Source organism: Girardinichthys multiradiatus, chromosome 22 (assembly GCF_021462225.1).
Source record: "Girardinichthys multiradiatus isolate DD_20200921_A chromosome 22, DD_fGirMul_XY1, whole genome shotgun sequence".
NCBI lineage: Eukaryota > Metazoa > Chordata > Actinopteri > Cyprinodontiformes > Goodeidae > Girardinichthys > Girardinichthys multiradiatus.
The window spans coordinates 31,749,221-31,893,399 of NC_061814.1; the positions used below are offsets into that span (position 1 = coordinate 31,749,221).

The following is a 144,179-nucleotide window of genomic DNA, read 5'->3' on the forward strand; positions in this document are numbered from 1 at the left end:
CATGCTGAAGGATGTTGCAGGCAGCAGATCGCTCTCCACGGTGTCTCCAGACTCTGTCACATCTGTCACATGTGCTCAGTGTGAACCTGCTTTCATCTGTGAAGAGCACAGGGCACCAGTGGCAAATTTGCCAACCCTGGTGTTCTCTGGCAAATGCCAAGCGTCCTGCATGGTGTTGGGCTGTGAGCACAAACCCCATTTGTGGACGTCGGGCCCTCATTCCATCCTCATGGAGTCGGTTTCTAACCGTTTGTGCAGACACATGCACATTTGTGGCCTGCTGGAGGTCATTTTGCAGGGCTCTGCCAGTGCTCCTCCTGTTCCTCCTTGCACAAAGGCAGAGGTAGTGGTCCTGCTGCTGGGTTGTTGTCCTCCTACGGCCTCCTTCACGTCTCCTGGTGTACTGGCCTGTCTCCTGGTAGCCTCTCCAGGCTCTGGACACTACGCTGACAGACACAGCAAACCTTCTTACCACAGCTCACATTGATGTGCCATCCTGGATGAGCTGCACTACCTGAGCCACTTGTGTGGGTTGTAGAGTCCGTCTCATGGTACCATGAGTGTTTAAGCACCACCAACATTCAAAAGTGACCAAAACATCAGCCAGAAAGCATAGGTACTGAGAAGTGGTCTGTGGTCCCCACCTGCAGAACCACTCCTTTATTGAGTGTGTCTTGCTAATCGCCAAAGATTTCCCCCTGTTGTCTATTTGCACAACAGAATATGAAATTGATTGTCAATCAGTGTTGCTTCCTAAGTGGACGGTTTGATGTCACAGACGTTTGATTTACTTGGAGATATATTGTGTTGTTTAAGTGTTCCCTTTATTTTTTTGAGCAGTGTATTTTTATTTGGCAAATTATTAAATTATTGGATTGCAGCACGTTTTGGGACACAAAATCCTGTAGGGCTAAATAAAACAATTCTAATAATTAGTTCTGCATACTGTAAACCAGGGCTGTCGAACTCTAGTCCAGAGAAGTAACTGTCCTGTAACTTTTAGATGCATTCTGCATCAAATGTTCTGAATTACCACCTCAGCCTATCATCATTTCTGCAGAGGCCTGCTAATGAGGCAGTCATTTCATTCAGTTGTGTTGGAACACGGTTGTATCCAAAAGTTGCACTACAGTAGTTCTTGAGCACCAGAGATGGAGAAAGTTATACAGACAACTGAAACATAAGTAATCTAACCTGCTATAAGGGCTTGAGAGATCCTCATGGGAAAATAGCCACTGATCCCAAACATGCTGGCACAGAAGATGTTGGAGGCTCCGCTGACGATGGCAACACAGGCAAGTGTGCCGGAGAAGAACTCCATCCTGTATTCTGAGACGTCGACCTTCACCAGCACCGTGGTTACCACGAACACCAACAGCATCACAAAAAGAGATGAAACGATTCGAACATCTGGAGACAACCTGTGAACAATCCCACAAAGGAAAGTTGCTACTGGGATGAAACAACACGGGTATACTTGTTCTATTAGAATCTTAGAGGCCTCAAAGCTGTATCAAAATTCAACAGTGCCTAGAAGAGCATTCAGTTCAGTTTATTTAAACAGGTCATAATGTATTCTATTGGGATTTTACGTGACAGAATTGAGCATAATTGTGAAGTTGATGAAAATCTGATCCATGGTTTTGAACATTTTTAACAAATAAAAATTGGTGGCCCGTGCTTTTGTATTCAGTTGTAACTCTATTGGTTTATATCTGTACTAGCTTTAAACATCTAGAGACTGCATCTCTGAATCATGCTGTGATTGGCTGGCCTGTCTGTTTAGGTGGACGGCCATGACTTGGTAGGTTCGCAGGTGGTGCTTCTCTTTCTGTTTGGAGATAATGGGTTGAACAGTGCTCTGTGAGATGTTAGTGTTTGTTAACCTAACCCAATTTATTAAATTACAGACAGGTGGCCTCTATTTACTAATTGGCTCTACGACTTCTGGAGGCAAAAAGCTGCACTGGATTTGTTTAGGCCGTACTGGAGTAGGATAGCCTTAATACAAATGTACGCCATGGTTTGCAATGCACCGTGACCTGTGTGCTCTAGTGTGTTCATGTATGTGTGGATGTAGTTTTACTAACCTGTTAATTAGAAAATAGTTAAGCACCAGGCACAGCACAGAGGGAACTGCTGAGGCAATAGACAGGTAACTTTCAAAGTAGTCCTGTGTAAAGAAAAAGCCAAAAATTAGGGACTGAGCTCAACAAAAAAACATGCAATTATGTTCTCAAAGTATGAGGAAGGGAAAGGGAGAGAAGAACAGTAAGCCAATAATTAATTTATTACAGTTTTTAGGTCAATTCATCTGTACTTCAAGTTAGAGAAACAAAACATCAATTATAAACATTTCCTTTCACATCTAAAAGGAGATTTCTATGGAATGTGAAAGGGCACATTGTCCTATCATCTGTCACATTAGATTAAATTAGATTCAACTTTATTGCCATTGCACATGTCGCAAGTATAAGGCAACGAAATATAGATTGCTTCCAACCAGAAGCGCTTAAGCAGTGATACAAAATACAGATATTTGCTAATATGTTAATAGAATTACTATTACTCTAGATATGTATGAATAACAGTTTTGAGTAATTATTGTATATACATAGTAGTGCAAAATGGTGATTACAGAAATGAATATATAAAGTACAATAAAATATGCAACATGAATATAAATGTACAGTAGTGTAACCATATATACAGTTGCGGGAGGTGCAATATATGCATAGCTATGTCTGTGTGTTTTTGTTTTTCTGAAATTATACTACATAGTGAGGACCCACTGCTTCTTCGGGGGACCAAAGCCTGGTCTCCATGGGGGAAAATGCTGTTGTTGGGCTAGGGGTTAGGTTTAGGACTAAGTTGTGAATTATGTTTAGGTTAGGTTTAGGGTTAGGCATGAACTAGTAATGGTTAGATTTAGGGTGAGGGTCAGGGTAAGGCCATATAACTGATTGAAGAATGAATAGAAGTCAATGCAAAGTCCATGTAAGGATAGAAATACCCAAGCTGTATGTGTGCGTATATGTGTGTTTGTCAGAGGGCACATGATCTTCATACTGCCATGTCAGAAGCATGGAGATCTTTAGACATACAGAACTTCCAGACACAGGCAATGCTAATACATTTAGCTGTACTTCATCACCCTGCTACTCACACTGAGACTGGACCGTCCGCTGTGGTCAGTACTGTTGCTAAGCTTGTAGAGCCAGTAGAACTTCGCTGTTATGAAGAAGTTCCAAGGCAGCAGGGACCCGATACCCATAAGAAAAAAGATGATATACACCAGACCGTACGCGTCCTCTGGACTGTAGCGCACAGCCAGAGCTGCGGAGGAAACTTGAGGAAGAAGGGTTGCAGCGGGACTACAGTCTTCACCCTCCTCATCCTCAGTTGTGCTTTGTTCGTCGTACAAAGGTGGACGATAGGACGAGTTGACGCTGGGCAGCACAGGCTCTGTCCGGTCCATTTTCACAGGCAGGATCCAGGATACTCAGAGGGTGAAGATATGGGAGGAAAGGGCAGGCTGAGGCAGAAAAGAAGAAAGGAGTAGAAAGATTTTCTCAAGTCATTCTGAAGATAAAGTCACTGCAGCAAAAATTAGATTTCAACATGAGATGCAGACTTCAAAACCCACCAAAAATCTCATTCAATTATTTTCTCACATCGTAGTTTTATAGTACCTTACAAAAGTATTCACACCCCTTGAACATCTATACATTTTGTCATATTACGTCCACAAACTTCGATGTATGTTGCTGATTTTATGATAGACCAACACAAAGTAACACACAAACATCATAATTGTGAAGTGGAAGTACAATGACAGACTTTCGAAACTTTTCATACAGATAAAAATCCAAAAAGTGTGGCATCCATTTATATTTAGCCCCATTTAATCTCATACCTCTAAATTAAATCCAATGCAACTATTTCCATTCACATTGGTTAACAGAGCCCAACTGTGTGTAATTTAATCTCAGTCCTCAGCGGTTTGTTGGGGAACTAAAAACAAATGGCATCATGAAGACCAAGGAACAAGGCAGACAGGTCAGGGATCAAGTCGTGGAGATGTTTAAAGCATAGTTAGGTTATAGAACAATATGACAAACGTTCACCATATCACAGAGAAATGTTCAAGCAATCGTCCAAGAATGGAGAACGTATGACACAAGTATAAACCAAACATGACTGACTGGCCTGACAAGGAGAGCATTAATCAGAGAAGCACAACTACTCAAAGATCTGATGTTTATAGAAGAGCGGCAAGGAGAAAGGCATAAGATGTTCTGTATGCAGTTTGCTGGAACAAAACAAACTTGTTGGAAGACTTTCTGGCTGGATGAGACTTTTTGGCCTAGATTCAAAATGCAGTTTGTGGAAAGCTACCACTGCATATTGTCTTGAACACATCATTTTCAAAGTAATACATGGTGGTTGCAGAATCATGCTTTGGGACATTTTTTTCTTCAGCAGGAACAGGGAAGGTTCAAAATAGGGACCAATGGAACTTAATACATGGCAATCCTGGGACAAAACCTGTTAGAGGCTGCAAAAGACTTGAGGCTGGGGCGAGGATCACCTTCCCACAGGACAACAACTCTAAACATACATTGAGAGCCATAGAATGGGTTAGATCAAAGCAAATATGTGTGCTAGAATGGCTAAGGCTACCTCCAGATCTGAATGCAGGTGAGAAACTGTGGCAAAACCTAAAAACTGATGTTTCTAGATGCTCTCGATCCAGTTTGAAGGAGCCTGAGAGATCATAGAGAGTTACCTAAAAAATGCTTGCAACTATAATTGCAGCACTGTAGGCATATTTAGAGGGGCTAAATGAATCTTTTTTATTTCACTTCACAATTTTGCACCGAACAAACTAGACAAAATGTAGAAAGGTTCAAGGAGCATAAAGTCATTTCAATTCAACTCTGTTTATTTGTATAGTGCCAATTCACAACAAATGTCACCCCACAAGACTATTAAATCTGATATTTTTGAATGCTTTTGCTTCTGGTCCTGCATGTCTCTCTAACTCGAATCATGACCTGTCAATTCAATCGGAGCCAAATCCATCGGAAAAACGTTTCACACATCCCGTGTTGTTAAGACATGTGATTGTTGGATTCTTTACTCCGACTTCAAACAGAAGTCCTAATTTCATCACATCTCTGAGTGCTTCAGCAAAATACCGATGCGTGTTTAATGATGCTGATGCTGCTGTGGGTTCTAAATGCTGCAGATATGTGTCAGAAAAAGAAAATTAAACAGGTTTTCACTGAAGTGGGGTGGAGGAAGGTCATCACTTTGACTATTTTTAGGCAAAACTAAAAGCTGAGTTTGCAACTTATGAGTTTGCCTGAAGAGGAACTAATATTCACATGATGCTAAAGCCATGAAACATATTAACATAGTCAAAGAGGATACTGCACCACGATGTCTCTTAAAATAAAATATAATATAGTAGTACCGGCTGCTCTTGCTATTATACAATATTGTTTTTATCTGTTGGACTTCATAGCTTTAATTTGTTTGGTCTGACCCCCCCCCCCAAAAAAAAGGTAAACAGTAAAAAGCTACAAATCAAGCTAGCTAACTCGACTCTTGCTAAACGTTGTTCTCGGTAAATAAAATGCATCTCAAAACGTACCTCATCCCTGAAAACTCCGAAACTTTCGGTTTTCTGTTTCCCTGAACGTTTACCCAACAACCAAAACTTCAATTGACAGCAATTCAGTCAGTCTTTGTCAGCTGACTTCTTCTCTTCTCGACTATCGAGCTGGGATTTTCAGCAGCTGCAACAACAACTCCACTTCCGGTTTTAAAAGTTAGAAAAAAACCCAAACAAACCAAAGAAGTCCTAAAATGACTGCATATATTTATTAATAGATAATACGGAAACGTCATATAAAATATTTAAACAAGGAAAAAACGGGTTAACTATTGCTTTGATCACAGTACAGGAAGTTAATCGTTACAGCTTTCCACAATAAAAGCACGAATTTAGAACTTATTCTGCAGGTGCACCCCATTTCATTAGGATGTATTTGAAAAGTTTATTTATTTCAGTAATTCAATTCAAAGAGTGAAACTCATTTAATATAGATTCATAACACACAGAGTGATGTATTCCAAACATTTTGATGATTATAGCTTTACAGCTAATAAAACCTCAGCTTCTCACAAATTAAAGTGTTGCCGCCCTTCCACAGGGGAAACAAAGCGGAATTGTGAACAAGTGACAAGGTGGGTTGCCTACTGCTGCTGGTGTCAGTACTTCAGGAACCAGAACCATGTTAACCCATTCCTGAAGCAGAGACATCAGAAGCATCTTCCCTGAGCTAAGGAGAAAAAACATTGAACAGCTGACCAGTTGGCCAAATTTTAAGCATTTATTTCTGTTAACTTTTGTTATAGGGCATATAGCTAGTGGAAACGTAAAGGTATTTCATAAGAGCAACAAAAAGGCGCCTTTTAATATGGAAATGTGGTCGTGCAGCAGGACATAGTGCTTCAGGAGCCACCACACTTTGACAAATCCAGAACATTGGCCACAACTGTCATATTCCTTTTGTTAAATAACATCCGAATCAGAGACAATGTCAGATATGTGTCTTTCCTGGAAAAAGGAGACAATGGACTTCATTGTTGCTAAGTGGTCCAAAGTTATCTTTTCCGATGAAAGTAAATTTATCCCAGAGTCTGGAAAAGAAGTGTAGAGCCACAGAGACCAAGTTGCTTGAGGTCCAGTGTGAGGTTTGCACAGTCATTGATGATTTGGGTATTTACTCGATGTCATCTGCTGATCTTAGTCTGCTGTATTTTATCTAGTCCAAAGTCAGTACAGTGGTGTAGCAAGAAATTTTAGAGCACTTCCTGTCCTCTTCTGCTGACAAACTTTATGCTGATTTAATTTTCCAAAAAGACCACCGGCACACACTGCCAAATGTACCAACCTCTGTTTAATGACCATGGTATCACTGTGCTTGATTGGCCAGCAAACAAGCCTGCTCCAACCACAAAGAGAACCTATGTAATATTGACAAGAGAAGGATGAAAGACACCAGAGAAAACAATGCAGATCACCTGAAGGTCGCTATTAAAACCACCTGGGCTTCCATTACACCTTAACAGTGCCACGGGCTCCTCCATGCAACGCTGCACTGATGCAGTAATTCATGCAAACGGATATACTTTTCAGCAGGCTGTATTAGACAAATCCTTCTAAGTTGTTTTATTGTTGGTCTGAGGTAATATTGAAATATTCTGAGAAACAGATTTTTTGTTTTAATTATCTTTAAGCTACACTCATACAATTTAGTATAAGAAACACTTGAAATATCTCACTTTATGTATAATAAATCTATATAATATATACATTTCACTTTTTCATAGTTACTGAAATAAACCAACTTTTCAATGATATTATTATTAATGATATAATTTCAATGATAACTTATTAAGAAGAAAATAAAACACAGCTACGACGGTGGTTCTCTAACTTTTTATGGTGAGTACCTCCTCAGTTAATAACATGTTTACCAGTAACACTGTTCTGATACACTTTTAAATTAGTATCACAACAGGAATTGAACTTTTTCAGTTCGATCATGATATGAGCAAATTTATCAACATAAAAACTGAATGTAAAGCTGATCCTATTAAAGTGTCAAAGATTTCAAATGTTTTTGGTAGTTTTTGAAAAACCAGTTTTAATGAAAGTCTAATTCTGTTTGTTAGGTGTATAAAAAAACATATAATTCCACTAGGCCACATGGACCAGGAGATGGCGCTGCAGGAGATTTTATCCTGCCATCCTTCTCCTAGCTCCTGTTTGAAGAAACAGGGCTGGATGTTCTTTTCTCAGACACATGTGAGAAGAGATGGTTCTTAGCTATGAGTTTAGCTATTGCTGTTGAACAGAAACTGTTTTTGAATCTGCTTGTCCTTGTTTTAATTGATCTGTAGCGTCTGCCTGACAGTAACAGATCAGATAGAGCGTGACTCGGGTGAGAAGTGTCCTTTCTGATGTTATGGGCTTTTTGGAGACAGCAGGAACTGTGAAGTTCTTCAAGTTTGGCAAGAGGACAGCCATCGATCTTTTGGGCCGTGTTAATGACCCTCTGGAGCGCTTACCTCACAATCCCTCAACACCTGTCCAGGGAGATTGCCAGGCCCAGCATCCTTCCTCAGATAGACAGCGCGCAGTGTGCGCTTCTCCTCATGCTGCTCCACAGTGAGGGTGAAGCTGCTGTGGGCTGCAGAGTGTAGTGCAGCAGCCTGTGGTGGAACCAACTCAAATCGGTCAAAGATGATGTTCAGCTCCTCAGCCAGCCAGGCGTCACCCTCAGCAACACTGAGGTCTTGTAGTTGGTGAGATGCTGGATCTCTTGTAACACTTGCCTGCTGTTGTTGGTATCCAGTTGGTCCTCAATCCCCCTCCTATAATCTGACTTGTCTTTTCTGATGCCTCTCATTTGCTCGGTCTGAAGGCGTTTCTCTCCTTCAGTAGCTGCTGGATCTCCGTGGTCATCCAACAGTTTCTTGTTGGGGTAGACCCAGGTGTGTTTCTCCACAGTAACAGTGTCTATGCAGGTCTGGATGTAACACAGAACACTGTCTGTGAACATATCCAAGTCTGGGTCTTCAGCAATCTCCCAGCTGGTCCTGTCAAAGCAGTCTTGCAGCTTTTGGGAGGCACCATCGAGCCAAGTTTAAACAGTTTTAGTGATGGTAACAGCAGTCTTCCTGAGGGGGCCATAAGTATGAATTAAAAAGAGGGACAAGTGGTTAGACTGACCAAGTGTGGTAGTGACCTAGCCCTATAAACCCAGCTTGATGTTGCTGCAGACCTTTTCCAGTGTGTTAGCGGATGACAATTTGAGCCTCAACACTAAACATTGACTTATATAAAAGTTAGTATCCAAAGGAGGGAGCATGGGTCAGTGGCTGGTCTGTTAAGCATTCCTGAACAGATGGCCTGACTAACTAATCAGCTTGATAGACTCCCAGTGTTACTCTATAAAGAGCAGAAAGGAAAAAAGGTTTGATATTCTTTGCAAAAAGCACATTTACTCAAAAACAACCACTAAATTTATCAGCTGTTTATTCTATTTTGCCTAAGTCTTCAGTATGTTTAGTATTAGTACTCCTCAGTTCAGTCATTCATTGTTCAGGATTTTCCTGTTTGCTCGCCTTGTTTTTGGACGTCTGTTCCTTGTTGTTTTTCCCTTTTGTAGGTTTTCTTCTTGTCTATTAGTGAAACATTCCCCTCCAGCAATATATTGCCTGTCTATATTGTTGTCTTTTGTCTGTGTTTTGGTCCCTACAATCTCCATAACATGACAGACAGATCATGTAACACATTTATACTTAAATTCTGGTGTAATTATGATGACGTAAAACCATTGTATATCTACTCAGGATTATCACACTGTAAATGTCTCACACTGGACCATGCCTGTATATATGATGATGTAATGCAGCACGTAATGATGTAATAGGCAACAGATCATGCCATGATTCAACAACAAGAAAGAGACTTAACAAACAGCATCCAACAGAAAGCCTTTTGGGAACTTCTATGGACTGATGAGATTAAAGAGGGACGTTTTGTAAGGTTGTTTGTCCCGCTATATTTGGCATAAAGAAAAAGAACATCATACTGACAGGCAAACAGGGATTTGGTAATGTGATGGTGTGGAGCTGCCTTATTGCTTCGGGACCTGAAAGAATTGCCGTAAATATTGAAACCTTTCATTTCAGTCTCACAGAAGATCCAGATGTCCGGCCATCAGTTTGTGACTTTAAACTCAGGCACACTTGGGTTATGCAACATAACAATAATCCAGAGCTCAACCGCAAATTAACCTCTGAATGTCTAGAAAACAAAATTATGCATCTGCAGTGGTCTAAGCCTGTACAAAACTCTCATTGAGATGCAGTGGCATAACCTTAAATAGGCAGTTCATCCTTGAAAACCCACTAATGTGGCTGCATTACAACTATTCTGGAAAGAGGAAAGAGCCGCAATTCCTCCACATCCGGTAAAAATCTCATTGCCAGTTATCACAATAAGATTGTTTTCACGCTTGATGGTAACAACTGCCATCAAGCGTGGCAACAATCTTATTAGGGTTAGGCTGCAATTACTTTTTCACAAAGAGCCAGGTTGGTTTGACTATCTTTTTTCCCCTTTAATAAATTAAATCACCCTTTGAAAACAGATTTATTGTTATTGTTGTCTAATATTAAAATTTGTTTGATGATCTGAAACATTAAAGTGTGACAAAAATGCAAAAACTGAAAATAAACTGTAAGGGCCCGAATACGTTTTCACAGCACTGTACATGCAGCAGGTTTGTAATTCCATATACTCAGTTTACATGAATGGGTTGTTGTGTAAAGAATGACAGCAGCATCTTAGACATTATTAAAACTCTGCTTCACCCGTGCAACGGATGTCAAGTCTGTTCTCAATTAGCGGTGCATTATTACAACACATGCTTTGCAGCCATGCTGAGGTGCAAAATCAGTAAAGATGACTCACTGGGATATTTATTTCTGACAAAACAGCTTAATCCGACAATTCTCCACACAGGCGCCAGTCATAAAAGGACTGAGGTTAGAACCCTTTGTGTAAATGCCCAAGTCAGTCCTTGAAGGGCACTATTAGTGTCTCCAAGACCTGTTAATGTGAGGGCCTGACGGCCTGCCTGATAAAAGCCTTCAAAGCTAAATGGACCTAAAGGGAATTTCTCAGTGAAGTGTGAAGCAAAGTGGTGCAGGTTGAGCTGCTTCGCATTTTCGGTTAAGATGGGGCGTAATTGACGCAGATGCCATTTAGGAGTAATTTTGTTCAACAGAACCACTGAAAAGCATTCAAACTGATTTTTCCAATGCATTATTTGACTTTACAATACTGACCTTTAATGGAATTAAAAAAAGAACAAAACACATATTCATGTTAAACTAAGAAATATAATTTATTGCATAAAAATTATATTTAGTTACAAGTAAGAAGGCTAAACAGGTATTTACAATTGGTACTTCACAGAGACAAAATAATGTCACTGAACCCATTTAGAGTTTCTGTAAAAATGTCTGAATATTTGAACCAAGGCAGAGTTTATCTCCTTTAAGTGAGCCAACCAATCAGGTTCAGCTTCAAAGTAACCACCGATAATGGCCGACCATCCAGTAGACACTGAGAAATTTGCAGACAAAAACACTGTATAGTCCTCAGCAAGGAATTTTTGCAACAAGAATGATAAAAAGAAACATCCTGCAGTGCTCACTGAACTGGTTGCAGTCTGCTGTTTCTTCATGTCAAAGACCTGCAGGGCATGGCCTACCCATGTAAGCCACGGCTTGTCCTGAGCCCGTTGCACCACTCTGTTTTTTATTTTTCATCATTTATGACATCCTTGGTGAGGTGAGTGATCCAACTTTTCCAGGCCAGATGGAGAATTCTTGCGCAAGATTTGCATTTTCCAAAAAAAGAAACTAAACCACTGTTGGACCACTTTTGGATACAAAAATCAGAAACCCTGTGAATGTGCTCATCTGTAAAAATAGAAATACTCTTGGAGGAAACAAAAGAAGTTGGAAATGCTTCACTTTTCTTTTGTACTTGCATAGCACTTACAGAGAAATGACAGCTCCACAAAATGTACACATTTCTTTTCGTATGTGAACACCAATCTGCCCCCCAAACCCATTTACTCACGCACACTTACTTCATTCACACAACACAGTTGCATGACTCACGGCTGAAGAGGAGGGACACTGGCGCTGTTTTGGTTTCTGTCGTTTTAAAACTATAAACACTTGCATTACCTTTCTTGGAAACACAAAACAAATAGGAAAAACTAAATCTGTGGAGGATAAAATTTAATTTTCTCATCTAATAATAACTGATAGATCAATAATGATAAAATAAATAGCTTGAGGAGCCTAACCACAGAGCAGGCAGCTCAGGAAAAAGATCGTCAATAAGCCATCAATGTGAGATAAAGGAGGATAGAATGACTTACAAGACATAATTAAGCTTGTGTTGCGGTAAATTAACATATATGGTCCCTTGGTGCCAAATTGATTTCAGGTAAGGCTAATTTATTCTATAATAGTCTCTTTTCAGACACAGCAGAGCACTGGGACCTTCATATTATGTCTTGCAAAAGTATTCATCCACCTTCAACTTTCCCAATTGTTGTCGTTTACGAACCACAAACCTCAATGTATTTTATATGGAATTTTGTCTGATAGATATTACTGTGAAGTAGAACAAAAGTGATGCATGGTTTTCAAAGGTTTTTACAAAAGAAAAATCTGAAAAGTGTGGCAGGTCTACAGCTCTGAGGGTATGTCTCGACCAGTTTTGCACGTCTAGAGGCTGGAATATTTGTCCGTTCTTTTTTGCAAGACAGCTAAAGCCCAGTCAGATTAAATAAAGAGTATTTGTGAACATCTCTTTTCAAATCTTCGGATTTGAGTCTGGACTTTGACTGGGCCATTCTAACACATAAATAAGTTTTGACTTAAGTCATTCCATTGTAGCTCCGGGGTTATGTTTAGGGTTGTCCAGAGGACCTTCTTTTACATGTTTGCTGAGTGCTGTAAATGACTTGTGGCACACCTTAAATGCGATTTCTCAAGGGTTTCTTTCAAAAATGCCTCTCCCATGAAGACCAGATTTCTAGAGTGAGCAGTGGATCTGTGCACCTCCTCCAGAGTTACCATGGGCATGTTGGCTGCCTCTCCTAATAATGCTCTCCTTGCCCGGTCTACCAGCTTAGTAAGCCAGCCATATTTTGGCAGGTTAGCAGGTGTGCCATACTGTGACCATTTTTAAAAGGGTGGTTTGAACATTGAGGGCAGATTGCAGATTGAGGGCAATCAGAGTAAAGATGGTAGAGCTCATATGCACAGCACACTTTTTACAGATTTGTATTTGTGGAAAATAATGTATTAATTTCCTATCGCTTCACAAATATAAACTACATTTTGTTCAAGCGGTGTGAATACCTTTGCAAGGCAATGGAAATTGTACATTTTGAATAGATGCACAAAATTAAAAATACGACAATTTTTCTCTTAACAACAGCCATAATCTGTGCACTTTCCTTTAGGATGAAAGCAAAATAATAATCAAAAGCAGCTCAGTGACCAAAAGAAGCACAAATGGTAAAATAGGTCCTATATGATGACTCTGTCAATAACAATGAAAAAACTATGTAATCCACAAATATGGATAATAAATTAAAGAGCGTTCCCCAAAGGAAACTTTTAAGGGATGATGCAGTTTTTTCTCAGCAGATAGGGAGCGCAGCAGAGCAACTGAAGAACACCAGGAGGCATGAAAGAGAAACACCCCTGTGAGTCGGAGCGATATGCCAAGAGTTTGAGGCATTTGTTGGTATACTAAAAAGAGTCAGTGTAGTTATCTGCTAATCCTGAAACAAATTTAGCAAATTTATCTCCCACCTTTAAGAAGAGGCAGACATTTTTTTTCCCCTTTTCAGCCAGAAGCGATATGACTGAAACCTTCAGGATCTGATCCTTATACGTCCCTAAGATGAGCATTTCTTGCCTGCATGTTTCCGATCCGATTGGCAACCACTTTGTCCATGTGTGTATTTTGGAGTGTGTGTCTGTGTGTTGGCCTGTACGGCTGCAGGCAGGTTGGTGCAGCCTGTCATTCACGGCCCACTCTGAATGAAAATGAAGAAAACAAAAGCCTGTGCCATGAGATGTGATGATGTTAAATCATTAAATCAGACTTCTGTGCTGCCAGTGAAATAACTCCAGGTTCTCCATTATGTGTGTGTTGACTAAGTTGATTTTTGTTTAATAAATATGTTAGAATAATGTAATTTCCAGCACTTAATAACATTGCAACATTTTTCCAACCAGAATGGTTTTCCATCTTGCAGATCCAATATTGCTTTGGAGGACTGAAGCTGAATCAGGTTGGCAGTTTGACGGCATACATGGGAACAGGTTATGGTTGATATGTAGCTACAATGGCTTGTCAGGAGTCAGCAAAAGAGTGGGTAGTACAACCAAAACGCTCTGCTGATGAAAGATCTATCAGCGTGTGCATATTCATAGGCAAAAATTCTCGTTTTCATCACTGCGGTAGAAAAAAATACCCCAAAACAAAAGTCCTAAAATGTCTTGCTTGGTCGTCTGTTTCTTGGTAAGTCAACAATCCCCATCTGTTGTCATGACAACCAGCACTTCACTTTTACCCATCTCCTCCAGAGCTGTCGCCAGAGACACCAGGTCTGCGTCACCTTGGTGACACGCTTCCCATAAGTCCAGCAGAACACCTGTAGGGCTGGGCTTTGTGGCGAAGTAGTTCAAATACCTGAGTGAGACAGAGGAGAGGACATGTTGTGAGAAGACATGTGAACTTTGTTTTTGATTGTGACAAAAACAATCACCTAAATAAAAATTGGAATTCCTAAGTGTTTTCCTTTTAAAAATTCAAGAAATGTCTTCTTTATTTTTTCTTACTTGTTTAGAAATCTAAGTACAGCTATATATTTATATATTTTAGATAATTAGGAAATCCAAAGGTTACAGGTGCATCTTTAAGATTATGGGTTGCAGCAAATGAAAACCTAAAATTCTGTTTCTCGGAAACGTTGAATGTTACATAAGAACAATAAAAAGGATTTTTAACACAGAAATGTTATATTATGGTCTACACAATTATAGGGAAGACATTTGCCCAGCTTAGAGTCACTGACAAACTCCATAAGGAGGGTACATCACTAAAAGGTCATCGCTAAACACACTGGCTGTTGAGTGTTGTTTCCCAGCATCAAAAAGTTGAGTGGAAGGAAAAAAAGTAGTTCTCTTTAGAGTACCCTTTAGGCTATTTTTTCAAAACTTGGTAGGACTGCGTTATCTTATTTCATTAAATAATCTTTATAGTACGTTGAAGCAGAATGACTTTAAAGACTCATGTAATGCAACAGCTCATTGGCTATTCCCAAACAGGACTTTGTGCGTTTAATTGAACTATCTTGACTGTGGCTTGTTCTTTTTAATGTATTTTGATGGTATTATGAAAATCTTAGCTTGTACATCTAATCTGTAATTATGTGCCTTTAAGGCCAAATCTTCCTCATAAAAAAGACAATAATCTCAAGACCTCCTGGTTAAATGAAGTCTGATAGTAAAAGGTGCACAAGCAACACGGATAAAACAGAAATGTTTCCAAATTCCATACTTTTCTATTTTCTTCCTTTCAAACTGCTGGTAAAACGTAATCTTGGCAGACAGTCTCCATCACACTCAAACCACGTTACCCATACACCAACATGTGAGATGGATCTGACCTGTCAAAGCCCAGACTGTGAGCCAGAAGTCTCCAGTCACACCCTCGAGCACTGGGAGCATCCAAGCTGGCACAGATCTTCTGGCGGATGGAGTTGGGCAGGCGAAAGGCATACGGTCCCACCTGAGAGGAAGGCAGACAGGTGCTTCCCGATGGGAGAGGCGAGTGAGGTGGGAGAGTCTAGTTTGACAGAGAGGTTTAGAGGCAGCGAGTTTAACCAGGAATTGAAGACGCCAGTGTCAGTGCAGCTGAGAAATTCTGTAATAAATGTTACCTCCTGGATGTCCGTGCGCAGCTGGAATATCTGTCCCTCCCCTTCCACCTGCCGGACACAGATCTTACAGGCGAGCTGCGACACAGCGAGGCTGGCTCGCTCCAGGCTGAAGGCGCAGTGTAAAGGTCTCTGGCTGCCACTCCAGATGTGGTAGAAAGGAATCTCCTGTCACACAAAGACACGTGTTTAAAACCTTTTCTCTGCAGCACTGAATCATCTACAGGAACATCTGGTTTCCATTCAAAGAGTTTTTGTTTCCTAGAACTGTCCACTTGCGATTTATTTAAAGACCACTATCAGGTTTCCTGTTTGTTTATTCTGAACAGGTTCCGACTGTAATCTTATTTCTGCAGCTAAAAGTATTCAATGGAGAGGTACAATGTTTACAGCAGCAGTGAACAAAGCTCCACAGAATAAACTTTCTGATTACAAAAACACTTTTTGTTCACAAAATTTCCAATCTGTGTATTTTGCTTATGTGGTGTTTATGATTATTAACATTTTTAACAATTTTTATAGCTTTTACTCATCTTTTTATCTCAAAGAACTAATTTCTTCTGCACAGGAAGAATCAGCTTGGACTTACTCTCACAGATTCGTTGCGAAATCAAACAAAAAACTTAATTGATCTCATGAAGAAATGATCCAAAATAAATGCAGAATGTTGTAATGAAGCACCTGGTACTTGGCCAGAAGTTTGCTCCTCCAGTGATTGTGAGGAATGTCGTGGATGGACAGGCGAAGGTTGTGGTAGCTGTCTTTGAAAAGCAGCAACTTGGGATCTTCTAGTAAAACTCCACCCAGACTCCTCTCCAGATCCAGCACCTCCTGCACACAGACAGGAAGGAGACATGCTCAGGAAAAAGCTGGCTTTATCACTTCAATGCCTCAGACTTTGAAGCTTCCGCTAAATGCGTAGCACAGTTTGTAGAGTGTAGGAACAAATAGTGTAAAAGCTGAGTGAACTTTAATCACAGTCATGTGGCCTGTGAGCATTTAATACAAAACTGACTATATTTAAATATTTACCTGCTCAGAGTTCAGTTTGTTGTTCTCTTTACTGTTAGTATGAGGATGGTATTATTGTTCTACTCTACTGCTCTGTTGTTTCTTGAGGGATTTGTGGGTTTAATATTAATGTGCTGAAATTAAATTTGGAAACATAGCTGGGGAAAGACTGACAGAGACCGTCTGCTACAATCGCCACGAGCCACTATGGAAATAAGGTATATTAGCTTTTATTATTATTCAGAGGCATGCCTCAATATTTCACCCCTTCATGACATTTATCTGATTGCTTGAGATTTTTAAAGGTAATTGTATGTAACATATTTTACATGTGTCTACCCTTAATGATCAGAAGGAGCTTCTCTCCCAATTATTATTGTAGGTAATTTTGTGTCCTCACTTAGTTTTCTTTCTTTTCATTGAAAGTATACTGGCTTCAGTGATTCTATGTTTAGCTGTCTCTTTCCTGCATGGATCCATCGACAGAGCAAATGATTCTATGAAAGTTCTGCACGGTTTTTGCTTTTCTTTCCCATAAAACAAACGCTGGCAACTCCAGTGCTCCAGGAACTGTGTCGTGCATGTTTTAGATGCTCTCAGCTTGAACACACCTTAGATGACTGCATCGTTGGCAGGCTCATGCAGAATTTGGCGAATTTGGCAACAAAAGAATCTGTTGGGGGAGGTGAACACTTTTTTTGTAGGAATATACTGGTGGAAGGTAATGTGAACAGAAAATGAAAATGTTGGAGAGGAGACGAGCAGCACCTTGAGCGCGTGTGGGGTGTCGTGGATGCTGTAAATGCGGAGGCTGTAGTCCAGAGACAGGCAGGGCGCTCGGGGTGCGAACAGAGCCAGCTGCAGGCGCTTACAGGCAGGCCGTGGAGGGCAGGACTGGCCCACGAGGCCGTACGTTCCCAGCTGCTCCATGAGGACATGACAGCATTCCTCCTCCAGCTGCAGGTAGCAAGGAGACGACAAAGTCTCCTCCCCTACTGTCAGCACCTCCTAGAAACAATGAGGAAAATTTAGTTTAATTATAAATTAAAAGAGATCCTTTAATTATCTAAAAACAGTATAAGGATTTCTAACCTCCCATGCACCCTGGTGCGTTTGCGTTTTGAGTGTGAGCGTCCAGTCGGGCGTAGGCGTGTCCAGCTGAGCGCAGTGGGGAAGCGTCAGGACCACAGGTCGGTTCAGCAGCATACCTGATGGACCACAGCTCACGACAGGGCTTAGTACAGTCTGACTCCCCTCAGAGGGTAACCTGCAAACACCCAACACATACATGTTTGCAACAAACTTCCACATTTATTAAGAGCTAATTGCCTCAACAGCTTGGAATTTTCTCAAATTTCTGACTTCAGGATAAGAAACTCCAAAAAGACTTTTGTCACAGCAGCAGGCCTTGTATCTGAGAAGTTACCGATTGAGGTGAGAAAAAGGTCTTTTCTCTCCCGCAGCTGCAAAGGGAGTGTGGGGAGAAAGGGAATGGAGATGAAGGACACTCACGTTGTTTTGTCCCACTTGTTAATAATGAGGTACATCTCATAGAACTTCCCCTGAGGGATTGTGCCAGGCGGGACCAGCAGGCTCACACCTAGGGGAGAAGACGTGCTGACTTGTTTAATCTGTAATCAACATAGCCTGACATTGGCTGTGGCTGTAGACCGATTCAGCTTTCTTATAAGGTGTTTTACCTGTGTTGGAGATAGTAAGCCGTCCGCCCAGATGTCCCAGCGTGGCGCTGGTGCTCAGCCCTGGCTCTCTGGACAGAGTGTGGCTGTGAAACTCTCGCTCTCTGCCCATGGTGCCCACCGATTTCAGGCTGAGGATCTCTCCATCGCCCAAACCCATGTCAGCTGGGAGCTCCAGGGAGGACAGAGTCGAGGAGTTGTACACCTTGATTTTGAGACTGGGGAGCGCATCTAGCAAGGGGGAGGTGGTCATTGGGATTTTGTGCGGGTTGTCGTTGATGCCCTGCGGCAGGGAGAAGAGCGGGCTACGGAAGGCTCCTGCTGTGGCAGTGAGGTCTGGAGGTGCTGAGGGATGCAGAGGGTTATCTGAAAACAGAGGGGTGAAAATGGGCTCTTAGGAATGGAAATGACACAGGCGGGGCTGAGAGAGCTCAAAGAGGTATGAATAAAATGGATTAATGTTGCTAATTAATATTTGATAGCCAGAGCAAGAGAAAAGACACCCTGATAAATGCTTAAACTGTGGAAAATGTAATGCATTAAGTAAGGAATCAAGATTTGACTGAGAGGAAGTAATGGTACATGGGAATTAATTCATGGTGGGATTATATTTAGTAATGTGATAGTGAAAGATAAGAAGTGCCTCTTTGAGCAAGAAAAATAAAGAATGTAACATCCATAATGTTCAAAATCCAAAAGTTTAATAAGTGCCTTTCAAAAGTATTCATACTCCTTAATAGTTTGTCCCATTACAACAACAAACTTCAATGTATTTTAATGGGATTTTATTTAATTTACCATTACAGGATAGTGCAAGTTCAAGGAACTGAATATAAAAATGCAACACCAGGTCTCGTTTGATATTTCTGTTAAAGTCTCAAATCTAGCTTGACTACGGTGTTTGTCAGGATTTAATGTTTTTTTTTTTGATGTTGCAAAGATATTTTAATCAAGTTATTAGTGTTTGAATTAGTTCCACACTGCATGGTTTTCAAAAATATATTACTGAAAAAAATCTGTTGCCTGGCAGCTTGAAGGTCCTGGCTTTGATTCCTGTCCTGGGGACTTTCTACACGGAGTTTGCATGTTCTCCTTGGGCACACATGGGTTCTCTCCGGGTGCTCATGCTTCCTCCCACAGTCCAAAAGACATTACTGTTAGGTTAACTGCTCTCTCTAAAGTGCCCTCAGGTGTGAACGTGTGTGGGTGTGTGTGTGCATGGTTGTTTGTCCTGTTTTTCTCTACGTTGCCCTGTGATGGACTGATGACCTGTCCATACTAAGCAATTGTGTACTACTTTGTGTTGACCTATAAACAATAAAACACATTGAAAATATGGTTCTATGTGACAAAAAAAGTTTGAATGAAGAGATTTTCATGCCTCTGCATGTATGTATTGGTTGTGAACTCACCCTGTCTGGGAGGCTTGTAGTTGCCGGGGTGGAACGCTGCAGTAAGAGCGGATGAAGAATCGGCAATGTCTCCGTGGAGATGGCGGCATCGGCGGCGATACGCCAGCACACCCACGCCCAGAGCCATGACCACAGTCAGCAGCAAGGCCACCACCAAGCCAGTGTACACCGCTACACCCATACCAGGAGACAACGCTGCAGGGAAAAGGCAGGCAGTAAAAGGTGAGACATCAACAACCGAGATATCATCTTGTTGGTACAAAAAACTGGTTACTCAAGTTACTGCTGAAACTACAGATTAATTCTAAAGAAATTGTTAGCCAAGCTAAACTAAACTAAACTAAACTAAACTAAACTAAACTAAACTAAACTAAACTAAACTAAACTAAACTAAACTAAACTAAACTAAACTAAACTAAACTGTTTTCTTTAAAGACTACCACTGTATGTAGCAGATTTTTTATTTGTACAATAAGTTTGTTTGACTTTAAGTGTACAGCATCTTAATGAGAGAAATCTCTGCAATTTAGTTTTAGAAATCTATAAAATTGTTAAAAATAATCATCATTTACATGTAAATGATAATTATTTTAAAAGGCTTTGTTTGGCCTCTGTTTCAGTTTACACTCTCTCTCTTCTGCAGAGATTTCATTATTTTTCCTCTGAATTAACATGCATAAATAAAATATTGGATTTATCTGTAAGCGTTTTACATGTCTTTACGAGGGGAGCCATTCAGTGTGGAGGGCACTGTAACAGTTGCTGAATTGCTCCCTTTTGTCACTAGCAGACAGCAAAGATCTCTACTCATCGCTATCACAATCTGCCTCCAAACATTTTACAATACAACAGATTGCAGATGATATCAACACTCGTCAGTGCAAGCCGGTGGCAGAATCGTTAGAGTGAAACCCACATGAGCTGAAATGCTCTCCGCACCAGAATCCTTGATTTGACTTCAGCCGACCAAACTGTTACTTTGCGTCATTCAAAACCTCCCTCTGTCCACATTTCCTGTCTGTCTTTGCCTCTTGATGTGCAATTTGGTAAAAATGCCCCAAAGAGATTTTTAAAATATCCTCTATGGATCAAAATTGCAGTTCCACAGTCCATTTTAAAATGTTTTATATTTTTTTGTTGTTACCTTTGTGACATCCATGCAGACAATCTCTAGCAAACAAAAAGTTTTCAGGCCTTAGAAAATACTGAATAATTGATCCAGATCTTTTTTAACAAACGTAATAGTACGTTATTAAGCTCTATTGTGACAGAGCAGCACAAAGCTGAGCTTAATTGTAAACTGCAAGAAAAAGGATACATAGTTTTAAGCAAATTAAAATCCGATAGGTTTGTTGTGGATTTGTATTCATGGACCAGTCTACCAACTTTAACCAATTGCGTTCAGATGTCACCCGATTGGATTCCTGTTGTGTGTAATTTAATCTTAGTACAAATCCAGCTCATCTGTAAAAGCCTCACAGGTCTGTTAGAGAGCATTTCAGAACAAGGAACACAGCAGGTAGGTCAGAAATAAAGTTGTGGAGACATTTAAAGCAGAGTTATAAAACAAAATAATCCCAGGCTTTAAACATCTCAGGGACCACTGTTCAATTCACCATCTGACAATGCATGGTGCAACTGCAAACCTACAAAGACATGGACATCCAATTAAAAAGATAGACCATCCGAGTTGATGGAAAGATGAAACTCAATACATGGTAACATTGGTAGAAAATCTGTTAGAAGCTCCAAAAGACCCAAGACTTGGTTTGAAGATCACCTTCTAGCATGACAAGAGCCCTAAACATGCAGCCAGAGCTACAATAGAGTGGATTAGATCAAAGCATTCATGTGTAAAAACTGGCAGTCAAAGTCCAGGCCTAGCTCCAATTGAGAATCTGTAGCAAGACCTGAAAGTTGATGATCACAGAGACTCTCTATCCAATCTGACTGAGCTTGAGCTGTTTTAGATTGAAAAATGGGTAAAACGTTTAGTATCTACATGTACAAAGCTGATATATCCCAAAAGCCTAGCAGCTATAATCGAAGTGATAGATGGTTCTGCAGGGGGACTGAATATAAATGCATGCCACAGTTTTCAGATTTCAAGTTGTATAAGAAATTAATAAAAAAAACATGTATCGTTGTCTTTACTTCACAGTTTTGTGTCACTTTTTGTTGGTTTATAAGATAAAATCTGAATAAAATATGTAGAAGTTTGTGGTTGTAAATTAACAAGAAATATGAACACTTTTGCAAAGAACCATGGACACAGGCTACAAATTCTGATGCATTTCTTCACAGCAGGCTATCAGAATGCTCAACGTTGAATTTAAAGCAAAGGGTTAATAGAGATCATCTAGTTTATTAACAGCTCCTTCTACCAAGCAGAGACATATCTCATCCCAAAAATAATCACAAATAGCAGTTGGCTGCGGGGTTATTTGGCCCGAATTTCACCTGCACCCTGTTGAGCTTCCTCAGTCTCCCCTGCTGGGTGATTGGTTTTGACTGGTCAGCGGGCTGTACACCGCATGCTTAGCCCAGACTCCCCAACGTTGGCAGAACCAGACGCACGTAAGTTAGTCATACCACAGCAGAGAGGAGTCAAGAAGACAAGGAGCAAAGTTGGCGGGAGAAAAAAAAACAAAAAAACACAAAGGAGTAGACAGGCTGGATGAGAAGCAATTTGGCAAAAAGGACAGGAAGGAGGAAGATAAGGTTGTGATTTGTTGAGAGGGATTGTAAGTGTGTTGAATAGGGGAGAAGAGATAAGCATAGCCAAAGACTCTTCAGCGGGAGGAGAAGGAAGCCGGAGGCAAGCGAGCTGGCAGAAGGGAGCCCCTGTGCTCACGTGGCACGACTCAACTGAATCCGACAGCCGTCCGCCCTTATTACAAGAAATGGAACTATAGCGAATTAGGTGCATTACTGCAGCTACTCTCCCCTTAGTCCACATCACATTAAGCCAGAGGAATTACCATCAGTTCAAATGGAAACCAAATGGAAACCAAGTCAAGATGAACAAAGAAATCTAATATTTTTGTTGCCAGAAAATGCTGTGATTCAGAACTTAGTGTTTGGGTAAAGGTGCAATGGCCCACCTTTTAACAGAGTTCTGTCATGCTTTACTTCAACATCTTTACTTACTTAAACCCCTAGAGTTATTAAGTTATTTTTCAGTAATTAAAAAATATATATAAATACAAGGGTACATGAATGCATGGATGGACAGATGGATGGAGGGATGGATGGATAGATCGGTTGGCGGATGGAAATGGATGGATTTTTGGGTAAAAACAGCTGGATGGACGAATGGATGGACAAACCTTTTTTCATACTGTATTTCCCTTTCCCATACCCATCCACATCTGGAAAATGCTTATATAAAACCTGTCTAAACGCTTTCAGACATAATGAAGAATAAAGAACTCTACTGTTGGACAAGAAGATGACACTCGTCTTCACTGAACACCATCTGGGCTGACACAAAACGCAGAAGACACTGAAGGTCACGTGCTGACATAGATTTTAAGATGTCCAACTTTTATGAACACTCAGATAATCACACAAACAAGACGAAGACAAACAGGGCGGAAAGCAAAGTCATGGGAAGGTGAACTTACGATGGCTCGCATGTTCTACTGAGACCTTTCTATCTGTTTGAACAAGAGAAAAAAAAAGAGCAGAACATAAGGAAAAGGAAACCAAGACATAAAAAATTGATGGAATAGTTATGCAAATGAAAGATAAAATATTTCAATGATAAATCCTTAACAATACAAAACTAGAAATGAAGAAAATGTACTTTATGAGCAACAAATCAATAATCAATGATGATTTAAAAATGAACAAGGACACTTGTGCTACAAATAAAAGACAGTATAGATCTAAGCAAACCACTGTCTACCACCTGCAGGGTATATTATAACCTTCATCCCACAAAAAAAAACATAATACCTAACCCAATGGGAGCAGTTACTTCCAACGTGAATCATAACTGAGCAGTTGGAAGAATATCAAACCCATCTTTCAGGATCGTGCCACATAGCAGATCTCAAATCAAATAACTTTTTCTCCGTAGCATCATCAAAGCACCAAATGGTTTCCAGGAGTTCGTCTTTTGTCCAATAGCAATTAGAACCTAGCAGGAATGTAATGAACACGATGGGTGAAGATGTCTCAGAGTATTGTACATTTATGACGAGAGGGAGCTGTGGAACTGAGCTCCAGTGATTTGATCGTGTGAATTTCATCACTAGAAGCTTGTGACCGCAGAATGATAATTTAAACATGCAGGGGAAATAAAGATGTCACCTGCAGTCTGCCATGATACCCGTTTACAGACCTGGAGAACAGTGGTTTCTGTGTTCCCTTTAAGTAAAAAACACTATACAGACCTTCTTCCTGATGTCCTCCTGAGAATGTGGACAAACCAATGTGTTTATCAAATCTGTAAGCCGTGAAGAGGTCTCTTTATGTCAGATCTTGCATGCTTGTCTGACAGATTTGAAGCACAGAGCTTCTCTTAGTGTGCATATGATCTCACAAAATGAATAATGCTCACAATTTTAGGAAGTTTCCCTATTGGTTTGGATTTATTGTTTTGGCACTTGCAAACATTTTTTTATAAGTTTGTCAGTGAATTGAATGCATCTCTCTGTCTTTTAGGTTGTACAAATGTGAGATTTGAATGTCCTGTCAGTTGGATTCTTCCCAACTCATCACGGGCAGCACACTGGGTGTCAAAGTGAGTCTGACTCACTCTCATATGCTCTCCTCCGCGCTAATTTTCTGCCTTGGCCGTGTCATGCTCACTTCCCACTCGATCCGCTCTCTTAGCCCTCACTTGCACCGGCTTTCCTTTTCTATCCCCCCTTTTATGAGCTTTTTAGATCTGGAGCGGTTGCCTTCTCTCTTTGCAAAGCTAAAATTTTACTCATGAATCATCTGTCTGTCTTGATTTCATCTCTCGACACATTCGCGCTTTAGTGGCCTAACACCCCTGGAATACTGCTTTTTACAAAAAGAAAGCTTTGAAATGCACTGAGCCTTACAAAACGCGGAACTAAGAGCAAAGAAATTACTGCAGGCAAGATTTTTATAGTTATCATATGAACGGAAATGGACACCTATGGCTTTGACTAAAATAGTTCTTCAAGTACAGCAGATAAAAAAGGTACTGAAAACACCACACATTTTATAGGTATAATTATATATTTCTAAAGGTGCAAATGACATTCTGACCAGATGTCAGTAACAACCCATACAGTCCACACAAGCAAAGAAATCATATATGTCCATTAAACTACGTAATGCCTAATAAAAATCGAATGACACAAGGAAAAAGCACTGAATTCATGAGGAAAGGGAGGTGTATAAAAGCATGGAAGGTCATGACACCAACGGAAATCTGTCAGGAATTATCCTGCCACTTATTGCAATTTAATATCAGCTGTTATAGTCCTAACTCATGGCCTATGAAAAGGTTTCTCATTACCAAGGTTTTACACAAGGAACATCTTATTATGGGAAAAAAACTACGAGTTCCCTCAATACATTCACAACCTTATTGTTGCACAACATACTGATGGCACTGGTGACAGAGGAAGTTCGAAAGTACTGAAGGTTCCAGTGAGAAATGTGGGGGGTTATAATCTGTAAGTGGAAAGACCATCATTACACCATAAACCAGCTATAACTATGTGCTCCCTGCTAGATTTCAGACAGAGGAGTAAAAAGACTGTAGTGCTTCAGAAATACCTGAAATTAGCAGGTGCAATTGTTTCAAAGAAAACAATGAGTTATGCACTAAACCACCATGGCCTGCTAACAACGCAAGGCTTCACTGCTGAAAAAAAAAGGCATGATGGAGCTTGCTTGACAGCATTTAGACAAGGCTGTGATATACTGGGAGAAGACAGTCTGGTCAGATGAGGCCAAAATATCCGAATACGATAATAAACACAATTTTTGGATGTCAAAAGGCACCTCCAATCACCACACCAACAGTGAAATGTGGAGGTGAGAACTTCAGCCTATGGCACTGGCAGACTTCACATACTGTAACTGTAAGAAGGATGAATAGACAAATGTTCTGAGACATTCTTGATATACAATGTCATCTACCAGTATTATAAAGATGAAACCAAGAATGGACGTTTCACCAAAACATCGATCCGTAACACAAACCAAGGAAACGCTCAGGTGGTTTCAAAAAAATAAAATAAAGCTGATAAAATGGCCCAGCCAATCACTTGACCCGAATCCTGGAGAGGTTTATGGAATGTGTTAAAGCTCAGACTTCATAGAAGGGGCCCAGGGAACCTTCAGGATTTGAAGACGGTTTTTGTGGAAGAATGAGCCAAGATCACACCTGAGGAATGAAGGCAACTAGTTCCGCTAAACAGGAGGTGACATGAAGCTGTCATCAACAACAAAGGCTTCTGTACAATATTAATTAAGTATTAAATACATTTTAGTAAGCATGTTCCATGCTTTTACAATGTGTCCTTCTGTTTTGTTTCCCATAACTTCATTTTTGAGCATCTATGGTTTGCTTTCTTTACACGTGTGGACTAGATGGGTTGTTACTGAGATATAACTGGGTATAATTTTATGTCAATTGCACCTTCAGAAATATACAATGTGAGCAGACATGGCTGCTCACATTGTGCCAGGTTCTGCTGGAGGGTTCTTCCTGTTAAAAGGAAGTTTTCCTTTCCTTTTGCCACATACACGCACAATATGAGGGAATGCTGCCATGAGGCAGTCAATTGTCCACTGCTGGCATGTGCTTGTTCAGGAGATGGAGGGATTGCTGCAAAGTCAGCAACTGGATGTAATTGGCTGTGTTTCCTCATATAGAAAACATTTTATAAATTTGAATGATAAACGTATTCAGTCAAGATCAGTTCATCAATAGGATTATATTGGAATATACAGGTCCTTCTCAAAATATTAGCATATTGTGATAAAGTTCATTATTTTCTATAATGTAATGATGAAAATTCAACATTCATATATTTTAGATTCATTGCACACTAACTGAAATATTTCATGTCTTTTATTGTCTTAATACGGATGATTGTGGCATACAGCTCATGAAAACCCAAAATTCCTATCTCACAAAATTAGCATATTTCATCCGACCAATAAAATAAAAGTGTTTTTAATACAAAAAACGTCAACCTTCAAATAATCATGTACAGTTATGCACTCAATACTTGGTCGGGAATCCTTTTGCAGAAATGACTGCTTCAATGCGGCGTGGCATGGAGGCAATCAGCCTGTGGCACTGCTGAGGTCTTATGGAGGCCCAGGATGCTTCGATAGCGGCCTTTAGCTCATCCAGAGTGTTGGGTCTTGAGTCTCTCAACGTTCTCTTCACAATATCCCACAGATTCTCTATGTGGTTCAGGTCAGGAGAGTTGGCAGGCCAATTGAGCACAGTGATACCATGGTCAGTAAACCATTTACCAGTGGTTTTGGCACTAGGAGCAGGTGCCAGATCGTGCTGAAAATGAAATCTTCATCTCCATAAAGCTTTTCAGCAGATGGAAGCATGAAGTGCTCCAAAATCTCCTGATAGCTAGCTGCATTGACCCTGCCCTTGATAAAACACAGTGGACCAACACCAGCAGCTGACACGGCACCCCAGACCATCACTGACTGTGGGTACTTGACACTGGACTTCTGGCATTTTGGCATTTCCTTCTCCCCAGTCTTCCTCCAGACTCTGGCACCTTGATTTCCGAATGACATGCAGAATTTGCTTTCATCTGAAAAAAGTACTTTGGACCACTGAGCAACAGTCCAGTGCTGCTTCTCTGTAGCCCAGGTCTGGGGAATGCGGCACCTGTAGCCCATTTCCTGCACACGCCTGTGCACGGTGGCTCTGGATGTTTCTACTCCAGACTCAGTCCACTGCTTCCGCAGGTCCCCCAAGGTCTGGAATCGGCCCTTCTCCACAATCTTCCTCAGGGTCCGGTCACCTCTTCTCGTTGTGCAGCGTTTTCTGCCACACTTTTTCCTTCCCACAGACTTCCCACTGAGGTGCCTTGAGACAGCACTCTGGGAACAGCCTATTCATTCAGAAATTTCTTTCTGTGTCTTACCCTCTTGCTTGAGGGTGTCAATAGTGGCCTTCTGGACAGCAGTCAGGTCGGCAGTCTTACACATGATTGGGGTTTTGAGTGATGAACCAGGCTGGGAGTTTTAAAGGCCTCAGGAATCTTTTGCAGGTGTTTAGAGTTAACTCGTTGATTCAGATGATTAGGTTCATAGCTCGTTTAGAGACCCTTTTAATGATATGCTAATTTTGTGAGATAGGAATTTTGGGTTTTCATGAGCTGTATGCCAAAATCATCCGTATTAAGACAATAAAAGACCTGAAATATTTCAGTTAGTGTGCAATGAATCTAAAATATATGAATGTTACATTTTCATCATGACATTATGGAAAATAATGAACTTTATCACAATATGCTAATATTTTGAGAAGGACCTGTATGTAATTGACCTGTCTGTACGACTGGACTGAATTGAGTATATGTTTCTATATATTAACTTGATCTGTTTGTCTTGTAAAGTGCCTTGAGATGACATTTATTGTGAATCGGCTCTATATTAATAAACTGAATTGAACTGAATAGGAAATTACTGATGTGTTCAATATTTATTTAAGACAATGTATTCTGTATAATTATCTCAAGATAAGGTGAACTTGAGCTCTTTGTGTCGCAGCTTCAGTTTCTCATTATCTCGAGATAATGATATCAAGCTTTTTTTGACAGAATAACAGCATTGTTACAAGAACCTATTCTCTTAATCTTAGAAAAACAGTATCTCAAGCTTGTTTTGCTGTGATAACTATTGTCTGATTATTTTATATGGCAAACTTTGAATGCATGAAATAATGGGACCCAGAATAGTTAAAAGGAAGCTATATTTTTTTATTTCGGCTGTGAGAGAGAGACTTTAAGTAGATAACAGGAAGGTAAAACAGAATTTAGAAAAGTTACTGTTTTGTCTTTTTGAGCTTTCAAGCTAATAGAGCATGCTGGATTTTTTATGGTTTGAAAAATCCCGGCCATGCAAACCAAACCAAACGATAAGGTAAGAATCTAAAGAATAGTTTAAAATGTGAACTTCTGTCTTTATCTTAGCATATTAGTGGAACCCCATTTCACAGTGACTGCTCTCTCAGACAACAATTTAATGACGCTTGTGCTTCTGAGGCAGGACGGATAAAAACAATATGTGCCGTACTGTTCATATATCCCCTTGTTTTATAGTTCTAGATAAATCAGAGTTACCTAAAATCAGCTCTTGGTCTATCAAAGGTGTCAATAAACTTAGACCGAAAAATGGACAAAACATTCTAATCAATACCACAAACTTTCTGCTTTGATTTATGTTAATGCAAAAACCAAGAAACCTTGAAAAGAGAAATAATAATTTACTTCTTGCACAAAGCCCCTCAGTGCAGTTTTTGCTCTCCATCATGCTTCCGCTACAGTGCTTCCCTCCATTTATGGGCGGTGGGGCTTGGCACTCGCGACTGCGCCAGTGGGTGCACTCTGTCCCACAGGCGGACCACTTTGCCCACTCCGTCCAGCCTCCATCCACTGGAAGGAAAACAGAGATGTGAGTCATCTTACAGCCCAATATTTCCATTAGTCCAGGTAGAGGCGGATTGGACTTGATGTACTCCTGGCGTCTGATGTAATGGAAGGAAGTGTCTTTTTTATTTACAGTTTGGTGATTTCGAGTCTAAAAGTCTTTTTAGACTCCACATTTTTATTCACAAATTCTACTTTTCCTAACGTAATATTTTTTAATCCCTTTTTAGGTTTTCAGACTATTTTACACATGTACGTACAAACCCTTCATGTGATTTGGTTTCACTTCTTTAATGACGTTTGGGGATTAGTATTGTATTCTAAGCATAAAAAGCTCTAAAACTTTGCACAAAAATACTCAAAATCTTATGAATGTGCAAGTGTCAGCAGATTTTCAGAAGGCAACCTTAACCCAAAATGCAATACAAAATATCTATTGTATTTATTTATCTTTATAGAATTATTTTCCTCCTTGAACTGCCACCTTAACGTGGTGGAGGGGTTTGAGTGCTCGAATAATCCTAGAGGCTATGTTGTCTGGGGCTTAAATGCCCCTGGTAGGGTCTCCCATGGCAAACAGGCTCTAGGTGATGGGTCAGACAAAGAGCGGTTCGAGAATCCCTCATGACGACTACAGAATCGAGGCACGTGACGTTGCCCGGTACGGCGGAGCCGGGGTCCCACCCTGGAGCCAGGCCTGGGGTCGGGACTCGTCGGAGAGCGCCTGGTGGCCGGGTTGCTCGGCCAGGCCAAGCCCGAACGAGAGACGCGAGACCATCCCCCAGTGGGCCCACCACCTGCAGGGGGAACCGTGAGGGACCGGTGCAAAGAGGATTGGGCGGCAGACGAAGGTGGAGACCTCGACGGCCCGATCCCCGAATGCTTAGGCTGGCTCTAGGGATGTGGAATGTCACCTCGCTGGGGGGGAAGGAGCCTGAGCTTGTGCGAGAGGTTGAGAGATATCGACTAGAAATAGTCGGGCTCGCCTCCACGCATTGCGTGGGCTCTGGAACCCATCTCCTTGAGAGGGGTTGGACTCTCTTCTACTCCGGAGTGGCCCACGGGGAGAGGCTGCGGGCTGGTGTGGGTTTGCTTGTTGCCCCCCAGCTCAGGCGTCTCGTGTTGGGGTTTACCCCAGTGGATGAGAGGGTCGCATCCCTGCGCCTTCGGGTTGGGGAGAGGTCTCTGACTGTCATTTCGGCCTATGGGCCGAGTGGTAGTGCGGAGTACCCGGCCTTCTTGGCGTCCCTGTAGGGGGTGCTGGATAGTGCCCCTCCTGGGGACTCCATTATTCTGCTGGGGGACTTCAACGCCCACGTGGGAAACGACAGTGACACCTGGAGTGGCGTGATTGGGAGGAATGGCCTCCTGATCTGAATCCGAGTGGTGTTTTGTTATTGGACTTCTGTGCTAGTCACGGATTGTCCATAATGAACACCATGTTCAAACATAAGGGTGTCCATCAGTGCACTTGGCACCAGGTTACCCTAGGTAGGAGGTCAATGATCGACTTTGTTGTCGTATCATCAGACCTTCGGCCGCATGTTTTGGACACTCGGGTGAAGAGAGGGGCTGAGCTGTCCACTGATCCCCACTTGGTGGTGAGTTGGATCCGCTGGAGGAGGAGAAAGCCGGACAGACTTGGCAGGCCCAAGCGCATAGTGAGGGTCTGCTGGGAGCGTCTGACGGACCCCTTGGCCAGGGATGTATTCAACTCTCACCTCCGGGAGAGCTTTGACCAGATTCCGAGGGATGTTGGAGACATAGAGTCCGAATGGACCATGTTCTCCGCATCTATTGTCGATGCTGCTGCCTGTAGCTGCGGCCGGAAGGTCTGCGGTGCCTGTCGCGGCGGCAATCCCCGAACCCGGTGGTGGACACCGGCAGTAAGGGACGCTGTCAAGCTGAAGAAGGAGTCCTATCGGCTGTGGTTGGCTTGTGGGACTCCTGAGGTGGCTGACGGGTACCGTGAGGCCAAGCGTGCTGCAGCCCGGGCTGTGGCAGAGGCAAAAACTCAGACCTGGGAGGAGTTTGGTGAGGCCATGGAGAAGGACTACCGGTTGGCCCCGAAGCGATTCTGGCAAACCGTCCGGCGCCTCAGGAGGGGGAAGCAGTGCTTCGCCAACACTGTTTACAGTGTGGGTGGGGAGCTGCTGACCTCGACTGGGGACATTATCGGCCGGTGGAAGGAGTACTTTGAGGATCTCCTCAATCCTGCTATCACGCATTCCCTGGTGGAAACAGAGGCTGGGGACTCGGGGTTGGACTCTTTCATCACCCAAGCTGAAGTCACCGAGGTGGTTAAAAAGCTCTGTGGTGGCAAGGCTTCGGGGTTGGATGAGATCCACCCTGAGTACCTCAAGTCTTTGGATGTTGTGGGGCTGTCATGGTTGACACGCCTCTTCAACATTGCATGGCGGTCGGGGACAGTGGATTGGCAGACTGGGGTGGTGGTCCCCCTACATAAGAAGGGTGACCGCAGGCTGTGTTCCAACTACAGGGGGATCACACTCCTCAGCCTCCCTGGTAAGGCCTACGCCAGGGTATTGGAGAGGAGAGTCCGGCCGATAGTCGAACCCCGTCTTCAGGAGGAGCAGTGTGGTTTTCCTCCCGGCCGTGGGACACTGGACCAGCTCTATACCCTCTACAGGGTACTCGAGGGTTCATGGGAGTTTGCCCAAGCGGTCCACATGTGTTTTGTGGACCTGGAAAAAGCATTCAACTGTGTCCCTCGTGATGCCTTGTGGGGGGTGCTCCAGGAGTATGGAATTGGTGGCTCTTTACTAGGGGCCATCCGGTCTCTGTACAAGCGGGGCAGGAGTTTGGTTCGCATTGCCGGCACTAAGTCGGACCTGCTCCCGGTGCATGTTGGACTCCGGCAGGGCTGCCCTTTGTCACCGGTCCTGTTCATAACTTTTATGGACAGGATTCCTAGGCGCACCCAAGGGCCGGAGGGGGTCTGGTTTGGGGACCAGAGGATTTCGTCTCTTCTTTTTGCAGATGACGTGGTCCTGCTGGCCCCCTCTAGCCAAGACCTACAGCATGCACTGGGGTGGTTCGCAGCTGAGTGTGAAGCGGCTGGGATGAAGATCAGCTCCTCCAAGTCCGAGGCCATGGTTCTCGACTGGAAAAGGGTGGCTTGTCCTCTTCAGGTTGGAGGGGAGTTCCGGCCTCAAGTGGAGGAGTTTAAGTATCTCGGGGTCTTGTTCACGAGTGAGGGAAGAATGGAGCGGGAGATTGACAGATGGATCGGTGCGGCTGCCACAGTAATGGGGGCGCTGTGCCGGTCCTTTGTGGTGAAGAGAGAGCTGAGCCGAAAAGCGAAGCTCTCAATTTACCGGTCGGTCTACGTTCCTTCCTACCCTCACCTATGGCCATGAACTTTGGGTCATGGCCGAAAGAACGAGATCCCGGATACAAGCGGCTGAAATGAGCTTCCTCCGTAGGGTGGCCGGGCACTCCCTTAGAGATAGGGTGAGGAGCTCGGCCATCCGGGAGGAGCTCGGAGTAGAGCCACTGCTCCTCCACATCGAGAGGAGCCAGTTGAGGTGGCTCGGGCATCTATTCCGGATGCCTCCTGGACGCCTTCCTCGGGAGGTGTTCCAGGCACGTCCCACTGGGAGGAGGCCCAGGGTACGGCCCAGGTCACGCTGGAGGGACTATGTCTCTCGGCTGGCCTGGGAACGCCTTGGGCTCCCCCCGGAGGAGCTGTAGAAGGTGTTTGGGGAGAGGGACGTCTGGGCGTCTCTGCTGAGTCTGCTGCCACCGCGACCCGGTCCCGGATAAACGGAAGACGACGAGTACGAGAATTTTTTACCCTAATATCTTGATATAACAAAAACTTGTTTTGTGGTGATAAGTTTCATTATCTACTACAAGAAGACATCAAGATCTTGACCTCGTTTTGACATGTCAGCAAGTTCATTATCCAGTTTTATCGTGAAAACAATTTTCTTGTGTCATTATCTTAAACATATCAAGATCATCAGTATGTTTTTGTCATGGTGACAATTTTATTACATTATACAAACATGAGGCAATGAGATCTCAAGATAATTTTTTTTTCTGGTTAACAGTCTCATTGTATCAGTTATCCCATTAGGTTAATAACAACATTTTTACTCATTTTGTCACAATACATTTCATTATCTCATTATGTAGAGAAGCCCAATAACTTGTTTTCTCATTTTAACAGTTTTCTTATATTATCTCAAGACAATGTGAACTTAAGATTTTTAGTTACAGTCTCATTGTCTCATTATCATGACATAAGATCCTACACTCATTTAGTGATACCAGTTTTAGTATGTTATCATCTCAAGATTTCAATTCAATTTCAATTTTCAGCTTTATTTTGAACATGAAACTGTTGCTTAAATATTAAGATGTAGCACCTGAGTTGCAAAAACATTGATTAAATCTCAAACATCTTCCTCTTCTCTGTATTTGGTGAAGGCTATAAGTTAATACTGTAACTCTTTTTGAGCGGTTTCACATGTGAACATTTCTTCAGCTCCTCACAAACAAATCTGCAGTTTAACTCCACGCACAGCAGCACAAAAACCTTTTGTAATGGGGCACGCATGAACTTTACAGAAAACAGGTTTTGAATATTTTCAGGTAACTGGATTATCTTTTGCTTCCAACAAAATTTGAGCTGTTTGGAATTTCACTGAATCAGCAAATTTCCATATTTCAACCTGCAAAAATAGTGGATTAGTATGGCAACTATAATGCACATTTTAAATAATTTAACTTTTTTAAGAACAGAAAGTGAGCTTAAAATTGAATACAGAAAAGGATAACCTAACCTGTACCATATAGTGGCTCAGTCGCAGTTTTATCCATTTCTGGAAAAATCTAAATGCTGATTCCATGCTTTTAAAGAGTCTGCAGGAACCATGGCACTTTAAAGTTTTAATGGTGTCTTCTTTACCTGGGCAGAGTGTGGTGCAAGTTACTCTCTGCACCGGCGGACCCTCACAGAAGATTCCTCCGTTCAGAGGAGCCGGATTAGTGCAGCTGCGTGTTCGACGTTGCCAGCCACGGCCACACCGAGCGTTACACTCTGACCATTCAGTCCAAGAAGACCAGCCTCCGCTGACTGACACAAAGACACAGAAACAGAAAAACCTTTCAGTTTTCCTGCCTATTCCCCTCAGCGAGGCAGAAGCTATTACTCCAAAAGCAACATAAAAAGCCAGATTACAGTTAGCACATGCACTCACAAATACATTGATCTTTGGAGACATGTCTTGGGGTCTCATGATAAAATTGACTGTTACATTTGGGAGGAAAGGGGGAAGCTTGCAAGCTTAAGAACACCATCCCAACTGTAAAGTATGGAGGTGGAAGCATCATGTTTTGTGTGCGTTTTGCTGCAGGAGGAACTGGTGACCTTCACTAAGTAGAGAGCATCATGAGGAGAGAACATTACAAAAAAAACATTGAAGCAACATCTAAAGAAAAGCAAGGAAGTTAGAGCTTGTGCACAAATGGGTCTTCAGAATGGACAATGGCACTAGTTGTACCACAATTAGTTACAAAGTTGCTTAAGGACAAAAAAGTGAGGGTTTTGTGGTCGGAGATGAAACAACCCTGAATCATTGACAGCAGTTCTGTCACACAGTTTAAATGTGATTCTGCCAAATATTAAGCAACTGCATACAACATTTTAAATATGAAGTAAAAAAAATCTTATTCTCTGTTATTATTCTTTTTATGCAATGTATGTAAAAATCTGATTTTAACCCCAAATCCTCTTTGGTTCCACGTTTTACAGTTTTGGATAAATGATCAACCATGAGTGGGATGAGGCATGAGAAATGAATAAAACGAACACATTGTGTAGTATAAGTTACCGTAAACTATGAGAGTGGCTGTGCTGCTCCGCCGTCTGGCCACCACGTTTCTCGCCACACACGTGTAGTTTGCCGTGTCTGAGAGCCTGGCCTGTTTGATGATCAGGTCGTGATCGATGGTGATCAGGAAATTGGAATCCTGTGATGGATCAATGACATCCTCGTTCTTCAGCCAGTCCACCTTTAAAGAATGTATGAGAAGAAAATCACATATTGTTGAAATGAGGAGCAGCAAGAAAGGAATCGGGCAAAAGATAATTTATTGATAGCTAATAACACAGACAGATAATAAGGCCAAAAACCTAAAAGAATTTTTTTTCCTTTTATACTTCTAGCATAAAGTCCTGAGAATAAATTGTACAAATCAGCAGGTGTTTATGCAGGAACATGACTCAGCACGGCATGCACAGAGCCGCTCAGTAAACATGATAAACCTACAGGGTATTAAGGCTTCACACACGGCGATGATCAAACACTTCTGAAACTTTTATCATCCTGTCTGAGCGAAGAAAACCTGTTGGTTTATGTTGATTCTCAAATTCCAGCTTTAAGCCTCTCTGTAATCAAATAACTGTTTCCATATACAGGTGCATCTCGGTAAATTAGAATATTATTGAAATGCATTTTATTTCACTAATTCAATTCAAAAAGTGAAACTTAAATGTTTAACTGTGTAAATATTCACTAGATACGGGTATATTTAAATTTCCTGCTTACAGCTTACAGCCAAAAGTCAAATTCAGTTACTTAGAGAATTAGAATATTACACAAGACCAACAAAAAGTATTTTTAATGAAAAAATGTCAGCCTATTGAAAGATATGTCCGTTTACTGTATAGGAGATGCACTCTGCTATAGCAATATTTGGTTGGGGCTCCTTTTGCATGAATAGCTGCATCACTGCAGCATGGAATGGAGGTGATCAGCCTATCGCACTGTTTAAGTGTTGAGGAAGATTTTTTAGACTCCAGAAAACAGAGACGGACCAATACCAACAGATAACATGAAACCCCAAATCATCACTGATTGTGAAAACATCAGACTGGACTTCAAGCAACATGGATTCTGGGACCTTGATTTCCAAATACGATACAAACTTTACTTTCATCAGTCCAGTCCATTTTCTTCTTTGTCCAAGAAAAGCAAATGTGATGTAGCCAGTGTCCTGGATTTGTCCAAGTGTGGTGCCCCCTAAAGCACCGAGTCCTTTAGCAGGACCACATATCTGTAGTAAAAATCCCCTGTTTTGTTGCTCTTATGTAATATTCAAATTTTCTAAGAAATGTTTTTTGCGTTTCCATAATCGGTATGACACAACCGTATGAAAAAGCGTGAAATATAACATTCTGGGTGTGATAAAACTCTATAGTATATAGAATTTTGCTTTTTCAATTAACATACTGAAAAAAGTCATTTTTTGATAGAGGTGGGACCAAGTCATTGACCAAGTCACAAGTCTTTCCACCCAAGTTTCCAGTCAAGTCCCAAGGTGAGTACAAAATCAAGGCAAGCAAGTCTCCAGTTAAGTAAAAATCATAAACATTTAATTTCCAGTCTTAAACAAGTCATTGGAACAAATGTTTTTTGATCAAAGTAATGATAATTTTGAGATTTATGACTGATTTTAAAATGTGTCGTTTGTTTACCAGAACAACCAACAAAGGAAGTGAAATTCAAAAGTGTCTGAAAATCAGTGCTGATTTTTACTTTTTACAGGAAATATCAAGCAAAATAAAAAAAATATAAAATAAGTTTTGAAAATAATGAGAAAACTGATCCATAAAAAAACAGATTTCTATACAAAATAAAAATTATTTTCATGTTAGGTATTATTTCCAACTCCAGTGGAAACCTGTTTTTACAATATTATGTATATCGGTAACATGACATTATCAAAAAAACAAGTCAAATTATTTATACAGCTGTATAAAAATGAACTTTGTGGTGAAGTAGATTTTATAAGACATGATTATGGTCCTGCTGACTTTGTTTGTGGTTCAGACTCAAAACACAGAAACTTGCTGACTACACACAATAGTAAGAGGAAATCATTCAATCTGAGTAAGGGAATTACATCATACCATTCCCAGGATTTCTATTGCAACCATCTGAATTAAAAGTCTATAAAAAAAAGTTAGCCGCCTGCACTGCTAACCACTTGATTTAAAAGCCAATCAGTATTCCTTTACTGGTTTACCTTGGAGTTAGAACCTGTGACTTTCCATGATCCGTGATTAAATCAGCAAGCACAAAAACATAGTTGTTAAGCTGACATTAAGCATAAATTAGTTCCTTAATTAGCTTCAATTCTTCATTTTTTGTGTGAGTTTTTGTCAGAAGAACGTTTTATGTTTTTGCCTTTCTACTTTAGGTTTTAGCCCACGTTTCCTAATTTAATTTCCATTTTTTTCACCTTGTAGTCTGTGCAAGCAAATTATATTACAATTCTTCTCTTAAGTCGAAGTGAAGTCACAAGTTATTGGTGTAAAAGTCCGAGTCAAAAGTTTGAAGTATTTTATGATTTTATCAAGTCAAGACTAAAGCTGTTAAATCACATGATTCAGGTCCACATCTCTGTTTTGATGATTGAATTTATTGAGATGAAGATGCATTCTTTCACTCTCCAGGTGTTTTATATCACATACAAACTGCACTACATTTATTATATTGTTTTAGTCCAAGAAAACAAAAATAGTGTGGATTTTACTGAAGGAACAGCATGTACTTCCCAATGTCCCTGTGTGTAAAATATTCTTTTATTAAATGTGTTAAACTTTACTTTTTGGTATTTCTTGCTACGTCAAATGGCAGCATAAACAACTGTAAATGATTTGCTGATCAGCAGTATTTACAGCACAGTCGCAGAAGAGATGAACAGAGTAACTTAAGGGTGATGAGAAACATCTACCTCCGCAGCGGGCATGCCGTCTGGGGGCCGACATTGCAGCAGCACCTCCTGCTCGAGCCGCGCTTCCCTCCCAAGGGGCTCCTGCTCGAAGTTCTTCCTCAGGTCTACAGGGGGTGACACGTATTGTGAGTGACACGTTGCCTGTCTTGGTGGTGCTGTACTCACATGCAGTTCAAAGTTTCTGTCAATGCATCGCATCCGTCCACTCCGTAGCCTGATAAACATGCAACGTGTCAATCACACCACAGCTCACATTTCCACGGGGGACCACGATGGTGTGCTACAGCCAATGTATTTGCATATGTGCTTAAGCTGACATACAGCAAGCAGAAAGTCAGGAATGTCTCCTTTCTCTCAGTATATTTAACACAAACACTCATAGCTTTGATACTGACATGCAATGCGAACATAGGCCCGGTTGCTCTTGGTGGTGCCGGCCGAGCTCCAGGCCACACACTGGCACCAGTAGTCCTCGAGGCCGAACAGCTCCTCCACCTGCGTCCTGGACACAGAGATGTCCACTTCCCTCACTACCAGACCTGCACAGAGAGGGCGGGGCGGAGGTGGAGGGATGAAAATCACTGAAGCAAATATTTCACAGTGTATGTAAATTATGCACTGGCTGAATGCCAGAAGCAGTTAACGTGCACATTAAATCCTAAAGGACCTAATGGATTATATAGCTGAAAATGATGTTGGTAATTAAGTATGATGTTTATCTCTGTATAATACAAGGTGACATTACTGTGTGTGTAGTTGTGTTTACAGTTCTCCTCTGTGTGTATACCTGTGACCTGGTCCAGGCTCTCTCTGGTGACGTGATCGTTCTGATTGACCCACTCCCCGTTACATTTGAAGTAGATTTGGGTGGCCGGCGACGCCCGGCAGCGAAGCTGGACCGGCCGATTCTTCACAATGAAGGCGTCTTCTGGTTCCAGCAGGAACTCCGGGAGGGGCTCCGCTGGAGCCGATGGGAAGGAGTCGGGGAGAACCTCAGATTCGCTGTAGTCGCTGCTCTCTAGATAAACACACAATGCGGTTGTGATAAGGATAACTGTCCTTCAGTGTTAACATCCTGCCCCTGGACTATAAGAAATAGGGGAAATGAAAAAAACCCAGTAAATCCAGAGGCAGTACATGTGCAGTAGCTTATCTTGTGCATCTCAATCCAACTTCAGGGTGTTGGGTGTATTTTGTGAAGCCATTTAAGGTGTTGACAGTGTGCACCATAAGTGGTGACATTTTTGCTTCCACATATCGACACTAATCTGTTCAAGGGAGGCCTCCTGCTTTGGTCTCCCTGGAAGAGTCTGCACTTCTCGCCTGAAGAGCAGAGCCGCTGACCTTTCACATATAGGTCCTGTTGATCGCACATTATCCCCTGACATTTCTGAGGTGACACATTTCTCCAGGAAGTGCTGCCAAGACTCTTCTGGCGGCAAGGACCGGGATTTCTGACCTCTTCAGCCAGACTTTTTTCCCCCCCTAATAAAATAGGAAGATCCCATGTATTGATGGCTGCTAGGGTTCATCATAGTAGTGAATAATGTACATTTCTGGTCAGAGGTTTACATCCACCCATCCCTGGCAGATGAGTTTCTAAGGGACACTGAAACAAATATTAGCAGGGTTGTTTGTGTGGATTAGTGAATATCCACACTTCAAACTTGTCCACCCAAGGCTTATTAAAAATTGTTCCACCCTAAAAAACAAACTGCAGTTTAAAAACAAAAGAACAACATCAATATGACATTCAAGCTCATGATGGGTGTATGTAAACGTCTGACCTGATCTGCAAAGTACTGTCATTTTTATGGGTGTTTAAAAAGTTCAGTTTATTTGGATTCAAGTGGCCTTTTGTTTTACCTTTTATTCAATTGTTTTGTGTTCTCTTTCTTTAAAATGTTATCATCAATTTCACTTCCAGCAGAAAACTTGCTTCTGCTCATGAAAATGATCCAAATTCAATAAGCATTAAGTGGAAGGCTGGATCAGAAAGCAGCAGAATGACAGCATCAGCTCCAGACAGGAGGTTTCCAAAAACCTACGGGCATATTCAATCCACTCAGCCCATTTTCCCCCTCTAATGTAAACACACACACACACACACACACACACACACACACACACACACACGCAGACAGAGATGAACACAAATAAAAGCTGCGCCTCTCTTACACAGTAGTCTCACAGTTCCTAAATCTCATTTGCTACACCCAGTGGATAAAGAGGTGTGTGAGCAAACACAGCCGATTGACAACCAAGCAAATTTGCAGAGCTCAGTTTTCTGAATGCATCAAGCCCAACCTGGTCACTTATTTTAATTACAGAGAACAAGAGAAACTACCCAGAAAGTAGGATGTCATCTTCAGCTAGTGTGAGCATGTTACCATTTCTGTGCCACTATTCCCATGAAAACATTCTGTTTGGCTGGGCTCTGAATGGCTGAAGAAGAAGCTCCACAAAGCTCGGGGCTCCACTGAGTGGTGGCTGCAGGATGCATGGAAGGTCAAGGGCTTCTCCAGGCTTAAACCAGGATAAACCTATCATCCTGTTTCCATCTCTGTCTTTGTAAATTCCGGCTCACATGTTATTCTTCCTTAACCAATTTCTGAACTCACTGTTCACAACACACCAGTGAAAAGCACATATTTCATCTACTGACAGTTTTCAGTCACTATCTGTCAGAAAGTACAAGGGTCGTAGGGGAACAGCGGGACAAATTATCTCCATCTAAAAACACAAAAACATTCACGTTTTCTATCAGTTCAAGTAAGTTTTTACTAGAGATGCACTGAGAAATGGACTGGCTGATTTTGTGCTTGAACTGCCAATTAGATTTTACAATCAGTGAATAGATCATATTTAACAGGGTGTGCTGACAGAAAAATGCTCTTCAGTGTGGAAGTTGTTACTGCAGGAAGGGGATTCAGAGTTAGCTATTTTCAGCATCCTAAAGCAGACTAAGTTCTGTCCCCTTCCTACTTTAGGAAACACAATAATTACTCAAAAGGACCTTGGAATCATATGAGTAATCTGTTGTTATGGTCTACACTGACAGAAAGGCACGAATGAAAAAATAACTGTGTCAGAGTGAGTCAGAGCACTCAGCTGTTTTCGTTTTGGATTCTCTGAAAGGAATTGAAAGCTTGAGACCTGAAAAGTGAATGATTTTTGCTCGAAGAGACTATCCAGGCAATTACATCTAAAATAATTTAGATTATTTCAGGACAGGCTGTACAAATAACATCTCCTTCCCATCATTCTTAATTGATTTGTTTACAGTTCCTCAACATATGATAGGAGAATAAAAACCCTGTTCATCCTTTTCTCAGAGGGTTGTGCAATGCAGGGCATCCATCTTCATTTTCATAACTGTGGGAGAAGGTGGGAGTACCCAGAGAGAACACATACATGCATGGGGAGAACATGTAAACTGTTTCTATAGAGTTTGAATGTTGGCGAAATTTTACCTTTATGCAGGTAAAATGTTGCAAATTTCAGCAATTTGCGAAAGTATTAATACCTCTCTACCACCTTTGTACATCTATAGAGTGAAAGGTTTTGTCTAATCCTCTTGGCAGAATATCAAAGATATATCAAAGTTTGGATGTTGACGATCAGTGAACAGGAACTAAGTTTTGTCACAAACGTTTTTGAAGTTAGGTCTGGACTTCGACTGGGCCATTTTAACACATGGATCTGCTTTGTTCTAAAGCAGGGGTATCAAACTCCAGTCTCCAAGGGCTACTGTCCTGCAGCTGTCAAATGTCTTGGTTTCAACACACTATAACAAAATAATTCAGCTAACTTGAATAAATGGTGTGTTTAGGGTGTTAGTTTTCTACCACGAGGTGTTTTGATATTAGTCTTCTCCCATGTTTACTTTGTATCCCTACATGGCTTGAGGCAAACTGCAGCTTCTCCAGACCTACAGCTGGCCCCTTGGCTACTCCTCTGTTCTCTGTTATGGATTGAACAGAGGTCTGTGCAATGTCCAAAGCTTGCGATATTGTTTTATAACCTCACCCTTATTTAAACCTCTTCACCACCTTCTTCCTGAACTGCCCACTGCACTCCTTGGTCTTCAAAATGCTGTTTGTTCACAAATGTTCTCTAAGAAACCTCTGACGCTTTCACAAACTGTTGGATATTTACTGAAATTAAATTTAATAAAATAGGTGGAGTCTATTTACTAATCAGGTGACCTCTAAAGGCAATTGGTTGAACTTAATTTTTCAGATTTTTATTTGTAAAACAATGTATCATGGGCTGCAGCTGGTAGCACTGTTGCCTTGCAGCAATAAGGTCCTGGGTTAGACCCCCGGCCGGGGTTTCTTTCTGCATGACGTTTGCATGTTCTCCCCGCGCATGCGTGGGTTCTCTCCGGGTACTCTGGCTTCCTCCCACAGTCCAAAAACATGCCTATTAGGTTAACTGGTTTCTCTAAAGTGCTCTAAGGCGTGAATGAGTGTGTGCATAGTTGTTTGACCCTGTGTTTGTCTGTTTTACCCTGCGATGGACTAGCGACCTGTCCAGGGTGTACCCCGCCTGCCCCCCATAGACTGCTGGAGATAGGCACTGGCTTCCTGGAACCCACTATGAAAATGACTGACTGACAATGTATCCTTTTCCTTCCACTTCACAACTATGCACAACTTTGGGTTGGACTATCTCATAACATGAGAATAAAATTCACTGTCATTTATGCTGTAATGTGACAAACTGTGAAAAAGAGGTGTGAATACTTATGCAAGCACTGTAAATCCTGACCTCACAACAGCCAGTTGGGTTTCTGTTCCTATTCTAGCCAGAGCCCACCCAGCTGAATTAAGCATGATCAAACCTGCAAATATGTGCAGATGCAAGTGAGCACAAACAAACATAACTTGGATAGTTAACACATCTCAGGCCATTGCTTAAAATGCACACGAACTGCAATTACCGTGTCTCTCACAATCTTTCCCTCCCCTCTCCCTTCACTAAGCTGTCGCCTCCACTCTTTCAGACTCTGAAATCTTTGTCAATAACCAATTGTGTTGCCCCCCTCCTCGCCCCTCACCCTCGCTCCTTTTCTCTTTGTCCAGCATTGATCGGTCCGTGTTCAAACATCGGCTGAAAACACAGCCTGTCAGTCTTCAGGCATGACGGGCGGATACGCGGGGAGAGGAAGAGACAGTGTGGCTCAGGCAGAGACTAGATGAGATGAGAGGCCTGTGTGTTCGAACTCTGTGCAGTGTGTGTGTGTATCTGAGCCCTGCGGGGTTGCACAGTTTAATTAAAATAAGAACACTTTTGGATAACAGAAGTACGAGACATAAACAGAAAAACAAGTTCTGTCTCTCCCACCCCAACCTGTCTTACTATAACATAAAGGAGCCAGGAGTTTAAAGCAGAACCTGTGTTTTTGGGCCATCATACAAACATCCATCAGAGCTCAGCAGCTGGCAATTTGTGCAAAACAGAGGAGCCTTAAAGAAGTGAACACTCCTTGCTGTGCAGCACAGCAAGTCTTTTATTACTCTAATGACAGACAGCTAAACACCAAACACAGGGTTCTCACAATTCTTCCTCTCAGAGAACAATCATGTGAACACGCACACACACAGCCACACTGGAGATGACAATCTATGCTTATGTGGTGCATTCTCACCAACTCCTTATTATGCAAGCTAAACTCGACTGCAGGTGAAGTTGTCCCTTCCATTGTGCAGCCCGGTCCAGCTGGAAGACGGACAGCCAGAACGGTTGGGAACATTAGAGAGGCGTGAGATTGAGATGGGAGGAAATGTGGGCAAAGGTGACAGGCTAGAAAGAGACAAGGGGCCAGCCAGAGACAGGTCAAGAGATGCTCAAAGAGGAGAGACGTACATCAGCGGATTGCTGCAGTATCTGGCAGGGGTAATGAATCATGTCTGTCCACGTCTCTTGTCTGACTGAAACCCTCTCTGTTGTTCTCTCTTCTTCTTTCTCTGCGTCTCATTCTCACACATATACACACACATGGATGACTGTAATTGTCTTACCCCTGGCGCCTCTAGCCAGAGTGGAGGCTAAAGCATCTGTACTTTGTCATTACCTTTACAGAGTTAGTCATTACTGTCCCATCCAGTGCCCTCGCTATCCCAACACTACACTCTGAAGAGGAGGAGGTAGGGGGGTGCATGCAGGAGAAAATAAAGCAGGAAGAGGAATACTTTGAAGCAGCCAAACAACTGAGACGCACCATAAAAGACACAAGGTCAAGCTGTATTTGGCAGGATCAGAAGTTTTCCCTTTTTTTTTCTCTTTCTTTAAGTATCCTTTGAGGTCAAAAAGGAACAAACAAAAACCCCCTACTCCCCCGACTCTGGATTACTTTTCTTCTTGCCCTCCCCTGACCCCAGTCCTCCTTTCCTCCAGCCTGCTGGATTCAAAGCTTTTGGTGAAGCTCTAGTTGAATTAAAATGGCATTCTATGGTCTTAAATGACAACACGTGCAGACATATACAGCGCCTCGCAAAAGTATTCACACCTTGACGTTTTTCACAACCACAAACCTCCATTGGGTTACATGCACCAGTGCTATATGTATAGCAGTTTCAGAACAATGGATCCAAACCATTTAATTGTAGCTCTGGAAGTGTGTTTAGGGTCGTTTTTGTGCTGAAACTGAAGTATTTTGTAGCCCTTAAGAGGTTTTCTTCCAGGACTTTCCTGATTTTAGCTCCTGACGCCACCTTCATGGCCCTATGCCAGCGGTGTTCAGCAACAGTCCTTAAGAGCTGCTGTCTTGCATGACTGAGATGTGTTCAAAAAAACTGAACTCCTCAGTATGTCAGTAAGTTCTGTAGAGGCCTGGCATGAACCTTTCATTTGATTCAGATGTATTGAACCAGGGAAACATCTAAAACATGAGGAATACTAGCTCTTAAGGACTGAAGATGGACCCCTTCCCATTGTTCTTAGTTCCTACCACTCAGCCCTTTTCCAGCTCATAGATTCAATGCCTAAATCTAACTTTGATCCCTTCCTAAATCCCAACCCTAAGCACAAACTATGGTTTCAGATTTTTGAATATTAATACATATTAGACACATTTTGCTGAAGGGCACTAAGAAGATAAAACTATCCAAGGCGGGAGTCCCTTATCAGAAGCATTAATGCTCCAAAAAAAAAACAGGTTAGAAAAGGATGTTAGTTGGAGCGTCACCTGCCAACCAGATGCACTCGGTGTGGGTTGTTTGACAGAAAATTATAGGACAATATTTTCTGAAGCCGCTGATCTGCATTGCCATTTATAGTGGAGTCTGCAGCTATATAATTTTGATAAATTCTTACTGGCTTCCCAGAGCCGAAGAAAACCAACCCCCCAGCATTAAGCTACTTCAGCCATGTTTCACCATGGCGACGGTGTTCTCAGGGTGCAATGCATGTTAGTTTACAGACACATCCTGTTTAGCACATAGGCTGAAAAGTTACATTTAATCTCATCTGACCAGAGCACCATCTTCCACAAGCTAACTGTGTCTCCTACATGGCATCTTACATCTCTTCCATAAGGGCTGTAACTGTGGAGTGCACGACCTGTCAACAGATTATCCCAACTGAGCAATGGATCCCTGCAGGTCCTCCAGAGTTACCATGGGTGGACTCTATTTACCAATTCCATGTATTCTGAAGGCAGCTGATTGCACATATTTAGGGGTTTCAGAGTCAACTGGGCAGAAAACCAATGTGTAAAACATACAGAAAAGCATTTATCCTTTACTTCCACATCACAATCAACCCATATATGTATAATTGTACTAATGTGTTAGTCTACCACCTAAAATCCTGCAAAATACTTGAAGCAAGTGGCTCTAGCATGACAAAATGCTTTGGCAGGGCACTATTAAGTGGAAGTGTAGCCCACAGGTACTGCATGAAGCACAAATGCCTGGATGAGACCAATAGGTGCAAACAGATTTTAAGGGCAGGCAGTCATATTATAAAAACGCTTCCGGTGACAGACGCCAATTTATACAGTGATCAGCAGCCATCATGTAACATAGATTGACTGAGCTTATACATCATCCTCATCCAATCTACCTCATTACCGTCTCTCTTGCAAAGGCGCCCCGGGGTGCGAGTTTCACACACCGAGTCTGGTCGAAAGAGACAGAGATGGATGAAGGGAGGCAGTCTCTCCTTGCCTGCCTTAAAGGACAATTACGCTGAGTGATTGATATTCACACTGACCTCATCTTCATCAGCCTGAAAGAAACTCTGGGCTGCAGGAGAGAGAAGAAACCAGCAGGGGAAAAGATGAAGTGAAGAACACGTGAGGGACAAGCGTTTCAAATAAGTTTAGATTGAAAATAACTATTTTTCAGGGGGTGGACAGCCTTGGAGTGCGTATGCATGTTGGCATCGGGTGGCAGAAATGAGGGTTGATTCGACAACATCACTTCACACCTCAACAAACACAGAAGCATCATGAGGAGTCATGCAGTTCATCCATCTTTGCAAACTTAAACCAACACTCACCGTTTTAAGCAGCACATTTCAGGCTCAGACAGGGGGCAGAATTGGTAATCTTTTAATGGGAAAAGTCATTAATTCACCAGTGAGTGCCATTATGTTTATTCCACCATGAGGCTACATGAGGCAGGAAGCAGAGGCTGACTTCCTGCTATGAGGCACACAAATTGAACCTCTTCACATTTGCTCAGGGAGGCTTCCACATGTTGGCCCTGAGAGCTCTGCTTCTGCAGCAAGACACTCACTAGAGGCGGCTTCACATGGCTCTGCAGACTGCTCCTTTGTACTCACCATGAACACTCTCTAACAAAGAGCTTTCTCACACCAACATGCACATATCTTGCTTTTCTCTTCCTCAAGGATTGATACTTCTGCCGTTATTATTTCAAAGAAGCTATAATGTGCATTTCTTCAGGTAAAAAACAATTATTTAAATAAGGGGAAATATGTGCCTACATTTTTAATATTTCACCTTAATGGCAGAAACTAACTAGTCTGTCTCGGCACACTCCATGTGGTCAGCCCATTATAAACACCCCAGACAGATGTACGAAAGTGAACACTCCTTATTGATAAAAAGCAGGCCTTTCCCTGTCACTTTGAAACATAGCTATCTAAAATTAAAGAAGAAGGATCCTTCAACTAACAAGCTTATACTAAATTGTGTGTCTACACTCGGTTCTGCATGCACATGCAGGAAGACTGCTCCAGCAACAGCATCCTTTTAGATCTCAGCTTGCAAAGCAAGAGGAGGAGAATGTAAGAGAAAAAGCAGCTAAATCAAAGCAAATATTCTACTGTCGTTTATTTATGTAAGCTGAGGTTACATAAATTAAAACCAGCTTTATAGTACACTAGAAATAACCTTGTCAGTGATCTGAAAGTGACTGTAGTTTTATTGGGAAGTGTTTATTTTAATTGTTGACAACAGAAACAAGAAAAAGATGCAAATCTGAGCATCTTTATTGGTAATGTAGCCATAATAATATAAAGCAAGGGTTTCCAAATCTTTTGTCATATTGACCAAAATCATCTAGTTGAAAGTTGTTTATCAGCGACAATTGATTCTTTGATTTATTACAAATGTAAAAACTATTTTATTTTTAAGTTTTACATTTTTATCTGCTCAAAAATAAACCAAAGACACAAAGTAGTCTCATCTTTTTAGAAAAGGAATCTGTAAATCAATATAGATCACAAAGATAAAAAGGGTTTCACATGTTTGCTCCAATATAAAAGCCACTTTTTGGATTGTTTATTTTCAATTTTCTAGATCTAGATCAATGGGATATGGGTCACTATATTTGAAAATGCTTGCTTTATTCAGCCAAGTATAAAAAAGACGGTTCCCAAGTCTGCTTATTAAGAAATTGCTGTGTGTTAGTGGATTGCCAAAAACCTGGTTAATAAAATACAAAATTCAATTTTAAGACGACCTTTTGCATTTTTAGACTATTTTGATTCGTACACACATGTTTTGAAAGGCATCATTTAAAATTTAATCATGAATGTTTTTTTAAGTGCCTGTCTGTATCAACTTCCTACGCTACCAGGACCAGCGGTCACGAACCGCTCAAGATCATTCCAAGGGACCAAAAATTACCCCCAGCTGGATTTTGGACAGCTCTGAATTAAAGTATATATGGGAAAAACAACAGGAGTCAGTGAGACAAATGTAAAGGACCTGACAGAGAGCAGATTGAAAACAGAAGGTAATGATTAAACTAATTAAATTCCATATGCCATCACATTTTACCATTAAACAACAAGTATATATTTGCAACAAAGTCTGCTGCTTTATAAAAACCTAAAGTTGAAAGGAAGACAAAGAACTGACATTCAGGATTTTCTTACTTACTTATTATGAAAGCTTATTTACCGTATTTTCCGTACTATAAGGCGCAGCGGATTATAAGGCTCACCTTCAATGAATGGCCTATTTTAGAACTTTTTTCATATATAGGGCACACCGGATTATAGACAAGCTATGGACGACCAAAATTGAATAAGTTAAAAAATTATCTAAAAGGAGAAAATCTCATAAAAATAAACACAACTCAGACCGAAAAGAAAAATAAAACAATTAAATATGGCTTACTGCACATAAGATCTCTCTCTTCAAAGACATTGCTAGTTAGTGACCTGATTTGTGACAATCAGACTGATTTATTTTTCCTCACAGAAACCTGGCTGCAGCAAGAGGATTATGTTACTATAAATGAGTCAACTCCTACTAATTATTAAAATTTTCACATTCCTCGAAATACTAGGCGAGGAGGAGTAGCAACCATCTTTCAGTCCGATTTATTGATTAGTCCCAGACCAATCAATAGCTACAACTCTTTTGAATATTTAATCCTTAGTTTTCCTCATCCAAATTGCAAAGCACTAAAACCACTTCTGTATGTTGTTTTGTACCGTCCACCAGGCCCTTACTCTCAATTTTTAGATCAGTTTTCAGACCTTTTATCTGATTTAGTGTTAAATACCGATAAAGTTATTATAGTGGGGGATTTTAACATTCATGTTGACGCTGAAAGTGATAGCCTAAAAATAGCGTTTAATGCTATCTTAGACTCAATTGGCTTTGCTCAAAACTCTAACAAACCTACCCACCTTTGTCTTCATTCTCTGGACCTTGTGCTGACATATGGCATTGAGTGTAAAGACATAATAATATTCTCTCATAACCCTGTCCTGTCTGACCATTTCTTAATAACCTTTGAGTTTAATTTAACCGAGTACTCCACACCTGAAAGAAAATTTTATTATAGTAGATCATTATCAGGCGATGCTGTAACAACCTTTAAAGAATCTGTTCCACTTTTAATTTCCTCATTATCACTGAAAAGCACAATGGAGGGCAATAATTCTGTTTCTGCCCCTTCACAAATTGATTCTTTTGTTCATAGTGTTTCTTCATCATTGCGTGATGCATTAGACAATGCAGCCCCCTTGAAAAAGAAGGTACCGTATTTTCCGCACTATAAGGCGCACCGGATTATAAGGCACACCTTCAATGAATGGCCTATTTTAGAACTTTTTTCATATATAGGGCGCACCAGATTATAAGGCGCATAGAATAGAAGCTACTGCAGTCAAACGTTTGACTGGGGTTGCGTTATGCATCCACTAGATGGAGCTGTGCTAAAGAGAATGTCAACAAAACAGTCAGATAAGTCAGTCAGTCAAACTTTATTAATACACTACAAACCAGCGTTCTGATAACTCTATTCACTCTCATGGTAAGGTCTCCTCTACATAGAATTCTATTGAATAGAGCCAACCGCACGTTAGGAATGCATTGGAGTTAATGAAGTTGAAGTTGAAATCAAACGTTAGTTAAAACGTGAAAGGGAACTTTTCCCTGATTCAGTAAACACGTAAAAGAAACAGTTTGATACACTAAATCAAACGTTAGTACATTCACAATATAGTAGCGTTAACTGTTGAATTTTCTCGCTGCTGCTCTATTCCCATGTTCGACTGCGTAGCTGACAGCCTTGAGTTTGAAAGGTGCAATTTTGGGGTCGTTATACACACACAAGTGGTGTTGGACTAGGAGTAAGCACAGTACAGGTGTTTACCGCTATTACTTCGGCGACACCCCTGACTACGGTAGCCGTAATGCTGCAAGCGGTGCGGTTTTGTAGTTTACCAGTCGTACTGAAACATTTTGACAGAGCGCCGTGTACAACCAGTATGGATCAACCAATTAACCAATTGATCCATATATAAGGCACTCCGGATTACAAGGCACACTGTCATTTTTTGAGAAAATTAATGGTTTTTAAGTGCGCCATATAGTGCGGAAAATACGGTACATTAGCATGAAACACATTTTCAAAACTACTGTCAGGTGACTTGTCTGCCACATCTTAAACAAAGATGGTCCATCTGTACCTGTATCGGCACCAAGGTTTTAAACAGTTACCGTTTCAAAACTGATACAATTTTCTATCGTAACGTTCCTGTGCTTTTCTCCTTTTAGTGAGATGCCAGAGAAAGTGTTGGATTGAGCAATTGCTCCCCCTCCCACCCCTGCTGCTGCACAGTGATGATAAGCTGGCCAAAAGAAGGCCGCTATAGTTTTCCATCCATTACAAGAAAGGCCACTCAAAATAACAACAAATACATGGCACCTATAATATCATAACTGTAATATTGAATGTTGTGTAAGTTTTGCAACAGTAGGAGTAAATGTTGCTACTGTAAGCAATACAATCATGTTTAACATTTAAATACAATCTAACTGTGGCACGGGTCCATGTCTAGATGCACTCCTCAAAGGAGGCTAAGTCTATCAAAAGAAGAGCTAAAATATGAAATACAAGCTAAAATAGGGCCAAGAGGCAGATTGTGACAGAAAAAAACAAAACAGAAAGTTTACAATTCCTAAAAAAGAAACATTTACTCACAAGTGACTCATTGTACCTTAAATCATTTAAAATCTTGCTGTAACATTAAAGTCACAATCTGTTCCACTAATCTCTCCCACATCCTTTGCTTAATTAAACAATTTGCTAGCAACTACACCAGGTACTGCTGTTCAATTAAAAACTACAATGTAACTTTTTTTTTCGTGCATCCCTACAAATAACATCGAAACTAAACATTTTCAGAAGTCACAGTCATTGCCAGTAACCTGCATCGATTATGCTCAGACAGAAAGAGGTAGGCAACAGAGGAACGGAAAGCAGATTGGCAGAGTGGAGAAGGCCAAGCAGGTGACGGAGATGAGCACTGACAGGAATACTTCGCTTGTCCATCCAACATGTCTGGGTGGCATGAGGAAAGAGCCTGGGGACGGGTTAACACACACACACACACACACACACACACATACACGTGTTTTACTATCTTTATGATGACTTTTTGGTTACTTCCATTGACTTCCATTCATTTTCCTTGATTTTTAGTGCTTAACCCTAACCCTAACCAGTTAATAACTCACCCTAACCCTAACAATAACTCAATTCATACCCTAGTCCTAAACCTAACCCCTGTCCCAAGAACGGAATTTGAAAAAGTGAGGACCAGAAAAATGTCCTCACTTTGTCAAAATGTCCTCACCTTGCGATAAAAATACGAAAAATGGTTCTCACTCAGCAACAAGTACAAGAACACACACACACACACACACACACACAACAAATGCAAAAGCTTGCAAGACCTCATTTACAGATCTGCTTGTAAATAGAGTATAATCCCATGCTCTTAGTTGCAAGGTGTGTTGCTCCAGAACTCTCTAATTGCACATGAAGCATGACCTGCCCATTTTCAAAAAGGACTCTTCTTCTTTGTTTTCTTTCCCACAGTGAAACACTAACGCTTAATCAGCCACGTTGGAGGGGGCACCATGTGGGATCCCATCCACAGACACGTGTAAACATGCCATCCAACCTCACGGTTACAGAGGACAAATAACAGACAATTAAAGACAGGAAGTAAGTGGTTTTTTCTCAAATAACTGGGTAAATGCTGCAGCATTTTGTGTTTATTTCACATTTTATACAGTGCAATGAAAAGTAATTTGCCCTCTTTTAGATTACTTCTTCAGATCACTTCACAGTTCATCAAACAATTAGGCAATGATTACATGATTATTGACAAAAAAGCAGTTTTCAAATGATCATTTTATTTGTCAAATAGGCAAAAACTATCCAAACGAACCTGTCCCTGTGTAAAAACAGGCCACATCCAGGTCTGTTAACTTCTAGAATCAAGAAATCATGTATGTAGAACCTGTCTGGCATCATGAAGAAGGAATTAAGGTCTCAAAAAGCAACAAATCATGCCCCGATCCACAAATGGAGAAAACAGTGCCTGCACTAATTTCCCCAAAAGAGAAAGAGCCTCAATGACCCCTCAAGAGGCTACAAAACAAGCTAGAGTTGCATTCAAAGCAAAGTCTGGGCAAAGATTGAGCAAATAAGGCAGAGTTTAAGATCAAAAACTACTACTGACCTGAAAAAACGTAAAAAAAAAACATCTTGATGATCTCCAGATGTTTTGGGAAAATATTCTATGGTCTGACAAAAGTGCAACTTTTCTGAAGGTGTGAGTCCCATTATCTCTGGAATAAAGCTAACATCATACCAAAAGTAAAACATTGTGGTGCTAGAAGTGTGACGGTCTAGGGTTGCTTTCCCACTTCAGGAGACGGACAATTTGCCGGAATTGATGGAACCATGAATCATGCTCTCCACCAGAAAGTCTTATGCCTCCAAAGCTCAGAAAAAACAAAATGAAGGTTCTGTAGTGGCCTAGTCAAAGTCTGCATTGAAATCTGAAGATGCTGTGTGATTAAATTAAACATGCAGATCATGTTGAAAAGAAAAACCCTCCAATGTGGATGAACTACAATGATTCTGCATATACAAGAGGGCCAACATTCATCCACAGCTGTGTGAAAGACTGCCACTTATCAAAAAAGCTTGATGGCAGTTCTTAATACCAAGTGTGGCACAACTAATTATTAGATTTAGGGGGCAATTATTTTTCAAACATGATCAAGTTGGTTTGGATAGCTTTCTTCCATAATAAATGAAATAATAATTTGAAAACTGGATTTTGTATTTATTCAGGTTGTCTGATAATAATTTAAGTGTTCCACAAAAAAGCAAAAATGGAAATCTGCTAGGGGGCACATGCTTTTTTTTTTTTTCTCTGTGGAGGTGCGTGTGAGTCTGTGAGACACCAAGGATTATATTGACTCAGTAGATTCAGCAGACAGCCTCCTCCAAGTAAGATTCTGTTTTTAAGCGTGTGGGTGAGTGTGACTGTGGGTGCTCTAAGACGATTTAAGCTTTTTTGGTAGCAGCAACTCCACTGCTGAATTTGAAGAGAGAGAGAGAGTGGGAGAGAGAGGCTTAAAGCATGTGGTGTCACAGCTAGGGGGCGCCACCCCCTACAGAGCTCATTAATCATTGCCCATCAAAAAGTGGCCCTGTGCTGTTTGTCTGCGCCCTGATGACCACCTATGGCATGGGAACACTGGCGTGCAGAAGAAGCACTATCAATCACTATCAGAAGTGGAGACTGGGTGAGCAAGAAATGGAAGGGTGAGGGTGAAGAGGAGGATGAAGAGCCACAAGAGTGGGTGAGACAATGATGTTTTGCTATTATCCTCTCTGAATTACAGACATGTCACAGCTATTAAACCGGAAGGTCAAACCCAATTTTGCACAATGTGACTGTTTCCCTTCTAGGGTGAGCGTTTGTGTTGAGACACCGTAGCTCCACCACTGCGCCGCTCAAGAATAATTGTGCAAATCTACCCATAGTGGCCAGTTGCCATGACGGGAATTCACAGGGCGACGGCTTCTCAAGAGACCTGCAGACTATACAACAGTTAAGTGTGTTGTAAACACTGCAGTAGAACACAAACAAGCATTGTCTGCAGTCCATTTTGTTTAAAATCTGTCCTTCCCTGTCGGTGACTGTCTGAATGCACTTATAGCGAAAAGGTGAGCAATGCAGTGGGATGAGTGTTTGGGAGCCGGGGTTGTTTAAATGACCGTAATTACATGAGAAGATGAGCTGCATTCCTTCCTGAGGGCAGGCTGATTACAGGCCTCTCCTCTTAGGGCCCCTGTAATTACACACCCTATCCTGCCTACCCTCCCCAACTCAGTGCCTCACCCTCCACCTTGTATTTGCATGGGTGAGGCTACAGCCCCCACCCTCACAGCCTTGTGTCGTCTGTTCCACCTTTCTGTTAACCTCTGCAACAATCTGCCTCCACCTCTCTTTACTAGGTCACTATTATGTTCTCTCTTATGCAGACCGCTTTCATTTTTTTTCTAAAAAAGATCTTTGTAAGTTTTGTTATAAGATATTATAAAATCCGAATATTAACATTGCAACACAATGTACACAGTACAGACCAAAAGTTTGGACACACCTTCTCATTCAAAGAGTTTTCTTTATTTTCATGACTATGAATATTGTAGCTTCACACTGAAGGAATCAAAACTATGAATTAACACATGTGGAATTATATACTGAACAAAAAAGTGTGAAACAACTGAAAATATGTCTTATATTCTAGGTTATTCAAAGTAGCCACCTTTTGCTTTGATTACTGCTCCGCACACTCTTGGCATTCTGTTGATGAGCTTCAAGAGGTAGTCACCTGAAATGATTTCCAACAGTCTTGAAGGAGTTCCCAGAGATGTTTAGCACTTGTTGGCCATTTTGCCTTCACTCTGCGGTCCAGCTCACCCTAAACTATCTCGATTGGGTTCAGGTCCGGTGACTGTGGAGGCCAGGTCATCTGGCGCACCACCCCATCATTCTCCTTCTTGGTCAAATAGCCCTTACACAGCCTGGAGGTGTGTTTGGGGTCATTGTCCAGTTGAAGAATAAATGATGGTCCAACTAAATGCAAACCGGATGGAATAGCTTGCCGCTGCAAGATGCTGTGGTAGCCATGCTGGTTCAGTATGCCTTCAATTTTGAATAAATCTCCAACAGTGTCATCAGCAAAGCACCCCCACACCATCACACCTCCTCCTCCATGCGTCACGGTGGGAACCAGGCATTTAGAGTCCATCCGTTCACCTCTTCTGCGGTGGTTGGAACCAAAGATCTCAAACTTGGACTCATCAGACCAAAGCACAGATTTCCACTGGTCTAATGTCCATTCCTTGTGTTCTTTAGGCCAAACAAGTCTCTTCTGCTTGTTGCCTGTCCTCAGCAGTGGTTTCCTAGCAGCTATTTTACCATGAAGGCCTGATTCACAGTCTCTTCTTAACAGTTGTTCTAGAGATGTGTCTGCTGCTAGAACTCTGTGTGGCATTGACCTGTTCTCTAATCTGAGCTGCTGTTAACCTGCGATTTCTGAGGCTGGTGACTCTGATGAACTTATCGTCCGCAGCAGAGGTGACTCTTGGTGTTCCTTTCCTGGGGCGGTCATCATGTGAGCCAGTTTTTTTGTATCGTTTGATGGTTTTTGCGACTGCACTTGGGGACACTTTCAAAGTTTTCCCAATTGTTCGGACTGACTGACCTTCACTTCTTAAAGTAATGATGGCCACTTGTTTTTCTTTACTTAGCTGCTTTTTTCTTGCCATAATACAAATTCTAACAGTCTATTCAGTAGGACTATCAGTTGTGTACTGTATCCACCTCCTGCACAACACAACTGATGGTCCCAACCCCATTTATAAGGCTTGAAATCCCACTTATTAAACCTGACAGGGCACACCTGTGAAGTGAAAACCATTTCAGGTGACTACCTCTTGAAGCTCATCAACAGAATGCCAAGAGTTTGCAGAGCAGTAATTAAAGCAAAAGGTGGCTTCTTTGTAGAACCTAGAATATAAGACATATTTTCAGTTGTTTCACACTTTTTTGTTTAGTATATAATTCCACATGTGTTAATTCATAGTTTTGATGCCTTCAGTGTGAAGCTACAATATTCATAGTCATGAAAATAAAGACAACTCTCTGAATGACAGGTGTGTCCAAACGTTTGGTCTGTACTGTATCTCTAGATATATCTCTGTTGGTCTAAGGTGGAGGCTATTGTTAAATGCCAATCAAGGCTAATGGCAGTCTCCTAAGAGGAGACAGCTCCTGCCCTAAAGCTAAAGCCCTGCTTCTTCTCACAAAATTTTTGTATTGTATACACTCAAAGTACAGGTGGGGGTCTTTGGATGACACCTTCAATAGAGCACGTCCATGAACGCTGTTAACTTTTATGGTGAACTACATTTTTTAACATTCTTTTAAGAAATGGATGAATGAACAGGGACTAGTTCATGCTGTCAGGGTGAATTTAGTTCAGAATGTTGAAGTAGTGAACCATGAACATGAATTAATTCATTTGTTGTATAAACTTAGAGGTAGTTTCCAATAAGGTTGACCTTGCACAACACAAACCTCAAGAAAACCAGCAAGTTCACACCAGTCAGTGAGTTGGAGACACAGATAGATCCATCCTGAAGTAATCTCTATAATCAGCACAAAGGAAGTTTGTCCATTTAAAAATAAAAACAGAATTCATGTTTGAGATACCGTCTTTAGGCAGCTTAGTGTCCTACTGTGTTCAGTCAGTAGGCATGATCTACGATTGTGAGAGGAAAGCCTAATCCATCATAACATATGTGTTTATATTATACGACATGATAACCCAGCTTCCCCAGGAGTCCGGGTAACATGGCTGGATCAAACTTCTTGTACAAATCCCATCAGACACCCGAGCAGGTGATAATGAAGGCGGACGAGAGAGTTAGAGGGGGCTTATAGAGCTGCAGAGTTGGAGAGAGATAACTAAAACATCACGGGGAGAAGACGGATGGATTAAATATGAAAAGTCTTGATCTCTTCGAGCATTATGGAGACAGAGAGCAGAAGGGAGGGAGACAGAAATAGAGCCAGTCGGGGAGTGACGTTTAGGGAAAAAAGAAGAACACGGAAATGGGCGAGATGGTGCATGTATCCCTGCTAAAGTTAGAGAATGATGGAGGGGAGGAGGATTAACAGTGAAGATGTAAGTGTACAGCCATGCAGAAGGAAAGCAGGCAGTTAGAAAGAATGAAGGGAAGGGGGTGTAGGGTAAGAGGATGGTAGGAGGAAATGTAGAAACACTCCCTAGGTGCAGATTGAGTGAAACTCTTGAATGGTGTATGTAAGTACGCGAGCTTTGGGCACTTGCCATGCTTAGCGACGCCTGCTGCCGTAATGTGTTGTGACAGGAGCTGATTCTTGTGACTAACTGCTTTGGCAGCAGAGCTCCTCTGTCATGCTAATGAACAGATGAGGAGATGAGCCGGATTGACAGCAGATTGACGGGCCACTCTGGTGACCTGTTACAAACACACACACACACACACACACACACACACACACACACACACACACACACACACACACAAACACTGACAAACAGAGGGTAAGACGGTCTGCACAAACCCACGAGCAGACCTCACTGTCATAAATGTGCACTGCACACTAAACAGAATGACATCTTTATTCCTGCTAGTTCCCGAGTCAGTGTGACAGAGGTGACAGCCCATGGACAAACGGAGAAAAAAACAAAGCATCATCAAAGACCACACAAACACAACTTGGTTGGCGTCACTCTGTTGCTTCATTGCGTCCCCTTGCATCAGAGAGCTCCCCAGATATGCAGCAGACAACAACCAGGAGGCTGCAGAATGGCCTCTCTGTTTGTGAGCGTGTGAAAAATTGGCAATAAAACTGGGAAATGCTTCATACTCGTAACATTATGAAAGAACATTACTATTCTGCAAGCAACAACAATAAAGAGGGTTACAAAATGTGCTTCAGACGGAAACAAAATTACAGTGAAAAATAAGAGAAATTGTCGAATGACTGCATTGTTGATTTTCAGCTTGACACAAAAATCCACTGTATGTCAGATCAGTGAATTCACCGTAACTAAGCTATCTGGTTGCGCTAATCTCAACACTCTTCGGGGTGGAAGTTGTTACAGCGGGAAGAAGACTTGTTTCAGCCAGCTAACCATTGGGTGGGGGAGGGGCAGTTCTGCCTTGTCTATGCTCCATACAGTTGGAGAAAACATCTATTAGTCTGACTGTTTCTTTACATTTCATTAAAAAGGACTTTAACTGTAGAGACATTTAGTAGTTTTAATACTGCAACATTGTAAAAATGTGCTAAACCTCAATTGTAGGATCAGGGAAGGCACCGTAACTAAGGTACTATGTTGATCTCAACAATCTCATTGTGGACATGAGGGACGAAGATGCAATGTTAGATACCTTCAGTATTAGCGAGAGCATTCTTTTAGATGAAGCACAATCTCACTTTGTGAAAGCGGGGAGCATAAGAGGGGGGAGGGAGGGCCATCTTGTTTCATGATCCACTAAAGTGCAAATATGTGCTCTTGGGAAAACTTTACTGTTATGAATATCTGGTTGTCCAAGTAAAGGGCCCAGTTCGAGTCATGTTTATGAACATTTACAGGCCTCCTAAACCCAATGCTAACATTTCAATGATTTCAATTACCTTCTATCTGTGACATGTGTTGATTACTATTGCTTAATAAAAGTGGGAGACTTTAACATAAATGTTGACAACCCCAAAGACATTGGGGCAAAAGAATTATGTAATCCACTTAAAAAGTTCGATTTGATTCCACATGTTAAACAGCCAACATTCAAATGGGGACATATGTTTGACTTGATCATAGACTTTAAAATACTTCTGTTAGTTCATAAATCACTGACTGGCAAAATACATTTGAGATTTGTTGTCGTATCAACCTCCTAGACCACTCCTGTCTACTGGTTCAACTCTATTCTGCATACCCAAAATCAGAACCAGACGTGGAGAAGCAGCATTCAGTTCTTATGCTCCACTAACCTAGAGCAAGCTTCCACAAAATTGCAAAAATGCTGAAATGGTTAAATCAAGGTTAAAAACTCATTTGTTGCTTTTGACTGTTCTATTTGAAATATTGGCTGAAACATCATTAAACTCAGTCTGTAGTCCAACTTTTCTTTACTTTCCTTTTTGCCACTGTAATGTACTTTTTTCTATGTATTTTCTTTCCTTATGTTTTCATCATGTAAAGGGATTTTCATTGCCTTGTTGCTGAAATGTGCTATACAAATAAAACAGCCTATTTTCCCCAAAGACATGTTGACTATTCATTCTGGCAGGTGCTGGGCTGTCAAGCATTTATATTCACCAGGAAATACACACAAAGACTGCTGTTTAAATAAATGTGAACTCCAAATATCTGTAAAACTTTTTTTTCCTGGGAAAAAATGATTTTGGTGTTATTCTCATATTTTCTTATGCTTTAAAAAATGAATCGGCAGGCGCGATGCTGGTGTTGTAGTGGTTAAGTGTGCGACCATGTGCAGAGGCTGTCGAAAAATGAAAAATAAAGGCCTCTAGTGCCGCAAAAAAAACAACAACAAAAGAATCGGTTAAAACTGGCAGGTCAGCACTTTGCAAAAACATAATTACATTTTAAAAATGACCATAACATTTTATCAGTGCATTGCAAGTTTTGAAACAGTGCTGCCTTTGTAAGAATGAAAGGTCAGTGAACGCACCATAACAAATAGCTTCCAGGTCCCACAGAAAACAACACTCTTCAGTCTGGAAGTGGTTACTAAGGTAAGCAGACCCAATTTTTGTTATTTTTCATATGAGTAGGAGATTTTTATTTACAAAACACATCAGAGAAATCCCAAAGCCTGCAAAATGGTTCTAAAAGTGGAATTTCCAGATGCAAAAACGATGTTTTTGCCATAGGGCGTCAATTCCTGCGTGCCTTAGGAATGTTTTGCTAAATTGGTAAAGGGATATCAGAAAGGCTGAACTAGGCCTGTCGCAATAAGCAATAAATCAATTAATCTCATGGATTAAATTAATCGCAAGATAAATTAAAATGAGATGGATAATTTCCGTTTGCATGCTTGTTTGGTTTCCTTGTGTCTCCCTCTTTCTTCTAAAGAAACTGAGTGACCCCTCCCAATCTCGTTTACTTAAAACAGGGAGAAGTGAACTCTTGCAGCAGGTACTTGCCAGACGCATGGTCTCGTTACGCACCTCATAGTGTAGCACGAGAGCCCTGTTAGAAGTAGCAAGCCAGAGAAACACTAGTTGAGATTTGGTAGAATTGGTTTCATAGCTGAAAGCGACAGCTGCATTGTGGGAGCATTTTGGATTTAAACTGAACGATCGCAGTGAACCATTTTGCTTGTGCAAGCCGTATATCGCAATTGTTGTAAAACAGCAGCAACTAAACGTGGGAATACAGCAAATGTACATCTGTACCTATAAAATAATCCTCCATTGCAGTTTTCCTAGCTGGAAAAAAAAACTACAACCGGGCTGTCTTCATCTTGCCAACTGTCCACAATCACTGAAGTGTTTAATCGTTTAATCTAACAGACTAAAGTAGCTACAGATTCACATTTGGCCTGTTGAGGCATCTGCTCTTATTCGTATGGGGTGCTTCTGTTGTTAGTTTGCACTTTTTGTTTATAATACTGGCAGTTTTTCCCGTTTTTTCTGTTTGAGCCTAATGATTAATATTTTTTGAAGGGCAGTTTTGTTCACAGAGACTTCATAATCCATTTTATTCATTGTTTTTGGTTGTTCATTTATTTAGGATTTTTAAGATGTCTTCCAGTTTCAGTGTTAAATATTCTTTAGAAATTGAAGTTAATTGATTTTTGAGAGGGTGTAGCTACTTGCATTATAGCGTTTACATTATATTACCGTATTTTCCGCACTATAAAGCGCACTTAAAAACCTTTAATTTTCTCAAAAAATGACAGTGCGCCTTGTAATCTGGAGCGCCTTATATATGGATCAATTGGTTAATTGGTTGATCCATACTGGTTGTACACGGCACTCTGTCAAAATGTTTCAGTACGACTGGTAAACTACAAAGCCGCACCACTTGCAGCATTACGGCTACCGTAGTCAGGGGCGTCGCCGAAGTAATAGCGGTAAACACCTGTACTGTGCTTACTCCTAGTCCAACACCACTTGTGTGTGTATAACGACCCCAAAATGGCACCTTTCAAGAGACACGCTTACGATGCTGAGTTCAAACTCAAGGCTGTCAGCTACGCAGTCGAACATGGGAATACAGCAGCAGCCAGAGAATTCAACATTAATGAATCAATGGTACGGAAGTGGAGGAAGCAAGAAGATGACCTGTGCCAAGTAAAGAAGACTAGAAAGAGTTTCTGAGGGAATAAAGCGAGATGGCCACAGTTAGAGGAAAAACTCGAACAGTGGGTTGTTGAACAGAGAGCAGCAAGTAGAAGCGTCTCTACAGTCACTATTCGTATGAAGGCAACCGCGCTAGCACAGGACATGAACATCAATGAATTTCAAGGCGGTCCTTCTTGGTGTTTTCGTTTTATGAAAAGACGTAATCTCTCCATCCGCACACGAACTACCGTCTCGCAGCAACTGCCAAAAGATTACCAAGAAAAGCTGGCCACGTTCCGCGCATACTGCAAAAACAAGATCACTGAAAAGAAGATCCGGCCAGAGCACATCACCAACATAGACGAGGTTTCACTCACCTTTGATATTCCCGTGAACCGCACTGTGGAGAAAACGGGGACCAGTACGGTGTCAAACGTTTGACTGCAGTAGCTTCTATTCTATGCGCCTTATAATCCGGTGCGCCCTATATATGAAAAAAGTTCTAAAATAGGCCATTCATTGAAGGTGCGCCTTATAATCCGGTGCGCCTTATAGTGCGGAAAATACGGTATTTGAAAATGGTCTAATTTCTGGGACAAGTTATCGTCCAGCAAAATTTGTTATCGTGACAGGCCTCGGCTGAACATTTAACGCCAAAGTTCTGTGTTCCAGCTATAGAGTTCTTTGTCTGACATGGAGCATGCTGAATTTGGAAATACTGACAGCGTTTAGGAAATCTCAGAGGACCTACATTTTTTATGCCATTAGTTCTGCATAAACTAACTAAATAACTGCACTAATCCTGCTAATGTCAGATGCTAAAGACAGTTTAATCATTCTGTTTTAAAACACTGTGATAATTTCTTCTTATATAAATGATAAATAACCGCTCACCGAAGAGAGGCCAGAAAAAAACAAAAACAAATTTTGAACACTGTGAATTACAGTTCTTGACAAGAAATCAGAATTGGCTGAGATCAGTGTTTGTTCAGAGCTGAAGATCAAAGAAATCAGCCACAAATCTCTGATGAAGATCTCTAAGGTAAAGTCATACAATTGCAGTTTACATCAATAATAAAAAGCTTTGAAGTATATTTAGGAAAAGTCTACTTTCAAAGAGATTAAAATAAAATGAAATGACTTAGACAGAAATAGATGAAGAATGAGAGCAGAGAGACAGGCAGACAAGGATGAGTAAAGATTAGGGCACTAATAGCTCGAAAATCCACGTTGGAGGAGATAGATGACGAGATGTGATGTGGCGATGGCACAGGAGGACAAATGGGGAGGCAGCAGTTAGAGGTGAGATTCAATCTCCCTACTCTGCAGAACAACAGGGTTCTGCAGGGAAAATAAGTCCTGTGCTGAGGCTAATGCCTGTTTTATCCTTCTGATCTTCTTTCATTCCCCTTGTTCCTCTTTATCATTAGTTCAAAATAATATTTCCTCCCAGTGCTTACCTCCCAGCTTCACAGTTAATTTAATATATATATATATATATATATATATATATATATATATATACACACACACACACACACACACACTTTCTCACTTAATGGGTCTCTCTCTCTGTATATATACATGTACATACATACTTCACTTTCATGTTAATCAAACCAATCTTTCACCAGTCTTCCTGTGTGTATTGGTGCATTGTCATCCTGATACACGGCACCGCCTTCAAGATACAATGTTTGAACCATTGGATGCACATGGTCCTCAAGAATGGTTCGGTAGTCCTTGGCAGTGACGTGCCCATCTAGCACACGTATTGGTGCCAAGGGAATGCCCTGATATGGCAGCCCAAACCATCACTGACCCACCCCCATGCTTCACTCTGGGCATGCAACAGTCTGGGTGGTACGCTTCTTTGGGGCTTCTCCACACCGTAACTCTCCGGATGTGGGGAAAACAGTAAAGGTGACTCATCAGAGAACAATACATGTTTCACATTGTCCACAGCCCAAGATTTGCGCTCCTTGCACCATTGAAACCGATGTTTGGCATTGGCATGAGTGACCAAAGGTTTGGCCGTATATATTGACCCTGTGGAGCTCCTGACGGACAGTTCTGGTGGAAACAGGAGAGTTGAGGTGCACATTTAATTCTGCCGTGATTTGGGCAGCCGTGGTTTTATGTTTTTTTGAAAACAATCCGGGTTAGCACCCAAACATCCCTTTCAGACAGCTTCCTCTTGCATCCACAGTTAATCCTGTTGGATGTGGTTCGTCCTTCTTGGTGGTATGCTGACATTACCCTGGATACCGTGGCTCTTGATACATCACAAAGACTTGCTGTCTTGGTCACAGATGCGCCAGCAAGACGTGCACCAACAGTTTGTCCTCTTTTGAACTCTGGTATGTCATCCAGAGTTCAAAAGCCAGTCAATGAAGTCAATGAAGACTGGCTACCAGGCTGGTCCAATTTAGCCATGAAACCTTCCACACTAAAATGACAGGTGTTTCAGTTTCATATATATATATATATATATATGTATGTGTATATATATATATATATGTATGTGTGTGTGTATATATATATATATATATATATATATATATATACACACATACATATATACTTACATATACATATATATATATATATATATATATATATACACACACACATACATATATATATATATATACACATACATATATATATATATATATATATATATATATATATACATACAAACAAACATATATATATATATATATATATATATATATATATGTATGTGTATATATATATATATGTATGTGTGTGTGTATATATATATATATATATATATATATATATATATATATATATATATATACACACATACATATATACTTACATATACATATATATATATATATATATATATATATATATATACACACACACATACATATATATATATATACACATACATATATATATATATATATATATATATATATATATATATATACATACAAACAAACATATATATATATATATATATAGAGAGAGAGAGAGAGGGATTTTTTTTAACTGGGGGGAGAGACAAAGATTTTAAACCAAACCTTCATCTTCAAGGAATAAAATGCAGTCCTTCTGAGTTGTCCCATTTTCATTTGGATCTAAGCAGGGGATCCTATTAAGATTCTCACAGTATCATAACCTTGAGTTAAACTATCACAGTTGCAAGGTATTTGCACCAAAATATATAAATATATTGGGTGCAATACTGTATATATAAGTAGATAATGCATAACAAGGTCTAGTAGCCTTTCCTTAAAACAGAAAAGCTACAAAATCAAAATATTGGTTATCACAGTTATAAAATTGTTTACAATATTACCTTTTTATGAAAAGGTGTGTGTTTACAGCTCTTTTTTATTTCCTCTAAAGTTTATATATTATACTTAATGTCGGTACACTGTGAGTCAAAGTCAAATTTATTGTTTGTGCACACAATCTTGGCCAATAAACACTTGGACTATGACATGTTCGTAGTAGCTGGTTAATTAGTCGAGCTATCTGCATTTGACTGGCTGCTTTACAACTGCAGTTTGAAAACAGCTTTGCCTTAATAAGAGTGACATTTTATCCTCTACATCATGAATGTCCCTGATTTTTTGCAACCAGAAATAAACCCTTTCATAACGGAGGGAAAACTATTGTAGCCTTCCTAAAGCCAGCTAACCCAGTAGAACCCAGCGTTGCATTCTGCACCCCACTGAGAGAAATGAAACAGAAGTGTGGGTTTTTAAGATCCTCTTAAGGTATATTGAAATAGACCATATTACCCAGCCCTAATTTGATGGATGGACCTTCTTTATCCTTCACACCTTGTAAGTAAGGTCAAAGGTACAATACAGTACTATTTCAACCAGCTAACCAGCAGTGCACAGCATCATGTGAGGGAGGGGTAGTGTTCCACTACTTTATGCCCCATAGAGCAGGTTGTTTCTCTAGCATCCAATTAAAAAGCTTTTAAAATGTTTAAATCTGTAAATTTTCAAATCCTGGTACAACTTGATATTGGAAACCTGCCAATGCCCAACTGTCATCATCATTTTCAAAATCCACCTGAATTTTCTAAGATGTTGAGGTATTAAAAACAACAACAAAAAAAACAACATCTCAACTGAGACAAAGTCAAACTTAATAAGAAAATGTGTAGCTCAGCGGAAAGAAGAAAAAACAACAGCTAACCATTTTACTACAGGTTAATGTTAGTGCAGAGCTGCAACAAAAGCCCAAGCGATCATTACAAAGTATCACTTTTGGTCAGACGAACTTCTCCTCGTCCTGCAATCTTCCTAACAGAGTGTGAAACTGAGAACTCTGCCGCAAAAGATGAACATCTCTTCAACCTGTGTGCATCTCTGCTCCTCACAACAAATCTAAATCTTGTTATGTTTCAGGTCAAAATATTGCTTCTTTTCCCCAGTGTGATGAGTCAGCGGTTTGGCATCAATCATTCATGAGCCTTTGATTCATGTCTCATGTCAAAGTCTTTTTTTGCTGTTCTCCACTGCAAACGCATGGGCGTCTCCTTGACCTGAAGGAGAGGACAGAGAGCAGCTCGGGCTGGAAAAAGAGGGCATCACAGAGCCTCGAGGGGGGCAGGACCAAAATACGTCTTTGGTCTGGCAGGATTGGCAGTGATGGCCTGCATTACGATGTTGAGAACATGACAAAAGTCCCTTTGGCGTGAAGGAATAAAGTAAGGGGCTGTGAATGCAAGAGAAAATGTACTTGTGTCTGTGTGTTTAATCTAAGAGGAGAGGCAGAAGGATGGACGGAGAGACACCCGTCAGACGCCCACGGCCAGCACTGACGGATGATGACTCTGTGTGGATAAAGTGTGTGACACTGTGACAATAATGATGAAAGACTCTTTCACAAGTTCTCTGTCTTTTTCTTCTACAGGCTGCCACTCTCTACTGCCCTCTACATCTACATGTACGCTTGATCCATACAATGTGTCCTTTTCATGACCCAAGTCAAATAAATCTGACAAGCAACGTCATTCTTTATAATGCTGAAAATTTAACATAAGTTCAGATGGAATTTAATGCCAGCTCCACATATCAACATATTAAGAAAGCAGCCTGTTTAGAGCTTTGTTTGGAAGATGAACATTAGCAAATAACCAATTGTTTGGTGTAACCTACACCAAATGTTGAGGGCATCAAGCAAACAGCTCCATCTCCTCTAAGACTTCATACAAAAATTTGCTTCAAATCAGGTTCATACAAAAAGAACATTCTGAATCAGTCATGCGTAAGCACAGAAAATATTAGAATACACTTTGGGGGCTAATGATGCTTCAGGGGGCACAAAAGGAGGAACTATTTAATACTGTGGTGCAAGTAACACCATATTATAAAATAACTGTGCATACTAACAAAGGTTGTCAGTGATTTAATTCACAGAATTGCGCTGGCTTAAAAGCAGAATACAGAGTTTTTCTTTTGCTACTCTAAAAGGTTCATTTTTAAAGAGGCGTTCCGTTTAAAAAAACGCTTCAAGAAAAGTCTTTTTCCTCTGCAAAGGTAAAAATGCTCAACCCAAAACAAACAAAGGGTAAAACACAGAAATCCTTTCACTGAGTTATAAAAAAAATATGGAATTAGATTTTGTTTTTCCATTGGTTTGTTTGTATTTTTTTATGGAAAATGTGCATTATTCAGTATGGCAAAATAACTGCATGCTCATTACTGGAGCACATATGTATGACTGAAATGTGTGGTGATTTATACATTTCAACTGTATTACATAAACATATTGCTCATTCATTCCTTCCTCGTGTTTTCATTGCAAGGACTAAGCTTTTGCCCATTTCTGCCATTGAGTTGTTGCCAGGTAATGTAATTAACTGTGAGATGTTCCAGTGGGTGATTTCTTTTAGAACGTTGCACAACTTTACAGGTTATGTTTTGCTCTTTCTTAATTTGCGTTCTTAAATTCCTGGGATAAGATTCTCAAAACAAGGTTTCTATGGTTGAAAAAAATAAAGACAAGCCTTGACTACAGGCTGTAAAAGTACTGCAGAGCCACATCTGAGCCTCAGATCAGCTTGCAGAGATGTTCAGTTATGAGAAAAGTTACAAAGTGAAGTTTAGCTGATAAAATACACTGTTCCTACCAATTATTGTGACATCCCCACTAAATTTCACTGGGATATATCTTTGTTTTTTAAATGTATTTTTTAGGCACTAGGGGCCTTTATTTTTCCAATTATTTTCTAAAGTAAGTTGACAGAAAATAGGGTGGAGAGAGCGGGGGAAGGGTATGCAGCAAACAATGGGCAGAGTTTTGATCCTGTGAAAGCCTGCATCGAGGACAAGGGTCTCCGTACATGAGTTGCGTGCTTAGCATCCCCAAAAGTGTACCAACACTTTCAAATTAATATTTTCATGAGATTAAAGAGAGCTGAAGCTTAAAAAGATAAAACAAAGGAAATTGGTATACTCCAGTCAGCCTTCCCATTATCTGCTTTAAGTTTTGCTCTCTCTTGCTATCCAACAGCCTGAAACAGCCACAGAAATGCCTCAGCATGTCATAGAAATGTATTTTGGATAAAAATGATGTCAATCATTAAAGAATGCATCACAGTAATACATGACATACTATCAGAGCTGCTCAAAAATAAAACTTAGTCATCATCAATTGGCTACTTCAATACCTAAACTACATTAAGTAGTGAAATTGAATTGCCAAACTACACACAATTATTGCATTTACTAATATTTTCAAGTATTTTCGAAGTTATTGATACTGGAAACAACAGTGGAGAAAATAGCTTTTGGGGTTTGCAAACCCTAGCAGTTATTTTCACAACAAATTATAGCTCTTATATTTTTTCCCACTGGTGACCTGTCTAGGGTGTACCCTACCGCTCTAGACAAGCTATGGACGGCCAAAATTGAATAAGTTAAAAAATAATCTAAAAGGAGAAAATCTCATAAAAATAAACACAACTCAGACCGAAAAGTAAAATAAAACAATTAAATATGGCTTACTGCACATAAGATCTCTCTCTTCAAAGACATTGCTAGTTAGTGACTTGATTTGTGACAATGAGACTGATTTATTTTTCCTCACCGAAACCTGGCTGCAGCAAGAGGATTATGTTACTATAAATGAGTCAACTCCTACTAATTATTTAAATTTTTACATTCCTCAAAATACTGGGCGAGGAGGAGGAGTAGCAACCATCTTTCAGTCCAATTTATTGATTAGTCCCAGACCAATCAATAGCTACAACGCTTTTGAATATTTAATCCTTAGTTTTCCTCATCCAAATTGCAAAGCACTAAAACCACTTCTGTATGTTGTTTTGTACCGTCCACCAGGCCCTTACTCTCAATTTTTAGATCAGTTTTCAGACCTTTTATCTGATTTAGTGTTAAATACCGATAAAGTTATTATAGTGGGGGATTTTAACATTCATGTTGACACTGAAAGTGATAGCCTAAAAATAGCGTTTAATGCTATCTTAGACTCAATTGGCTTTGCTCAAAACTCTAACAAACCTACCCACCTTTGTCTTCATTCTCTGGACCTTGTGCTGACATATGGCATTGAGTGTAAAGACATAATAATATTCTCTCATAACCCTGTCCTACCATTTCTTAATAACCTTTGAGTTTAATTTAACCGAGTACTCCACACCTGAAAGAAAATTTTATTGTAGTAGATCATTATCAGGCGATGCTGTAACAACCTTTAAAGAATCTGTTCCACTTTTAATTTCCTCATTATCACTGAAAAGCACAATGGAGGGCAATAATTCTGTTTCTGCCCCTTCACAAATTGATTCTTTTGTTCATATTGTTTCTTCATCATTGCGTGATGCATTAGACAATGCAGCCCCCTTGAAAAAGAAGGTAATCATTCATAGGAGGCTAGCTCCTTGGTTTAATTCAGAGCTGCGTACTTTAAAGCACAATGTTAGAAAATTGGAGAGAAAATGGCGCTCTACACACCTAGAGGATTCCTACTTAATCTGGAAAAATAGCCTACTGTTGTATAAAAAGACACTTCGCCAAGCTAGAACAGCTTATTTCTCATCATTAATAGAAGAGAACAAAAATAATCCTAGGTTTCTCTTTAGTACAGTTGCTAAACTTACACAGAGTCATAGCTCTGTTGAGCCATCCATTCCCTTAGCTCTCAGCAGTCACGTCTTTATGGGATTCTTCTTAAATAAAATTGATTCTATTAAAAAGAAAATCTTTGACATACTCCTGAAGATGATTACTTCAGCCTCAGCAAGTGAGACAACATTGGAAATAACTGCAGAACCTGATTTGTGTTTGGACTGTTTTGATCCTGTGAAGCTTCCTGAGTTATCAGAAATATTAGCTTCATCTAAACCTTCAACTTGTATGTTAGACCCAATCCCAACCAAATTATTTAAGGAAGTGTTTCCTCTGATTACCAGCCCCATTTTAGATATGATTAATCTATCTTTAGTAAATGGATATGTACCACAGGCTTTTAAGTTAGCTGTAATTAAACCTTTACTTAAGAAACCTTCGCTTGATCGAGATGACTTGAAAAATTACAGACCTATATCCAATCTTCCATTCTTATCTAAAATTCTTGAGAAAAAAGTTGCTAATCAAATGTGTGAGCATTTACACAGCAATGACCTGTTTGAAGAGTTTCAGTCAGGCTTCAGAGCTCATCATAGCACTGAAACAGCTCTGCTGAAAGTCACTAATGATATTCTTATGGCCTCAGATAATGGACTTGTGTCTGTTCTGGTTCTGTTAGAACTCAGTGCTGCATTTGATACAGTCGACCATAATATTCTCTTAAAAAGGCTGGAATATGCTGTAGGGATCAGGGGAACATCGCTAGGCTGGTTTAAATCTTATCTGACAGATTCCAGTTTGTTCATGTAAATGATAAATCATCTTTAAACTCCAGGGTTAATTGTGAAGTACCACAGGGTTCAGTACTTGGGCCAATTCGCTTTACTATATATATATATATGCTTCCAATAGGTCAAAGGCAGCATGGGACAAATTTTCACTGTTACGCTGATGATACTCAGCTTTACTTATCCATAAATCCTGTTGAGCCCAACCAATTAGATAGTCTACAAGCATGTCTTAAAGATATAAAAACTTGGATGACTTTAAATTTTTTGCTTCTAAATTCAGACAAGACAGAAGTTGTCGTCTTTGGACCGGAGTCTTTAGAAAAGAAACTGCTTAGTCAATCACTTAACCTGGATGGCATTAAATTGACCTCCGGTAATAAAGTAAAAAACCTTGGTGTTATTTTTGACCAGGACATGTCATTTAAATCCTATAAACAGATTTCTAGGATTTCCTTCTTTCACCTCCGGAACATTGCCAAAATTAGAAATATCCTATCCAGGAGTGACGCTAAAAAACTAGTCCATGCATTTGTTACTTCAAGGCTGGACTATTGTAATTGTTACTATCAGGATGTCCACAAAATGCAGTTAAAAGCCTTCAGCTGATTCAGAATGCTGCAACAAGAGTTCTGTTGAAAATTAAAAAGAGAGATCATATTTTTCCTATTTTAGCTTCCCTTCATTGGCTCCCTGTTAAATTTAGAATAGAATTTAAAATTCTCCTCCTCACATTTAAAGCCCTTAATGATCTAGATCCATCATACATCAGAGATCTGATTGTTCCATATGTTCCTAACAGAGCACTTCGTTTTCACACTGCAGGTTTACTGGTGGTTCCTAGAGTCTCTAGAAGTAGAATGGGAGGCAGATCCTTTAGTTATCAGGCTCCTCTCCTGTGGAACCAGCTCCCAGCTTTAGTCTGTGAGGCAGACACCCTGTCTACTTTTAAGGCTAGGCTTAAAACTTTCCTTTTTGATAAAGCTCATAGTTAGAGTGGCTTAGTTTATCAGGGAGGGAGCCTTCCTCCCTCCCTGTTGGATGGAGTAAGGGGGAGTCAGGTTTAGCCTAAACCAGCTCAGTTATGGTTGAGGTGCAAACACACCCTCCATTTCTGCTGACACCTTCTCTTTTCCAATGGTTATAATCAGTCTGACAGAGAGGTATCCCAATCCTTGTGGTTTTTAGTATAACAATGACCATCAGTGGGACCCTTTGTGGGGATCCTTGAGACGACATTGTTGTAAATAAGCGCCGTTTAACTAAATAATCTGAACTGAAACTATCTGTGTAGTTATGCTGCTATAGGCTTAGGCTGCTGGAGGACATAACAACCACTTTCACCCTCATCGCTACATTCTCACACTACTCTCCAATTTTGCATTATTTGCTGTTATTTCAGCTTATAACCTTGTTCTCTCTATTCTCTTCCTAGAAGCTACACCTGGCCTGGCTCTGTGTCTGCCTGTGACACCTTTTTGGAGAGGGGAATCGTCCAAGCTTCTGCTGGCAACAACTTAATGCTCACCCTCTACCGATGATCCACATAGCCCTGTCTTTTAGTGTTTAACCCTTTCTCTCTCCTAGACATGGCGATTGACTGAGCTTAACTAACAAACTCTATGTGCACTCTTTCAGACTCTAACCTTGAAAACTGGCTCAGAGTTTATCTGTTCTTTCTTTTTAGGTGAACGACTAAAGGAGCTACATCCATTAACATTTACTTTTCCTTCCCATAGAAAGTACTCCTGGATCAGTGCTTCTGTGTTCATTTTGTGTCTCTGCTCTGTTCTCTCAAACCTCCAGTCGGTCGTGGCAGATGGCCGCTCACACTGAGCCTGGTTCTGCTGGAGTATTCTTCCTGTTAAAAGGGAGTTTTTCCTCTCCGCTGTCGCTACATGCATGCTCAGTATGAGGGATTGCTGCAAAGTCAACGCCAGTGACTGTCCACTGTCACTACATGCTCATTCGGGAGGAGGGAATGCTGCAAGTCACTGACTGGATGCAATCTGCTGGGTTTCCTTAGATAGAAAAACTTTTTATCCAATTTGAATAAAAAGTTAACTCCGACTGCACTGTTCAATGGTTAGGATTAATTGGAATGTATATACCTGACTGTTTGAAGTGCCTTGAGACAACATGTGTTGTAAATTGGCGCTATATAAATAAAACTAAATTGAATTGAAATGGATGAATGCATGGATTTTCTCCCCTGTTAATGAGAAACATTATGATAATTACTCATCCCTAATGCTGGAAATAGCTAACATTCGCTCTGCCTCACTCAGTAAAAACATCCAGACTGAAAAGTGGTGTCAGCACAACCTGGTAGCACTTACCTGTGGTGCCTTCCCTGATTGGAGGATCAGATTAGTCTAGTTGGTCACTGGTCAGGGCCAATCAAACTGAAAATCGGTTCATTCCAGCCATTTCTGTAATTAATCTCCAGTTCTAATAATACTGTTTGGCAGAACATGTTGGAACGACTTACTTTATCATCATGAGAAAGGATTCAGAACACCCTTAACAATGAACACAATGCCTGGAATATTGAAGGAAATCCACATGTACCCATCTTTTTGGACATACCTAACCCTCCATTTCTCAGATTTGCATGGAAGTAGACCACTCAAATTGAAACTAAGCTTATCTGGAAATTACACATTGTGGAGTAATTGTTTGTGGTTATATTCAGATGTTAAAAAGAAGTTAAACGGATTGACCTAAAAACAGTATCTGAGATATTTAAGAGTTTGTGTGACCTTGGACCTCTGCCAGAGGTGAGCAGAGGCACATGTCCATAGTTCCTGTGGACAGCAGGGCATTATCTCTGTCCCAGATCTGAATACCCACGGCTCACTGAACCTCTCACAAACCCAAGAACGCCCAGAGTCACGACTTGTCCATTTCAACTGACGCCTGGCAGCACTGTCATGTTTACACCGTGTATATTCTGACCTGTGATCTTGTGTATGTTTTTTAGTGTGGTCCTCTGATTGTACTCTTGGCCTGGCCTTTTCACTCCTCTTCCCCCTCTCACCTCCCCTTCACCCAGCTAATGCCTAGGCAGCAGTGCTGGTTAAGAGCTTTGTGTACCCATTAGGATGATGAAGAGGCCTTTCATCAGTCCGCTCCCTCCGGCCCGGCGCTGACAGGAGCTTTACCTCGACAAGCCTCTCAAACACACGGCTCGACGTGAGACAGCACCCAGCAGGCGTCCCTAATAAACAATCACAGCTGCCCACACAAACAATTACACACTCACACACACTCTAGGCCAAGAAAAAATGTTAAAACTGGAACATTTTGCTGTCAACTTTTCACCCGCAATTTCCCATTCAACTCATGCCACTGGGGTTAATGTATAAGAAAAAGAGGAAAGATGAGGCAGTAATTCACTCATTCTGACTCTGAACTCGGATCTATTTTTAATCACAACCACTGGAGGAGTAATAGCCTACCATCCGGGCCGAGCTTAGTCCAGATGGGCAAAGTCATTTTTCAAGAGTTGAGAAGCAGGAACAAGAAGATGGAAGGTAAGGATAGAAGAACGTAAAAAGATCCAAGAAAAAGAAACTCTGACAGAGATTGATAGATAGAGAACTGGCAACAGACGAGCCACAGCAGCCAAGATGACCTGGATTCTGTGAGTGGTATTGATTACTTAGGGATGAAAAGCAAGAGGAAAAAAACTGCTTATGGACAGGATAAAGGTGCTGAAAGACCCACAAATCAAAGTATTACAGGTGCTTTGCCTTAAAGCAAAACAAGTAGGGTAAAATAAAACCATCAACAGGGAGAGAACAGTTAATGTTACAGCAGAATAAAAGACCTAATAAGACTTTTACTGTTTTAGGGAGAAATATAAGCAATGTGAATATATGTGACACATATGCCGGTTTAAAGTCTAAGAAACCCCCTCCTTTAAACACACATCAGTAACACAGAGGCCAATCTCTCCCTGTACTATGGATTGTTAAGGTCCGCCAGATTAACTCTCTATAATCGCTTTGGAGAACTTTGACCTTAAAACTGATGCTACCCAAAGATTTGCCAACAAGGACGCACAATCAAACTAAAGACAGATGGTGGATAAAATTTACATACATAAGCATTCTCATGATATCTGAAGTATAGCTGGCATTTTAATCTAAAGACCTTAATGTCTCAAGCATTTTGGCTCATTCAGAGGTGGTAAACATGGTAGATTCCTTTGGAAAATTGTAGAAATTTTCTCAAACCAAAAAATAACTTTATCATGATTGTTATATTTCTGGAAAATAGATTTTGACCCAAAGACAACCTAAACTGATGTTTATGGCAAGTTGTTTTTTTTTAAAGCGGGGTTGTGTGGAGTGAACTTGGGGAGTCAGTGTCTTACCTGCTGTTTCTAATTATTTCCCCAATTTCTTTACCTTACTTTTTACTTTTGCTGATTTGATTATTTCATACCTCCTTTTTAGGATGGTTTGTACTCACTGTAACAGTTAATGATTTAAAGGGATATTTCTTCTAATAGTTTACTATAGACCTATACTGGGTGTACCCCGTCTCTCACACAAAGACCCCTGGAGATAGGCCCAGGCCCTCACGGGATGGATGGATGGATGGATGATCTACTGTTAAGGCAATGTGGTCATGTAATTCAGGGATTTTATCCACCAGCAGGATGTAGCTTCTTAGGTGTTTTGGCTTGATCAGGGGTTATTACATGTCAGATTTCATAAGATTTGATTGGTCCACAGGGATCAACAGAGTCAATTGAATTCAGGCATAATATAAAATCTTAAGAAAATTATACATGCAATTTGAGTATTTCTGTATCCCTGTAAATGATTGAAATATTTAACTCATGAGAGAAACAAACTGAATGATTATGTGAATGGCTACAAAATGTTTTGTTCACACCTGTAAGATTAAGTAGGCTGGGAAGGAACGGCAATGCATTAGTACGAGATAGCAAACTCATCTGGAGCCATTGTTGGTTAGCAGTCAGATAAACAGTAAAGACAATCAATGAAATTCTCAATTTGGAGTCATTGTCTGCCTCAAACCAAAAATATTAAATGTAGTTGTGACTAATCACTTAACTGGCAAAAGTTTCATTTTCTAGAGCTATACTGTTTACAGTTTTTGAGCTTAAAGATTCAAGGAATGGCTACAAGCACATACAGCATCAAACAAAAAAAACTGTCTCACTTTGATTTGATGATTCAGCAGAAGCATTTGTAGCTATGAAGCTACATAAAATTATGATAATGTTCTTGGTTAATCAGTCTCATAATTTATTTTAAATCAATTTGAAGGATTAATCAGTCTCATAATGTATTCAATTTGAAGTAATAACTAAAACTTCCACCGAGTTATCTTTATTTAAACGTCGAAGGACGAATTAGGAGATTTCTTGATCATTTCTGTTGCAGGTTTATAACTATAGGAAATGCTTTTAACGTAGGCAGTTCAGTCACTGTTATTATTAGCCTTATTTGTAAATTATTGTATTTTATGACATGAAATGTAAAGACTCGATTTAAATCATTTGTTTATGCCTTTGACATTTCTGGTTTGAGCCCTTGTTTTACTTCTGGCCCACAGAGCAACAACATCACAGTTGCTTGATAGCCACAGAGCCGCTCTGAAAATTGCAAGAACACAACCGTTTGACCCTCATACATGGCTGGGTCATTTGTGAAGCACAAACGCAGCCAGCAGATATAAAGGTGTTTATACTTCACTCACAATTTACAATCTATTCAGCATGACTGACTTCCCAAGTGAAGTTCAATTTTTTACAACAAGGAGAACCAGCTTTTGTTGTTGTGTCGCTGTATTCAGAGCGCAGCACCAGATGATGTGCAGAGGAACATTCAAGCAGATCACAGAATCCATGTGGGATGTATGCATTTCTCTTAGTGCTATTCAACAGTAAAATGCAGGAATGTTTAATAGATCCCAAATCAAATAAACAAATGACAGCTGGGAGTGAAATTTAACTCTGTTTGTAGCTTCTCTGCAAATATGCATGAAGCAAAATTTATGCCAGACACTGTGGGTTTATCAGCTTTACAGCATACTGAAGCCATTTCCTGAAGTTTAATATTCATGCTTTGTTTTTCTCTGACTCATATTGAAGCAAATCCACAGGTCAGATGACCCAGTCTTTTATTAACTTCAGTTCCCAAACTTTACTGGTCAGTTTTAGAAGCAAATTCTGGTTCTGCTTCACAAAGCTGAAATATATGAATAGAAGCTATAGCTGCCAATTTAATAGATGATTGGCCATTTTTTTAGGAGAAGTTATATGAAAGGTATTATGATTAATGCTGTAGTTACTTTCCTAAAAACCTATATAGCCTATTTATAGCAAACCAGGAAATTGTTCTTCTCATACTTTAAGAAAGTGATATCTGTGCAATAATGGGTGGTCCAGAACAGCTCTATTAAGATCCACAGACATTTTCAGATCTATAAAGATGTTTTTTGTTCAGGTCTGCTGGAATCACAACACCACCTTCTGCTAGTGATCTTTTTCATCTGTAACTTGCACGAGTTTTGCTGGTGGTCTCTCCTCTGTCTGTAAAATGCACCCTACCACATGGATGCGCCTCTGCTCTTGGTTGTGGTTTTCTTTTCATTCTCAACCTCCCAAAGGGTTTGTTTTAATTTGATCAGTTCATGGAGGTTGTAAAAATACATTGGAAGTGTGTCAATGCTCACCTGCAGTTTATGAATGAACGTTTTCACACATCCGAGGCTAAGTATTCTACTAAGTACGTAGGAAAGGTGTATGTCTTTCTCATTAATAAATCATGGAAGCCATATTTATATAAGTGTGGGTGCACATTCAATTCATCACCTCACTAAAGCGAGATAAAACTTTTTGATGGTCTTTTTAAGTCAAATGTGTTTCAAACTGATATTGAAACCCTTTTGTAGAACTACCTAATCATTTTCTTGCTCATGAAAGTCTCAAACTAGCTCCTGTTGTTCCTTTCAACTGTCATTACACTTTGAACTGAAGAATAATGGGTTGATATAATGGCTACTTTTACTTTTCAATGTATGACAACTGAAAAAAGACCAGGGCTGACTACTTTACAGCACTGCTTGAGGTTTTGGGAAATTTTTATGCCCTGCATCAATCCACCCACCTCTGCCGTTTGGAGCTGTGCTTTATTTTTGCTCTTCAGTGAAAACAACTATTATGCAGAGATTACAATCACTAAGTATGTGTTTCATTTAAAATTTTCTCCTTATCACAGAGAGAAAGAAAAACTTTTTTTTATATTGCTAATTACTAGAGATGCACTGAGAAATTAGATGATTTTACACTTCATGGCTAGGGCCGGTGATTAGCCAAACAGCAACTACAAAAACCAGATCTTTTTCCAATCATTGAAAACACCATATGTGAACGCTACCAGGTTGTGTAGAAAATGACACTCAGCGGTGTTGAAATTGTTACAGATTAAAGATGCTGCTGTATTGCCTCACTTTTCATTTGACACTGTAGCATGCCAAATGTGGTCAGCGCAAAAATCAGGCTGCCACAGAATAATTCGTCCATATTAGCGCCACAGGTCTCACACGCCATACGGCACATGCACACCACTACGAATCAAATATTGCAGCAATTACCCAATAATAACAATACCTCTCACGCTGCACTATTCAAATGCTTCCCTCACCTTGGCATGACCTGCTTTCTGACTAATTTGGCTAATAATTATCTGATCAGTCATTGAATATTCTGAAGCAACAGAACACTGTGAATTCCACACCCCTGTTCCAAGTATACATGTACTATTCAGAATAAGAGCACATTAAAAGCAACACACATAGTTCCAAGACGTGACAGGCCTTGATGCTCCACATTATCCCCCTCAAGTTCTTGAATTTTCACCCATGTAACACCCAGCATACATTACTAAACGGAAAACAATGAGACAGCAGCTTTAGGAATTTCAGTATCAGGTGTTTAAAATGAAGTTATAGGATGCCTTAAAAGATGTTAGATGCTTCTATAAAGACAGGTATATTTTTTCAGTCACGCTACTCCTTCAGTCAGGTTTCTATAAGCTGGAGTTGCATGTCAGCAGATAACAGGAAGTTGACCGTATTACAGCAAAGTTGCTCTGTTTAAGTCTTGCAAAGAGGCATATTTGCCTGAACCTGCTGGATGTTGGCATTCTTTCGCAAATCTCGCAGTTAAAGAAAGGGCCCACTAATTGTACCGGCAATACACACAGGGACTGCTGTTAGAAATGCTTATGTTGCTAACCACACTAGTCTTGTTGATCTCATTGATCATGCTAATTTTTGCAATTGCTAATTCATTATGCTCAAAATGTGAGCTCTAGATGTAAGATTTTACAAAAAAACTTATGAATAACAGCAAATCAGAGTTTCTTCCTGTCAACATTAAGTTTGACACCACTACTTTTATTTTGAATTGATCTTTTTACATTCCTTACTTCAAAGCAGGAATTCTGTATCAGTATCTAAAATCAGTATCAGCAACTGCAACATGCATCTCTGGCCAACCACTCCCACAAATACTGAACCTTGCCAGGGTTCCTCTATCTTGCTCTTTACAGTACTCCAGTGCCCCCCTTTTTTTTTGGTTGTTTTTTCCAATTTAGGATAAATTATAGGATCACATTGGGAGACAAGGAGGTGATTATTGTAATGTTACCCGCAGGCGCTCAGTCAATGAGTTAGAAAGAGGGAGAAACAGAGTGCAGTTGATATTTTATTCTGTGTGCCTCACACCCTCCCATTCCTAATGGACCAACTGATATGCAGCTTAATTCAAATATATAAGACCTTGAGCATGTGTGTGCAAAGAAGAAAAAAAGGGGAAGAAGAGGTAAAGTTTGTATTTATGGCTCATACTGAGACAATGGAGGGATAGGGGAAGTATGTGACTTGAAGATTGACCGGGCTGTGGTGTACCTTTCATCAGTATGTTCCCCTTCTAAGCTTTGAGTGTAGGTCACAGCTCCCTTTGTGGGCAGCAAAGCACCAGATGATTAGATGAAGTGCACCTCGGTAAATGGATGTTATTGATCTCCACACCTTGTTACATAGAACACCTCAGAACATGATGAGTCTAAGACAAAACGGCATGATGAATTTCACACCAGCCAAAATTGCCTCTTCTGCTCAGCTACCTTTCTCTAGTTTTCATCTTCAAACTACTTAAATACACAGGTAGCTTCACTTCATCATATTCATTTTGCTTCCTTATGTCTCTCTTTCCTTATTTGGGACACTGATTGCTTTCAGTGTCTCCACAGCCATTAAAATGATTGGAGACTGTGCAGTGTCTATTAATGTGTTTGAACCTTCAGAGTAGTTTAGCTGCATGCTGTTAATGCTTCACTGGCGGATTAAAAAAAGCACAGTTTTGAGCCTGGGAAACAACTTAAGTATAATTTCTTAGCTTTTTTCCATTAAAAGACCATGCAAGAATTTTTGGTACATGAGTTAAAAATAAATATGTGACTAAGCAAAAGAAGAACATATCCCAAAAAGTGTTTACATGTTAAACATGAAAATTAATGTTTAACATTGTAAGGGCAATTGTTTCATAATAGCAACCTCCATATTTACTGGCAGCACTTGTGCGGATGTGTAAAAAGCTCTATAATAAGTGAATGAATTAATCTCACGCAGTAGCATAATCTCACATTAACACTAACAGAGATATTTGGAGATTGTTTTATCTACTTTACTCTCCTCCTTAATGTGCACAGTGAAAAAAAGGTGCCTGCAGAATGTTTTTAATATGGGGGCCCAGATGGGCACCACTTCTAATCCTGTCATGGCATACCAAAACTAACAAAATGTTCAGGAGTTTTTTAGGCTATTTCCAAATTTAGGAAGGACATTTTCATATATAAATAATTAATAAAGTTACCACTCATGGGTCTTCTTGTTACCCTACCTTTACACTACTGTCACACCTTTTCTAAATTTAATTCCCCATTAGTGCCCCCAAGTGGTCAGCTAATTTCTTGCCACATTAATCAGGAAGTGGGTCACACTGCCAGTTTCCCTTTCAGTTTCAAGCCTCCAGCATACCGAAGTGAGTAAAGCCTCTGTATAGAGTAGCATGAGATTAAACAATGTTACTATTGGGCCAGGATACTAAGGTGAATAAAGTGTCTGCATAGCATAGCATGAGATTAAACAATGCTTACTGTGTAATATTGACCCAATGCACAGTATTGGAGCTGCAGTCGCGTCACTTCTGTGTCAGTGATGTGCAGTCTATATCGTATCTGACAGCTGCAGCAGATTTGTCCAAAAAAACATCTGTGGCAGCATGGCTTGGCTGGTGATCAAATTGTTTATGCCAGTAGTATAAAGTTTCAATCTAAGATAATGCTGCTAGAATAAGTAATGTATTCTTTTTTTAAACATCTTTATCAGAGCTGCCAATATGTTTAAATCGTACTGAGCTAATTTTGCAAAAGTAGTCTACAATCCTAAAACAGACTAGAGCTGAAGATCCATTGTTAGCAAGTGAGCTTTCATACAATAAGAAATGACAGGGAATATATTTTCATCTTCTACACTTACAGCGATTTTTATACATGCTGTAATTTGTTCAAAGGTTCTTCATTTATGATTACTGAGCTTTAAAAACGGGCATAAATGCAGATAGTGTTTCAACAGAGTCTTGAAAATGCAGACTAAACATGACATTTCAATATTAAAAAGATGAGCATCTTTCAAGCAGCTTTAACACAGATGGAGCATCAGCTTTAGCAGCATGAAAACAGTCTTACTTTAAGTAGCAGAAAAATCTGTTTTGTCCTCTGTTAAAGTTAAAAGCTCTGGTTGACTGGTTAATAAAGGCAGATGCATTATAAATTTGTCCTATGTCTCCAAGCACGCAGGAAATACAAATAAAACGGGTGCAACACATTCTTTTCTATAAGATTGAACATTCTTCATATAAAAGTCCCCACTGTTTGCTTCTATTTTCTTTATCCAGTTCTCCGAGCCAGTACTATCTAGGGCAGTGGTCAGCAGTTTAATCAATTTTTCCGAACACAGGAGCACTCCAGCAGCCAGGAAATCCTAGCAGGACAGTGGGGAATGGACACAGCAATAATAATAACACAGAATATAATCTGAGTTACGGTCCAAAGAGATTAGGTCAAAATAATCCCCAGAATAAACACAAAAAGAGGGAGGATGGGATGCAGCTTGTGATCAAGTAAAGGGATGGGAGCTGTGTCTCCTCCACGTTTGGTGCCTTTATTTTTAGTAGTGGGGATTTGTGTAGAATCTTGTTTGATTTGAGTTTTGATGGTATTTATTTTGAGAAACCGGAGTGTGTTTGGTGCTCAGATTTACTTTTATTAAAGAACAACATAACGCTGCTCAAACAAAGGCTGATTTTCTTGGTGTTATGGTTTGCAGAACAATGTCAGTGGGGAAATAAGTGCATAATTTTCTAACACATCACCAACCAAGATTTTTAAGTAAATACTTAATAAAACAGAAAAATATAGAAATGCACTGGTCAGAGATTTGAGGCTGATTTCCAATCTCTCTCTTTTTTGTGAAACTTTGACTTTGGCTGAGAATGATTTTGAATGAGTAATAAATTAGGTTTTTACAAATATTTTAAAACAAAGACAACATACTTATGGAGTTCACATTTTAAACTGTCTTCAGCATCTTGAGGCTGTTCCTATTATTAGTCTTTTATTATTTCTTACTTTTTTTTTTTACAGTTTCTACCGGTTCTTTATTGATTTTTATTTTTATTTGTGTCTTATTGTTTATTTTTTATGTCTTTTGTATTCTTTTTAATTATGGACCTGTCCTTCACTTTGAACTCTTTGGGTTTGTAAAGTGCTCTATAAATAAAGATTGATTGATTAGCAAAACCAACTGTAAAATCAGTCTCATTCTGTGTATTCATTTGAATATGCATACCAATATTTTCGACAAAAGAGGTTGAGAGCTCAAAATGGTAAATTTGAGCAAGTTTGGTCTAATAAATTCAGCCTTCCCATTATCCTTTTGAAGTTTTGCTCTCTCTCTTCCACTGTCACAGCCTGAATGAACCACAAATGTGTCAACATATGGCAGAAAATACAGCTTCCTTTTAAATAGCTTCAAGCATCTCTGTGCTTTCTCTGAATACATTTTAAAAGCCTTACTAATGCTTAAATTAGTGCTACATTATATTAGGAGAACATGCAATACTCGGTAATTCTGCTAAATTTTGAGATGATAGATATGATTTGTGATGAATGCATACTTTCAATACATACTTAGCTAAAACAACATGGACCAGCGATAGTGAATAGTTTACCCAGAAACTGAAAATGAATGAAAAATTATGAAACTCATTTATATTTTAAAAACATTGTTTCATTGAAAATGTTGCATCTGGCTGCATTTGCTGTTTTAGGAATGAACAACTTTATTTAATCCGAACATTTTAATGCCCAACAATTTTTTGCTGCATTTAGAAAACATGTATCATCAAATATATGACTAGCACAGATAGCCTGAATGCCTGGTACCTATATAATAAAATTTATTGCAGTCCAAGAAGATTTTTGCAATACTGATAATGGTAAATTTGCAATATATTTTGCAGCCTTACTGAAAACCGCTAATTTTGAGTGTACTTCACTTAGGGACAAGTTTCACTTTGATTGGTGCATTAAATGTCCAGAAAAAAATCAGCGAGTCCGACTGGTCACAATTCAGGGCCAATCAAGCTGAAAATGAGCCATTCTAGGTGCATCTCCAGAAAAATACTTAATACAACAAGATGTAGATTTGTGATGCCCTGCAAGATTCAGACCCCATATATGACAAAAAATGCTTAACAGTTAGTGAGACAAATGCCATTAGGAGAAGAAATGTAACTTTTGTATGTATAAAACCATAATACCGCACTCTTCCATGGCCTGTGTAAAAATGCTGCTTACTGTATTATGTAATCTGTTAATTTACATCATTTGGAGTGGGTGCTAATAGCACTGTTCAGGTCTTTCCACAATTAGAGCCTAACCATCTGTTCTCTCCTCAGCTTTAACAAAAAGCAAACTCTTTGAAGTCATTTGTCTCCCACTTAGAAGCCATTATAAAAGCCCAAGTTTGCAGCTCAAAGATGTGATTTTTGTTGATTTGCCATGTTTATGACAGGTCTCTGTTGCAGTCCCCCCTGTGCTGACTCTTCGTGTTGAAAAGGTTCAAGGATCAGAGAGTCACACCTCAGGGTCACTGACCGCCTTTCTGCTGAGCAGGCTTTTGTCCAGCAGCTGCAAGCTCTCAGCCTATTCAGCAGCCCCGGTTGAGAGAAACAAGAGACTTCAACCTATTGTCTGGCGCTGGATCTGTTTGAGCTGCAGAAGAAGGCTCTCTTCATCTCTCAGTGAGTTCAGAGTAACGCTTGAATACAGGAAAATATACAAAAGGTTAAAGACATATTTAACAACACTAGAGCTGTCCATTAGCTCTCCTCAATGCACCGAAGCACACCTTTATGGAAAATTGGAGATTAGATTCTAAAGAATGAGAGAATTACTTTAAGTATTTGCTTGGCATATATTTCAGTAAGAATTTATTATTTTTACCAGTTTTTGTTTTTCAAAATCTAACAAATAAGAACCTAATGTATTAGAGCCCATAATGACTACAAGCCCATTCAGATCAATCATCAAAACATAAATCTCACAAATACAAAACATGTTAGTTTTGCTGCTTCTACATCATGAAACTTAACAATCAATAGGAACTGCACCGAAATATTTTACAAGATAAATTATCAATAAGTCAGAGACCAAAACCTTCTTCCTAGTGTTCCAGCCAACTGCTTTGCATGAAATCACCGTTAGCTGGAACAAGTAGGTTTACTGAAGAGTGTGGATGCATGTATTGAGTCAGATAAATAACTCAACATATCATCAAAGGGAAGAAGGCAAATGTGACACTTCAGTCTTCTAAAGAATCAGAATCAGAATCAGAATCAGCTTTATTGCCAAGTTCATACATACAAACAAGGAATTTGACTCCGGTACACTTTGCTCTTTTGTTCTGTTTTTGCATTACAGAATATACAAATTTACAATTTACAATATACACATATATAATAAAAAGGTGCATTTGCAACATCTGTATGCTGTTGTTTTGTACTCTATTAAATGTTCATCAGAGAAACAGCCTGGGGGAAGAAACTGTCTCTGTGGCGGCTGGTTTTAGTGAACAGTGCTCTGTAGCGGCGGCCTGAAGGTAAAACTCTAAACAGTTTATGTGCAGGGTGTGTGGGGTCTGCAGAGATTTTAGCAGCTCTTTTCCTGACCCTAGACCTGTATAAGTCCTGGATGGAGGGAAGGTCAGCCCCGATTATTCTCTCTGCAGTCCTGATTATTTGTTGCAGTCTGGACCTGTCCTGTTTTGTGGATGAGCCAAACCACACTGAGATGGATGAAGGCTGCAGTAATCACTGTTGTCTGAGCACCTTTTGCTATAAGAGTTTTTCCTTCCACTCAACTGTTATTAATTTGCTTCGAAACAGCTCTCTGAACAGCCAGCGTCTTTACCAGTGACCTTTTGTCAATGACCATATGCAGGATAGGTAGGATATGCCGCAGTCTTGCCTACTATTTTGTAGGACACAACATGGCCATAACATGAGATTTCTGTATTAAAGATGAAACCTTTATGGGTCTTTTGTTATATTCAAATTTTCTGAGAAACTGAATTTTATGTTTTACTAGCTGTAACGCATAATAATTAAAATTAATAGAAAGAGACATTTAAAGGTAAATGTCTGTGTGCAATGAACCTATATCTTGTATAAGTTTCACTTTTCAAATTGAATTAGTAAAATGATCAAATGACATTTAAATTACATTCTAATTTACTGAGATGCATCTGGTTTGCCTTAAACTGTGGGTAACAGGTTGAATGACTGCTGATGGAAGATAAGGCAAAACAGACTAAAAACTTTAATTATGTAACACACTTTGATGGGCAGGACCAGCTTTGCCCATCTAGCATTTGAGCCTGGTTCTGTTCTGTTCCTTTTTGAATTCTTGTAAGCGAGTCATATCAGCGAGCTCTATTTGCATTTGCCTACTGTTGCAAGCATGCAATAAGAAGCAATAAAGGAATTATAGTGCAATGACCAGTGGCGTTGCTAGAAAGTTAGCAATTCCCAAAGTATGAGCTAAGTGTCTGATCATGCACACAAAATGGTCATATCACACTCAGTAAAAATGCCATCTGGAGGCATCAGCACTTCTATGAGCAGAATTAAGTCAGAGTGCGGTGACATTCTCATTTACAGTGCCTCCAAAGAGCCCCATTATTAACTTCCCAGAATGCAAATGTGCTTTGGGCCAATTAGCGGTTAAGTCACTACCAATGTAAGCCCATAAAATGCCACCCTTTCGTGATCATTCAACAACATGACTCATGGGCAAGACAGGAACAGCAGGCTGTAAATGTGTCACGATTATGACTGTGCGCCTGAAACGAACGGTGGAGCACCGCATTTCATTCCCACGGTGCTGGAGCTGAGCCATGCCTGTTAGTGTCAGGGCTTCTAATGAAATAAATGGACTTGTAATGGCACCTACACCAGGGCTCTGTAAGTGGCAGGTAAAGACAACAGTTCCATTGCGGATCAAAGGTGGCTAAACGTCTCTTTTTAGATCTCCCCCAATCAAGAGGTATTTAAAGGGAGAGGGGGGGCTTCTTTTTGTGTGTGTGTGTTTGTGGAGACAGACGCCCTCATCCAGGATGTCTCTGTGTAATTACATGCCACAGAAGACCTTCATTCCTCTCCTCTTCACAGAGCGAGATGAAAGACAGGAGAGACAGAGGCATGTAATCGTTCCTCTGACTGAAAGAGGGGGAGAAGAGGTGAGGGACACTAAGAATAAAGGGACAAAAGGATGGAGAGTGCTGGTGGGGTTTTAATAAACCTCCTCTCTCTCTTGTTTACACATTCTCTCCTGCCGCAAACCCCTCCACACACACACATGAACACACACGCACACACACACACACACACACACACACACACACACACACACACACACACCAGAGAGAGTCTCTCCTTGACTGAGGCTTTCGTTATTCTCACAGTTGCCCCGGGACAGATGTGTAAATTGTTGTGCTAATGTTAGGCCCACAACTGAGAGCTTAAGACGGCAGGAGATTTACACACTCCACACTACTGCATAACTGTCACTCAAAACGGCATAGAGAACGGATGTCTTGCAAACAGCAAAGTGCAAACACACAAAGCCGACACAACCAGGCGTTCGTATGCAGGTAATGCAGGTTCGCAAACATATTCCAACTCTGGCACTGACAGCAACGTGGGCGGAAGCTGACACTCACTCATAAATGTTACATTTCCCTCCACTATTCACAGTTTCCTAACCTGAATCCAGCAAAAAAGACTCAATGATCTCATCACACCAAGCTCAGGAGCAGAAGTGAAATCACAACACGATGCTGTTTTTTTGTAACAAGTGATATTTCTTTTAGCAGAAATGATTTGCTTCCGAGGTTATGAAATTCTCAGACTGCAGGTTTACTGGTGGTTCCTAGAGTCTCAGAAGTAGAATGGGAGGCAGATCCTTTAGTTATCAGGCTCCACTCCTGTGGAACCAGTTCCCGGTTGTGGTCTGTGAGGCAGACACCTTGTCGACTTTTAAGGCTAGGCTTAAAACTTTCCTTTTTGATAAAGCTTATAGTTAGAGTGGCTTAGGCTATCTTACTTATTTTTTACCTCCGCCTGGAGGGGGAGTCAGGTTTGGCCTAAACCGGCTTAGTTATGGTTGGTTGAGGTGCAAACACACCCTCCATTTCTGCTACCTGTATGACCCCTTCTCTTTTCCAATGGTTATAATCAGTCTGACAGAGAGAGGTATCCCAATCCTTGTGGTTTTTAGTATAACAATGGCCATCAGATGGACAAACTTTATCAGTTTATTATTTTACTTAGTACCCCTACACGTGGCCCGTTCTGGGGTGGCCGGGCTCTGGCACTCGGTGGTTTGGTCTGGCCTCCCCGCGCCGTTCCAGACCCTTTGTGGGGTGCCTTGAGACGACATTGTTGTAAATAAGGGCTATATAAATAAATAAACTGAAACTATCTCTGTAGTTATGCTGCTATAGGCTTAGACTGCTGCAGGACATAATGACCACTTTCACCCTCTTGACTACATTCTCACACTACTCTCCAATTTTGCATTATTTGCTGTTATTTCAGCTTTTAACTTTGTTCTCTCTTTTCTCTTCCTAGAAGCTACACCTGGCCTGACTCTGTGTCTACCTGTGACACCTTTCTGGAGAGGGGCATCGTCCGAGCTTCTGCTGGCAACAACTTAATGCTCACCCTCTACCAATGATCCACATGGCCCTGCCTTTCAGTGTTTAACCCTTTCTCTCTCCTATATTTAGCAATTGACTGAGCTTTTACTGTGACTAATTATATGTGCTCTCTTTCAGACTCTATCCTTGAAAACTGGCTCAAAGTTTATCTGTTCTTTCTTTCTAGATGAAATGACTAAAGGAGCTATTTCCACTAACATTTACTTTTCCTTCCCATAGAAAGTACGATGCAATCTGCTGGGTTTCCTTAAATAGAAAAACTTTTTATCCAATTTGAATAAATAACTGAATCTGACTGCACTGTTCAATGGTTAGGATTAATTGGAATGTATGTACCTGACTTTTGTGAAGTGCCTTGAGACAACATGTGTTGTGAATTGGCGCTATATAAATAAACTGAATTGATCTGAAACTGAATTAACACTATGACTCAGTGTCGGATGCATTTATTTAGACCCCTGGTAAGGATGTGTAAAAAAGCCTGAAAATTAATACCAGAAATGCCGCGCTGAAAACGTAGAAAAGAAAATAATTTAAGTAAATTTTTTCAGTGAGAAATAATTGTATTTAACATATCTACTGTTAAGTATGGTGGAGGATGTGTGATTCTGCCTCTTCCATGGCTACATGAACTTTTACTAGGACTTTTAAATAAAATGTTGGTGACCTCTGTAAGAACATTGCACATTATAGGGGCTTTCAGCAGAACAATGATCCAAAACATATGGCCTACAGCATCACACATCCTCTTCCGTGCTTGACAGAGGGCAGATTAAAACAGGTATTTCTAAGGGGGGATCTTTGTCAGTGTGAGATAATGCTACAGCAGAGAAATATGAATTTATTCAAGGCTTTTTATACCTGCTTAGCCAGGATATAATTAACATAATGGCTGCTGTAGGTCTCCAGTTTGTTTAATGTGATGTAGAAAGCTCAGATGCATGATAACCACAGAAATGTACTGATGGTATAACATTAATTAGTAATACAAATGTTTTATGACAATTATTAATGTACAGAAGACTATTCCCTATTTCTGTGGGTTATTTACAAACATATGGGAGTTATGGCAATCTTGTTTCAACAGTGATCATTTTCAGTTCAGCAAATCATTTTTAAGGAAATCTGAGTGTGGATGCAGTAAAAAATGCTTAATGTGACTCATTTCAAGAGAGTGATTAGTACCATTTTTCAACCGACACGAGCCAAGAGCAAATACCAGGAGAAAGAGTTACCATGGAGTTGCATAATTACATATCTCTGTACAGACAGTTTTCTTTCTCAATGATCTTCTGCCTAGGAAATGTAACAGACAGCAAACATTTTGTGTAGTTTTTGTAGCTCCTCCTTGTCAATAAATACTATAGTTCTACAGATACAGATGCTTAAGCTGCTGGAGGACATACAGGGGTTGGACAATGAAACTGAAACACCTGGTTTTAGACCACAATAATTTTTTAGTATGGTGTAGGGCCTCCTTTTGCGGCCAATACAGCATCAATTCATCTTGGGAATGACATATACCAGTCCTGCACAGTGGTCAGAGGGATTTTAAGCCATTCTTCTTGCAGGATAGTGGCCTGGTCACTACGTGATACTGGTGGAGGAAAACGTTTCCTGTCTCGCTCCTCCAAAATACCCCAAAATGGCTCAATAATATTTAGATCTGGTGACTGTGCAGGCCATGGGAGATGTTCAACTTCACTTTCATGTTCATCAAACCAATCTTTCACCAGTCCTGCTGTGTGTATTGGTGCATTGTCATCCTGATACACGGCACCACCTTCAGGATACAATGTTTGAACCATTGGATGCACATGGTCCTCAAGAATGGTTCGGTAGTCCTTGGCAGTGACGCGCCCATCTAGCACAAGTACTGGGCCAAGGGAATGCCATGATATGGCAGCCCAAACCATCACTGATCCACCCCCATGTTTCACTCTGGGCATGCAACAGTCTGGGTGGTATGCTTCTTTGGGGCTTCTCCACACCGTAACTCTCCCGGATGTGGGGAAAACAGTAAAGGTGGACTCATCAGAGAACAATACATGTTTCACATTGTCCACAGCCCAAGATTTGCGCTCCTTGCACCATTGAAACCGATGTTTGGCATTGGCATGAGTGACCTAAGGTTTGGCTATAGCAGCCCGGCCGTGTATATTAACCCTGTGAAGCTCCCGACAGACAGTTCTGGTGGAAACAGGAGAGTTGAGGTGCACATTTAATTCTGCCGTGATTTGGGCAGCCGTGGTTTTATGTTTTTTGGATACAATCCGGGTTAGCACCCGAACATCCCTTCAGACAGCTTCCTCTTGCGTCCACAGTTAATCCTGTTGGATGTGGTTCGTCCTTCTTGGTGGTATGCTGACATTACCCTGGATACTGTGGCTCTTGATACATCACAAAGACTTGCTGTCTTGGTCACAGATGCGCCAGCAAGACGTGCACCAACAATTTGTCCTCTTTTGAACTCTGGTATGTCACCCATAATGTTGTGTGCATTTCAATATTTTGAGCAAAACTGTGCTCTTACCCTGCTAATTGAACCTTCACACTCTGCTTTTACTGGTGCAATGTGCAATCAATGAAGACTGGCTACCAGGCTGGTCCAATTTAGCCATGAAACCTCCCACACTAAAATGACAGGTGTTTCAGTTTCATTGTCCAACCCCTGTACACACTACCTTTTCTCACTCAGCTTCTACTCCATTTGTTTACTCAATATTTGTATTACTGATGCTATTAATCTTCAATTCTCTGTTTATTTTTTCCACAGAATGTAGACCTAACCCGACCCAGTGTTTCTGCATTTAACTGCGTCTCTTTTCTAACCAAAGCCACTCGAGCATCTAATCCTGCTATTAACTTTGTGTGCTCTCCTTATTCTTCTTTCCTGTAGAACGTACTTCTGTAATCAGTGCTTTAATGTAGAGCTGTGTCTCCTACCTGGATGAGACCATGGGCAAATATATATAGTTACTGGTAATGTTGCCAATAACTTTAAACTATCCGTCAGTCTTTTTCTTAGCAAGGAATGTAAGCCTGGCTCAGTGGTTCTGAGTTTACCTGACTCTTTTGCTTTGGTGGAATCACTGACTGAGCTATTGGTGTCACTACCTTTATGTTACCTCTTTCATTTTACTTGCATAGAAAGTAATACCTGCTCAGGGCTTTTTTTTTTCTTTTTTTTTTAACCGTGTCCTGTCCAGCAGAGCATCGCTCAGAATTGTTGTCTGAGTGCCAAGAAATTGCCCAACAGATTTACTTTCACAAGCAGAGCATCACAGCTAAGGCTTTAAAGCTCTGCTTGATATTTATAAAAGAAACTTTATTATAAACTTCTTCGGGAATATTTCAATTGTTACGGACACGGAGACTGAAATGAAAAGGAAAAAAGAAGCTCAAAAAAGAGAGAGATGGGGCAAAAGGGAAAAAGGGGAGAAAAGGAGGAAAGAGTGGAGGAGAGAAAGAAGGATGAAGAGAATACAAGATTACACCCTGCTTGCTTATACACCTGCAGCTGTTTTTTTTTTTTTTAACAAAATAGTACACGGTACTTATGAATGTAAAATGTACTTAGTGAGAGGTGCAGCCCAATATAGAACATCTGTGTGTCTGTCAACACCTGAAGCTTAACACTTGTGAGTATGAGTGTGGACGCGCTTTTGTATACAATTCAATTCAATTCAATTCAAAGATACTTTATTGATCCCCGAGGGGAAATTAGAATTCCAGTACAACCAATCCAAACATACATCATGACACAAGACAAGGGGGGGACGGGTCACCGAGGCTTTGCTGCCCACTAACAGGCGCTGCTCTTGCTAGATGAGAAAAGAGGCCACATTAGGTAAGTAGAGGGAATAAAATCATATTTCACACTTTATCCTTAGCAGGATACAGTTTGAGATTGCAAAAAACCTCAGAACAAAGAAGCAACAAGTTTACAAAACAACATCATGCCGGGAACGATGAAGGATGAAGGTGGTGTGAGGGGGTGCATATGTTTATCTTAAGCATGTGTGTGTGTGTGCAAGTGAGTGTGTGCAAGTAAGTCCATGAAGCACTGTCCCAGAGGCCATTGTCCTTGATGGTACGTTGGAATGTTCATCAACCGGCCACAAATTTCTGAGCAGGTCCACAGATGTCCTCAGGGAAGGGAGGGGGCAGAGGGAGCAGAGCGTCATGTTTACATAACTTCCAGGAGAGGTTGAAGATAGCCAGCCATTAAGGCCGTGCAGGGGAGCCAGATTCAGAAAAACAATAATTATTTGGGTTAGGCTGACTCTTAATTTTCCGTCAGCCTTAACAGCTGCTGACATTCTCCAAATTTCTCGATACTCCAGGTAACCGCTGACTCCAAAAAGCAGAAATCCTGATATCAAACATCCAATTATATACATATCTTCCACATCCTCGACTGACATTTTCGACAAACACACAATCCTCCACTTCTGCCAGGAGTCCATTGTGTATCCAGAGAAAAACGTCCAGTCCGGCCAAGTTGGGCTCTCCTTCACCCCGTCTTCTCGTGGAGAAAATTTGATCAATTGCATCGAGAGACCAGCTGACCAAATCCATAACTCAGAATTTGGAATATATGCAAGAAGAGGCTCCAAAAAGAAGACAAGACACAGAGCTGAAGCAGGGCAGATATGGGAGGGGTGCGGGAGACAGAGAAAAAGCGTCCTCCTCCACCGAGAGCAGAAAGAGGTTTCTCCACAAAAATATGCAATAGCGAGTGTGAGGACCCACAGACCTGCCCCATGGTCCCTGGACGGATACTGAGGAGATCCAAGCCACAGACATCCAAAGGCCCCACAAAGCACAGGAGAACCACCGCCGGGACTACCCCAACCCCCCAGAGAAGAGCAGTGGAGAGTCCCAGGGGAACCACCCAGCAGCGACAGTGCAGAAGCCCCAGGGAGCCACAGCGACGAGCCCACAGGCCCCGCCGGCAACCGTCCACGCCCGAGCAGATCCAGCCATGGACCCAGAGACCCAATACCCTGGGACACACAACACCTCCCAAGCAGAGGCACCAAAGCACCAAGCCTCGGACACCGAGGCTTGGTGCTTTGGTGCCAAGTGCTTTGGTGCCTAAGCTGATCCAGGAAAGGGAGCAGTCCAAGACCCAACCTGTCGCAAAACCCCCCCCCCAAAAAAACAGGCACACACAGTCACAATCACCCACTCCCATCCTCATGCATACACATAAAATCACTCGCACCCAACGTAAAGACAAACAACAATGGATGTCATACACTCTCTCACAGTCCCCATGCATACTCTATACTCCCAGGTCCAGGCGCCGGTACCCCCTAGGGGCAACCAGCCCCCGGACCCAGGAGGTGGTCCCCTTCCCTCCTGGGGCATAGACAGGCAGACAGCGCCGGCACCGCCCAGACCTGGGTGACCCCGGCCCGGCCCCCGCCCCGAACCCAGTCCCCAACAACCCCCATCTACCTCCAGAGAGGGGGCTATGTACAAAAGAGGGATCCACATGGCCCAAACCAGCCGCCAACCGGAGCCGCTCCAGGAAGAAGCAGTCCCAACCCCCCAATGAGCTCCAATCTCAACCCCATGAGTCTCCTACCACCAGTGAACCCCGACATGAACCTCCCCACAGGGCCACCCCAACAAGGACACCGATATCGAACACATGCCCCCGAACCCAAACGCCACAAATCCCCTCCCCCACAGGTGAACTCCATAGCCGAGAAGCCGATGAAGCCACACCCACACAGCGCAAGCTCCACACACTGCCCCGCTCTAAGCACCCCCGCCGCACCCCGCTCCCCCATCACAGAGTACGCCGCAACGGCAAGGCAAGGGCCCCGCGCAACGCCACCCCTGCCCACTGGTGCAACAGGGCAGACCCCACCAAGCACCGCACCCACAACAGGACCCCCGACCCCGCAACATGATGGGACAAACTCACCCACCAAGAGGTCCCCAGCCAGCGGCAGGCACCCAGGGCCAGTGTCCCCCACCACGCCCCCCTCAGCCACAAAAAACACTACATCACTGCCACTGCAACGGCCAGGGAGCTCAGCTCCACCATCGCCGCCTAGCCGATCCAAATGCCGGTGAACCCACATCCTAGAACTGGACACAACCCCTCCACCCCACAGGCTGCAGCCCCTCCACGCCATCCCCCAGCCCACTGCCCCGATCCCCCCTCGGACACGACAGCCAGCAGAGCAGCACACCGCCAAGGCCGCCTAATCCCCCCAGACAGCGCCAGCAGCCCCACCCCACCAGTCCACGAGAGGGATACCAACTCCTCCCCAAAACCCCGGGGGCGCCCCAGCCCGTCGGCCACCCGCACCCCCGCATGGCGCACCACGGCCCACCAAGCAGTCCGGCCGGCCAGACCCTCCACCAAAGCAGGGCCACATCCCAATCAACACCGGCTAAGACCCCCATACCGGAGCCCAGCACCCCCAAGCCGGCAGACCAGGGCCCAAAGCCAAGGGCCGAGATTCAAGTGAACCCAAGCGATCCCGAGAGAGCTGAAACGCCAGCCCCAGCTTCAGACAATCCCCAAGACCCGACCCCCAACCCCAGCCCAGACCCGACTAAAGGGCCCACTCCCTCTCCCAGCCTCCGACCGCAGATGGGAAATAGCGAACGGGGTGTGAAAAGACCCCAAGCCTGCCTCCGCCAGCTCAAATGTGGTGTTGATGCGTGTTGTTGTAGTGTGCATTTAAAAAGAAAAAACGGTGGGGGAGAGGGTCGACACCCCCCACCCCACTCTGAACCCTCAATGTCTACATGCAATTAAACCCTTAGAAGTGAGCGCAGGCACCAGAGGTTAGGCTACTAGGATATCCTCCCTCTTGATGCCATTAAGTGCGTCCATCCCCAAGGCCCTGCATGTGAATGTCATGAAAATGCTATAAGTGAGAGTGTCTAAGTTGTACAATAAAATTGGGGCACAGGCTGCCATGGGACCGCAGAGACTGAAAACCCTTGCGGCACTCCAATGGCACACCTGCACCCCAAGGCCCTCCATGAGTGGTAATGTGATGGAACTGGCGGAGGGAGGCTCAGGGCTTTTGTGTAAGGGTGTGTTTTGTGGATCGAGTTATTGAATGGTATATTGCTGTCACTGGATTTATGTTACATTTTTGATTTCCCTTCCATAGAAAGTAATCCTGCTCCATGCTGAGGGATTACTGCAAAGTCAATGACATGATGCAATTACAAATTGGCATTTTAGGATTAACTGTATTTAACTGTGCTATATTATAATTTGATTGATTTTGTATGTCATCAATCAGACAAATTGAGTTTGCTGTATTGGAATGAACTGTATTATTAATTAGAATTGAATGGGATTCTACGTAATTGCGCATTAACAGGTTTGATTTTGAAGAAATTTTATTTAAACAATAATAATAAATGCTTATACAATTGCTGTTTAAGCTAAGTTTTAACTCCTGCTGTTGGCCACAATGACCCCGCCAACATTTCCTTGGCGTACACCATCCATGTAGCATCAAACCACTTACGGAGATTTTTTAATTAAAAATAAATGTGATAAATAAAATGATGTTTTGGTGGTAGCGTGGGTTTTTACTTAAGTGGTTATCAGGCAATCATGGAACATAAAATAAAGATATTATGTCTTACATTTTCCCTTTGCTTTGGTGACTAATTTCTATTAACACATAACCAACTGAAGACAGCATTTGCCACTTTTATTTGGACCACATCTAATATCAAAAAGAGTATTTTTCCTTTGAAAATGAATGATTAATCACTATGTTTGCAGCATTTTGATATTTTTTCCACTGTGATGTTCTTTCTATCTGTCACGCCTCTAGCTCTCAATTTGTCTGTGAGTCTGAAAGCTGTGAGCCCTCAGAGGAGCTCCAAACAACCCATCTGTCCAGGAATCTGCAAGCCCGTCTGTCTGCCTCTCCACAGGTGTGTCTGTCTGTCCCTATGTGATCCATGTTCCTTTAATTAAGCCACAGAAGATAAGGATGAGAGCTGGCTGCAGTGTGAAGGTTGATGCCATAGAAATGGAGACAATGCTTTGTGTTTAATGATCCGCTGTAACTATTCATCTCCCTTAGCAGAGTGGAGGAATGCTGCTCGGCCTCAAGATGCTGGGTCATCCTAGAGCAAAACATCTCGGCTGCCTGTGGATGATAGGATGAAGTATGCTTCGCCTGATGCCTTTTTTATTTTTTAGAAATTTTTCTGACTCCCAAACCAGGGAATACTTAAATAAAATCTGACAACTGTTTTTTCTTTAAGGTTTTTGTGAGACTAGTGGCCTTTATCCACTAGCAGCTGGACAGGAAGAAGGGGAGAGAGAAGGAGAAGACATGAAGCAAATGGTCCACAGCCTGGATCCGAACCAGGGACAACTGCATTGAGGACTGTAGCCTCTGCAGATGGTGCGCCTGCTCTACAACTGAGCCACAGAGCGCTCCCTGAGAATGGTTTTAAAAGAATTAACTACATTCGATTCAGTTCCTGGTTTTAGCAGGTTCTATATTTTAGGGCCTGACCACTGTAGAAAATATTGGCAAAATTTCAATTTGAAATTGTTAAATACAAAAAATCCCTATAAATTTCACTGAGCTAAAAAATACTAAGAAAATATTCAAAATTCCTCAAACAAAAACACACAAACCAGTTCTGGCTGCTGAACTAGTTGTGAGCCAAGGCTGAGTAACAGCAGCATGAGAGTCAGAACACAGACACCCAGAGTTAATGAACCCTCACCAGTCAGCATGTCTGTCCATCTGCTTTCCTAATCCCCATAAACAGGAGACTGCACTGAACACACAAATACAAAGGCATGCACACACATGCATACACACACACAAACAACATATTGTCATCTGAAATATGTAATGTGAAGAATGAGGTCTGCATATGTGCTGAGCCGGAAGGGGGGTGGGGTTTGCAGGGGGTAGCCGGCTTTGAATGTCCATCATGATGCCTGTGCACCTTACTTCGGCTCATGGGCTAATCTGAGCAGAGCGGAGGGGAAAAGAGGTGAGCGTGAGGTCGGCTGCTTAGCCCATCTGGTCAGCAGCAGGTAAGAGGCTTGAAACACACACCCGCTGAAACACTCAATGCGCGTGTTTGCTCGGGTACTTAAATCTAGCCTTAATTACATGCAGGTACATCTGTCACATTATATGAGATCTCTCATCCCTCTGCTTTGCACAAATGATTACTTACTCCGCAGTGGCGGATGCATGACGCTCTGCATGGTGACCGCAAAGATTCCTCTTATGCAATCCGAATAGCTGCCAGAAGAGGGAAGCGACGGTGTGTTGGTATAAGCAGACTGATTGAGAGCTAAAGTGTGACCCTTTGATGACCTGAGCAAAAAAAAAGGAGTGACACCTGAGTAATTCAGTTTGTTTCCCATCAGTGTGAAGCGCATGCACACACCAAACACACACACCAAGCTTTACAGTTTTTGATTAACACCCACATTCAAGTTAGAACTGAATCTTTTTGTCTGTGTGCTTCCAGGCTCCTAGTCAAAACATCAAGAGAAGAAGTAAGAATTAGGTCCCAAAGCTGAAGACGGCAGAGGAATTAAAGAGGGGATGAGGCCAGATCCCGTTCTTTCACTCTGCTCTTTGCTATGGTTCCAAGACTGTTTGCTCAGGAACGGGGATTATTGCAGCAACTGTGGCTGTTTGTATGCCTCTGCTTATACCCTCAGGATACGGCTATATATTTTGCGGAGTAGACTTTTTTCCTAAGCATGATTTTCAAGGATCAGAAATGAGAAAAGGGATGAGAGAAGGTAAAGACAAAAGTAAGATTGTAGAGATGCATCAGGCTTTATCAGACCAATACTGATTTATGGTTTTATCTGAGTTCTGACTTGCCAATTTAAACTTTGACCAGTTGCTATAACATCTAATAGAAAATAAAGAAAGAATTATAAGATTGTCATCATTGATGCACCAAAGCATATGTCCCTAATCCTAATATTTTATCAGAAAACTCACCAATGCTGATCACCTACCAACTGATTAGTGTATCTCTGTAAAATAAGGATGAAAAAGCAGAGCAGATAGTGAAAGAAAAAAGCATAAGAGGAAAGGAGAATAGAGGTAAACCTAGAAGAGTTTAACCATGCACTTTTTCACCAATGATTAAGTAGCTGATTACCGCCCTGAACGGACAGGGACAATAAGCTTAAGAGACAAACACGATGCTTTGGCTCCACAACAGGTACTACATTAAATCACAGAGCTGCAGCCTTCTGACACACAGCCAATCACACAAAATCCATCAAAGCACTCCCTCCCTTCTTCTTACACACACCCACACTCATTAATACATTGAATTGACATCATCTGAGTTGATTTAAAACCCAAAGAAGAAAAAAAATAGTAAGTTATCTGAAAGTCCTGTTGCCTAGCTGCGTATCTCAAAGACCAAAACATGCTAAATCATTTCCGTCCTGTTTCCTTAGCCAGAGGTGTGCACATGTATGCTCAATGTGCCCCTCTCTCCAGGGGGGTCTATGTGTCATTCCCCTGCTTTAGACACACCAGCTGCTCAGTGTGTGCTCTGCAGCGCAAAGAGACTGATCACACCTTCCATGACCCCCCCCAGTGGCTACCACATCCACTTACACACAGGAATGACAGAGCAGAGCCCCCCCCCCCCCCCCCCCTACCCTTCCTCCAGAATTCAGACACCTCCCCACATTCATGTGTACCTCAAGGGCAGATGGGACCCTAATAAGCGTTACACCCAGAAAATGGGATTTTTCACACTGCTTTCTAAAGAGCAATTCTACCTCTTACAGAAAAAGTGATGATAGATAGATAGATAGATAGATAGATAGATAGATAGATAGATAGATAGATAGATAGATAGATAGATAGAAGAGTTTCATGAAACAGAAGAAAGAAGAAATGACTAAAGGCAGTGGAGAGTGGTTTATTAACATAGATTTGAATGAATGCAGCTTTGTGTGATTAATTAATTAAAGAACCAAACACTTAGGGAAAAGATTAGTCCAGCATTTTTGAAACAGGGTTTTGTTGAAAGGTAAAGATGCACTGAGAAATCAGCTGGTGGCCAAAATTAGCTGGCCCTGAACAGTGACCAGCTGTGTGAAAACTTGAAACTACAAGGTTTTTCCCAATCAATGAATCCACCATACGTAAGCGCTGCCAGGTTGTGCTAACAACTCGACTCTTGGACGATCTTACTGTGGAAAGAAGAATTAAAGTAATTTGTCTTCAGAATCAGTGAGGTGTTTAAAACAAATTAAGCCAAAGGATGCACAAAAACATAAGTTATTTAAAAGAACAATATTTTTTAAAGAAAAAGCAGATAACAGGAAGGCTGAACGGTGTAAAGCAAAGTAAGTATTTTGTTTTTTCTTAGCTTTTAACATCTGTCTGTTATATAAATACTGGATTTAAAAATGTTAGCTGTCTTTCATACATATAGGTTAACATAAAGCTCTACCTTTTCAAGGAAATGCATTCAGAAACCGCTATTTCTGTAAAGCTAGCTTTGCTATCTGGTCAACTGGACTTCAGTATTAGCAGGTCAAAGATTTACAAAAGCAGGAGATAAGCCACGAAATGCTAACCAGTAGATAACTTTTGAAGCATCTTTATTTAGCATAAATCTAGATTAGTTGGTCCATGAAGCTGAAGCTAATGTTTGTCTGAGAGGAGCCAAGACCAGAGTGGTCTTCTAGTGTGTTGCAACAATTCCAGTTTCAAAATCATCTAGTAGTGAATGTGAGTGCTGTTTTATGAACTTTTCAACTGTCATCTTTGCATTAGGTAGTTATTTACACAGAAGCTGGTGATTTTTTACACAGAAAATGGAGGTCGGAGTCACTGCATCAGCACTTTTCTTCCTGTTGGAAACCCATGCTGAATATGCAATATGTAAAGAAAAAGGTGACTGTGATATAATAGTAAAAATGAATGTTTTACTTTATTTTTACACTGCCCTACTTTTTTATTTAGAAGCTAGTGCGACTGTAAGCATCATGTAATGTCAGTATATGATTCATCTAGAAACGGATTGGTGGTCCACTGCCTCTCACCTCCATTTGCCGTGTTAATATTGACTGACTACTGTGTATAAGCACCAGGTAGTGGGTTAAAGGTTTGCAAAATAGCATTAGCATAGCAATTGCTAAGATGTGGTTGAAACAGAAATCCATTGTGTTCTTGGCCTCTCTTTGACTAGCCGTTAGCTTTAGTCTCTTGGATCAACTAATCTGAATTTATACTTAATAAAGATGCCAAAAGAGTGATGTAAGATATTAACTGCTTATAACCTCTTAACGGAAACTCACTTAAAGTCTGAACTATGCCTTTATTAATATTGTCTTCAATAGCGCAGCACATTTTCTCCACTGAAGTAAACTGCAATAATAACAAAGTTTAGATACATTTTCTCTTGTTAGCCCATATGACACACTCACACCCCCCAACACATACAGACACACACAAGCATTAACAGACTGACTGTGGTCTCAGAGATGACTTGACCCCCTGAAGACAAAAAGCCTCAGCTAAGAGGATGAGGGGAATGCATATGTTCTAAAAAACCCTCTTTTAAGATGAGAACACACGCAGAGAGGTGGATCAGAGAGCAGCCAATCAGAGGCTGACACAACCTCCGATCCTCGCTGTTATGGCTTTTTCAATGTGTGTGTATGAGTGTGCATGTCGACTTAGGGGTAAAAGTATTTGCTCTGGATCTGGCTGGATCCCCCACAGAAAATCTCGATCCTATTGGTCACGATGCTCTGAGGTCTGCTGAGATCTGTGAATGAAAATTCCAGCACTAACTCACTTTCTCCTTCCAAGTGGCCCAGAAGGTCTGCCAGCATTGGACACACAAATGGTACCTCTTCATAAGGAGATGTGGGTCTGGTTTACATAAATGGGAGTGGGCGTATGCAAGTGTGTGTGGGTGGTTGCTGTCTTCTTAACATTCAGTATCACCAAGGTTGGTTTAGCATATGAATCGTTGGGAGAATCTGACATTTTCAGCACAAACAAGTTTTACTTGCATGAATAGTTGTGCAATAGTGGCAACTTTTGAAATAGATGAAAGGAAGTAGAGCTCCTAGTGAAGTTGTGAATGAGTGTGTGTGTTCTCTTGCTGTCCCTCTTTACCCCACACAAAGGGGGCAGAAACAGCCCTTTGGAGTGTCCTATTCATCTAAAGCACAATGGAACCCCACAGAGGTTTTCTTCATGCTTCCATGTCAACTCCACCCAATCTGCCCCCACAGGGCGTAATAGAAGGGAAGGGGGTACCCCGTCCTGCTGGCAGAGCAGAAACTCAGCTTCCATCTGTCACAGAAACTATCCATCCATTCATTTACCCATCCATCCAGTCTTTCATTACAGACTTATGTTAAGGATAAGGTTAATTCACAAACTTCAAAAGCTATCAAGGTATACGAAGGTTTTAAAAACGTACAATTTTAAAACCTTCTTTAAAGTCCTTTTAATTAGTTGCCAGAGTAAGTGCTGGAGTGAAACTGTCTCACGCATATAGAGCATAGAATAGCACCAAAGAAGCCTACTGTGTTTTTCCTATGCCAAGAAGAAAGAGAAATTTGAATCTAAACAAAAAGTCAGTGGTTTAAAGTGCAAAATAAAAATCACAAAAGAGACACCAAATATAAAACTAATGTCCCAAGGACCCTGACAGAAACACTGTTTAAAAACTATTTTTCGCAAACCGCATTGCGGGTTGCAAAATTAGAGGGAATTTACTGAAATGATAAGAAATCTATGTTGATTAAACATGACTAAACCTTGAATATAATACATTTAATGAACTGCCCTAAAAAGCTAATGAAAACATATTTTAGCACAATCCAGACTACAATCTGGTGGCAATTAGGCCACGCCTTCCACATCCACTATTATATATATTATATATATATCCACTATCCACTGCTCACAATAAAACCATATCATTGAAACGTTAATATTCAATATGATGCGTTATTGTGGCTTTTTACTAAAAATTCTTGTGTAAATACTATGATGTAATTTAATGCAACCATTAAATGTTTACTGAATTTTATTACATTGTGTTAATTTCATATTGACCCAAGCCTGGAAAATACTGTAGGAGCAAAAGTTCCTCTAGTCTGAGATAAACAAGACATTTACACCAAAATGACTAAATCACTTCAAACTCCAAGATACTATTTCTGCAGAGGAAAAAGAGGCTTGTGCTTGAAGCTATATCTCAAGCACGGCAGTCTCGGCTCAAAGCCTTTCTTCAACTACAACAGTAATTTTACTTCACACTCTTCATAGTCAGCTCCCTCTCCCATTTACCTTGTTGTTTTGCTCTCTTACAGAGCCCTTTGCTGTTTGCTGCAGATTTATAGCACCGTCTACCATGCACCGTATTGGCAAAGCATTAAACATGTCTGCTCTTAATACTGCAAGCTCTTTCCATCGATAAGAGCCTTAATAAAAACATCCTCTTGGTAGATTTGTGTGTCTCTTTTCACTTTCAACCCTGCACCTCCCTTCTCAACAATATCTTTCTTTTTTAACTACTGTTTCTCCTGTTGTTGCTAGCAATAACTCCGTTTCTGTGCACATTGGATGCTTTTCCACATTTTTTCCTCCCCATCCTTGTACCTCTGAGTCTGTCCTGTGCCAGAGATTTAATGATGCTTGAATGCCACTGCTACAGAGTTTTATTCTTCAGCCTTTTCCAATAAAGAATATTTAACAGCCATGCCCTAAGATTAGTCTGTCCATGTTTCTCTGACAGACACATTTTTCTTCCTGCTTTTCAGTTTTTTCTATCTTTGCCTCTAGATGGATAGTATCACCCTAAATAAACCTTTTGTTATTTTGCTCACGTGCATCATCTCTAATAGCTCCCAGCTGCAATTGGTCCTCTTGCTCAGGCGGCATAGTTTATAAATGTGGATTAGTATCTTAAAAATCCTTCACTACCTCCTGCAGCCATCTGTGTCAGTTACTCTAAGAAGAACTCAGCGGCAGCTCCCCTCCCACCTCTTTCTCTTTTGCCATCTCAGATTTCAAGAATTTGAGCATCATAAGCACATTTTAAATATTAAAAAAGACCACTTTGCACATATGAATAATACAGCAGAAAGGGCAGGGCTGGCCAGCCTTCCCATCCCCTGCCGCCTGACGGCAATAAAACTAATGCACTGCCTCAGGACGGAATGCAGCCTGGCCTGGTGTGCAAGCAGAACTGGCCTGTGGATCCGGCCTGGTTTACAGGGAGCTGCTTATCCGTGCTACCTGACCACCTGTCCAAACCTCTGCGGATGCAACAGCCCGATAGCACTTTTGTTATGACTACATGTTTCAGACACACTAAAATCTAATCTGACATCTCAATCTGTTAAGTGTCTTTGAAGCCAAATGTACTTAGGTGACTGCTCGAGGTAAGCTTTGTTGTCACATTCCTTCCTTGCCTTAAATATAAACCACACACTCTAGCTGTCTTAAAGTTGCAGAAGCCTCCCGACCCTTCTGCAGAGCACAAATATTTCAGAAGCCTTTAACACGCTTGTATGCAATATTAAAGGACAAGAGTCTCCATAGACTTTAGCGTTGTTCAGGGGAAAGAAGATTCCAAACCTTGACACAAATGAGAAAGCAGATTAAATGACTCTTTTCAATATACGACATGTTTTGCTTCTTAACTTTTAACACCTGACTGCTCATGTAAAATCACACTCACTCCCCCTGCTGTTCTACAGTCTGGACACTTCCACATACTTCATCTTTTACCTGTTGGGAAGAGAAGGATAAGAAATTCAGCAGCTAATCAGAATCGTCCGATTTTCAGCTTGAACAAACCAGACCCGATCAGCAAAACCCACAATACATGAGCGCTAATAAGCTGCCATGACAACAGTGTGGACACTGTTACTGATAACAAGATTCGGAAAGTAATTTCAGTTTCAGTGAGGTGTTTAAGAATGGAGGCAGTGAAAATAAAAAAGGTGAAATAGGACATAAAAAAAAAAAAAAAAATCTAAAACATGTCAAGGGTTGACTGCAAACCATTCAGGCTGAGAGAGCTAGAGAGAGAGTAAGACTTTCATCAGATAACAGAAAGGTTGAACAGAGTTGAGCAAAGTTACTCTGTGTTATCCTTTTTTAGCTTATAATGTCGGTTTTTTGCTGGATTTTAAAATCTTGGCAACCTTTTAGAAATCTCAGAGTTAGGGTAAGGCTCTATATTCTCAAGGAAAAACACACAGAGAACACTGGCTGCGCTAGCAGGCTAATCACTAATATAAGATGCTAACGACCATTTAAAATGTCAACTCCATGATCATTTTGTCTTTGTTTTAAAATGGTTTGACCGACTACACTCACACATAGTATATGCTGGGATTTTTTTTAAATACCCGACTTATATATTCCTATTTCGGGTTGTGAGAGAGCGAGTGAGAGCTGCACTAAATACTAATAGAAAATGCTAAAGACGGTGAAAGGACAGAATTTAATAAATAATTATTGAACGTTGAAAATTTGAATAATTTGAAATTGACCACAAACAATGATTGTTGCTGCTGGGCATCTACTCATCTTTAAGACACCAATTGTGTAAAAAAACACCCTTTGTTCTCTCAGTTTTCTAATTATATTGAAACTTTTGATGGTGCAGCACACACACCCTGCAAAAAACAGTGGACAGCAGGGTAGTAACTCGAGACAAGTGTTCCTGGCATAGTCGGTAATTAATGTATATGTCAACAGAGGAAAAAAAGGCACTAAAGTAGAAAGCTCAGCAGATCCACAAAATGGTTAGAAACTGAGACAGGATTGTGGGGGGATGAGGCAGCAGAGGAAACGTTTACCCACAATGGGAGAGAAGATAAATGCAATCCGTCTGTCCCATCATGCCGACCATAAATATATCTCTGGCTTCCTCTCATCCAGACAGAAACTTTACTGCTGCACACTGTGCTATTGTCTCCTTGAGTCCCCCCTCCTCCTATAGGCGCTCTAAGCTTGGGCCGATATGAGATTCTCACGGTATGATAACACTGAGCAAAAATACCATGGTTTCATAATATTTACACAAAAACTTACAAAGAACTTGTGTAAGATTATCTCATTGCTTTGATTTAAAATAGAAACCTAACATTATTCCTACTGCTGCTAGAATGACATAACATATTAATGTGTATCATTATATATATAATATTATGACTTTTGATTGTGTTTTAATTTTCATTCACAGACTTGAGCAAAAACATAAACTCTCTTACTCATACTCGTACTCGTCGTCTTCCGCTTTATCCGGGACCGGGTCGCAGGGGCAGCAGATTCAGCAGAGACGCCCAGACGTCCCTCTCCCCAGACACCTCCTCCAGCTCCTCCGGGTGGAGCCCAAGGCGTTCCCAGGCCAGCCGAGAGACATAGTCCCTCCAGCGTGTCCTGGGTCGTCCCCTGGGCCTCCTCCCGGTGGGACGCGCCTGGAACACCTCCCGATGAAGGCGTCCAGGAGGCATCCGGTATAGATGCCCGAGCCACCTCAACTGGCTCCTCTCGATGTGGAGGAGCAGCGATTTTACTCCGAGCCCCTCCCGGATGGCTGAGCTCCTCACCCTATCTCTAAGGGAGTGCCCGGCCACCCTAAACTCTCTTGATTTAGCATTTTTCCAGGGCCTCTTGCAGAGAATATTGCCCTTTTCTGGTGTTTATGTCTTTACAGGGTGACAGGTTTAACAAGCTGATTTCAGCTGCTTAATTAGCTTGCCTATCTACCGCCTGCTGTTTAACAGAGAAGCTGCTGTCAGCTTGCCAAGTGAAGTTTCAAAACAACTTTGTTCTCATAAGAGTGATGTGTGGTGCTCCTTTAGCTTCCACACCTTGTTTTTTTGTGGTCACAATGAGTTTTTTTCAGACAGCTGACTGGCAGTGCGAGGCAACAGGTGAGGGAGCAAATATGTGCTACTCTATGCTCCATACACCTGGAGAAAACTCTGGTCATTCCAGCATTTTTTCTAACCAGTCTTTATAGGGACTTTATAAAGCTGGAATCATATGATGCAAAACGTTTAGCAGTTTAGAAATCACAGCTTTTTAAAGCCTTGATATACTATGACACCAATTACCAACCCAACCCTAACAGGACCTCACTGCAGTCCTAAAATGCTTTTTTTATATTAACGAGTCTCATGAAAGGATTTCAGAACGGCCAACAATTTTAATAAACCTAAGCTGCTTTTCTGCCCTGCTTGATCAGAGTATAACAAACCCACAAGGACCTTGAGAGCTATAAGCAGCAGAGGTGTTGGCTGGTGTTGCTGATGGGGAGGGGGTGGGTGGGTTGTATCTTATTGGCCTTTAAAACATGATAAACATCTTGGGAGACAGTAAAAACGTCTACAAAAGATTACTGCTATAGTTGAGCAAAAGAAAGAAAACAACAACTGAGGACCAGATTTATTTCTCAGAGTGGCCTAAGATCCTGCACACAGAGCTCAATGCATTGTTCTTTTTTTAACCAACTGTACACCAAGCTTAAGCCACAATCCACTAAACCCTCTGATTTCTGCCTTGTTTTTCAATCTGGCTGGACAAAGGGAGGGGAGGATGATTCTATACTTGGCTACAAACAGGCACCACTGAAATGAGATTTATAGTCATTATGACAATGGAGTCAAGTGTCACCTTGATATAGGAGTCAGCAAACTTATTATACTGGGGCATGTGCCCCAGGACATTACCAATGTGTGCCAGTGAAATTTCCCAACCAAATAAAGCCACCATCAAACAGCAAAAAGTTCCTAAAGATCCAAATTAAAAGATTACAAGAAATTCAAACTGCTTGGAAACTGTATTTAAAAAGTGCACTATGAAACGTATGACAATGTAACAAATCTGAAGCCGGTCATTTAGATAATTTATTCCAAAAGGAAACCAGGTAAAGAAGTTTATCAGTTTTTATTTTTGTTTGTTTTTTCCATAGGTCTTATGTTGTAGGTTTCATATATTTTTAAGTGTTTAGAGCACATTGAGAAAAAGCATAATATTCGACATGTGTTTTTTCTTATAGAATTTTAATAAAAACTGACCGATCAAGTTACACTCTTTGCAGAGGAAAATTAATTATTTTGTTTTAGGGTTGGGTTTAACTGTGTATAAAGGAAAGTTTAAGGTTTAGACTTTACTGAAGTATGGCTTTAGGTCTGGCAACGCCACTGCTCCATGATGTTCTGGTCCTGCAACAAACCCAATACCGTTAAACCAGGGATGGGCTCATCACCAGTATCAAGATTTTTTTAAGTTACATTTACAAAATAGTACTAAAATGTTCTGCCACATTGTTCCTAGAGTTTAAAATAATTTGAACGAGATGGCAGAAAAGTGCCTGAGTGCCACCTGCTGCTGCTGCACACTTCCATACAGCTGGCTGAAACAGTACACTTTTCTTTAAAAGAATAAAATATTTGTAAATACTTTTGGCTTAAAAAACAGTTCTGGTGTGGAAACAAATTAAACATAATGGTGGCAGCATCATGCTGTGGGGACACCAGCTACGAGGAGCATGTTTGTTAAGCAGCCAGCAGTGTTTTGTTTTTATATATATATTTGCTTAATATTAAAATAAAAAGAACAATAAATAATAGTGTCAGGGACATAATTAGAATTTCTCTATTATTTTAGAAGCTGTGGGAATAGTCTTTGTTTTTCAGGTTTAAAAGCAATGAGATAATGTTTAGTTTAATTTTCTGTGTATACCATCATGTCGTGGTATTTCTTTTACACTGTATTTTTTATAGTACTGTGAGAACCTCACAACAGCCTATGTCCCTCATAAATCTAACAGTCTGCCCTACCCTCAGCCTGAGTTACTCAGAATGCAACTTTCCCTCATAATAAAAAATACATTGAAGCAGCATAAATAGTTTACAATGATAAGTTCAGCATTTCAGAAAAAAGTTCTTGGGAAACGAAGCAACCCCTACTTAAAAAGATGCTGTATCTTTTATTGAGGAAGAAGAAGTCTGTGAAGTGTTATTTCATTTCACATGGCTTTTGCTTTGCTTATTCCTCTGTGAAGACGCCAGGAAGGCATGGAGCAAAACCTTAATTACTCCCTGCGCACCAGGGGACTTTGATTTTTCCGCTCCAAGAAGAAAAGAGAGCTCCGAGCTCAGGTTTACTGTAACACTGAGACTTTACTGTGTGGAAAAGAAAGAAAAATCTCGTCAGCAGGAGGTCCCAAACCCCTAGCCCTGCTTCCCCACTTCAGGAGGGGATACTCTGGGGTCTATAGGTAACCTGGGTGACTCTGATTTAAAATCTTCAAACTGATTTAAATGTTCGCTTTGTGAGCACAGCTGGATGTTGTGCATGCATCGCATCATGTGAGCTGAAACTTACCAGTGCCAGACACCACAGATTCACAAACCAGGAGAAGAAGAACCAAAGAACCGGCAATCTGGTCACGCTGCATCCGAAGAGGTCGCATCTTTTCCGGCTGCACCTCCGCACAGAGAGGGGCTCCTGTCCTGCACGGTCGTTACTACAGGATGAGACTAGTCTGAACGCCCACGAGTTCATCAACTGTCATAAAAACAATTAATCGTGTCCTTTGGTTTAAAAGGCATCCATAGCCAAAACTTTAATTTCGTTCGCATTAAAAGTTTTTTGTAGTGGTTTCAAAACCTTTAAAGGCAGAATCTGCCAGCTTAACCTCGTTCACTGCCCTTTGCGCACAAATGCACTGTCACTAAAAACTTTGATGCGTCGCTGCACTGGAAGGAGAAATTAAACGCCAATAAAAGGTTATGTCCAAAAAAATAATAACCGCAAAAGGTAAAAAGCGAAAAATAACCCAGAGACTTTACTCCCGAGTTTGTCCACCGGACGCCGCCGCGTCTCCTCTCGTGTCGATCGGCAAAGGTGTAAACATGAACACGGGGAGCAACGGACAGCCACGCAATGCCAACCTCCGGACTACCAGTCCCCGCCTGGCCAATCACATACCATCCTCCTCCTCCTCCTCTCAGACTGAGGGCTGATCAAGTGAAGGTGCTGTAGTAGCAGGAGAGGAGGAAATAAGATGAGGAGAGAGAGAGAGAGAGAGAAAACATGGAGTGAGAGCGAACGGATGGATTTCAAAGCACAGATCTATCTATCTATCTATCTATCTATCTATCTATCTATCTATCTATCTATCTATCTATCTATCTATCTATCTATCTATCTATCTATCTATCTATCTATCTATCTATCTATCTATCTATCTATCTATCTATCTATCTATCTATCTATCTATCATCCAGATTTTTACTTTATGAGAGTGGGAAATTTCCTGTCAGTCCAACCGTGTGTCATATTTTACTCTCAGTGGCCACAAGAGAGCACCCTCTCATAAATGAGACCATCTGCAGTGGGGACCAGAGGTGACCTGATCTCCAGCACTACCACTCTTCACTGTGGAAGTCGTTTTCCTAAAGGGCTGCGTTGAAAAGGTGGCTCCACACACTTAAGAGAGGACAGAAAAGGAAACAGCAGCGAGTGTCATGATGTTGGTGCTTTTTGTCAAATTTTTGTCTTTTTTTTACTAAGTTATCACCAAAGTTCAGTTTGTTTTTTTGGATTTTATGCGAAGTACCAACCAAAAGTAGTGCATAATTGTGTAGTGGAGAAAACTGATAGATGATTTTCTGTTTTTTTGTTTTACAAAAACAAAACTTAAATGTTACCATATATTTGTATTCAGCCCCTTTCATGTCATGCTCCTAAATAAAATTCAGTGCACCCAGCAGCTCTTAAAAGTCATCTGATTTAGTAAATCAAATGACAGATGACAGTCCACCTGTGTGCAATCTATCTCAGTATAAATCGAGCTGTTCTGTGAAGGCCTCCACGATTTCAGAGAACAAACAGCATCAAAACCAAGGAACACAGCAGACAGGTTCAGAATAAAGTTGTGGAGAAGTTTTAAGTGTTGTTAGGTTATAAAACAATATTTCAAGCTTTGAACATCTGCTTAAACCTACAAATCTACCCACATATGGCCGTCTAGCAACATTTACTGGCTTGACAGGGAGAGCCTGCCAGTAAAACGTTTGAGAAGTCCACTGTAATTCTGGAAGAGCTTTTGAGATCCACACCTGAGGTGGATGAATCAGTCAGCCATTAGTTAGGCGCTCCACAAATCTGGCCTTTCTAGAAGAATGACAAGAAGAAAGCCATTAAAACTCCTGTTTGCAATTCGCCACAAGCAACATATGGGACACAGCAAACATGTGGAAAGAATATGCTTTTGTCAGATTAGGACAGAAAACTACCACAAGTCACCCTGAGCACCTTTCCCCACAGTGAAACATGGAAGTGGTTTGATTATGCTGTGGGGTTTCTGCAGCAGGGGGCAGGGAGGTCGGTCCAACCTGTCAGGAAGAAAGATGGAGCTAAAAACAGAGCGTTCCAGGAGGAAAACCTGTTGGAGGCTACTGATGACTTGAGACTGGGGAGGTTCTTTCAGTAGGAGAACCCTAAACCTGCAGCCAGGATTACATTGGGATGGTTTTGATCAAAGCATATTAATGGGTCAGAATGGCCCAGTCCAAGTCCAGCCCTAAAACTGAAAACCTGTGACAAGAGGTAAAAATTTAAGTCACTGAACCATTTTGCAAAGAAGGGTTGGCAAACATTTTGATTGTACTGGATGTGCCGGAAATTGTTTCTTATTTTTTAAATTATTATTATTTTTTTTCACTCAGTTGTTTGATTCAATGAGATTAAAAGACAAAAGGTATACAAAAGTAATTTATTTCAACTAAAATTATCACCTTTTTCCTTTCTTTAACATTGCATTATTATATCAACTGATTAAAAGAGTTGATTCTAGAAAAACATTCACTGTGTGAATGAACTTTTTCAAGTGCAAATGCTCAGAATTAAAGACACCAACAAATTATTTCACCAAAAAAACTTTGAGTTTTAAACATGTGGTTGGTGTGGCAAAGAACCGGTGCGCATGAACAGGTCCTACTGATAGCAACATGCAACTCAGAATACACACTCTTGATCATTTATTTGCTCACTTATTCATTCCCTAAGCTTTTATGGGACCTGGCGAGGCATTGAGAGTGACAGAGACAGGGAGATGCTATCAGAAATGGTGAAAGTAAAAGCAGCATCATGTGTGAAATAGAGTTTGCAGGTTGTGTCTCTGACAAATTTCACTTGCGGTGCTGCAAATTTAGTTTTTGTGCAAGCTACGGTTTCTGATTATGTTTTTTTCCACCTTCACACTAACACTTAGTTTTTTCTGTCAGTTTTAGCTGTGAGCATTAAAACAAAATATCTGGTGTGTAAAGTAGAAATAGAAATGTTACAATAAAATCCAGTTTAGGTGAATATGAGTTTTAGTTTTTTTGCTCGTTTTCATCTGAAATGAGGCCCCCTCTTGCTTTTATGCTTAAGGTTAATTCTAAGCCAACACTCGGACCACTCTATTGTCCATCTTCCTGCTTCCCTCTTCTGTCACATCTTTAATAAACACAGGTGACCCATTGCTATTTGAATCCATGTAAATATTGCGTCAGCAAGCTTCTGATCTTGCTCTGATTTGATGTAATAAAGTTCCAGAGGATGAAGGTTTGGGAAAGTTTAATGGAAAACACAGAACAAGTGTCCACCAAACAGTCTATAAGGAAACTAAGAACGAATTTCTGAACTCTTGTTCTAGTGAGGCTTGAAATGCTCTTAAATTTAAAGGGAGATTTATTTATTCACACAGAACAGCAGATTGAACATTTATGAGCAGCTAACATAACAAATCGTCTGTATGTTTGTCTGTGTGTCTGTCAGCACTAGAAATTATATATCGAACAAGACTTGTTAGTTTTATTTTTAAACCTCATTGCCTGCCTGTGACTCATCATACTTTGGGGGAAAAGAAGCTCCATTTCCTGTTTTATGTTTCTGAATTTTGTGACCTGCTGCCTACCTTGATGAGATCATACAGGAAATCAGTATTTCTGGAGCTCTAATTAACCAAAACGTTTCGTAGACCTAATTATTACCAGATAATGATAAAACTGATCTTGCTATAAGTCATAATTTCCCTTTGCTAAAACTAACTGATGATATAAGTCAAGGACATCCAATGGAACCATGGATAGAAAAGCTAAGGAAGAGGAGAGCCGTAATCGAGTGGGATGGAGCTCATATGCGGTGCACCGCACAGAGGAAGACACAATAAGAAAGCCTGAGCTATTATTAAGGCGTAATAGGTTACCCAGCAAGTCTGTTTGGCACCACTGACTCTCTGCTGCTTTGTGTTGCAGGCCTGACATAAAAAGGATCAAATTCCCTATCTCTGTAAAACATAGGAGGGGTCTAAAAATAGGAGACGTGCTCTAGAAGTTGCTGTGGAGATAATTGAATATTATTTTCAGGAATGATTAAATTGACCTATCCAGTAGACTAATTATTTCTTGCAGGCCAGCGCAGAAGTTGTTTAATAGATGCTGGTAGCAGTGAATAAGGGAAAATAAAGCCGCCAATGTGTGAGCTGTCTGCTGACCAAAAACACAGTATCCCAGGAAAAATGAATAATGCCCATCATTAGAGTTTAATTTGAGGAATGAACATGGATTTATTTTATTTTTCCCCTCATAGTGAGGTCCTGCAGAGAAGGTCCTACATAGGTTTGCATAGAAGGTAGTGTCCTACTTCCTTTCGCTCAGTGATTCCCAGGTTTGCGCCCGTTTACGCAGGTGTTGTTTCTGCTTTGCCGTTCCCCATGCTTTTCTGTGTTTAGAAAAATATGTTGCAACAGCTCTAATGAAACAACTTTAACTGGAATTTCTCCTTTCTGTTCACACAAATTACATTTATATTAAAAATATGTTCATAGTAGGTATTCATTTATTAATTTGCTGTAATTTCATTAGTCAAGCTTTATTTTAAGCTTCTTATTATATGAGTTAGTCAACTGGTCCAAAGAAAATTATATGATTGTAGCAGTGAAATTAAATCATTAAATTAATTTAAAAAGTCAAACTCATATATTATGTTGATTAATTAGACACAGAGATAAGCATTTATTTCTGTTAATTGTGATGTTTATGGCTTATAGCCAAATGAATCCAGAATTCAGTTTCTCAGAAAACCATAACAAAACATAAGACCAATAAAAACGTTTTTTAAAACAGAAATGTCTGCCTACTGAAAGGTATGCCCATGCACTGGTCATTATATGGTGACTTGGTTGGACCTCCTTTCTCACTTATTATTGCATCAATGCAGCGTGACACGGAAGCGATCTGCCTCTGGTTCGGCTGAGGTGTAATGGAAGCCTAGGGTGCTTTGATACCTGCTTCCAGGTCATCTCCATTGTTGGGTCTGGGGTGTCTCATCTTCATCTTGGCAATACTTCATAGATTAACCGAGGAATTTAGGTCAGGTGAGTTTGCCGGCTAATCAAGCACAGTGATATGATGGTCAATGAACCAGCTTTTGGTTCCTTTGGAAGTGTGGGTAGGTCCCAAGTCCTGCTGGGAAATTAAATCAGCATCTCCATAATGGTTGTCAGCAGAAGGAAATACGAGGTTCTCTAAAAGTTTCTGGTAGATGCTTGTGTTGACTGTGGACTTCAGAAACCCAGTGGACCAACACCAGCAGATTACATGGCATCCCATATTATCACTGACTGTGGAAACTTCACACTGAACTTCAAACAACTTGGGTTCTGTGCTTCTCCTCTCTTCCTGCTTTCATCTGAACTTGTGACTATTAATCAACAGTCCAGTTGTTTTTATCCTTATCCCAGACAAGTGGTGAATCTTGAAGCAACAACTCTAGCCGCTGTCTAAAGTTTGTGTATCTCCTCGACATTCTTGATTTTGAGAAGTTGAATTGTGAGGTTTTATTAGATGTACATTATAATCATCAAAATGAACAGAAATAAGTGCTCAAAAGACATCACCGAATCAATGTAATATATGATTTTCACTTTTTGCATTGATTTACAGAAATACATATATTTTAAATGTAAATAGGAATATAATTGAAAAGTTTCTTTATTTCATGAACCCTATATAAAGATTATTTACACACAGACTGATATTTCATAATTTTATTTCTGCTATTAATGAGGATTTTCTACTTAGAGCTAATGAAAAGATATTTAATTTCTTATAAGATTAGAATTTCACATCATATCAATAAAAACATTTTTAATACCAAAAAATATAGACTTAATGAAAAGTATGTTTAATACCTGCTTAAAGGTTGTTGTTTTTAAAAGGAACTTTTGATCTGACAAACGAGCCTCACTGGAAGGCATATTCTAATTCATTAAATATGACTGTAAATCCATTGAAATGCTCCTGTAAATCACAGGTTTGTATTCACTTTCTGAGGAAAGGGAAACAAAAATCGCCACAGAGGTCCTGCAACATCAAAAGCAGGACCACCTGACTTCAACCCAACTGTCTGCCTCAAGTCTGTTGCTGAACTGCTGTTAAGGTTATGCACTTTATATTATCAAGCCTATTTCGTATCTGTTTTGTATTTAATGATTTCAATGGTCATTGAAGTTAAATGTTTGAGATCCCAGAGGCAAATGTTTTTACCAACATGTTTCTTGTTGCAAGTCTTCACAGCCTTTTATATTTGCTTTTATCATTGATAAAACATTTTAGTTAGCAGGAATTTGATATTTCCTCTACGTATATTCCCATTCTTTCTAGAGGCTGCTTTGTAAGTACTGGTTTACATTTTAAAAAGAAAATCTCATTGTTTACTTTCTTCTGTTCACTTAGATGTTTTTCTGTTACCTCCCTGCATTCCCTGCTCATCTATGTTAATTAGCCACTCTCTCTCAGTTGCCTTCAGTTTCTCTTCCACCAGCTGCTTCTGATTCCCTTCCTATTATTCCCCTTGGTTCATTGGTCCATTCTCCACTCTCCCTCAGTACTTATACACTCTGGTTTTCATTGTTTGCTACTGGTTCCTCCTGTTTGCTACCTGGCTTGTACTTGCTGCATGTCGGATGCCCTGCCTGTGTTCTACGACCTCACCTGTGAACAAACATCAGTATTAAGACCAAGGAACGCAGCAGGGATATAGGAAGAGGTTTAAAGTAGGGATAGTCTATAAAATAATATTCCAGGCTTTGATCATCTCATGGAGCACCATTCAACCCGCTATCCAAAAATGGAAGGAATATGGCAAAGCTGCAAACCTACCAAGGCATGACAGTCCAGCAGGTGCTTCGATGCTGAGATGAAATGAACCTCCCTCATGGTGACACATGGAGGTGGCAGCATTAAGCTGTGGGGATGCATTTCGTCAGCAGGGACAGGAAGCTAGCAACAGTTGATGGTTAGGTTGATGGAGCTAAATACAGGGCAAACCTGGAAGAATATCTGTTAGTGGCTGCAAAAGGTTTGAAAGTGGGGCAAGGCCTCATCTTCCAGCACGACCACACTATATACAGACAGAGCTACAGTCGAATAGATCAAATAATGTTCAGAATGGCCCAGTCACAGTAAAGAACTAAATCCAATTAAGCATAGGTAGCAAGTCTTTAAATGTGATGCTCCCGATTGAAATCTGAATGAGTCAGTCAGTCAGTCAGTCAGTCAGTCATGTTTTATACTGTTTCTTCCATAGTGGGTCGCAGGGAAGCTAGTGCCTATCTCCAGCAGTCTATGGGCGGGAGGCGGGGTACACCCTGGACACGTCGCCAGTCCATCGCAGGAAAACATGAAATCCAAATGAGTTTAATGTATTTTGCAAAATAAAAACGAGCAAACATTTCAGTCTCTAGATGTGCAAAGCCTGTTCAGACAAACCTCAAAAGACTTGCAGCCGTAACTGTAGCAAACACAACTCTGCACTACTCTGACTTGGTCTAAGAATGGAAATCCCAGTCAAATATACAGTATATGTAGTTGTAAAGTAGCAATATGTGACTATGTTCAAGAGGTGTGAACACTTTTGCAAGGCACTGTAGCTAATGTTTCAATGCTGGCATTAGAACAGTTGCAGTTTGACTGTTTCTCTGGCCTTACTTTGACTACATTAGTATTTACTTCAGTAACTACAGTTTAATACTGACGTACTCAAAACAATGTATGATTATAGGCAATCAATTTTGTATTTCCCTCAGTTTGTACACATCTGTTGTTCATTATGTATTTTTGTGATTGTGAGTTTTCAGCTACAACACAGCAGAATCACAACAGTGCTATTTCTGGCTCCCAGCTGTATTGTGTTGTGAGAACTTAATTCTTTTCCTAGCCATGTTTCTTCACTGCTCCTGTTCTGAAATCAGCAGGGGACTTGGTCCATTTGCAGCATATGAAGAATAGATAGTCTGTCTTCTTCTACAATGTATGTTCCAGTTGGCTGTTGATTGCAGACGTGTTCTGTTCTAAATAATTTTACTTAAACACAAGCATGACTCACATGAAGTAGCAACACCAGGGTTATTTTTATAATGCTGAAGAATCAATTCAGAACCTGTGCACATTAAAGTAAAGCACAACAAAATCAAACTTTCTTTATTACAGATGTGCAGCCAATGCTCAGCAATGTAAACTAAACCACAAAGCAAAAACGTATGTATTTTTTTAAATATAGCTGTACTGATGGCTAAACAACTATTCTTTCTATTATTTCAAAAAATTCAAGAATGTTAATAATTCTCACATACATTTTATATTCTGTTAATGTACAGAGATGTGAAAAGTATTTTCAGTCTTCTTTAGTTTCATCAAACATATCTTAATATCATTAAAAGCTAACCAGAGTAAACCAACTTGGCCCAGTGTGAAAATATATTTATCCTCCTTGTTGAGTCATGAATTAACTGTTACTTCCTGCATTTTTCTGTTTCGATTTCACTAGTTCCAGTCATGTTTGTTTTCTGCCTGACACATAAAATCAAGAAATCACTTAAATAGAACCTACCTCACAACATGAAGTAGCCTAAAAGATCTTAAAAAGCAACACATCATGCCTTGATCTACGGTCATTGAAAAACAGAATAAAAACAAAGTAATTTGTATCTGTCAGTACTGAAAGAGTTCCAAAGTCATTTCTCAGGCTTTGAGACTACAGCTAACTGTAGAGAAAGCAAATAGCCAAAGATACAGAAAAGATCAAAAAGTGGTGAACCTTCTGTGCGAGAGAAGAGTGAAGCTTTTTGGAAGAAACCTGGTGTAAAAGTAACAAAACATTTTAGAAAAGGAACATAGCTACCATTAGTCTTCTGCCCTAAATTTACCCCAGAAAATGACTCTTGTATGGAGGAAGATCTTTCAAGATTATCCTAAACCATCAAGGTGGAGCTTTATGACAACTGAGCATTGATTAGTGCGTTTACTTAAAATGCTCTATTAAACTGAATTCAATGGTTTCTATCCCATTCTGCACCGCAAAAATCAGTCTCATGAAAAATCACCAAATTATAGTAATCATAATAATGACATATTTAAAATAAAAATGTGTAAAGCATGTTATTATATATAAGCAATCCAAAACAAAAATATTTGAAGTAAAATATCGGCCTCTCTACGGTCTCTCCTGTGGTGTCCCCTTTGCCTCACACCTGTGTTTGGACATTGGCCTCAAAAAGGCATCAAGAGTCGATGTGGAAAAGAGAAGAAAGCAGAGATACAGAGATGATGCTTGCACGCTGCTTGCAGGTAAGTCAATGTTTATAAAACAATTGCTAATTTTGTAACATTTAGCCCTGTATGCATGTCTGTGCTCTTGTTCACATTTAAAGCTATTTCTGACTGAGCTTAACTTGGGGTTTGGCTATTTATTTTAGCTATCTGTTGTCAGCCAAGTATTATCCAACTTTACTTAGCATGCTGCATTTCAGGACGTTTATTTGGTGTTTGGTGTGTACTATGAACCCAGTATGTAATTCTGTAGTGAAAAAAGCTACGCTACAGGTGATAGTTTAACAAAGTCATGAGTTCTTGAATGGAAAACGGCTTGGTAACGTTGAAATAACATTGCGGCTTGGGCAGCCAAAGTTAACACATAAAAGCGCATTAACGCACTTTCTTTTTAATGGCATGAATTTTTTTAATGTGCAATTAATGAACATTCTTCCATACGTTTTGGACCTTGTCTGCGCTGTAGTTCGAACATTATTTTGTTTTCTGTTTCAGCTATTTCTTAAAAAGTCAGAGAGACAGCTTTACTCTGTACCGCCTCCTGTCCACATCTGCTACTGGGCGCGCTCAGAGCACCTGAGAGGGAGAGAAACAGAAAGAACCTTTAGTGTTTTTTTTTTACTGTTGTAGACAAAAAAAACACAGCGAAGCATCATTTCACACACAGTTATTCACCACTGAAGCAACACCAAACTCAATTAAACAAATGAAAAAAAAAGAAAAATTATAATTCCAAAAGCAACATAGACATCAGAAATGATTCCATGTTAAGTCAGTTACATCTGTCCTAATTCAAAAATTATTTAATCTGAACAAGGCAAACCCCAAATGGCTAGCACCACCCCTGGCTATGGGTGCTTTGAAAGCTGTGGGTGCTGACATCTCCTCATCTCACTGAAGCTGCATTAATGACTAACTTTGAATGTTATTTTTGTAAACATCTCCAAAGATTCATTCATTATAACTATAGATGAACAGATTAGTGAGTACAGATTACTCACTGGGGTATGCTTTGCACATGTTATTTTTAATATTTCATTGACACAAGCATTGACACTCCTGCCAGCAGTAAGGTGTTGCAGAGAACTACTTTCTCAGTATCAGTAGGCATAATTTACATAAACAGCCCTAGAGTTCAAATGCACAGAATAAACAGCCCAGTGGAGATTAAGGGTTCGGGGTAATCAAATTCCAGGGATAAAGGTTCAAGGTAACATAGTGGAAGAAGACCTTTTGTAAAAAAAAATTTAGCAAAGCCCAAAACCCTGAGATATGTACAGTACAGTAACACTAGAATTGTGCACTTTCTTATAACTGTGACTTTATGTTAAAAGACAATGATTACAGGGAAAAAACAAAATACATACATATGCTATATTTTACTGCTAAACTATTTACTTCAGGTACTTCAGGAATCTAAATATTTAGATTAGAAAGATTTTGCTTTTAGAAATGTTAAATATGAACTCTTTAGATAATCTACCCATGCATCAATATAAGCTTTCAGAGCTATGAGATGGATCCACATCTGTGACACCCTGTGAGTCTTTTTTAATTTGTTTACTAAACCGAAACAAGTGTTAAGACTATATTAAGATTGTATTAAGATCTGTGTAGCACCATGCCTGCGTTGTATGTTTGTGTATCTGTGTGCATGTCTTTGAGAAGACTGCTGAACAAACGTATGCATGTGTCACCATCATCGTGGATCGAGTTCACCTGTCCTCCAGCTCTGTAATCCCTGGATACACCTGGGCCTTTTGGGCTTCAGGGTTTTTAGCAGATTGCATGTGTCAGACTTAGCACAATTACATTGATTGTTGCCCTAGAAACTGTGCTCTGCCTCTGCTGCTGAGGGAAAAAGTGAAAAAAATAATTAATTAAAAAAACCTTAATAACGTTTAAGGTGATAGAACAATGCTGAAAATAAGCGAGCCTGTCTGCATGTTGCTTTTAATATCACATCTACCTCCAGTAGACTGTTCAGCACATTGATTTACAAATGAAAATAGATTCATATAATAAAAGGTCAGTTCTCTATGTAACTTTTGAATCGTTTTTTGTAGTTCTAAACTTTGAAGAGCTGATTTAATGTTAAACTCGGTCTATATTTCTCACAAAACTCCATAGCATTGGAAACAGAATTAGGTAGAAATATGAAAGCATTGATCCTTCCTGCCTTGTACCAATGGTTTAGGCTGCTCTTGGTAATAGGGGAATATTGACACACTTTGCACTCCTGAGCATTGTCTGATGGCCACAGTCTTCCTCAGTATTGCATTGGACCATTTCTTTGCTTTAAGACAACAGTGTACCCATCCTCTGATGGCTACTTCCATCAGACTGATAGACCACGTCACAAAGCTCAGATAATCTCCAACTGGCCTCCACTGTTACCAGATTGTTACCCAGTAAAGCAGCATAAGGGTGTGATGGAACGAGAGTTTGGGATGTGAAGACAACAAATCTGCTACAGATGTGCTGTCATATTAATGTGAACCAAAATCTCTGAGAAATGTTTGTGGCACTTGATTTTATGCCATAAACACTTTGGGTACGTCTGAAGACAAAAGGGGACAAAACATTGCATCTAATAAAATGGAAGGTGTGTGTATGTCAAACACCTGTTAATATATAATTTACAAGATTACCTTATATATATTTCACTGTGTAAGTGTGGAACAACTATTAGGATGTGTGGAACCTGATTGTTGGAAGATTTGTACACGAATTATCATTGCTTAGTTTGAAAAGATTCTTATCCTTATGATTTACCATTAAAAGACATTTCCATTTATTTAGTTTGGTGAACTTTGATAGAAGTGGTTTGAACACTTTTCACATTTATTTTTGAAGTACTTTTATGAACTATTAACAGAATTGTCATCTTGTCTTAGAGTTGCATTTGGGTGGTTGCTATGCAGACTGAGCAGGAACTTGTGTGCGTGGGAAGAGTACTGTTCGCACCCCAGCAAATCTCCTTGTCCTTGAATGCCAGATGTGGACGTGTGTTCTGTATCAGAATCTGGACAGAACCAGTTTTATTCAGTCGGACTTGTGTTTGTGAACCTGTGTGTAGTCACACCCACGATGCTGTAACATGAGTGTTTTTTTTCCCTTTCTTTAATAAAAGGCTGTGACACAGGACAGCTCCTCTGAGAGAATGGACTGTCTCTCCCTGGCCAGCCAAAGATAACTTTGACTTGCTTGTGTCTTCACTGCATACCTTCTCTGAGTTTATCAGTGTGTCTAACTCTGACACTAATATATACACTAGTCCAAGAACGACTTCAGTATTGGGTCAAATGCCAGTACTTAATAGGATCTTCCCAAAACTAGTGTTGATATTCAGGAATCATAAAGGCCATGCTAGTCTCTCATGGTCATCATCTCAGCCATACAGAGGCATTATTGATGAACAAAAACTCAGGAGAAGCAGTTTGTTTGTTACTGAGTATTTGGGCAGAAGTGTGAAAAGACCCTAAGGACACTGCTGCTGATTCATATGTTCAGCTGGTTAAAACACAGCTAGGGTGCACTGGTTGTATTCCAGCTGCCTATGTACATCACACTGGTATACAATGCTACCGAGCACTGGTGCACTCTTGAGAAAATTCTGTAAGTGTTTACACAGCATGAGTTGTTAGAAACGGAAATGGAAAGATGTGCGTGAGTGCTGTAAATGTGTTGTTGTGAGGGGGTGAGACTCCCGGCTGCAGAGAAGAGTAGGTGTGAATGCTAATTAAACTTAACATCTGTCAGATTCAGAGACTCCACCAGCCATCAATCCCACAGTCAAATAATTAGCTATCAGATTATTAATGTTACAACAAGCCAAATTAATTCTGTCTGTTAATAACTGGGGGAAGACCTGAAACATGCTCCCAGCTCTGCCTCATTGTGGAGGAGTTTCTTACTCACTGTGGGCCTCTGTCAAGTAACGCCTCATTTTATTAGGTCTGATATGAACTATAAACCAAAAATTTGTTTATGTTTGGGGGCATCAGGGCATTGTTGAATGATAATTTCATGAGGGAAACATTATGTACACTTCATAATATTGTCTACTCAGCGCATACAGCGGTCCAGTCCAGACTGGTTTTTATGTGAGTGAAGGGCTTCAGGACACGACACTTCAGAGTTTCATCTCTTAGAGCACCATTATGGTTTCATTTCTAGTATGTGCTTTTGTGTGTGTGTTGTGTGTTTGAATGTGTGTGGATTAATGACCACTTGCATAAGAAGTGCCACAGACTAGTGTTTTACACAAACAACAACCCGTTTTGTGACGGCGTGGGGAACGCCTCGGGGCGGAAACACGACTTTTGCTGTCCTCTGTTCCTCACTCGTTCCCTGTCTCTTCATCATCCACCGCTCCTGCTCACCTGTGCCACCTCACTAATGATTGCTCAGCGGCTGCGAGTCTACCATGCATCATTTACCAGGGCTCCAGAGGCAACAACGGGGAGCAGTAAAGAAAGTAAGACAAGAAAGAAAAAAATAAATATTCTTCCTTAATGCAGGTATAGGAAGATGAAAAGAAGGCAACTGTATTTTCCAGAAACAGGTACTGAGAAAAAGCAGAGGGATGAGAGGTGTTCAGCCACAAAGTAGACAAGCGTTTGTCTTTGGGCAGAGTGAAAGGAGAAGGTGAGAAAAGGCTGGAGGGGACAGAGAGACCCATTTTATTAATCACAATCCTTATCTGGTGAGAAAATTTGACAGCTGGGTGGAATATAAAACTGATGTCTGTGTAACATCCAAGAGTCAGTGATTATATGGAGAAAACATAACTACACTGTCCTACAGAAGTATTCACGCCCCTTAAACTTTGCCACATTTTGTCACATTAAAAGCACAAACTCCAACATGTTATATTGGGATTTTAGGTTAAAAAGAGAGCTTTGAAGCAGTCAGGTTATACTACAATTTCCCAAGCTTTGAACATCTCATGTTGATCTGTTCAATTCAACACCATGGAAATAGGATGGCACAGCTGCAGACCTTCCAAGATCATCAACCAAAAACTGACAGGCCAGGCATTAAGTAGAGAAGCCGTCAAGAGGTCCATGGTGGCAATGCAGGAGCTGCAGAAATCATCAGCTCATCTGGGAAAATCTGTTGATGGGACAGCTATTAGTTGTATACTGTCTTGGCAATAGTGGAGAAAAGAGAAAACAATTGTTTTATTATTTATTATTTTATTATTATTGTTTCAAAAAAAGCCATTCAAATACTAATTTGTAGTTTGCAAAAAGCAACATAGAGGACACAGCAAACACATGGCAGAAGGTAATTTAGTTAGATAGGACCATAATTAATCTTTTTTGTCCAACATGCAAAACACTGTTTAGCAGAAAACAAACACCCTGAACACACCACGGTGAAACATGACGAGGCAGCATCATGATGTGGGAATGCTTTGTCTCAGAAATCAGAAGTAGTGCATCTCAGTTCAGGTAAACTAAGTTATTTTTTGGCTCTGTGTGATACTATGAATTCTAGGTTTTGGATGGACATATTTCCTCAGAGTAATGACTATTGGTCAGTACAGCTTTTGGATACCAAGGAGACTGAATGGGGTCCGTTTAATGGACATTACTGCTGACCAAGGAGTTACACTGACTTCTTGGGCAATGTCCCCAGTGTTTCTAAAGAAAGAGCTAAAGTCATAAGCAGTATTGCATGTTTTAGGAGTACCTCCACCTATTGGCCAGTACAGAAGTTGGTTACCAAAGACACTAAACGTGTGCTGGTTACCATGGAGGCTGAAGACAGCCTGGTAGACAGACGCTATGGTATTGCTTTCCCCTGTTTGCTGCATCAAACTGTTAAAAATAATAGTGCTAATGGATATCTCTGGGACTACCCCCACCCTTTGGCAAGTACAGCAGTTTGTTTCCATGGAGACCCTAGATACAGGCTGACCAAGGAGTCACACTGATTTCTTAGGGAAGTTTCCCTGCTGCTTCGGCATCAAGAGATGCCACAGATGCTGCTCCCCTTCCAAGTGCTCTTTGATCTCCAACATCTGAAAAAATACCCCACCTCATATTCATCATCTCGACAACAGATTTATTTATTTATTTTACACATGAAATGTAAAAAAAAAAAAGCTTTTTACATGTTCATAAAGCTATCATTGTCTCTTAATTTCACAATTTAGTACTGTCTGGCACATTTATGTGTCTTTCAGCTGTTATATCAAACAAACATGAGCAAGCTTTCAAAATGCAACATGTTGTGAGAAAAACACGAGATTCCAAGTCTGCTCACTACCATCACAAGTTTTTTTTTTTTTTTTTTTTTCCATCAGAGACATGATGAAATGTTTAATTCGCCACATTTGTGTGATGGGCCCCGACAAGATCCGGTGGCATCCCACGATGTGACACAGCACAGTGGGATGGCATCATAAGCTTACAGCACACTTCCTGCCTGTCGCAAAGAATTAATATTATCATGTTGCTTTTTGGGCATTTACGACAGAATAAAAAGTCAAAAACGCTTAAAAACACATCCCTTCTGAAAGATGAACAGACTATATCAGTAAGTGTCTGAGCAGACAGCTAATCAGGATTATAATGATAGGTTGGATTTCTGCAGACGCGCTGACCCTGCAGTACCGCCATCCAGCGGTCACCTTATTAGGCTATAAAAAGCTCAGGTGTAGGCGTGCTCTGTTTGCCTGCTCGTGGTCTCCGCAACACACCAATTTCTGTTCATTTCTGGAGGTGGGAGCCAATGACCAAGGATGGAGAGATGGGGAGAGGTATACACGGAGAATGGGTAATATAAAAAACACACATAGAAGGAAAACATTTTTTGCAACATGTGCAATGAATAAAATTTCACCTGATATAAAAGAGACATTTTAGATGTTTCCTAGCTCCTATCTGAAACTCCATAAAAAATGATGGTCTCTAAGCAACATGACAAAGATATGATTAGTTCCTTACGAGACTACATTGCACGACTTTACATTTACTTTGAACTTTATATCCAAGCTGTTAAAATACTTTCCCATATAGACAGATGCAAATCCCTTGGGTTCAAAGTCAAATCCATGCAAAACAGTTGTTTCAGGCAGGAAACAAAGAAACCCCAACCATGGTTTGTGCTGTGTGAAGGTCACACTGTTGCCTTTTTTTTGTGGGTGTCATAAACTGTGAAAAATCTGGGAACACAATGTGTTGGTGATACAAGCTTTAACAAGTAACTTATGTCAATAGATTCCTTTTGAATACCTTATTTGCTTAGTGGCTGTAAAATGTAAGAATCTCACATTGAGAAGAAATTCAAGCAGCAGGATTACTGGCTCTCCCTGGATTGTTTCCAGCACAAAAAAAAATCAAAATTATGCACAGGTTCTGTAGCTATCAACCAGGTCCCGTCTTAAATCTAACTGGAAAATTGACCACTCTTTGTATCAGAACTGATCAAGCTAATTTCACTTGGTTTCTCGACACAAACCTTTAGGTTAAGGCCATCCTGTTTTATGTACAAAAAATAATTTAGTTCCGTTAAAACACACAGCCATGACCAAGTTTAACCATCTCACCCAAGCTATTTCCCGCAGATGAAAGGATATTGTTCAAGAGCAACACCTTCTACACCTTGGAGACAGCCTTCGGAGGAGAGTTGAAGTGATTGTAAAGGGTTGGGTAATAACACGTTAAAGCCTTAATAATAAAAAAGGGTTGTCAATAAAGTTCATGATTGTGTTAATTCACCTGACCTAATGATTCTGGCAACTTAGTGCACATTTGACGAACTCAGTGAGAGGCTTTCAAACCAAAGACCACTGTACCAGCTGCTGCGCACGGTGGTGGCATTGCGCTGAGGTTCTGTCTGCTGCCAGTGGTACTGGAAAAACAAAGTAGGACAAGTTTCAGCTTTTCCAGCTTCATCTTGAAACTTGCACACAATTAGTTGTTTCAAAAAGTTAAACATCCTCAAAAAAAGCATCAAACGTTGCTCTGTAACGGATAAATAAGGCTATCTTTAGAGTTCAGAAAATAGTGCTGACCTTAGCCCTACTAATAGATTAAGAATAATCCTTTAAAGCCAGCATTTCTGATAAGAAGAGCTTGTTGCTGGCTACAGAAAGTGTTTTAGCTTGTTAAGGGATGTTATTCTAAATGTTTACAAGCATATTTCTGGAATACAAGTGGCACATTCAAACTTCACCCAATCCTTGCTTTTAAGGGCACTGAAGCATCTTGTATCATCATTTCACCTTGAACAAACAACAGTTGACATCACTCATTAAAAACACCAAATAATATGACAGTCATACCTCTGATCAGTGTATGTAAACTTCTGACTTGCACTCTATATATAGACACATATACATGTCAATCACTTTCTATGCTGGAATCACAAATACAGCATTAAATACCTTGAAAACAACACCCAGTAAAATCCCACTCCATAATAAAATAACTGAAATCACATTTTTCTGCTAATGGGAAAACATGTGGATATAGCAGGCTGCTTGTCTGGTTCTAACCTGATATGAAATTAATGAGCATGTATTGCAGCAGCTTGTCAGGAGCACACCGGGGTTAAAAAAGTGGGCATGCGATGCTGGAGACACACCTGCTCCTCTCATCCTCTACATGATTGTTAGTTGAAGAATTGCAAGGCGATGGTGTCACCTGGACAAAAACTTCATCTCTCTGATTTGTGCCCTCCCGCTCCGTGCAATCTCACAAAGTTCACTGACACACAGAAAGTAATCCAACAATGTAAAGAGCGAGCGAGGATGTGAAATTGAAACATCAGACCTGTAAGTCCCTCTCATCTCATGTTTCCTGGGCTTTAAAGCAGCTCCTTCTGCTGCTAAAAGGGACAAAGGAACGATCACACAACTAACTAACAGTGCGAGCGAGCGTGCTCCCGGGCTCTCACATTCCCTTCGGAGGGCACACCGCAGCCTTTCATCTTTTTTTCTTCCCGCTGCATCTATCCTCTCATCTCTCCGCTTTATGTTCTGCTTTCTGAGCAGAGTTCAAACACTGGGGACCAGTTTAAATACTGAAGGTTCCCAATGTACTGCTCCAGTGAAGTAGAGCATATAGTGAAACACAAGAAGCTCCAGTTTTCACTCATCAAGCTCCCCACTATTCTTCTTTTTCTTTTTAATCAGGACCATATAGCATCCTTCCCACTGGTTAAGATATGAAAAAATCTTTAAAATAAATGTATCTTTTTTTACAGTAGCATATTCTCACACGTAGAGTTTTTGCACAGACCCCAGTTGCTAATAGGACATCACTTATACCAGTAGAGTAGGTTCTCTCTTATGCCTTTTTCTCTCCAGCTTAGCACACAGGTTTTCTATAGGATTAAGTTCTGGGAACTAAGGTTGATTATTGTTTTTGAGGAATCATCTCTGTGTCGAAATGGTTTAGATCATTGTGCCAAAAACAAACTTGCACTACTTTTTATTAAAAATATGTTATTTTAAAACTTTCTGAATACATGCACACTAAAAAGGTTCCCAGGCCCTATGGTAGAGAAATTGTGCATCACAGATCGTCCACCATATTTAGTGATGGGCATGAGATCATCATTTGTTTCACCCCAACCCCAGCTGTATTTTCTGCTGTCAGAAAACTAAACTTACTCTCCTATGACCAAGTCACTATTCCATTTAAAGTCCAAGTAGCTTTCAGCTAATCTCACATGTTTGGAGTTGTGATGGTGGGACAGGAAAGTGTTGCTTTCAGGCAGCCCTGAAAGGTGGCTTGACGAGTTCAATTACATTTAATTTAAAAGGATTATTCATAATACTAAGAAGTGTACCACTGGTGGGTTTGTTAAGTAGAATTTTCCCCCAACAGAGTAAATACTCAAATTAAAACAGTTTTTTTCCTATTTTTCTGTGAGTGTATGCCCCTCGAATTAAACATTAATTTATTTCAAGGCTTTTTACCCATCTTTTCCAAGTGTGCCAAAACATTTGCCTACTCCTGAATCTTTATTTTAGTACAGCAGCTATATCAGTAGCATGCTACTTATTTACCCAAGCTGCAGCTTTTATATTTAAATGATGCTATACATATTAGCATATCTGTTAGAGGAGGCACTTCTTTCATTTTAGTACTTTAACTATTAAGGCTGAGCCTTAATTTATTGGTATATTTACTGGCTACAATAATATCAAAGTTCTTTTTGAAGGCAGCTGGGATCATTTAGTTTTTTCCCTCACTTAGCAAATACAGGTCCTTCTCAAAATATTAGCATATTGTGATAAAGTTCATTATTTTCCATAATGTCATGATGAAAATTTAACATTCATATATTTTAGATTCATTGCACATTAACTGAAATATTTCAGGTCTTTTATTGTCTTAATACGGATGATTTTGGCATACAGCTCATGAAAACCCAAAATTCCTATCTCACAAAATTAGCATATTTCATCCGACCAATAAAAGAAAAGTGTTCTTAATACAAAAAATGTCAACCTTCAAATAATCATGTACAGTTATGCAATCAATACTTGGTCAGGAATCCTTTTGCAGAAATGACTGCTTCAATGCGGCGTGGCATGGAGGCAATCAGCCTGTGGCACTGCTGAGGTCTTATGGAGGCCCAGGATGCTTCGATAGCGGCCTTTAGCTCATCCAGAGTGTTGGGTCTTGAGTCTCTCAACGTTCTCTTCACAATATCCCACAGATTCTCTATGGGGTTCAGGTCAGGAGAGTTGGCAGGCCAATTGAGCACAGTGATACCATGGTCAGTAAACCATTTACCAGTGGTTTTGGCACTGTAAGCAGGTGCCAGGTCGTGCTGAAAAATGAAATCTTCATCTCCATAAAGCTTTTCAGCAGATGGAAGCATGAAGTGCTCCAAAATCTCCTGATAGCTAGCTGCATTGACCCTGCCCTTGATAAAACACAGTGGACCAACACCAGCAGCTGACACGGCACCCCAGACCATCACTGACTGTGGGTACTTGACACTGGACTTCTGGCATTTTGGCATTTCCTTCTCCCCAGTCTTCCTCCAGACTCTGGCACCTTGATTTCCGAATGACATGCAGAATTTGCTTTCATCCGAAAAAAGTACTTTGGACCACTGAGCAACAGTCCAGTGCTGCTTCTCTGTAGCCCAGGTCAGGCGCTTCTGCCGCTGTTTCTGGTTCAAAAGTGGCTTGACCTGGGGAATGCGGCACCTGTAGCCCATTTCCTGCACACGCCTGTGCACGGTGGCTCTGGATGTTTCTACTCCAGACTCAGTCCACTGCTTCCGCAGGTCCCCCAATGTCTGGAATCGGCCCTTCTCCACAATCTTCCTCAGGGTCCGGTCACCTCTTCTCGTTGTGCAGCGTTTTCTGCCACACTTTTTCCTTCCCACAGACTTCCCACTGAGGTGCCTTGATACAGCACTCAGGGAACAGCCTATTCGTTCAGAAATTTATTTCTGTGTCTTACCCTCTTGCTTGAGGGTGTCAATAGTGGCCTTCTGGACAGCAGTCAGGTCGGCAGTCTTACCCATGATTGGGGTTTTGAGTGATGAACCAGGCTGGGAGTTTTAAAGGCATCAGGAATCTTTTGCAGGTGTTTAGAGTTAACTCGTTGATTCAGATGATTAGGTTCATAGCTCGTTTAGAGACCCTTTTAATGATATGCTAATTTTGTGAGATAGGAATTTTGGGTTTTCATGAGCTGTATGCCAAAATCATCCATATTAAGACAATAAAAGACCTGAAATATTTCAGTTAGTGTGCAATGAATCTAAAATATATGAATGTTAAATTTTCATCATTACATTATGGAAAATAATTAACTTTATCACAATATTCTAATATTTTGAGAAGGACCTTTACTGTTGATATCAGGGAATATCAGGAAATGCTTTGATCATGTATTGCTGTATATGTTTTACTAGTGCAGATTTTAAGGTATAGGTTTGATGTTATTTGGTCAGGGAAAGTTAAGATGTTGCAGAGCCATGTCTTTGGAAAGAGAATCAAACACATTTCCAAACAAGCAAACAGTTTTTCGGCCTTATTGTCCTCACACAGAATCTCCCATCTCTAGTTAAAGTCCCAGTGGAGTTTGTCAAACTCCTCATTTGTGATTTTGGGACAGAAAAGGCTTTTTTATTGGTATTCCTTGCAAGCTACTGGTGTTGAATGGTAGATAGCATCTAATGGTTGTTATGGGGACTTGATGAGCCCAACATGTCACTCTGTGCAGCAGTTCTCTAACAGTGAGCTTTTGAGGTTTTTTGTTAAGCTCCCTGACCATTCTCCTCCAAGGTAAAACTATGCCTGTATCTGCCACATTTGCAGTTGTTTTAAACGTTTTAATTATTGCTCTGACTGCAGATATGGGCAGGTTTTGGTGAGTAGCTATTGTTTGAATCTATTTCGTTATGTTATGAAGATTAATACAGCTGCAGCCAATTTTAAAGAGTGACTAAGTCTGTCATTCCATATTTATACCCCAGGGAAAAATAAATCATGGATTACAAATGAATAAAATTAATATTTTACACACAAATATAAAAGCAAAACAAAAACATTTGTATTGTAGCTGTTCATAGATGCCAGTCATAATGAAACCAGTGATTTTCCACCAGGTTATCTTTCCTGTCATGTTTTTTTCCTGTTCTGAATAAATGCACTCACAGTAAATGTTTGATTTTTCTTACATTTTCAGTGTGAGATTATGCTACTGAAATTAAAAATACATTTATTTTAAGGCTCTTTGCACATCTCTCCCTGGAGAACGTGGTGGGCAAGAAAGGGTGGAAGGCACTATATATAAATAGGTTTCTTTTATTTTAAACAAAAGGAAACGTCAACACATTAAACCACACACAATGGCGTTTTTATATTAAATCAGGCAGTGATGGTAAAATAACTGCATGGATATAAAAAGGACACTTAGAATATGATATTCACACGACTTAAAATGGCCAATGTCAAAAATCAATACAAGAAAAAGAAAAACAAATGAAAGAGAAGAAGGATACACTAGGATCAATAAACTTCCAGGTGGCTAATAGAAGACGGGAGTCCTTGGACCTCTAGAGTTTGTGTGGAAACTAGTAGTTTACAATTTTTTACATGGAGCTGCTCATGAATATTGAGAATATGTCAATCTTTGTCAAGTTATTTCTCTTATCCTGATCTCTTGTCTGCTGTTGAGTCTGTCTGCATCTTTTGCAGGAAGTATTTTTTGAAGCAAGCTCTGAGTACTGGCTTTAAAAGGACCTTGAAGTCTGTCAAAAGAGAGAGAGCGGCTGATGTACAAACTGCGGTGCAGCAGAAAACCCCACAGGAATCCACAGAGAGTAGCAAAAACAAGAAGTAAGACACTAAATTAACTTAAATCCACTTTAAGCAACAAAATGAAACGTGTGTCTTATCAGTCACTTTATCCTCAGGCTAACTGTAATTTTCTTTTATCCTGTGCTTCTACAAACACAGTTTTATGGATTAGGTTAGTAGAAATAATCTGCTGCTCAATCCCCATTACTATGAGAATTAATCCACAGTGATTACCTCATTTAGATTATGGTAATGAAATAAACATTGTCTGTTCTGCCAGCAGTAACTATGACGATTGGCTTTGTGTTGTGAAGTCAGTGCATGTGTGTTATAAATGCACAATGAAGCGGTTTCTACCTGGCTGACAGGAATGGTCAGCCGCTTGAAATGAGATTATACAATCACAAACGGCCTAATCAGGACTCATGCAATATTCATACTTGGTTTTCATAATTACTTAATTAATTCCCAGCTCTGAGCAGATATTGCCAGTGCTAATCCTCCAAGTATTCCCCTGGGCTTCCTGAGACTGTTATAGATGTTCTGTCCCAGGATGCAAAATATGAGGGAGTCACCCCAAACGGTTGGAAGCACAGAGCTAAATTTGCTCTGTTATGAGACTTTGCTTTGTTCTTTTCCTATTTTGCAAATATAGGTGGAAACTCAGGATTCAAACTTCCCTGCAAATCTCACAGCTGGAGTTGTCTGCAGGCAAAGTGTCTCCTTCCTGCTGGGAGAAACATCCAATCCACGCCTCGTGTTTCCTCCAAGAGAAAAAAAAAAAAGACTTCTGACTGATCTAATGCAGGCAAGAAGAGGGGAGGGGACGCACCTGCTCACATACATATATGGCAACATGTGTTCATTTCAAAAGTTTTTTTTATCTCTTTCCTACTACAATGGAATAACATGATGTCTCATGCACTGGATCTGAACAGGAGGGAACGAAGGAAACAAAAGGGGTGTGAAATCCTGCAAATCCACATTTTGATGCTCCTTAAGTGCGTTTGGTTTCATCAAGGTTGTACTTGAACTAGGAAGTAACTTGAACTGTAAATTCAGTGCATTGATAAAACAAACTATTACAATTTAACAACAAAAAATATTTGCTAATGGATGTTTTACTAATCAAATGGAAGTCCAAAACATATTAACAACCAACAGTTCATGAACAACAGCAAACTTATTACTTTACAATCATTTTACCTGATTTATACAGTAGCTATAACCTTAGAGCTAAGGCTGCTCAATATCAAAAACACAAGGTGAATAAGAACACATTTTTACAGATGTAATCATTTGTGTGCCAACGCAAGTTATGTGGATGCTGTGGAGCTCGTCTTTAACTACAGACCCCTAGCTGAATAGAGAGAAGAAGACAATGTTGCCTTCCATCTGAATTGTGACCAAAAGTGACAGATGACAAGACATCTACAAGAAGACGTCCACTGATGTCTAAGTGTGGTTGAAAGGTGGTTGCTGGTGGATTAAATGGGCTAACCATGCCTGACATTTATCGTCTTTGTTTAGGTTAAATTTGGACGGGGTTCAAAATCTCCACTATTTAATGTATTTTTCTTGGCCAAATAAAGACAAGGACTGCCCAAACTTAAATCACCATCAAAATGCCAATGGCTGTCCAGTGATTGTAAAGAAACCCCAGAGTCCTCCTTGGCAGTTACATTAAGTCAAGCACCTTCACCTATTCTTTCATGAAGTATGTAGTATTTAATGTCCTCCAAATTTCATTTTCATAGATTTAAAAGTGAAACCCATATCTATAAAATAATTGTAAATAAATAAATTTGAGTTCCACCAGTTGAGTGGGAATTTTATAGAGACACAAACATTCACATTAACAGCCATGACTAATGCTAGGAGTCATAATCTGTGCCACATTAAGTCCCTTTAGATTTTAATGTAAAGCCTAATGAACCAGAAACAAGATTCCTACTGGACCAGGAACTCCTTAATCACTGATGAATGATTATAATGAATATAAACATAATAACACTCATTTAATCATACCTCTATAACTAGCATGATAATGGCAAATAACATCCATTAAGGAGAATTATGTTGACCCAGTGTGAGTGAGACCACGGCCTTTTCTCCCTCGCATCTATCTGAAAAATGTTCTGTCAGATAATTTCTTAACAAATTAATTATGCGTCCACTGAGAGGCAAAATAACCAAAGTCGAGGCAGTGTGTCAACATGGAGCTGAAGAACTGGTCACCTGCTGTGGGATGCCTCAGTCTCCACAGCGGGACTCCACTGACCGAAGGTTTTCACAGAGAAACAGTTAGATAGGCGGCCTGAGACCAAAGACAGATTGAAAATACAGGATCAATCAGTACTATGACTCAGGGCTAATTCCGTGTTGATAATTAGCCAATAGGAGCAGGTTGGATAGTGGGAGCTTGCTAGGCAGGTGCCCGGAAGTCCTCAGGGAGCCTGAACTGTCTCTTCCCTTCATTAACTCTTTTCGTCCTCTCCCCTTGTCCCTCTGATCCTGCAAGCAGCCAGGGCTGCTGGGTAATTCAGTCTCCGGTCTCTGAGGTGACCCTGAGCCGCAGGGCTGAGGAGGATGAGGATACAAAACTTCATTTTAACCTTTCTGTGACTCTCTTTTTCTCCATTTCAAGGACCAAAATGGCTTTCTGTAGTTAGCTCTTTGTTGCTAAAATGGACCAGATATCATAACCTTTTTCTGTTTTTCTGACCTCCCAGTCTTTAGACATATAGGTCAGAGGAAAAAGATTGTCGCCCTTCTCTTTTGTATTTTTATCTTGCTTATTCCCTCCGTGCCTCTCCGCCTTTCCAACTGTCTTCAAAGAAATGCAAAGAGAAAGAGAAATGCATTTTCCACCCTTCTCACTATTTGCTGCACTTTATAGGCTTTTTATTGCAGTTCTTAGTTGATTGCTCACATTTATTTACAACAAATGCAGTGATGAGGTACTGATGTGAATGCAGCTGGCATATAAATGCCACACTCAGCTCCTATTTGCTCATAAGAATATAGTGTTTAGCTTTCATCTGAACATCTTTTTCAATTTGTCTTCATGACAGCAAACCTGAACCACCCAAGGTTCTCTCTCCCCTGGATTTAAAAAAATGTAGCAATGCTTCTGAAAATTAAAGAAAAAAACTCAAAGGGGTTTTAAAGATGATTTAAAGTCAGAAAACGGAGCCATCATCCACTTTAATAAGAGAAGTGGAGAGTTCCTTGTCTCACAGAAATCTGCCTACCCCAGCATGCACACACACATTATACGTGCTTGCACTGTAATCAGTATGATTTCACATTATGGCTTTTCATATTAAACCAGAGTTACAATGTGATTATTGCATGTGACAAATGAAAAGGTTATATTCAAACTGTTAAACAGTTCGTAGCTTTTGATCAGAGACATATATGATCAGTTAAAGTGCTTCACGCAGAGAAGTGTTGCCTGTTTTTTGATAGTTTCCGGTCTTTGTCCTCTTGGTTTTTTTCACTGAAACCAAGATATTGATATATAGTATCTTCAGTTATTCTGTCTTTTTCTGTGCATAAATACCTTTATAACCAGTTAAAACACTACTTGTTAATTTGTGGTTTTCTAAAGGCCAAATGTATTTATATATATATATATATATATATATATATATATATATATATATATATATATAAATACATGTTTGCTACAATTCCAAACATAATTAAGAAAGAAAATTTAATATGATATGCCATTTAAGGTACCTGGAGACATGATCAGATTTTGACAAGACCTTATTCATGTATGCACATGATTTCTTTTATATGGAAGCATCTCTTCTGATAAAGACACAGAAACATAATCGGCCCCACCGCCTCTCCTGAGAGTATGCACCTATCTGGACAAACTCAGGAGGAATAACATGGAGTGAGAGATGACAGGTGCATCATGCCTCACTGAGTAGCTTTGGTTACTGACAGATTGTGGCAGGCGAACAGGTCTGAGCAAAGCGATGACTGTCACCTTTAATCTCCTAAAACTGCATGCATAGAAGCACACATGCACACACACCTAAATACCCCACCACCACTGTGCACTGCATTATTTTTTCTGCTCCTCATCCAGCATGTCTGATTGCTATCCTGTCTGCTGGGAACTGGGATTACCCTAGGGGGGGAGCCAGCACAGAGTCAGTGACTTAACTGATCTGCCACTCCTCTGGGACTTCTTTTTCTCTTCCACCAGTACCTACACGCCCAAAGTGCCACTGCCATCCCTTGTCATCCAGGCCAGGCCTGGGCAGGCTCCTACAGGGAAAGCTTTAATGATTTCCTCTCTTCTTTCCCTCTTTGAGCATTTAGGTGTGGCTGCCATCTAAATGGAATTGCAGGGAGGCAATGTGAGAGATTAGCATATCAGGGGTCCAGATTAGCACCTCTGCGGTGTGTACACATACTGACAGAAGGTGGTAATGAGAAATAATGGACCTCCCTCCCCCCATGTCAAATCTCCACCCCTAGCTTAATAGAAGGAGCTCAAATTGAACTGCAGATAGAGATGCGGGTTGTCTTTATCTCACTTTTACACGTAAAGGCAGTGGCATGTTTTCCTCAGTTTAGATAATGAGTTAGGAAATAATAAGATGAAAAACACAAAACCAGCAGGAAAAAGGAAAATGGCATGACCAAACTTACATTTTAAGAGTGTATTCATTATAATTTCTTTTATTGTATAAACATTTCGATTAGATTACAACAAAGAATCAATTTTTCACTTCTAAAATTGAAATCCTGCTGGCCGGTCTGGATTCAGCTCCTGGTCCGGTTGATCCATCGGATGATAACTGACACCTAACAAGAGGGCCAGGCTCAGTGTCACAAGATACGATACAAGAGCTTGACCACCAGTGCCCTGTTTCCGCCACAGGGCTGAGAAGCTGCTCACTCTGATGGATTTTTCATTTGTGGATCTTACAGAATCAATGCTCTGTGTTGCCCTTCTCATACGGGCCTGGGAGATCAGTACTTTATTTGACTACTTCTCATTTCCTAAAGACTTCGGTTCTTAGACACATGTCCTAATTTAATTATGTTGTAGAACTTTACCCTTCGAAAACCATAAAGTTTCTTGCAAAAGTATTTATACCTCTAGAACATTTTCATTTTTTACTGATAGACCAAAACAAATAAGTGCATAATGAAGAGAAAATTGAGAAATAAAATCCTAAAAAAGGGTGGTGTGCTTTTTTTTCATCTGAAACCTCTAAACAAATTTCACTGTGACCATATGCCTTCTTAATTCATTCTTTGATCTCGGTATGAATGCAGCTGTTCTGTTAAGGTCTCAGAAGTCTATTAGAAAACCTTAGTGAAAAACCATCATCATAAAAACTAAGGAACACAGCAGACAGTTCAGGTTCAAAGCTTTGAAGGAGTGTAAAGCATCTCATGATGAATTAAACATCATTAAATGTTGGCAGTAAGAAAGATCTGCAAACCAAGGACAGCGTTAATCAGAGAAGCCACCACGAGGCCCATGGTAACTCTGGAGGAGCTGCAGTAAACTATTAGTAATGATCTTGATCTTCACAAATTCGGCAGCTATGTTGGAGCACAGTCAAAAGAAGTCTCAGTTACAGTTTGCCATTGTTGGGGACACAGCAACCATGTGGAGCAGGGTGCTCTGATATGATGAGAATAAAACTGAGCTTTTGGGCCAGCATGTAAAACACTATGTGTGGTATACTAAACACTGTAAACTAAAAACACAAAGCCCAGTGAAATATGGTGGTGGCAGCATCATGCTGTTCCGATTTGATGGGAAAGTATATGGAGCGAAACACAGAGCAATCCTGGAATCAAAGGTGGTTAGTAACTAGTTACATTTACTTGAGCAACTTTAAAAAAAGTACTTGTTCGAGTAGTTTTATTGCAACCTTTTTACTTTGTTTTTATACATATTTTTTTTTGCAGCACTAGAGGCCTTTATTTTTTGACGGTAGGTAGACAGGAAAAAGGGCAAAGAGAGGGGGAGACACTCGGCAAAGGTTGCCGGGTCGGGGACTCAAACCCAGGACAGCCTCATCGGGGACTATAGCCTCTGAACATAGTCGCGCGCTTAACCCCTACAACACCAGCACCGCGCCACAACCTTTTCACTTTTACTTGAGTAATATTATTTCAAAGTTACACTGCTTTTTCTTGACTACAATTTCTGGCTACACTGCCCACCTGGAGTTACCTGACTGAACAAAGAGTAAACACTTTTTAACCAACAATGCACCAGACACAGACACACACTTGCAGTTTTTGTTAAAGTGAGATGTCTTTTGTGTTCATAAGCAAATTGTTCTTATGTTATTTTATGTCTGATGAGCCTGCTGTCACATTTGGAGGTCATGTGTATTACAGTAAATTGTATATATTTTTACTGGAAACACTTTGCACTGTTCTAAGATACAGTATCTCACAAAAGTGAGTACACCCCTCACAGTTGTAAAGTTGTAAATGTTTTATTTTTATATTTTCATGGGACAACGCTGAATATATGACGCTTTGATACAATATAATGTAGTCAGGGTCCAGCTTGTATAGTCAACACACAGCTAATAATGTCTAAATCACTGACAACAAAAGTGAGTACAACCCTAAGTGAAAATGTCCAAATTGTGACCGAAGTGTCAATATTTTTTGTGGCTACCATTATTTCCACCATTATTTTCCACCACTGCCTTCACTCCTTTGGGCATGGAGTTTCCTAGAGCTTCACAGGTTGCCACTGGAATCCTCTTCCACTCCTCCATGACGATATCACAGAGCTGGTGGATGTCAGAGCCCTGGTGCTCATCCATCTTTCATTTGACAATACCCCACAGGGTTGACATCAACAGGGTTTAGGTACGGAGACAGGCTTGGACAGTCTAACACCTTTAACCTCAGTTTCTTTAGCAAGGCAGTGTTTGGGGTCGTTATCTTGTTTCCAAAGCGCGTCACCATATATCTTGACATCCGTGGTTCCCTCAATGAACTTTAGCTCCCCACAGCTGGCAGCACTGATGCAGCCCCAAACTATGACAGTCCCACCACCAGACTTAACTGTAGACAAGACACACTTCTCAACTGGTTGCTTTGCCATGAGGCGCCATGTTGAACTTCCAGTGCCCAGTAGGAGAGTGTGAGAGCGATAACACCAAATTTAACTCATCTGCTCCTTATTCACACCAGAGACCTTGTAACTTTAACAAGTCACATGAGACTGGAGGAAAAGTTTGGACATTTTCACTTAGGTGTGTACTTACTTTTGCCCAATGGTTTAGACATTAATAGCTGTGTGTTGAGTTATTTTGAGGGGGCAGCAAATTTACACTGTTATACAAGCTGTACACTGTATAAATAAAAACTGTGTCTGATCGGGGTGATTGTAGCTCATTAGGAATAGTAATAGTCTTGTAATCCAAAAGTTGTGGGTTTAATTCCTGCTTCCTCCTGTCACATATCAATGTGCCCCTGGGCAAGGCACTTACCCCCAAGTTGTCTACTGATCTGTGCATGAATGTTTATGCAATTGGGTCAGTGTGGCTCTAGTGTAAAATGCTTTGAGTTATCAGCACGAAGATCATTACATTTGTGTTTCTTCTACCTAAATTTGTTATTTTGTAATAATGTTACCTACTTTTACTCAAATTAAGAATATTTTTACTTCTACTGGAGTAAAAATATACTGAAGTAGTGCTACTCTTACTTGAGTACAAATCATGGCTACTCCACCCACAAACCTGTTAGAGGCTGTGACCTCCAACTGGATAAGAACCTAAAACATAAAGCTGAAGCTACAGCAGATTAAAGCATTACCATGTCTTAAAATGGCAGTAAAAGGTGGTCCTAAAATGGATTGACTGAGTGGAGCGGACAAAAAAAAAAACATTTTCAGATATACATTTGTGAAAAATGTTGAAAGTCATCTACTTTACCATTATACACCACTTTGTGTTGCTCTATCATATAAAACCTCAGAGACAAATATTGAAGTGTGGGTTTTAATGTGAAAAATGTCAAAAAGTTTAAAGGAAATAAACAAGGAGCTATATTCCCAGTTTTGTAAATGTTTTATCTTTCTCCCATCTCTCTGTTCCTTCTTACTTCTTGTCATTGCATAGTCTGTTTATATAAAAATGAGGCTAACATCCAATTTGTGTCCTCACTTTTTAAATATATTCTGTTTTTATCAACATCAAGGAATTTATTTATTTAGACTATTCTCTGCCCCAGGAGCTGTTTTTATCTCACCAAAGACCTGGCGGCAGCGCAGGGAATAACAAGAAACTCCCAGAAAGCAAGAGAAAGTAGGTCCCCCCCACTTGAAAAAACTAAGTTGTGTGAACTGTTTTTTAAAGCACAGCATGGGGCAGTTACAGAGCTTTGCTTCTCCACCTGTTCTCTGTCAGACAGAGCACTCTGGAAGTGAGGTTTTTCTTTTTTCATCGCTACCCTGTGGATCGTTGCTTCCTAAGAGACTTTCAGTTGTGTAGGATTCATTGTTATAAACATTGCACTACACCATGACAATGGCTGAGTAACTGGAAGTCTAGCTGAGCTTTGGTAATTTAAGAGCTTCGCTGCACACAATGTAAATGACTTCTCTCCTGTGCTCTCTTTCGTCTCGCTGCCCAGCGGACCATTGGACGCAAATAACGAATTACATTTTACACCTCCACTGTAGCAGAGTGGCAAAGTTAAAGGTAAAAACCTCACAAAACTGCCGTCACAAAAAACACACACAAACACACACACCCCCACACACAGACTGACAGACACTCACACAAACTACAAGATTCTGTTTCTGGTGCTCACCAAGGAGCTGACATCCAAGCACGAGACGGAAAATAATTGCATTCTCTCAGCACTTTCAAATACTCCCTGAAGACATTTGGGTCAGTTAATTGGAATTTCACATAGTGCCAACACACCATCAAGTAAGAGGCTGAGTTTGTGCTGGCTGTTGTTCATATTGTGCAGCATTAGGAACAGAAAACCCACCACTCCTCTCTAATTACAAGTCTCTTGATGGTTTGGGATAAAAATGCTGGCTGTGAAGCCAAGATGGCTCTACCAATTAGAATAAACATTCAGATTTAACAAACAGTGTTATTATTTCATTATTGTCAATTACAATTATTCAATACTGCTCTCTTAATCACCACATTTATGCAGAAGTGCTTCCTGTTTGTTTTTAATTGAAGAAACATTCTGAAGCGCCATCATTCCTTCGTAGTTCCACATACCCAAGGTGCACAGTGCTCTTTAGCACAAAGGTAATGTTGGGAATGGCAGTATAGTCAAAGCATATCCTCTGTTCATGTTTGCTGGTGTGGCCGGTTTATTTCTGTATAGCACTGAAAAGCTTTCTTAGGTACACCTTGCAAGTACAGAGTTGGACCACTTTTTACTTTCAGATGTGCCTTAATTTTTTGGGGGCATAGATTCAACAGGGTTTCAGAAACATTCCTCAGTGATCTTGGTCCATAATGAAAAAAAAACATCACACAGGTGCTGCAGACGTACAGGTCCTTCTCAAAATATTAGCATATTGTGATAAAGTTCATTATTTTCCATAATGTAATGATGAAAATTTAACATTCATATATTTTAGATTCATTGCACACTAACTGAAATATTTCAGGTCTTTTATTGTCTTAATACGGATGATTTTGGCATACAGCTCATGAAAACTCAAAATTCCTATCTCACAAAATTAGCATATTTCATCCGACTAATAAAAGAAAAGTGTTTTTAACACAAAAAACGTCAACCTTCAAATAATCATGTACAGTTATGCACTCAATACTTGGTCGGGAATCCTTTGGCAGAAATGACTGCTTCAATGCGGCGTGGCATGGAGGCAATCAGCCTGTGGCACTGCTGAGGTCTTATGGAGGCCCAGGATGCTTCGATAGCAGCCTTTAGCTCATCCAGAGTGTTGGGTCTTGAGTCTCTCAACGTTCTCTTCACAATATCCCACAGATTCTCTATGGGGTTCAGGTCAGAGAGTTGGCATGCCAATTGAGCACAGTGATACCATGGTCAGTAAACCATTTACCAGTGGTTTTGGCACTGTGAGCAGATGCCAGGTCGTGCTGAAAAATGAAATCTTCATCTCCATAAAGCTTTTCAGCAGATGGAAGCATGAAGTGCTCCAAAATCTCCTGATAGCTAGCTGCATTGACCCTGCCCTTGATAAAACACAGTGGACCAACACCAGCAGCTGACACGGCCCCCCAGACCATCACTGACTGTGGGTACTTGACACTGGACTTCTGGCATTTTGGCATTTCCTTCTCCCCAGTCTTCCTCCGGACTCTGGCACCTTGATTTCCGAATGACATGCAGAATTTGCTTTCATCCGAAAAAAGTACTTTGGACCACTGAGCAACAGTCCAGTGCTGCTTCTCTGTAGCCCAGGTCTGGGGAATGCGGCACCAGTAGCCCATTTCCTGCACACGCCTGTGCACGGTGGCTCTGGATGTTTCTACTCCAGACTCAGTCCACTGCTTCCGCAGGTCCCCCAAGGTCTGGAATCGGCCCTTCTCCACAATCTTCCTCAGGGTCCGGTCACCTCTTCTCGTTGTGCAGCGTTTTCTGCCACACTTTTTCCTTCCCACAGACTTCCCACTGAGGTGCCTTGATACAGCACTCTGGGAACAGCCTATTCGTTCAGAAATTTCTTTCTGTGTCTTACCCTCTTGCTTGAGGGTGTCAATAGTGGCCTTCTGGACAGCAGTCAGGTCGGCAGTCTTACCCATGATTGGGGTTTTGAGTGATGAACCAGGCTGGGAGTTTTAAAGGCCTCAGGAATCTTTTGCAGGTGTTTAGAGTTAACTCGTTGATTCAGATGATTAAGTTCATAGCTCGTTTAGAGACCCTTTTAATGATATGCTAATTTTGTGAGATAGGAATTTTGAGTTTTCATGAGCTGTATGCCAAAATCATCCGTATTAAGACAATAAAAGACCTGAAATATTTCAGTTAGTGTGCAATGAATCTAAAATATATGAATGTTAAATTTTCATCATTACATTATGGAAAATAATGAACTTTATCTCAATATGCTAATATTTTGAGAAGGACCTGTATGACGCAAAGCTCCCGTTCCACCACATCCCAAAGCTACTCTGTTGAATTGAGATCTGGTCATTCTTAACGCTGTTGGAGTAAAAGAAAGTTATTGCCATGTTTCAGAAACCAATCTAAGATCATTTGAACGTGGAGACTTTGTGCATTATTCTGCTGGAAGTAGACATCTGAAGATGGATTCACTGTGGTCATAAAGAGATGAACATGGATAGCAACAATATTCAGGGAGGCTTTGTTGTTTACACAAGGCTTGGTTGGTACTACGGGGCCCAAAGAAAATTTTGCCCAGATTATTGCATCAACTGTAGCCTGGGTAAATGTTTTCATGCTGCTCATTGCATCTGACTGCCATCAGTAGAAAATCGAGACTCATTGGATCAGCCAAGGTTTATTCAAGCTGTTATTTTCCAATTCTGCTGAATGTGTGTTGTCTGTTTCTTGCATAAGAAAATCTTTTATTTGTACCCTTAACAATGCTTTTATAATAAACCTGCAACATGTTTTTATTTCTACTTTACTTATAGAAGTTGATCAGACTTTCTAGAAACATATGTGACACATAGACCCATTTCCCCTTCTAGGATGAATGAGAACCTAAATTATATTTATGTTGTCAGGAGAATGGAAACAGAGGTGAAAAAATCTCTAAACCTCTTGGGATCAACAAGTGTCCATAGCAAACTTTAGATACTACCTGTGGCCAGTCGGTTGTTTTGCAGCAATGACAGAAAAAAGCTTTTTCTGTCCTACCATCACAAACATAAACATGTGGAGTTTCCTAAACTGTTTGTTGGTTTTGATGTGCCAAAATTTAACTGTTCATCAACAAACACTCCATGTGGGACTGATGTGAAAAAAAAAAGAATATGTGGTAGACCAGATCTAATTTTTGTGATGCTGTGGGCCTTTTTCTTCTCCCAAAAGGGTAGGGAGCATGTTACAGTGCACTGCATCATGGAACGTGTGGGATTTAAGATAAAAGAAAAATCTGGTGAACTCACTGGGTCTTTCCTCAAAACAATGATCTAAAACATATTACTGAATCAATATAGAAATGGGCGACAAAACATTTCATTTCCCAGACCTAAATCCTATTAAAAACCAGTGGGGTGAGCATAAAACCCATGACTCTGGACGAGCCAGAGAGATTCTGCAAACAGGAATTTGTCACAGTTCCCTCTCTCTGGGCGCGGCACTGGTGGTGTAGGGGGACCAAATGTATAGAGGCTATAGTCCTCGATGTGGCTTGAGTCCCGGACCTGATGATATTTGCTGAATGTCTCCCCCTCTCTCTGGCCCGCTTTCCTGTCTGCTTAATGTCGAAAAATTAAAAATAAAGGCCTCTAGTGCCAAAAAAATACCTTTAAAGATCCTTCTCTCTGCTCCAGCCTTGTGTAATGTTATAAGAGAAGACTAAGTAATGTCCTGTTGGGAAAAGGGATTGAACGAAATATTCATAGCAGGGTCCCAATACATGTGCCACCAGTGATTTTATTCAAAACAAAATCACTAATTATATGTAGAGGTTCTTCAGTGTGAGAGCATGCTACAGTAGTAAAAAATGAATTTGAGATTTTCTGGACGTCAGGGGCAACAACACTTTTGTTTGTAAATTACATACAAGGATACCATGTAAATATAAAATAAGAGAAAGTTGATGACAGAAGATGTGAAATATGTTGGTCATTTCTATGTATGCCAAAGGCCCTCATTTGGAACTTTTTTTTTTCCATGCAAACATGGGATGTCTGACAGCAACCCATCAAGGACAGAAAGACTGAAAAGTAACTTGATTATACAGTGTTCTAAAACACTTCAAATACTACACAAATTATGACTGCACCTTTACTGCTGCACAATCCTAGTTCCAATTTTTGGAGCTCTTTTTTTAAGAAAAAACACAATTAGCTCATCTATTATTTATATATGGACAAAACACACAGCGTATTCATATTTGGGATAACATGTCTAATGCTCAAATTTGTTGGAAACTAACAATCACAGGGCAGTGGGTCCCTATTTCCAGTGCCAGAAGTGGGGGACATCTTGGACAGGTCAGCAACACTGAGACACACAGGACAGACAAATATGCACACACACTCATACCTAAGAGCAATTTACAGGATCCAAGTCATGTTTTTGGACAATGGGAGGAACACCCAGAGAACATCTGCACATGCAAGGGGAGAACATGCCAAGCTCCATGCAGACAGGTCATGGCATGGCTTCCTTTCCAGGACCTGCTTCCTGCAACAGTGCTACCATGCAGTCCAACTGGAAACTAAATTAAAGAGAACCAACTAAATTAAAAAGCATATCAACCACATTTTACAAACAGCAGTCTAATTCGTTTCAAATTCAAACAGCAATACTTGCAAAGGACAGAGCTCCCTGAGTAAAAGCAGTATGTGCAAACTTTAGAGTGAAAACATTACATCTTCATAGTGCAACTATAAGGTAGAAACAAGTCTGTGTTGGCTTCATTGCTCAATGATTTGCAAGATATAA

The 144,179-nt window shown here is 40.5% G+C and overlaps 2 protein-coding genes across 3 annotated transcripts in view; both read right to left on the reverse strand.

The window, feature by feature from the left end:
• The window catches only part of slc29a3 (solute carrier family 29 member 3), a 13,538-nt gene extending 7,722 nt beyond the window's left edge, over positions 1 to 5,816 (reverse strand). The window contains exons 1-4 of the mRNA XM_047351403.1: positions 5,660 to 5,816; positions 3,167 to 3,535; positions 2,091 to 2,173; positions 1,195 to 1,421 (exon numbers count right to left, since the gene is read on the reverse strand). Coding sequence (XP_047207359.1) covers positions 1,195 to 1,421; positions 2,091 to 2,173; positions 3,167 to 3,478 — 622 coding nt within the window. The 5' untranslated portion in view covers positions 3,479 to 3,535; positions 5,660 to 5,816. The remainder of the gene's footprint in view (positions 1 to 1,194; positions 1,422 to 2,090; positions 2,174 to 3,166; positions 3,536 to 5,659) is intronic.
• A 5,153-nt stretch (positions 5,817 to 10,969) lies between these two features.
• unc5b (unc-5 netrin receptor B) lies at positions 10,970 to 108,619 on the reverse strand. 2 transcript variants are annotated; one of them, XM_047351905.1, is made up of 17 exons: positions 107,994 to 108,619; positions 38,929 to 39,159; positions 38,537 to 38,680; positions 38,142 to 38,245; positions 35,234 to 35,414; positions 34,309 to 34,476; positions 29,214 to 29,378; positions 23,376 to 23,408; positions 19,750 to 19,944; positions 18,341 to 18,703; positions 18,153 to 18,240; positions 17,733 to 17,907; positions 17,409 to 17,648; positions 16,311 to 16,460; positions 15,633 to 15,797; positions 15,360 to 15,538; positions 10,970 to 14,380 (listed from the first exon to the last, which is right to left on the reverse strand). In XM_047351905.1, the coding sequence occupies exons 1-17, from the start codon at positions 108,079 to 108,081 to the stop codon at positions 14,215 to 14,217; spliced, it is 2,835 nt and encodes a 944-aa protein (XP_047207861.1). In that variant the 5' UTR covers positions 108,082 to 108,619; the 3' UTR covers positions 10,970 to 14,214. The 2 variants fall into 2 exon arrangements, with proteins under 2 accessions (XP_047207861.1, XP_047207862.1); XM_047351906.1 differs by lacking the exon at positions 23,376 to 23,408.
• Between the last annotated feature and the right edge of the window lie 35,560 nt (positions 108,620 to 144,179).

Bases quoted from the DNA above. Each gene is read 5' to 3' on its own strand.
- unc5b (XM_047351905.1), bottom strand. From the start codon at position 108,081: ATGCGACCTCTTCGGATGCAGCGTGACCAGATTGCCGGTTCTTTGGTT. The intron at 34,477-35,233 runs GTAACTTATACT...TCTTTGTGTCAG, and splicing joins AGCCACTCTCATAGTTTACG to TCAGCGGAGGCTGGTCTTCT. The intron at 15,539-15,632 runs GTAACATTTATT...CTGTCAAACTAG, and splicing joins TGCGCACGGACATCCAGGAG to ACTCTCCCACCTCACTCGCC.